Source organism: Ptychodera flava, chromosome 12, assembly GCF_041260155.1.
Source record: "Ptychodera flava strain L36383 chromosome 12, AS_Pfla_20210202, whole genome shotgun sequence".
Classification (NCBI taxonomy): Eukaryota; Metazoa; Hemichordata; class Enteropneusta; family Ptychoderidae; genus Ptychodera; species Ptychodera flava.
Genome location: NC_091939.1, coordinates 40,903,438 through 41,047,616, shown reverse-complemented (window position 1 = coordinate 41,047,616; position 144,179 = coordinate 40,903,438). Strand labels below are relative to the sequence as shown.

General features: G+C 36.9%; 2 long non-coding RNA genes across 4 annotated transcripts; one reads left to right on the top strand and one right to left on the bottom strand.

Moving 5' to 3' along the window:
* Positions 1-32,359: 32,359 nt before the first annotated feature.
* On the top strand, positions 32,360-116,045 carry LOC139146370 (uncharacterized). Its single transcript, XR_011555133.1, has 7 exons — positions 32,360-32,557; positions 80,822-80,984; positions 82,605-82,700; positions 87,925-87,977; positions 107,740-107,826; positions 111,902-112,161; positions 115,752-116,045. It is a non-coding gene; the product is annotated as an uncharacterized lncRNA (long non-coding RNA).
* Positions 36,713-68,312, bottom strand: LOC139146369 (uncharacterized). Of its 3 annotated transcripts, none has more exons than XR_011555132.1 (4): positions 68,197-68,312; positions 38,347-38,453; positions 37,586-38,225; positions 36,713-37,336 (listed from the first exon to the last, which is right to left on the bottom strand). It is a non-coding gene; the product is annotated as an uncharacterized lncRNA (long non-coding RNA). The 3 variants fall into 3 exon arrangements; XR_011555131.1 differs by lacking the exon at positions 68,197-68,312 and having other exon boundaries at positions 37,586-37,631; positions 38,087-38,225; positions 38,347-38,979; XR_011555130.1 differs by lacking the exon at positions 68,197-68,312 and having other exon boundaries at positions 38,347-39,012.
* Positions 116,046-144,179: the final 28,134 nt, after the last annotated feature.

Below are 144,179 nucleotides of genomic sequence, written 5' to 3'. Positions count from 1 at the left end.
TAACCATATTCAAATCACAATATTACATGCCCTGGTGTAGTGTACAATTGTACACAGTCATGTAGAGAACATCATCCCCCATAGAAAGTCGTGAGAGACAAACTTTCTTGCTTTCATCATCCACATGTAGTCAGTACATGTATTCGCCGGCCCCTGGGTGTTTGACATCATTCTATGGTCCGAAAGTGGGGATTTGATATGGCTAAAAAAATGTCAAATTCTCCTGTTAGTCTCATAGTCCCCCCAATGGTGGAAAACATTGATAAATGTGTGCGCATGGCAGTGAGGAAGATGAGAGCTGTGATCTTTTTCAGATTCCAGATAATGTAGATGAATGATTCATGATCATTCACTAACACTATTCTGCAATCTATGTGAACAATAGTCCTTTTGAGTGAATACTTACTGACTCTATTGATAAAAGGACATGAAAAATTAAATATTACAACATTCAAAAGCATAGTATCAGTGGAGAGAGTGTTGACTACATTTACTGAGGACCGGCAGTTTTCTGTAAGGACCGGAAGGTTTGACTTGGTGCAGGCCCTTATGACCTGAAGCTATTTTCTCTTAATTTCGCACACTGATCCTAATGCACACATTTTTCACAAGAAGACTATCAGTTTTTCATCGGACATATCTATTATCCTGTACCAACAACTCGTAATTCCAATCCGCGTTGTTATGTCAATGATCCAGCGAATAAGCAAATGGCGGAACGTTGACATCATGCAATTTACATGACCGGCCAAATTCCTATCAACGAAAACTTGCACTCACCTCAGTGACCATCCGTCGCAACTGCATCTGCTAGCCATCACCTTCAACAGAACCACACACCGTTATTATCCGTCACTTCTCAACCTGTTTCTGGTCAACAGTCCCAACCAAATAGAAACATTGATTGTTCCTAAATCTGCCGCAGCGTCTCTTTTCGTAGGTGCTATGATCACGGCAGAACTTTCACATTTTCCTCCGGCAGAAACAATAAATACTGGAACGAGTTGCTATTTTTTAAATATAATATCAGACAAAACTAGAGGCTCCACCTAAGCTTTGGTTGCAAATATGGTTTATATATTGGTTGTAAATATTCCAGAGATGGCGAGATTACATATGAATGCATTTTTCACAAGTTTGAACAAGTCTGTTTCTATTGGGTTCCCGTTCAGCGAGACCTTAAAAATAACTCTAAATAGGGCCACCGGCGGCCAAGACACTATTAATAAGCTTATTATTGAGTTTTTCTCAGTTTTCTCTATTAGTTCCTCTCCTTTTCTTCATGCTCTGTAATAAAGAAAAATAAATGACTATATAGCCTAACATATATAGCCTCTTGACTCTTTATTTATTTTACACCCCATTACAACTTCGTTTATCTCTCATATACACATATCTTGTAATTAATTAGTCAACACAACTAATTATGCTAACATGTGGGTTATGAGGGATTTTATGGGTTGGTCAACATTGTGAAAGATAGCAATAGTTGCTAAAATTGGAAGGTAAGAAGCTCTCCTGAAATGTGTCCAGAAATTACCAAATTGCGGCCAGTCATGACCATGTATCCAAAGTTTACTGCAGCCAATGTATATCGATTGCCGAGGAGAGCCAGCTACTCTAATGTCATATGTTTAAATGGTTGCTAACAGTGCAAACCCTGCAGTACCTTGCGTGCAGTTCATGGCATGAGGACGTCCGTAAAGCAGGAAGTCGGAAGTTGAAACCTTTGACCTTTACGTTGTTTATATGTGGGCAAACCTGTAAACATTTTTCCCAGGGACAAGTCTGATTTTGACCCCAGTGGTTCTCTCAATCGGGTGGTGTTGCTAAGGTTTTGTCTACCATGCCATTCAGTTTAGCTGTGCGTTCTCGATAATTTTGCTGTATTTTTTCTCAGAAAAATGGGAAATTCATTTAAGTTTTAAGAAACATTAATTTCTCTATGACAGGAATGTTCTAGCTCGTTGTATCCTCGAATTAAATCGGCCGATTTTCTTTGATACAGTTATTTATGTGGTTTGGAGAACTCTTTGGGACGGCGTCAGATAACAAGTGGAATGAGACAACAACATTTAGTTCATGTAAGGAAATCATATAGCAAGTACTTCTTGCGCTGGTGCAAACTCTACGAAATATTATGATATCAAAGATGTTTGCAATGATAGTTTATTAGGTTTACTGTCTAAATTCACGGAAATCATCAAGAATATCTAAAAAATACGACACGTAATTATGACAACATTTTGTATGTGAAGAGGTGTTGTTTGCCGTTCCGGACGTCTGTTCTACCGTATGCGACGTCTGGTTATCACGTGACAAAGACGCTACCCGTACTGATGATGGAACGTGTAACTATTAAACTTCTCTATAACGATATGTTACCGACAGATATGGAAATAATAGCGAATGAATAGAAATAACGGTGACTGGTTTAAAAAGTTCACAGTGCTGGCAAAAATTCTTACAGGCTTCGCAGTGGCCGACATATCATCGGTGATGTCAGTTTGTGTTTTCAAACGAAGTTGCGAGGTCACCGTATGGCGCGTAATCCATGCCAAAATTAACACCTTACATTTTGAGCCAACCTACATGCAACTCTCACGAAGGTACATGTAACTCTCACGAAGCTGCATGCGACACACCAAGCTACATGCAACTCTCGCGAACGTGCATGCAACTCACGAAGCTACATGCAACTCATGAACCTGCATGCAACTCGCGCGAACCTCAATGCACTACTCTCTGAAATGCATTTGTTTGATTTGCGCTGCGACTTATTTGAATCGGACTCCCTAGATTACCTTTGAAGCTCAACTCACTTTAACTAAACTGCTTGAACGCGTTCGTGTCGGGGGACAGTCCGTGTGAAGGAGGACTTGGTTGGGGTAAACCATTTTTGAATAGGGTATGCTGCATGCTGCTTCCGATTTAAATAAAGGCACTTCTGGGTTGAGAAAACCATACGTGAATTGGAGTTCACTGCAATCGGTTAACGTGTGTGAATGAGATTCTATCACATTTTATTTGACTCTCATTGTACTTCAAGTAGAATGTGGTTTGCAGTAACCAACCCATCATTAAAGTGACTAACTTTGCCCCGACAACACGGAAGCTTATGTGACGTCACAACGCGTCATACCAACGTCATATGACGTATTCAGGTGTTTTCTGTCAGTGAACCAGGGGATCTGAAAAAATGACCCGACATATAGTATATGCAGTACAACGAGCGACTTGAGTTGCCCGTCGCGTTGCCTCGTTTGTACGATGTCATCGTGTCGCTCGATTACCATGGACGAAAACGACAATTGTCCGCGCTGTGTAAAAATCCCCGCACTGTGTGAAATTTATTCCCACACTCTTGGAAATTCTCCGCGCTGTGTAAAAACCTCGTTGCTGTTCAAAACTCTCCGCGCTGTGTAAAATAAATCTCGGTGGTATGTAAAAATCTCGGCACTGTTTAAAACTTTCTGTGCTGTGTAAAAACCTCCGCGCTGTTTGAAATTCTTTGCGCTTTTGAAATTGCTCTCAACTGTTTAAAATTTCTCTGCACTTTTATTAGCCTGTTAAATATGTAGTCGTTACGATCGCCTTGTCAGACAAAACAAATTGAAATCATAAAAATCGACAGGAAATGGCCCAAGGATAAATCCTTTACAATCGAATTAATGTTAGAGAACAATTTACAAAAACTCTGGACATTTTTGCAATGTGCAGACTGCCTTAAAGCATGGTTACCTATGTACAGCCTGATGAGTGATTCCTTGAGATTCAAAGATCACCGACAACTTCAGATTTTATAATTACTTTCTGGGAGGTCGTTCACAATTTTTTGTCCAGCGGAGGCTTTTCATAATTTTGTTTACCACCTGCTTTTTTAAAGTTTCATACTTCAACTCGGACAATTGGCGTATATTGTGTATACTACCATGCCTAAATCATCAAGTCATACAATAGTATATGACCGTATCGACATCGATAAAATATGAGTCGGGACAAAATAGAGTATTTTTTTACAAGTTTTTCCTTCGCGGCCAGTCGTAGAGTAGTGGCGATAAATGTCGAGAGAAATAGAATATTTTTTCAAAGTTTTTCCTTCACGACAGGCCGTGGGGTCGTTGGCGATGCATGTCCAAAGAAAATAAAGTGGTTTTTCATAGTCTTTCCTTCACGACCGGTCATAGGGTTGTGCACATGCACATGGAGAGAGTGTACGTTGGCATACATCGTGTCAAAGAATGATGGTGTCCTTGTAGCGTTTCTAATAGCATCTACATTGCGTTTGAAACAGCCACAACACAACGTTTATGTTAGTTGAATTTCATTTGTCAACAACAACATCACGACTAATAAACATAAACAACAACACAGACAACAACAACAATAACAACAACAACTAGATTTCTTGGTTTTATGGTTTTAACATTAAACTAAGAATAGGCAGAGGTCATAGCCTGCCTGCCAGGATCGCTAGTCTCGTCTGATTAGCATGGCGACCAGCGCGGCCTCTCAGTTTGTAGGGAAATCAGATCGTTAATTTTGACACCTACCATAACGCAAGCATTTAAAGATTTAGAAAGTACCCATTTCGATAGAGCTTATATGGAACTACCTCTCAGTTAATTCTGAGTTCTGCTATCTTTCTGGATTTGCAGTAAATTGCCCAGAACCCGGCTGATGAATTTGTGTCACAGAGAGTGCTCAGTTTGACATGATTTATAAAATAACTGAAAGGAAATTTTGGAATAAAATCAATGAGCGTCATAGGTCAACATGTAATTTACGTATGTGGTAAATGTCATGTATTTTGAGCGCATCTTTTACGTTAGTTTTTCGACGGCAAATCCGAATCGCCCGGTTTACAGTGTATTCAAAAGTTTTGCACGTCACTCGCGATCGGTTGATAGTGTCTATATATGCTAATGAGTGCTTGGCTGTCTGACTGTCTGTGACTAGTAGGGCCGATAACTATGATACTAGACGATACTCTGTCAAATCGTGGGCAAATATCCGATGTATATCGGAGATTTCACCATTCAACAGATCTGACCATCCGACTACCTCTGTCCGACTCTTAATTCCAAAATAGGATCCATGGTCGGTAGTAAAGAATCCTGCATGTTTTACATTATTAGATTTATTCATGCACGAAATACATTTTTTTTACATTTAATGCATTTTTTCATTAAATGTCCACACGAAACTTTTATATACATTCATTTCAATTCAATTCAAATTACTTTATTGTCCATTAATGAAACACGCAAATCCACAAATGGAAAATTTTCTTTCGGCACCACAAAGCTCCTGACTTACTATAAAACACACACACATATATATAAACAGTCTTGGGAAAAAACAATAAATTACGTATAAAATTCTGAGTTTAAAACTGCTGCAGCTGAAGGCATAAAAGACTTTTTGTACAAGTTTTTACGCGCAAAAGGTACCTTAAGTCGTCGACCTGACGGGAGGATTTTAAATTCTGTGCTGAGTGGGTGTGTTTGATCCTGATGGATCTGAATGGCTTTCCTCTTCAAAGATTAATAATATATTACTGAAAGTTGACGGTGTTTTACCCCAACAATTTTTCCTGCCAGATTGACGACTTGACATGTGTTAATCTCATTTTGTCATTAACTGAGAGGTTCACGTACCAGGATACAATATTAAACGTTCAGATGCTCTCAACAAGTGAACGATACACAGTTACTAAAATATTCTTGCTGACATTAAAGCCTCTCAGTTTCCTGCGCTGGGGAAAAACAATAAATTACGTATAAAATTCTGAGTTTAAAACTGCCACAGCTGAAGGTATAAAAGACTTTTTGTACAAGTTTTTACGCGCACAAGGTACCTATAAGGGCGGATTTCAAAGCGCTGCTGTGCTTTTTTTTACAAATAAATCCAATGTTGTGTGTAAAATGACATTTGTTTTCCATCTATATTTATCGGTCGAAGTAATGAGTCCAGAACTTGCTTCTGTGCTCAGGCTCCCATGATACAAAGTTCTCTAGTTTTACCGACATTTAATTCAAGAAAGCTTTGGTCAAACCAAGACTTCAAATAATCTATGAATAGAAGATAACGACTGAGAGAGTATTCGTCTTTGAGTCGTGCAACTAAGGCCATGTCATCAGCAAATTTTATGAGAGTGAGAATGACGTTATTACATCTTAATTCATTTGTATAAACAGAGTAAATAACGGGTGATAGTACACAGCCTTGGGGAGCCCCCGTATTTAGAATCAATTCTCTCGAAAGATGACCTTGTATTGCTAACACGTTGTGGCCGATCACCACAAAAATGATCTAATCCAAACAATAAATGTAGTGTTGGTTTGCAAATCAACAAGGCGTTTGAGCAGAACATGAGGCTGTATTGTGTTAAATGCTGACGAAAAGTCCATAAACAAGATTCGAACGAAATTTCCAGTGGAATCCATATGACTCGTAATTAAGTTGAGGAGTGTTAAGGTTGCATCTTCTACTCCTCTCTTAGCTTTATATGCAAATTGCAGCGGGTCCATACGATCGGACAGAGACGTTGTGAGCCTGTTACATATAATCCTTTCCATGCATTTACATATAACGGAGGTCAGAGCTACTGGCCTAAAGTCGTTTAACAATTTAGCACCCGTTTTTTTAGGCACTGGTATAATAGTTGATGTCTTCCAAATACGAGGAACAGTATGGATATCCAGAAAGAATTGAAAAAGACGGGTAACCATCGGGCCTAACTGATATGCACATTCCTTTAAAACCTTTCCCCTAAGACCATCAGGTCCAGGGGCTTTGTGAGGAACTTAGGAAATCGGGCTTGCTCAGATTACTATTTGAACTTCGTCGATAGGGTCGATCGGATATCATCGAGAGTTTGGGAGGGCCTAACACGAAATACATGCTTTACATTTAGGCCTAATACATTTTACTCGATGATTGGGACTTGGACAGAGGACCGATTGGACATCATCAGAAATTTTGGCTGGTCTTGCGCGAAATACATTCTTTAGGCCTACAACAATAGACTATACTAGATTTTTCAAATAGCCGGTGAATTTCCAATATATATTGGAGCATTCCTCACTTTACAGATCTGAGCAACCCGATTTCCTAAGTTCGACCCAACTTCGAAAAATAGACGATATTATAGATTTATCAAATCGCGGATAAATATATGCTTTTTTTGCAGGTATCGCAAGCTGGTAGATAAATACAACATCTCTCTTCGACAAATGATCGCTGATGGCATCGGTGACATTGGGCCTTAGTTGGTGACCACTACCTATCTGACTTACAGATTGATATATGGCCGGTGCCACATGTGGGACAGGATGCGCTTCCTATTTTCGAAACACCTGACATCACTTCTTGGTCTTTTGGCCAGAGGTCCATATATCTTTCTTTCATAAATTTGACTTTGTTTGTGTACTGTCTATTTACTGTCTGTTCTGTGCTGTTTTGTGTCTATGTTTACAACTATTGTCTTACGAATTCTGACCTAGTGTTATTGGATTATGGACTGGTATGATTGCGATTATTATCCGATATATCAGCGATTTCGATCTGCACAAGTTCGATTTACATGGTAACACATACAATCGGTCAATCATTCCGTATCATTCACAAACCAAAAATTAATATTAAGCTACTGATGAACAAAACTGTTTTCGAAATGTAGCGTTGAGGGATCGCAGGGTCACTTCAACTTAGTGTCTCCAATCAAGTTCGGGGTCTTGTACAAGTACAGTGGCTCCCTCCACGGAATCATACACAAAACGCAAACAACCAAGATATGTGTGGAGATGCTTTCCCAATATTATACATATCTTGGTTGAAATTGGTATGGTTTAATTTCAGTAGGGGAAAGTAATAATCGATGTCAGAAATATACCTGTCCTAACTCTCTATAGTCGTCTTACGTACGCTCTGAACTGTTGACGCATATTGACAGTATTCCTCTCCCTGATAGCTCCTATCGTCTGTATCGCCGATGACGTCAAGCACGCTGCTACCATGAGCCGCGGCCCTTTCGCAATTAGATTCCGAGCATAAATGTCGTCAACTTCAACTTCTCTTTTCATCGCGCCATAGTTGTCAGCGCGTGCAAGTATGTGGCAAATTTGAGCTGCTTTTTATTCAAGGGTTCTATCAGAAGGGATAAATGATGAAAGTCGCTGGACTTAGGTTTCCCTTTTATGGGGGCTTTTGGCACATACCATTATCATGTACGTATGGCAATTATCAGTAGTGGCATCCCTAAAAACCTATTGAGGCGGATCTGAAAACAAATACCACCGTTATTTGTGAACGCGGCCTTAGATATCATTCTAACAGACAGACAGACGAACAGACAGATAGACAGACAAGACATCGGATCAGACAATCGCCCAGGGTTGTGTAAGTTCAAGAGAGTCGCGAGTTGAAAAAAAACTCTCAAAGTCGCCTGGTAGCGTATCACACATGGCATCGCATATATCATTCTACATAACATTCATTACGTGTGATAAGACAAAACTTCTATATATGTACACCGAGTGGCAGATGAAGAATATGAAATTCCTTCGATATTTTGAGATATTTTCCGTTCATTTTTCTCACAAAATTGACATAATCATGTAATTAACCCGCCGTACCTGGATTAACCTGAATCCGGTATCCATTGGGAAAACGCAGGGAGGGCTTGTTTACGTTGCGTAAAACTTACAAATGTATATAGTCTTTTACACTCAGACGCTTGATGTCCTCCCTTAAGGTGACCGCCCTATGTTCCGACACCTCCAGCGAACTAGTTTTCAGGTTGTCAAGTCCTATTTACAGTTTAATAGATAAATATGTAAAAAAAGTTTGAAATGTTACTGTAGATGCCAGACTTCAATTTTTGCCGCTGGTTGGTGGTCGTGGTCCAACAGACGTAAATCGTATAAGTTTGCACCGGAATAAAGATTTGATCCATTCCTGATGATCCATATTTTATGATCTACTCTTTCGTAAAGTAATGGGAGTTTGACCTCGACAAAGCGATTACTGTGTCATATTTATTTGCGAAATAAAGACCACACTGCATTTGATTGTAAGGTAATACAGCAGAATCCACTTCATCTCAACATATTCGTGTCATAGGGACACCCTTCTCATCAAGATTAGGATTATGAAAAAATAAGAAAGCCATAGGACCTACTCTTAATCCGTTATTTTATTTTACGGCCAGTTGCATCTGTGAGCTACTAACTGAAAAGCGGTACTGGTAAGTATCAAGGAAACATTTGTTCAATTAAGATATTTTACCACGATACGTATTCTACATTATATTGTATATGTTGATACGTTGACAGTTACTGATAGGACTTACGTTTTGTTTTGTTTTGTCCTTTTGTTTTCCCTTTCGATTGTGTTATGTTATTTTTCGCACAGCGAGATATTAATTGCGAAAATAATCATTTTTATCAAAGCCACATCGCCGAACATGCAGTCACTGTTTCTTCAAGTTGCAAGTTCTAGATATTTTTGCTTTGTTCCTTAATCGGGCCCAGTATCAGATCGGGCAATTAATAAAGCACATAAACATTTACTGCAAGGAGTATTTTTGAAAATACAGTGTCGGGGAGTATGCAGGGACTTTAAACACGGTCAATTGTTTTGTCATAAAGGAAGAAACTGAATATCACCTGTATATCAAATATGCACCCCTTATAAAATCCTAGGAATACTTGTGTTTGGGAATCTTTGCATTGAAACATTATCACGAGAATTACTTCAATGTTCTCCCTGTCTATTGTATGGTTCCCATTTGTTAAATTTATTTAATTTTACGTATAATATCGTCAAGAATATCGTTCTAACATATCTCAATGGAATTAATTTCAGCCTATTTCTGGGTTTGATTTTCACAACAGGCACAATCGGATGCAGTGGGCATGCGTTGTCTGTTTTGAAATCGGTAACAAAGTCCGCCATGTATACATCTTGAAATCGATTTCTGTGAATATCCTAAGTATAATCATCTCTTTTTGATGTAATATCTTAACACTATTGTTTGGGTACAGACCGCTCTAATTGAGTATTTTTCTGTACATTTATGTTTTTAAATAGAACTGAAAATACTTAAATTGGGTAGAAATGTATACCCGTCCTCTAAACATGGACTTTCCGATAGGATTTTACACATTTTGACACTATGTGTCGGAACATAGGGATGTCGCGTGTCGGAACATAGGGTTTTGGGAACATAGGGGTGGAACTCCCTGAGAGCTGACAACATCTGATTCGATAACAGCCTTGCTCTATCACACTGGGGCCTGAAATAAAGTCTTCAATAGCCGCATCATCATTACCTGCAAAAACTCTACCCGTTGTAGTGAGCGATGTTGTGCCGAACACGTATCGCTTGAAATCACCGAAGTGTCGGACGTAAAAGAAGAGTCGGTGTCAAGTATTTTACGCCGTTTATAGGCGTGTGGTGGCATCCTGATCAAAGCATCGTGTTTCTGGTGTTTGTCTGTTATGCATTCGCTATTCCTATGATAATAAGAAAACAAACGATGACAATGTATACCTATAAACGGGACATTCAAAACTCAACTGCAATGCGCCATATGTCAGAGGTCAACAGGTCAAGTTCATGGAGCGCAACATACCACAGTCCCTCTACTCATGCCATAGCAGAGGGACTGTGAACACACGGAACAAAAACACGTATTTATCGACGTGTACATTTGTTTTTTTCTCCATAAAGTGAAAAGGCGAAATATTTGTATCCAAAATAAGACAATAAATCAAAAATCTCTGCGTAACATGAGCCACGACCTTACGATCGGTCGTGGATTAAAATATCGGAGAAAAATTCAACACTTTACAGCTACTACCCAACGACCCGTTTCGAAGGGAAAACTTTGAAATATTATACTTTTAATAAATAGAACGAAATATTCTGTCCGAACAAGATATGCACACCGATTCAAGGTGAGTAAATCAGATTTACTGCTGTGTAGCTTTCACACGGTTAAGTTTTGATGCACATGATGCGGATGTAAAGCAATAGCAGAGCCATTGAATGTTTCCTAATGTATATCGGTGTCTCACAATCATATATGTTAGTTATATTTTGTCGGTATTTCTTCAAGTGCAGCACGTTATCGGCACCCTGACATGTACTGACGCCAAATAATATGCGGATTTATTTCACCTCTCAGTCGTACTCAAACTCTACTTTTCTTGCCGGTCATTACATTCGTGCCGTAGCTTCCGAAGTCGATAAATTGTTCAAGAGGAACGGGGAGAAACTCGCTGTTCATTCATTGCCAGTGGCAATGACGTTTTCTTGAAAACTTGTAGTGGTTTTATAAGCCTTCCTGTCCCTCACCTTGATGTTACCGAAGTAAAATAATCGTCGATGAGTCTGAAATAAATGATTGGTTACTTCACCACAGAAATATCTGTGCTTTTTCCTAAAAGGACACTGATGAATTAATTTCCACAGCGTAGGTTTACTGCGTCTTGTTTTATGACCGAATCTATTGCATCCCGCATTTCTTCCGCTGTCTTGTGTGTGAAGTATCGTAGCATTCTGGCCTGATCGTAGATTGCAACGTATTCACTCCTACAGAATTTCAAATATTTCCAAAAGAGTGATTCTTCTTTCAACATTGTCATATCGTCTCGTGCGAGCCAATACACCGACTCCATGGCTGATATGATCTCTTTATGATTTTCTGATTTTCGAGAGCCTGTTGTACTGAAATTTTGCCACAACGCAATTTCCTTGATAGCTTTTGTGATCAGCAAGTGTCAAATTACTTACAAAATTATCCGGTTTTCTCTGTAAACGCACTTCATATTCCTTGTCAAGGTGTAACTTGCAGGACATCAGCCAAGGCGAATACTTGTCTTTCGTCAGCCGAGTTTCGTCAAGGTGATGATGCAGCCTCCATTCTGTCATCATCATAAAATGACTTGGATCACAGTAGATGATGGGGTCACGTCAGGACATTTATTTGATGGGGTACTGCTGTTTTCACTGTATGCGGAAAAGAAGCCAGTGATCCGCCTCTGGTTTTCCGTACCCACCATGGTCCGATGTTCTCAGTACGCTGTTTGAGAAGATGCACATGACTTCAGGTAACAAAAGCCCAACAATAGTAACGCCACGATAAACCTGTGATCAGTCAAAACAACGTCAAAGCCTAATCAGAAAAAACCCTACGGCAATGTTAATTACGTCAACAAAACTGTCTCTAGTGCCATGGTTACAGTGGCAGAATGTCAGTGCAACGGTTGCTATGCTTCGTCCAAAATAAACTTGCAACATATTACGTCTTGTATTGTACAGAAACAAAGTGTCTGCCGATCTCTGAGGGCTCCAGAAAGCATCAGCCATGATCAGTTACGCTTAAATGCGGGACAAATCATCAAAACGTGGTGCGTCTATAAAACGGAGTGTGACCGCAACACAGACGAGGCCTACTATTTACTGACTTGTGACTGCCCGGGGCATATCAGAAAGCATAATCAATATAAGATTTAGAAATCTCGTTACATATGTGTACGTAACATTTTGTGCAAAATTAAAGCTAGCTACCTTGAATTCATTATTGCATAAAAATCCTACAGTAGGCCTATATAGCTATGTATTAATTGTAATGGATGTTTCTGTTACCAGTATTTATTGAGCCGACTGCCACTAAGTAATAAAGCATTTTTTTCAAGAAAATAGTAAAAATTGATCAAAAGTGACAGCTTCTGGTCCTTTATGTATACTTCATTGTAACTACAACTGTGCCAGACACTCTTACTCATGGAAGTGACTTCTATGCTCACGTGATACATGAACAGATGACTTTGACCAATAAACTACAATCAGCGACGGTATACCTCGAGATTTTCACCAGTTTCTAACGTAATGGCGCGAGCGATTCACATGTAGCGAGTGTACATATGGAGTGAATTGGTCAAAACTGGTATACCTCATGTTGCATGTGTTGAGGTATTTCATAGATGTTATAGCCAGGCAATATATTGAAGTTCTGGAGTAAAAAGTTACAAATACGGATATTTCTCCAGATGACAGCTCTTTAAACATTGCTATATCCTGAATTAAAAACGAATTTCCTGACTAATCAGATCACGTGTATTTCCCCCACCATATACCAGTACACTATATTACGGTACTCTAATCTAGATTTCTAAAATGCATTCTATTGGTGCTATAGTGTTAGCAACAATCAACAGGTGGTTGCGGACACCCTGTCCAGGCATGCAGCATTTATCATCATTGATCGATCGCCAACTTTTTCTGTCAAAAAGGTTCGAATACGTTCGCCGCTGCGACTCTCTTAAATCGGCCTATCATCGGACTCGCATCCAGGAAGCAGACAACAAGAGACTGTTTGATATTGTTGCTCAGCTGTCAAGTGTGAAGGCAACAAATTCAAATATTTTACCATCTAATATACCTCTGAAGGATATGCCATCAAAATTCTTGAACTTCTTCGAGTCCAAGGTTTCCAAACTTCGAGAAGGCCTTGATGAATGCTCTGACGCCTGGAAGAACGATGTGTTACCGAGTCACATCGTCACCGATTTTGATGCAGTGTCAGTTGACGATGTTACGACATTAATAAAGCGGTCGTCCTCAAAATCATGTGACCTTGACGTGTTGCCATCGAAGTTCGTTCAAGATTCTATCGATCTGCTCGCACCATTCCTTACTCAACTTTTCAACGCATCACTTTCGTCTGGCATCGTTCCAAGTCAATTCAAATCAGCTATTATTCGGCCACTGTTGAAAAAATCACATCTTGACCAGAATATCTTGAAGAACTACAGACCAGTGTCCAACTTACCTTTCCTATCAAAAGTTCTTGAGCGTATAGTTGCCCAACAGTTGTACGATCATCTCAACAGGTATCAGCTTTTCACAAGATGTCAGAGTGCATATCGTGCCAACCATAGCACTGAGACCGCTCTCCTACGTGTCCATAACGACATTATGCTTGCCCTGAATCAAAAGAAGGATGTTCTTCTCGTCATGCTTGATTTGTCCGCCGCATTTGATACGATCGACCATAATATTTTATTACATCGCCTCCGATCTAGATTTGGCATCACTGGTACAGTACTTTCGTGGTTTCGATCATATCTTGCCGATCGCAGTCATCGAGTCAAGGTTGAAACTGTGTTTTCTCATCATTCGCACGTGAAGTATGGCGTTCCACAGGGATCTGTCCTCGGCCAATTTTATTCACGCTCTACACAGCACCACTACAGGATATTATAGTAGGCCATAATCTTGACTACATGATGTACGCTGATGACACACAGATGTACATTATCTGCAATAAACCTGAAGATGTTAGCGCCGGTGTTGAAATATGTGTTGGATATTCGCGGATGGATGAGAAGTAACATGCTAGTGCTGAACGATAATAAGACCGAAGTTATTCATTTTTCATCACGCTTGAAACACGATATGGCAGAACTGAATAACCTCAGGATTGGTGAACTTAACATCACTCCCTCTCCTTTCGTTCGGAATCTTGGTGTTATTCTCAACAGGGATGGCTTTATGTGTGAACATATCAGTCAACTTTGTAGGAACGCTTATTTCTTTTTATCAAGAATCGGTAAAATTCGTAAATTACTCGACAAGTCCACTACTGAGAAACTCATTCATGCATTCGTTACTTCTGGACTTGACTATTGTAACAGTCTGTTCTATGGCATCTCAAATGACCAGCTGACCCGTCTGCAGTCTGTTCAAAATGCAGCAGCCCGTCTCGTCACAGGTACACGCAAATACGACCACATCACCCCTGTTTTCATTAATTTACACTGGTTACCTGTGAAAGCTCGTATTCAATTCAAAATTTTATTGACTACTTTAAGATTGTTAGAGGTGATGCACCGCTTTATCTGACCGATTTGATTGATCTGTACGTACCGTCAAGAAATCTGCGATCTTCTGAGAAATTGCGTTTAACTCCTCCTCGCGGATATTTTAATAAGTCCTACGGTCAAAGAGCATTTTCGGTATGTGCTCCTTTGCTGTGGAATGCACTGCCCTCAGAAATTCGTTGTGCCAGAAATGTTACTTCTTTTAAACGTTGTTTGAAGACCCATCTTTTTACCAAGTTTTACTCATAATTGTAGTTTTTTGAGTTTTTAGCTGTTTTTGTATCTTTTAAATACTTGTGTTCAGCGCACTGAGACGTTTGTGGAGTGCGTTTTTTAAGAATTAAATATTATTATTACTATTATTATTATTGTCAATTCTCCAAGCAAGCTAGAACACCCGTTCATGTATTTGAGGTTTCGCTGAGTCAGTTAACCTTACGTTTGATAAAAAAAAGAAAACTAGTGTGAAAGAACATTTTAACAGTATATTTCTTTGACTTCTTGGTAACAGTAGCCGTGCTGCAATATATTTTTACTCTTTTCAACTGGTAATCGAATTATGACTGTGATGACTCAGCAAAAACTGAATGAGCGAAAACCAAACTACATGAGTGGGTGTTCAGAATAGAATGCAGATTGGGGACAGATATTCGGACTAAAATTTTGCCACTTTTCAGATCTGCCGATTATGGGAGCTCCTTTTATCTTAAAGCTCTTGGAGTAATAATTTTCAGCATCTATATTTTCTGAAAATCGAAAATTGTATTTTCCCCATAAAGCTTAAACACCAGGATGACGGACAGTTTGAATTTCGATTATTGGTACATGTCAGATATTTTGTTTTTTCCAGTTCAAAACTTTGCACGATGACCTGTGCTTTTTAAACTTGATTTTCTAAGGAAACAACTGAAAGTTTCATCGTGTGAAGAACAAATATTTAGTTCTTTTGTTTCGAAGCGTATATGATCCAAGTTCCCTTTCTTTATAATTGAAGATGATTTAAAATTTCTTTGCAATCCCCTTGCCAACGAGTTCAAGATATAATCTTATTTGATGAAAATTCAGAAAAACTCCATGTTACAAAATTCAATTTTAAGATCTAGATGAAAACTGTGCCAAGTTGAAGAGTTGAGATTCTTAAAAGTAACCGAAACTCCCTATTTAAAGACGATGTGTAGAAATCGATGAACTGGCCATATTCTCTTTGCAGTACAACGTTTGGGTAGACTTTTGTTTTTCACGAAGACTGAAAATTGTGAACACACTGGTCAAGTAGACCAAGCATCAAAAACTTGCTGTAAAATATTTAGAAGTCTTTAAAAAATTGACAGCGTTATAGCTTGCTTCGGCTGCAGGAACATGTGGTGGATATCACGTTGATTTGAGTTTCCTCTGGATAGTGAACTGACATTGTACAATGCCTCCAACGGTGAAAAACATCAAAGTTGGTCAGTGTAATTGACCTCAAGACCCAAATGTCATGACTCCTAATATATAGTCGATCAGAACGTTGAGTGAACTTGTGAATTATCAATGATATGGAACGTTATTGCTCGTTGTTTGTTTGGTTGGGGAGAAAGCTGTCTGTTTTCTACTCAACAGTCATTGTGGTGACATATCGCTTGGAATTCGTTGAAAGCTAGTCAATATGTTGTTTTCTACTCAACAGTCAGTGTGGTGACATTTCGCTTGGAATTCGTTGAAAGCTAGTCAATATGTTGTTTTCTACTCAACAGTCAGTGTGGTGACATTTCGCTTGGAATTCGTTGAAAGCTATTCAATGTGTTCATAAATAAAAAAAACACATCTTTTTTACTCATTAGCAAATTGAAGTTAAGCGAGGACCAATCTGTCTGAAAATTCTACTCAAACATAAGCTTACACTTCAATAATTGGACTGGACTTTTCGACGCCTTACTTCGGTCATAAAATAAAACTTTCGATAACATTGAATTTACCGTTTGGAAATGAAATGGAAAGTAAAGATATATCTAAGTGATGAAAGGAAAGGCAAAGGGAGGAAAGGTCGCGCTAAGGAAATCAGAAATGGAAAGATGGAGCCAAGGTTAAAGGGTCGAAGTTAATCACAATGGTTTCGTTCGAGGAAATGTCGGCCTATGCCTTTTATAGTTCTTGGAAGAATATAATTTCTTGATAATGTTAGATATTTTAAGTGAATATTTAGATATCCACATCCATGTGACACACGCCTTTGTCAGAAGGAAAACCTGACGTATGGAATGATAATGCTTAACTTAAAATTATATGGCCTGAACTGTGAGGATCTTCGGTAATTTGATGACAAATACTACCAGGCATATACTGCAAAAATAGCAGAAGCCAATCTGAGCCATGCTCGTCACAAAACTCAACCTCGATAGATAGACTGTTATCTAATAATTAATAAATTAAAAATTAATGATTAATCAAATCATTTCTTTATGTGATGATTTCCGGCAACTTTAGACAGGTTTAGTTAAATGACACGTTATATATTATTTTGATAACAATCGAGAGGCTAACGATTTGTGACTAATGAGGGCGTATTTTGGAGGTCAATTTGGGGGACGATTTTGTATCGTCCGGTCAAAACTCTGGCAATATGACGACGGTCATTACATACGTCATTAAGAAGATGAAATTCCATAACTTCGAAATTTTCTCAAAACTAGGAACACAACCTGCGGTCAAAGATTCAAAGATACACCTTGTTGAACTTGTGGTGCTCACGATATAGTTAGATGTGAGATCGATAGCGGACGACGACTGCGTGAAACCGCTTGCTGGACGGAGAACAGTCTCTGTTGACGGCCGACAAGAAATATTACCCAACCAAAACGAAATTACTCGGAGTTACAACAACCTAACGATGTTGTCTAAGTTCAAGATTTCTGATATTTTTGTTTCTTTAATTTCAAACTGTTCTCGGAGTAGGTCTCGGCTGAAGATTTACAGACACGATCGCGGTTATAGCCTTTACAGAGACGGTAACATCGTTCACTACTGCACTGCATGCCTCAAGCCAGACGTACGCACCATGGTATCTACGTAATGAATGTTCAAGAGATGAGTGTTCATGAGAACCCCTTAGCTACCAAACCTGTTATCAGAGGAAGGTGATGTAGTGGCCCATGGATGTACCTGCGTGGCGTGACTATCGATTGTTCATGGGTGGACCATTTGATATCCGGGAGTGGGGCTGGAAGATTGATGAAGAAGCATTATTTTTTTCCTGATCCATTGTACATTGTTTTCTCCACTTTCCCAATCCTTTTTATCAAGCCTTCTCTAGCTGATTTTTTTTCATTGACATTTGCTGAGAAATTTTGTTTTTCGAAAATCTTCCCAGAACTCCCCTAGGATATCAAATGGTCCATCCCTTATTTTCTCTATTCCCTCATGTGCCAGATTGAAGTGAAATCCCTGACCGTTCGGTTGCAGTTGTAAAGTCAATGAATCCTCTCTAACATCAAGACCAAGTCTGGATCAGATCTACAGTTTAATTGGGTACAGAAAGATAGACAGCTTAAATGAATATTCAACCATGAAAATACTTACCCAAATCTCAGTAGTCAGTGCAGCAATGTGAAGAGACTGCATGGATCGTACCTAAGATCAGTACTCAACCTCGAAAGCACAGTACAATAAATTACCCACAATTCTCTTTAATTTGTATCATTGCATAACTTCATTAATATGCAAGCCACACTAACCAAAATCTAATCAGTTCTTGCAAGTAGCATATGGTACCTGTGTACCAAATCTGACTTGAATCTGTTCAGGTGTTTTTAAGTTATCGTGTAAACAGACAGAGAGACAGACAGACAGACAGACACACAGATAGACAGAGAGCCATCACTATGACATTAGCCAATGTGTGAAACGAGCTAAAAAGCAATATCCTTTTGTTTCATAAAACAAGTGCAACTAGTCTCCCACTTTCCAACACATTATTCTGTATGGCTGAAGACACAATCAGTGGAAAATTTTACAAAAATGCTATCTCCTTTCTCAATCATGCATTATTTTTTCAAATCATTTAAAATGAGAATTGAGAAGAATAGTGTGCTTAAAAACATATTTTCAGAATTTTTACAACTAGTCTATGAATTTGTCTACACATGGGAGACATATATGGTAGACTTCACTGAGGAATCTTCAATGATACAAATCATAATGAATCATGGGAAATCTACAGTACTGTGGAAAGTGACATGAGCCAGCTGTTCTTGTTTGTTTTTAGTTACCGGGCATTTGTTCGTACTTGGGAGAGATTTGTTTCAGTGTTGCAATATTTTATTATTACCCTTTTTAGACAGACCTTAAGGTAAAAGGCCAATGACTTTGTATTGTGATTTTGTATTCAGTGCAGAGGTCTGGTAAAATAATGTTTGTTTACTCAGGAAAATTCCAAAACAATATGATGCCGAATAAATACATATATAATACCTAGGAAGATGGTTATTGTCAAAATAAATATACTGCACTGGCATAATGTTTCTTTTCCATATATTTCCTTGCAGTGAACATGGAAGTTGTAAACACTGTGATGCTTTGCTATTCCCTCTGCAAGAATGTAAAGACTGCCACTCAGATAGACACACAGCCACTGGTACTGATGTACTGGGATTGTCCTTGACAGGAATCAAGCTCCTTCAAGTAGATGACATTGATATCAACCACTGTGACAGCATCTCATCAGCACAGCCAACACTGAGCAAATTTAATCCATTATCATGTCAGTCACATATAACTGATGAACAAATACTTTCATAATTTCATGAAGGGTGATGACTGACAGGTTAATGATTTTTTAAACTGTTACATTTTCCCCGCAAACACTCAGCGTGCAATACCACAGCTTATCAGTGAATTTTGTGGACTCAATGAACTCAGGGTGATATCATCAAATTTTACAAGAGAGTACTATTACAGCAGAGCACACAGCAAAGATTCAGTCAGAAACTGTCAACCAGAGGAATTCTCTGCACAGGCATGATCTGGATTACAGCTACAGTAAAGCTGGTGACATTCTTAAAAAATGTCACACCAGTAGTGTAAATTTTGATGGAATTTTGTCAGAAATATTGGGAAACAACAGAAGTTTGTAAAATTAGGCCTTGATTCTGAACCTGTGACAAAGCAGCACTACCGGTATATTAGCAAATATGCCAAAGAACACAAAAATGCAAAGATAGATGATATTGGTGTCTGTCAATGTTAGCTATCCCATCATAAGTGTCAGTCCAGATGGCAGTGTTAGATCTGACTGTTGTAAGGGACTACATGTAATGTGAATATAAAGCATCACACACCCCGGCATAGCACTCCATTGGATGCTGTAAGGGTCTACATTAATGCAAAGCCTCACACAAACACCGGAATAAAACTCCATTGGATGCTGTAAGGGTCTACATGTATTACTGCAAAGCCTCACACAAACACCGGAATAAAACTCCATTGGATGCTGTAAGGGTCTACATGTATTAATGCAAAGCATCACACAAACACAGGAATAACACTCCATTGGGTGCTGTAAGGGTCTACATTAATGCAAAGCCTCACACAAACACCGGAATAAAACTCCATTGGATGCTGTAAGGGTCTACATGTATTACTGCAAAGCCTCACACAAACACCGGAATAAAACTCCATTGGATGCTGTAAGGGTCTACATGTATTAATGCAAAGCATCACACAAACATTGGTATAACACTATTGAATGCTGCAAGGGTCTACGGTTCATGTATGTGGATACAAAGCATCACACATACAACTGCATAACACTCATTTGGATGCTGTGAGAGATCCTAGCTACATGTATCATAATGTATACGTTGACTCCAACAGTTGTGTTAAACTGAACAGGATATCATTATAAAACTGTATGTCACAAGTTCAACTTGATTTGCTCAGCAAAAATGGTGTGGTTTTATTTTTTTTACTCTTACTGGAATTTCAGTAGAGAGAATTTATTCTGATTGTCAATTCTGGGAAATGTTGCCATAGCTTTTGACATTTTACAGAGAACATGTTGTTCCCTGTCTTCAAAGTCAATGAGTTTCAGATTGGAGTGTTTTAGAAAAAACCTCATCAAATGAATCTTGTCACATTTATTTCAACGCTAGGTGACAAGTCTGTCGTGTATCTTAGTACAATAATACAATGTAATTTACATTTTCAAAGTGATGTAGCGAGAGATATAAACTACACAGGATGTTGAAAAGTCAATTTGTGTTTGTGTGAAATTGTCTTTGTTCTGTAGTTGACACTGCATCAGACAAATGAAAGGCTTTCACAAGGCGTAGTAATTTTCATAATATTCCAACTATATTTCTTTAATATTAATTTTATTTACAAAAAACTGATATTGTACAAGTACACTTTGATTTATTGATCACCAATTTGATGCTTTCAGTGGTAGGACTGTCAACAAAAATTTGATAGGATGACTTTGCTTACTTTACAAATGCTGCTTCTGGTATGAACTCCTTGATTCCATGTCAAAATGAATTATTTTTGAAGAAATCACAATGAACAAGTTTACTGTGACTAGCTGAAATGCTTCTATGAAACTTGACTCAATTCAAAAATACAAAATATTCCTGGTAGATATTCTAAAATTTAACTAGATATTTTTACAATAATCATTTTAAATTATTAATTGTACTTCTATATAATATTTATAAATTCCCTAGCTGTACATCTATTCATATTCAATATATCAAAACAGAAATATATGTATTCACATCTCCCTTGTGACTGACATGAAACATGACTCTATGATACTGTAAGATTAAAATTTGAAATAAATATCAATTATTAATTGTTACACAGTGAGCTGCATATTATTAATACATTACATCACACCTTTACCACAACTGCTATACTTAAAGGACTATAGCTGTAACTATAAAGATTTTATTTTTTGACAATTTTTGCTCATTATATCAAGTAATGCCCTTGTTCTACTCTTTAGAGTAGAACAATTATGATTAAAAACCAAGCCTGTATTCAGGGTTTGAAATACCTAGGTGTACCATGCACTGTGCATGACAATTTTACCTCAGTGCAGGTGGATTTGAAAAGCTATGTGAACACTGTTGAGGTTGAATATAATGGTGGTTAATAATCTTTATTTCTTTTACTTGAATATTCCAGATTTTCATGTTTTTGTCATTTTATGTGCTCATTTTTTTTATTTCATTTTGATTTCAAATAAAAAATAAAGCAAAAGCCTGATTACAATGTAGGGCAATCATAAAATCAATTTGGAAGTTAACATACAAAGTTATGTGAGGGCAGAGGTTTTCCAGAGTCTCACCTACCACACTTAAGTATATATTTCACAAAAAATACTGTAGAGGGCCCACCTTCAGCCTCTCGTGTTTTGTTGGCTTCACTCGTTTATGTCAGTCATATTGCATTGTTTGTATTCCATCTACCATCATTTTGAAGTTTAATTAATTGGATACATGTCAAAACAGAGGACTCTTCTCAATATCGGGATCAAGCTGGCATCAAAGAAGCCAGATGAAGGGGATCTCTGGTCATGCAGTGAAAGTTTTTGTATGGGATTGGTATAAATGTGCAAGCAAACATGCAGCTTAGCCATGCCATCAACTAAGACATCAACAGAGGAACTTGCAAGGGATGATGGGGATGACCAGTTCACATATTTTGATGATAAAGTTAACCCTCACAGTTGTGCAAGTAACAAGTGCAAGTGCAACTTTCAACCATTCTCTTACCAAATCAACAATAAAATGGGGAGTCACCGTGCAAAGTTTGGAAGTAGTGAAACAAATTACCAAACGTTTTGCAATATTTGAAATTCAAAATGGCCACCATTCCTGTGTTAACTCTAGGGGGGAATTAAATTTTGGATTCTTCAAAAACTAAACTGCTGAAAGGTTTTTTTTCTCCAAGAGGAGCCCCCACAAGTGGTAGATCAGAAACGAATTGTAGAAATTTAAGGGTCTGACTACCTGTCCCTGAGGCACATTCTTCCTTAAAAGAGTTCCCTGGAAATTTTATGTGTTTCAAGAACTTCAAAGGAATTTAACTGTTTCCCTTGCCATATTTATTTTTCCTAGTAAATGGGGGAATATGTAAAGTGGCTCTCTTCTTCAGAAGTAAATCACTGAGACACTCTAAAAATTTCCCCAAGAAAAAAGCTAAGTAGCCACAAACATAATCTGACTAAAGTTAATATATACTCATCATATCTCCGTAGTTTACATTTTGCTCTGTTTTTTGTTTTTTTCATTGCCTTTGATAATTCTTTTTCAATGTGCTTGTACTTTCACTACAGTACTTCAGCTTTGGTTCCTTGGTTACAAGAACATTGAAACAAGAATCAAGATAATGGTGAGATGAAAACCCTGTGAATCGAAAGACACTTTTATCACATTCAGTTACTTTCTCAATGAACAGTTCTCTTCAAAGACTCTCCTTGTCATTCAACTTATCTTTCAGTTGCATTTTTCCCATTAGTAACCTATCAATGTCATGTCCATTGATATCAATTTGAGTTTCACTGTCAACATACACACCACTTCAATCCTTTTGTCATATCTGGTCCATCCTTTCCAATATTTGTCATGTACATCAGTTTTCCTATGTTCCTGTCCCCATGCTCTTCTACATCAGTGTGATCCATACATGTATATCAGTAATCATTGATGACACAGTCCCCGCTTGTCCATTTTGTTATAATCTTTGGTGTCTAGGTAGCTGTGGTCTAGGTAACTGTGGAATGACATTGATGCAACGGGTGCATCAGGCCTGTGACTTGCATAATAAAGTAATCTGAGGAACGTTCAATAAATGACTCATCTCTGCCGGTAATGACCACTGAAGGAACTTTTGATTACATCACACATAACGATGCCCTCACTGCCTCTAGTGTCATGACGGCACATACATGTACTATACACATGGTTTGGTGGAATTTTCGAATCACAAAATTAGTAGACATGCATATGTATGCCATAGTACTTTATCTTTGTACCAAGTCTCAACAACATTGGTTAAGGAATATTTGCATATGATTAAGCCTCAAAGACATGAAAAAATCCAAAAATGACCATCTGGCAGCGATATCGGAAAAAAATGACAATCTGGCAGCCATATTGGAACATGTCACGAAGTAACTTGACATGTATATGTATACCATAGTGCTTGATCTTTGTGCCAAGTTTGGACAAAATGGGTGTAATGACCTTTGAATTACGCTTCAAAGACATGCAAAATTCCAACAAAATGGCAGTTCTGCAGCCATATTGGCTCCTATCGCAAGGTTAATTGATACATGCATATGTATGCCATAGTGCTTTGCCTATGTGCCAAGTTTGAACAAAATCGGTTCAAAGATCTTTGAGTTACGGTTTAAAGACATGAAAAAATCGCAACAAAATGGCCGCCTGTCGGCCATATTGGATCATATCACAAAATAAATTAATGTTCATATAATGTTTTGCTTTAATGCTAAATTTAACACAATCGGTTCAAGGATGTCCGAGTTATGGTCCATAGACATGAAAAATCGCAACAAAATGGCCGCCTCACGCCCATATTGGATAGTATCGCAATATAATTCGACATGCGTTTGTAGGCTATAGTGTTATGCCTTTGTGCCAAGTTTGAACAGAATCGGTTCAAGGATGTTTGAGTTATGGTTCAAACACACGAAAAATAGCAAACAAAATGGCCGCCTTGCGGCCATATTGGATTGTATCGCAAAATAATTTTACATGCACATGTAGGCCATAGTGTTATGCCTTTGTGCCAAGTTTGAAGAGAATAGGTTCAAGGATGTCTGAGTTATGGTCTAAAGACATGGAAAAATCGCAACAAAACGGCCGCCTCACGCCCATATTGGATCGTATCGCAATATAATTTGTCATGCATATATAGGCCATAGTGTTATGCCTTTGTGCCAGGTTTGATCAGAATCTGTTCAAGGATGTCTGAGTTATGGTCCAAAGACATGAAAAATCGCAACAAAATGGCCACCTCGCGCCCATATTGGATCGTATCGCAAAATAATTTGACATGGATATAAAAGCCATAGTGTTATGCCTTTGTGCCAAGTTTGAACAGAATCTGTTCAAGGATGTCTGAGTTATGGTCCAAAGACATGAAAAATCGCAACAAAATGGCCGCCTCGCGGCCATATTGGATCGTATCAAAAAATAAATCAACGTGCATCTGTAGGTCATAGTGCTATGCCTTTGTGCCAAGTTTGAAAGAAATTGGTTTAGCAGTGTCTGAGAAACTGTTGATGACGGACGGACGGACGACGGACGGACGGACGCACGCACGCACGCACAGACGGGACCCAATCTATAAGTCCCCGCCGGACTTCGTCCGCGGGGACTAATCAGTAATCATGTTGGTTGACTGGCTCTGTCACATCTACTAGTGTAGTATTTGCACCTATGGGAAAAAGAAAATCAAAGAAAATGTCATTCTGAAAGGTCAGTATTTACATGTAATCCAACCTTTCAAAATTTTGACCCCAGCAATTTATTTACAGATAATCATGAAGTGCAAAAATAACTGCAAGGTAATGACCCATATCAAATTCAAATCCATATTTCAGACATTTATTTTATGTAGAGCAATCAACTGCATGTATATACTAAAATTATAAATCACCAATACATGTCAAACCTTGTTGTGAGGGTTGAACCTAGGAATAATATAAAAAGTTGTTTATCGGAATCATGGATCGTGTATTTTTGACAGTTATTGTATATTTTAATCCATTTGCCCTCCTTATGTCAGGAAAATGGTCACCTACCCTCGGGTACATAGTCCCATGTTTGGGCTATAATATATATTATATCATACCAGTATATTGTGACACAAATACAGCAATCTTATTGGTAGAGATGTGAAAATAGCCATGGTATATTCACGATGTACCATGGTTGACATACGCATGAGCTCTAAGTTGAATATCCATTTTTGACATTCAACGCCAGAATTTCAATATATTGTTATGATATAATAGCAATAAATCACACCTAGCAACAGTCAGTGTACCACTCAATTTTGACCAGTTCACTTCATATATGCACTCGCTATCGCTCATGCATATATATGTATATCGTTCACTGGTCAAAATCTTGTGGTATACCGTCTCTGGGGGTGCTTTATTGCTTAATTCTACCACAAGTAATACTAAATATATTTTCATTGCATTTGACCTTTTGGGGTCTAATTGTCCTTTCATATTGTGATGTAAAGCTATTAACAGTGAAAATTTTACCCACAGAGTACAATCTTGCTCATATAACCACATCAATTTAGACACCTATATAGATCATTTTGAACTATTTGTATACCAAAATTTCCAAGCAATAGGGCAGGTGTTTCTAAAAATGACAAACAAGTCCCATCCTTAACTCATAACACATCTTCAATCAAAGTATACTTTCATACTTACATGCATAAATAGTCACAGATATCTGTGCTAGACTATACATGTAACTCCTTGTTGTCATACACACTTAAAGGGCCAGTAATAATTTTTTTCGTAACTTTGTACATCAATGCTACACTCCAAAGAATGTTGAAACACACAATATTAAGCTTGTCAACTTAGTGTCAATATGTGTAAAATGCATTGCTTTTGTTTACACTTGAATTCTAGTCGGGGCCAGAAGTCACTTTTCAACAATAACAATGCATTTCACGCATGTACAGGCTGAGTTGACAAAGTGAACACAGTGTATACCAACATGCCTTGTGAGAGAATATGGAATTATGGTTCACATTCAAATCAAATATTGTGAAAAAATCATCAAAAGTTAGCATTACTGGCTCTTTTACAAGTTAGAATTACATCTCACAGTAGGAATCCCAGCTATTATTTAATCCATCAATAAACTTTTGACCAAGAAAGACACACTTTGTTTGTAGCAAACACCAAACATGCTTAATTCCAGCATTTTTGTGTTGTTCTGTTCAGAAAATATGACAATATTCATTGTCTTGAATACTGTCTGAAAATAAAGCTGTTCTCAATTATTTCATAACATTCATAAAATTTTATTCAGATCACATTTGGGAATCTGTTGACTGAAATTCATGGCAATCAGATATAATATTTAAGAGTAAAGGATATTTTATAAAAAAATACTATAAATTGCCCTCAAATTTTAATTTTGCCAATTAAATCATAATTTTAAAAAATGATTTTGCAAATTGGTATCATCCTAAGGGATGTATATGTCTTATCAGACAAATATTTTCAGAAAAAAAATACTAAACCAAAAAATGGGAAGAATGTCCCAAAATAATATCTTCAAATTTCACCATACCATTTGGCAACCTTATTCAATTCACCACCAGGAACTTCAAATAACAATTTTAAATCCATTGGCTGAGCAGTTTCTGCGAGGACAACTTAAGTATCAAAATATTACAAAAATAAAAAATTTGCAATTGCAGATTTCATCACAACATGATAAAATCTGACCTATACCATCACAAGGTATTGTACGCAAAATATCAAAGAAATCCAATCAGCAGTTCCTTAGTTTTTATACTTTCACTCCTTTTTTTGGCTCCTCTGCATATTTTTGACGCAGGCAAACTCATCTAACCAAATTCTTAATCCACAAGCCATAATGTATCCAAATATCAATGTGATCAATCAATCAATCAATCAATCTTTATTATAATCAACTCACACTAGCAGAGAGTGTGGTATGGTACATTCAAAAATTGGACAAAGTACAAAATTGAACACTTTTAAGAGGACAACAAAGTATCCGAGTTGTACAATAAGTAAACTGTTTAACAGTGGGAAGGCTACACACAGTGGTTTTCATGTTATTTGAGTGGACAGATGGAAGGACAGACTACATACATATACATACATACAGAGACAGACATACATTCTGACAGAGACATACATACATACATACATACATACATACATACATATACATACATACATACATACATAAAGACAGACATACAGAGTCACAGACAGACATACATACATAGAGACAGACAGACATCCTTTTCAACGTATCTCCTTGCTGCGAAAACGAGCCCTGCCACTCCTTGACCAAGCTACCCGAGTGGCAAAGGCTACGGATTCGCAGCAACGTATCTCCCAATCCACGGTCCCTCCACAAAAGGAGGGAGCCGTGCCCAATCGTAGTATGTGGACAAACGTTAGTTTAAAAAAAAATTGTGGGGGAGGGTTGAACAATATTTCGACAAGTTTTTTCCCCAGTTGCCTTATATGAAAAAGTTTTCTGTTGCTTTATTAAACGAGTCAAGGGAATTATTTGACTTAAAAACACGACAGACGACAAAAAATTACATACAATATAGCCTATAGGTACCGGTTCAAAGTCATCGACAATTTCTGGCAGCGTTATCGCACGTGAAAGGGTCCATTTTCTCATACACGACTGACTCATTTTCTCCTGGCTCTACGGTTTTGTTCTCTTGGTTTCTAATTATGGGATTTGGACTCCATTATGTGTTATCCATAGGCAAGAGCCACTGCCTGCTGTAGGATAGTCTTTTGATAGCTCCATGGATAGACTCTCTGGTGACGGTTTGTACTAAAATTGTACGCAAATAACGTTGGAACAGGGGGTGTAGGTGTTGGCCCACCTCCCCCTTCAAAATGCCTGGAACGCACTCTTCAGTAATAGTTCTGATAGTTGGGTATCCAACCTTTTCCATGCCGTAACATCTTCACCTACTGTACATGTCATCTCAACTTGGCATTCTTTATACGTAGCCTACATGTGTACCGTTGGAAAAGGATGGAATCTCCATGGATACTCTGCCAATTTTTTCCGCTTTTCCACTGAAGCCGTACATCCAGGAGCATTACACACAAATGGGACCATGATGATGACTGATTTTGTTTGTGTAAAGCAGCGGACGACATCGACAGGGATTCACAAGACAGCAGCTACAAGTACAACGTGCAAGCCATGCCCATTCATGTTTACAAATTTTAACCCCAGGGAAATTTAGCGTACGTCATCTGATTACGCCCTCTTACAACGATAGTGACATGAATCTCACGCATGAACATTTGTTTCGAGCACTACCTGGCAAAATGGTATTACGTTTCCATCAGTATTTACTCACTCTAAAGGGTATTTAGAGAGAGTGGTGGACAAACATGAGTGCTTAGTCCTCATGGCTAAGGTGGGGTATGCTTTATTTCATATGTGGGATTATTAAAGTATATATTTATTGACTATATTTTTAAACCAACAATCAAAAACCGTTCTCTATCGCCAAATATGAACACAAATACAATTCTTTATTGGTTCTTTATTGTATACGGAAATTATCACATGTATAACAAATAAATGACATGCATAAACAAACAACCAAACAAACAAACAAACAAGAAGTCAGAACTCCCTGCGGTAGAGTTGACAACGTTTCCACTTCTGCTTCTTCTCTGCCGCTAACCGCTGTTGTTATTCGCTGCATAGTCGTCTCACGGCAGCCATCAGCTAACGAGAACGGCAAAAGAACAAACAAAAGAGGAAACATCAGATTTTCATCAGATTACCGTTAGAAGTACCAATAACATAACGTTTAACTAGAATTCTCTATAAGGAATTTTGAACGTAAGATTTGATATCAAGACATCACTTTCATGTACAACAAGTGTAACGCAAACGTCACTTCTATAAAGGCGTAATCATAATTACGTGTATTATTTGTCCAATTTAGTGACTTATCTGTTAACTCAGATGAACCAACTGGTAAAATGTCACTTAAGTCTGTAAAGTCGTCAGCGTCGTTGACATCTGAATCTATATTAGAGTTTGTGGAAGCAACAGTAGTGTCAGCCAGTAGGCTATCTCTGATGATCACCGAATCCAATCACTCATATCAAAGTATTAACGACCACCGTGTAAAATAGGCAAGGATGATGGTTAAGAGGTTTAACATCCAGTCAAAGTAAATAGATTGGATCCCATCTTGAGGAAGTTGTAAAGACAGTATATATGCATTCCTGTTTTTAGAACTTTTGTTTACGGCGGGTTAATTTCTTTCTCTGATCATAGACCCTGGAGAAAAACGTTTCTCGAGGGTCTATGCTCTGATGCGACTCCGAAACGTATTTGCTCCGGTCTGTATTAACTTTAAAAACATTACCTGTATATGTTACTTGATGACTGACGAATTTACGCCATCAGTATGTACCGTGTTTTTTTTACTGTCGTTTCCAAATGCAACCCTTATTTCTTCTTTGTCTATACAAAACAACACACTTAACAAATAAAAAACTATTAGAAGTAGAGTTAGATTCTATATGTGATGGTAAATGTATCAAGAATGCATGAGTATGGTCTTTGCATTTGTAGTTCACCGTTTTCTACTCTTGATTTGAGCGAGAGTGGAAAATTTACCTGATTTTGAGGTAGAAGAAGACGATTTCGCAAATCAACATGCATATGAGATGTTTGTTATAAACAACACAAGCATTTTGTAATGGACGTTTGCAGGTGACGTACATGGAAATTTCACCTGTTTTACAGGTAATGGTTCCCTATAGTCAGCGTAGTCGACTGTGTAATATTCAGTACGCCTTTGTTTCAATATGTCAATGACTTCAGAGTTGACACATTAGATGTTTAAGATCACTTCCCTATCAAATGTACTTTACACTTTCCTAGTCATACAATCTCTGAGATTATTAGTAATCAGATTGATGTGACTGCCATGCAGCTACCCTTGAGATAAATTTTGGTGGAACATGGATTTATATGATGATGTTAAACGTAAAATACAAGGCAATTTGATCAAACAATTGTACAGTATTTGGTATCGGAATATTTAGATTTCTAATACAGATGCTACTGTAGATACTTTAAATGAAATTTATGACAGGGCTGGAGCTGGTATGGCGGTTACATGTAATAATAAAACAGCAAGCCAGAGAGACGACAACAAATTGATCTGCAAATGTAAGCTCATCTGCTTTGCTTTTTAAGTTACACACTTGTTTTTTATGAGTAATTTGTAATCTTGCAACAACCAGCCAAAGAGCACCTAACACTTTTGAGAAATGATAAAAACATCTAAATATCGTTTTAAATTTAATAAATTTGCCGCATTTCAGCTCGGACTTTCTCGTTTTGCAAGATATATGCGAAAGTTAGTGCGTCTAAATATCAATCAATCAATCAATCAATCTTTTATTACTCAACACACACTGACAGAGCGTGTGGTATGGTACATTTCAGATGAAAGAACAACATGTCCAAAACTGAACACTATCAAATGGATATTAAAATCCAAGTAAATTGAATTGCAGTACACATATAACTGTAACCAGCTAACTGTAGGTAGCTACTGGAGGGGTCAGCAAACACCAGAATTCCTTATAAATATAGCAAGGTTTAGAAAATTCTGTTCCATAATCTTTTTCATCTCTTCTACTTTTTCTTCGACACTCATAGTGATAGAAAAATCTGTTCCGCTTTTCTGGCACAAAACCAATCTCTCAGAAACATGACACTTGCATGTGAATAAAAAGTGAAACTCATCATCTATTACATTACTATCACATCTCAAGCAAATTCTTTTATTTAAAGGTAAATGAGGTTTACATTTCCTACCAATTTCAACACGCAAATTATGATCACTCAGTCTATATTTTGTTAAACTTCTACGTAACCTGAAATCTGAAATATCTCTTAAATATTTTTCAAAACCAAACTTGGTCTTGAAGATTCTATAAGTGCGCAGTTTGTTACCACTTCAATTCTTCCTTGAATCAGTGAAAAGGACTCTCTTCCAAGTTTCTAAGTATTGATTTTCATACTCATGTTTTAACTTTTTACATAACTGAGAATAAGAATTTACTCTAAATTCACTGAAAACACGACTGTGATTGTAACTTCCCAAAACGTGATGAACAAATTTTGCCCATGGAGAATTGATTTGTATATTTTCTCTAAGTGCATTTTTCAAAATATGGTCGTTCTAATTTTATATTTTTTTTCCTTTTTAGCTAAATGTGGATTGACAGGCATAACGCATATCTCAAAGAAAAAATCCGAACTTAAAACCGAGACACTCTTCATAAGGTGTACAAGATAATTTACACCTATCTTTGTGAAAGGCTGTGGTGCACGACTGTACATGTTCGTGTGTCAAAAAGCAAAATTTGTGCCATTTCATTATATTTAAGCTTACACGACAAGGAAGTGTTCTTGGATATCGATATCATAACTTATATCAAATATCACTAATTACTGCACCTTTTAACAAGGCAATAATTATATCTATATATATATATTGTTACGTTGTTGTATATCGTTACCAGGTGAACAAGTTTAGCAGCTTTTAGTTTTGCCTTCCATTGTGTTACGTGACCAGGTGGGTTAATGAATTATTCATTTCCAACCGGTTAAAAGCTCGCTCACTGCCACGTCGCGGTGTTCTTCTTTCATTGCTGTGGCCAGCGGGTGTCCACGCCAGTTTACTCTCTGTTGTTAGGATTGAATACAAGTTCAAGTTACGTTTGGGCACTGGAAACATAATTCTGCAGTTATTGTCTTCATATTTCTGCTGTGGATTCGGGTGGACATCCTAAGAAGTTCCGTTCGTGGTTTTCTGGTGTACAACCCAAAGAAACTCCGTTCTGGTGAGTGTTCCGACGAGATGAAAGTCCTATTGATAGGAAGTTGTGCTGTAATTCTACGGACAATTGGCCTTACCTGAATGTCGGGGTCTATTATTATTCGTGGACTGGCGTGTTGCACGATGGTTTAAGTCAACAATACCAAAGGTAAAAAGCGTCCTTGACGGACACTGAACATTTTGAGTTTGTCGTTAGGTTAGTTTTGTTTAGTCACCTGGTCACGTTTAAGTTAAGAAATTGTAACGTTTTGTCAATTTCTTTTTATCACCGTTTTCTTTGGTTAAATAGATTAATTTACTTTGCTGAATACTTGGAGCACTGTATTTTGTATTGACAAGCTTTTGGCCGGTGTCTAAAAGAATGGGCTCTCTGAACAGTAATAGCTATTCAGAGAGTCTGCCGAGGCAGTACTGTGACAGCCCATCAAGTTACTGACCAATGCTGCTCCACTGTAACTATATTTACAATATTTCTGTTTTGAGGGTCTGTGCTACAACTGGGTGAATTTGGCATAAATAATGATCATCATTTAGGATTCAAGTGCTGTACGTTTACGATAATGACAAAAATTTTGACTTTTTATCAAGTATATTAGTAATCATAAATGTATTAATAACAAGGTCTGTACTTCAACTACGTGAATTTAACAGGGAACGTGATCGTCATTCAAAATTCGAATGCAGTAGGATTCTTTTGCAAGTGAAGAATCATGACAGAAGTACTTATTTTTTGTCAACAGTATTCATAATCATAAATTTATTTATTTTACACTCTTGCTATGACTGATAGCACCTTTTGGCCCTGTGATACATGATCTACATGATCTCAAGAGTTGTGAAATGTGTACACCATAAGCTTGGCCCGATGGAAAGTTAATGATTTCAAAATTGAAATTGTCCCTAAGCTTTTGTCAAACAGCTTAGTGTACAATTTAATGTCTAATTTCAAAAACCAGATCAAGGTATGATGCTGAACACACAACTTTGTGTTTCTTATATTTCAAATTCATCTGGATAGATGAGATGGAGGTAATTAGAAATACCTGTATTGTTCAAACCAATCAGATCATCGAGATATATCGGTGTTATTTAAATATTTTACTACTCTTTTAGCGCTGGAAGTATGAAGAGACTGCATGAACTCGGCTTCATATGAATACAAAATCAAGTCTGCAAGGAGTGGTGCACAGTTTGCCCCATAGGAATGCTTATAGTTTGCCTGAATGTCATTCCGGCAAACGTTATACATATATACATATATATATGTGTGTGTGTGTGTGTGTCTGTAGTGTAGGTGACAGTGAAGATGTTGTGAACAAACTTTACTTCAGCATTGAACATGTCATAGTGAAACATTTCTTTTGATAGTTGCGCATTTTCCCTGTATTACTCTTTCAAACAATTTAATTCTACAAAGGAAGAAAATACAACACGATTTCCATAAAACCAGTGTTAGCATTTACAGCACTACACATATTCAGACTCTTTGTTCTGTCTTGCTATAACATCCACCTGTTCTACATATTGCACTAACTGTACAGTCTGTACAGTAATCACGACAAGTTCCACGTCTAGCAATACCTATGCCCTGCGGAAAGGCATCGAGCACTATACATTGCCTGATTTGACACAAGCCACTGATATATATATATATATATATATATATATATATATATATATATATATATATATATATATATATATATATATATATAAAACACAAATGTCTTTGAGTTTTACCCATTTGCCAAATTGCAAGTCGCTTGATGCAATGGTGTTCGAAGGGGAGCCAAGATATATTAATGTAGGTCAAAGGTCATTCGAAACTGTAAAAAAATTTTGGTCCCATTAATACTAATAAGTACCAGAAACAAAGCATGTAGCCCTTGTAGTTGCTAAGATATATTGATTATGCATAATTAATGAGATTTGCAAAAACAATAAGGCCAGAAAGAAAATCTTGTCATCGGAATTTTTTGGTTCGGAGCAATGAGCGAAATTTTTAAAAATTTTTTAGGCCAAAGGTAACTGCAGTCCCTTGGACTTTTTGCTGGGATGCAGACAAGGCAAAATAATCTTTTTCCCTATTAGGCTAACCAGAAATATCTCAGACAAGATATACTGACATTGCCTGGTTATTGAATTCAATACTATACCGGTATTTCTCAACAACAACATAGGGAATTGCATGTACAGTCAGTGTTTACACAACACATTCTGACTATTTCAACATACTCTTGGAATTAAACTGATATGCACAGCAAATCACTGAAATCCAGCAATTTAGTATTGTCTTTCAATGTCCTCCCGCAAGAACTTAGCATCTAGCTGAGATTTTCAATTTACTTTGGCCCCATGCCTTGGCCTCGTTACCACTGCCCCGACACATTTTACACAATGGTCTAACAACACTGTTTTGTGATTTGAGTGAAGTTATAGCAAGCGATCAAATTAATAGTCATTGTGTACTGACCTTGACAAAACCGAACAATTTCAGCCAAAAATTGACCCAGTTTGTGTCGTGATTTTTGTATTGACAGAGCTCAGTGCAGACTCATCTGAAGTCTTATTCAGAATCCCATATACCGGCATAAACCCAACAAAGTGTGTGGCAAGAACCAGGGGAAGTACTAAAGTATTTGCAAAGCAGAAGTATGAATTTGCCGAAATCAAAAAAAGAGAAATTCCCAAATCTGGCAAAGTAGAAGCGGCGATTCCGATGAACAGTTTTTTTCTTCTTTCTGGCCTAACTTAAAATTCTCACAAATAACATGATCAATGACTTTGAATTTTGATATGTAGCGTCTAGGTGGTATTGGCCAAAAAAATTGAGAACAGATTTTTTGATTAGTTGAATTTATGCAAATTAGCTGGAATATAATTTTGAATGTAAAATGACAGCCAGGTTACTGACAAACCCTAATTTAATTGGTGACGTGCACTTTTGATAAGGCTGCATGCAATGGTTTCAGAGAATACCTTGGCAAAAAAGTTAAAGAAGTTGAACCACAGTAACTACAATAGGAGCCCCTAGCCCAAGTGGGCTTGGGCTCCTAACGATGCATGTTAAGGTTAGGGCCAATCTTGCTCGATCTTAGAGTACATACTGGTTTAACATAATTCAGTAAACCCTCACATCAAGACAGTAATTTTCTGGGCAATGAGTTGCCTTACATTACATAATCGAATCTGATCAAGAATTTATTGAATGTATCTAGGCCAAGCTGTGCTGCACACACTTCAATGAGCATATCAGTTTTGAATAAGTTTACTTTTTCATCTATTTTGATTTTAAATTTTCAAGTCGATGACACATATACAAATTTTGTACTGTATATTGTCCACATGCAGCTATCCCAGCAGACAAACTGAACACAGCAACAGTTTCAGTCAGATTCTATATTGATGACTTTACTAATTTTGGCGATGAAAAGGGTGTCCATGTGCCAACTGCCATTCTAAAGTGATGTGGTCATCAATGTTGCCTTCAAATTAAGTGAAGTGTGAGATACTAAATGTGATAACATACTACTGCTTTAGTGTTAAGTATTATTAGTTCATTTGTGCATGCAATCTTTGAAGACTTGATCAGTAGTTTACTAACTATTGTTTAATCTAGTTCCAGGCAATTAATAAGAGAACAGTTGTCTCAGAAGTGGAAATTTTGCCTAACTGCTTAAGCCCTGCACTTACTGCTCTCAACTATATTTTTCACTAAAAGTAGTTAACGCCTAGAAAGTTAAAGGCTTATATAAACTTTCCTCCGGGAGACTTTCAACCATACACTTACGAAAGTAGAATAAAAGTCAGGAGGCACCATGCAATATTTGGTACAAGAGAAAGAAATTACCCTATCTAACTAGTGATATTTGAAATTCAAAATGGCCGTCATTTCTTGTTAAATCTACGAGGAAAAAAAATTAGCAATTTTTGAAAAACCAAGACCATGAAAATATTTTTTACACTGACAACTTTAAAATGAGCCCCAACAATTTAATGGTCACACTTGTGAATATTTTAGAGTATGAAAATCTGTCCTTAGATGCATTCTACCTAAAGTGTATTTCATACAGAAACAATAAAATCTTAATAACCCTGGTGTTCATTTTAACATTTTCAATCTTCCTGGTGATATTAGAATACCAGGATCCTACACAAAGAAATTATCAAATCATTTTTAATATTATATTACAAGCCAGTATATCAAAATGCCATAAAATCCATGCCAGTATTTCAAAATGTCATAAATCCATGTCAGTATTTCAAAATGCCATAAATCCATGTCAGTATTTCAAAATGCCATAAATTACATGCCAGTATTTCAAAATGTCATAAATTACATGCCAGTTTTCAAAATGCCATAAAATCCATGCCAGTATTTCAAAATGTCATAAATCCATGTCAGTATTTCAAAATGCCATAAATCCATGTCAGTATTTCAAAATGTCATAAATTACATGCCAGTTTTCAAAATGCCATAAAATCCATGCCAGTATTTCAAAATGCGATTAATTACATATCAGTATTTCAAAATGCTATAAATCCATGCCAGTCTTTCAAAATGTCATAAAGTCCATGCCATTATTTAAAAATGCCATAAATTACATGCCAGTATTTTAAAATTTCATAAATTACATGCCATAAGTACATCAAAACAAAATGAGAGTCTAGTTGACCTAATCGTTTCAGTAAAGGTAACCGACTTCAGGTGATTCACATCAGCATCATTCGATTCATTAAAGTTCTTTCTGGTTCCCTGAAGATTGGTTGGTGACCGAAGAATCTGAAAGTAATGCAATAAAATAGTTTGAGGCATTACTACCAAAGAAGACATTTATTTGCTGAAAATCCAAACTGATGCAATACTTGCATTTCATTCATTTAGTACCATTCTAGTGAAAGCTGGATACAAAACTTCAACTTTTCAGAATTCCTAAGGAATGTGTTTACCAAATGCTACGTAGGCTGCCTTCTCAACTCAGTTGTAATATCTTGGGACTGACTGTCATGCTGTTCATGAATTCAGTATTACCTTTTGAAAGATTTCCTTCTTTTCCTTTTGAAGGATCTCCTTTTTCCTGAAAGAAAACAATTGCTAGATATATTAGTTAAATGAACAAAACCTGTGGAAATGTAATCAATAGCATCAAATCATTGAACATAAAATTATCACAGACATCACAAACATGTAAGACAACCCGTCCACTTCATAGTGAGTAAGCTGTGCAGAAGTACTTTTTTGCATGCAATTTGAGCCAAGACGATTGTAGTTTGCAGTGTAAAATTGGGCTGGCCTCAACTTCACACGGCGGCTTCTTCTAATCTTGGCAATTTTATAGGGTTCTGTAACATACCCATGAATGGCCAAACGAAATGTCTGTGGACAGGTATAAGACACACACAGACATAAAGTACTCCCTGAAACTATGCAAATGTTCTGGCTCCACATGTTGGCAATGCTTCTCATCATTACATCTGTGACAGTTTTTCAACTGGCTCTCATCTCATCACTTCAAAACATCGTAATTCTTACCTCGATCTGTAAATTAAATGTAAAAAATATAAGATGAGTAGTCCTGTATACTAATGTCTGGCAAACCAACTGCATTTCTTCCTTTCATTGTACTGGTGGCTGGGGTTCTTCTGAGTTGAGTATATCTGTTCTCTGCTTTCTGAAATAAAAATAAATTCAACAAATTGAGAATAGTATCATTATTACAAAAATTTGAAATACAACACAATGAATGGACAAGTATTAGTTTCTTTATACGAGATAAAAAAGTACTCCCATACCGAAAGTCAAGGTAAATCTTCCAACAGTCACTCTCTGTATTTTCATTGTTGCTATTGAACCGGCAGCAGGCAGCAGATTAATGTCACCTTATGTCAACTTGAAGCACCTAAAGGAAAGGAAAAAAGAACAAAAGTTTAGTCTTTCACCAAACAATTCAAAAAGTAGAAATGATCCCACAATCATCAGAAGCCTTCCTTGATGTTCACAAGATAAATTTTCCAGATAGAATGTTTTATGAATGCCAAAAATGTTAAAAAAACTGTTATAAGACATAAATTTTGTAGATTTGCCAAAAATGTTAATTTTGTAGATTTGCCAAAAATGTTAAAAACATCGTCTCAGCATGCAACAACCATTCCACGGAGAATCCTATCCAGATTACAGAAGCAAAAATTTATATCTATCAGCAGTTCGTAGCAGTAACTTGTACAGAGTAAACCGCATTCCACTGCAGTCAACTCATTAATCCCAAAATATTAACATTGTTCCTTAAAGGTATGGAAATCGATCCCAGGGCCTAGGAGTGGCACATGTAAAACAGTGTGTATCTTTGCGTCAGAGGCGGAATAAATCTATTTATCCAGGAAATCTTATCCCGACTGCTATGTTTGTACGCACATAGAGCCAGTCGACGTTAGGGACACAAAAAACAACACGAGGAACAAACAGGCAGTGGTTTTGAACAAAATCGAGGTACCCGGTACTTCACCGATGTCTGTAACTCAGTACATGAAAATATTCGTAGCTTGACGCACTTTGAACATAGCTCGTAGTAAGTGACAGCGAAAGCCCACAGAACTACGTGTACAACTATAACAGCCACTCATGTAGTTGGCGCTCAGTGAAGATTTTTCGATCAACAACTTTGACGGATGATGGACTGACCTTTTCTACCGCAATTGTTATCTCCCTCGATTCAGCACAAACTTTTCGTATGGACTATTGATGCGGTGTTTACAGTTGTTACGTAGTGGTAAATCCTAGTCGTATTTACGACTGCTGCGTAAACAGTCACTGAATAAATTTGCACGCATTTACGAGCACTGGATATTACTACCGTTTTTAATCGAAAACCGTCCGTATACGCACATGACAGTTGTGACAAAAAAAAACACAAAAAATCTGGCGTACATTGTTACTGCATTACTTTGACCAAAAAATCACCCATATGCCGAACGGTGATTATACAGAACTCTGCTGCAGGTTTTTGGACTAAACGACCCCAAACCGACCGGGTCCCAGTCAACTGTGCCGGGCTCGACGTCTACTCTATCAGCGTCAACTCAAACTTTCACTCCAAAACTAGAAAACTTTACCCCACAAACTGGGAAATTCATAAATTTATCTTGAAAAAATTTCAAACTTTGTATCGTATTGAAAAAATCTTACCGGGGCCACGGAGCAAATTAAAAAACCAACAAACCCCAACAGAAACAGTGGAATGATCATTAGTGTGCAAGGTCGCTGTATTATATTCGTCAGGGTGAAAAAATCTAGCTTTGAAATTTCTAGGACGGTGCAAAAGGCGGGGCAGAATTAGACAAGATTACGACCAATGTGTTACCGCCGATGGTACATAACGTACTGTTGATAGCAGGTAGTTCGGTGTCCAGTGAGAACACGATTCCGAATATATCACGGCTGTTGATTTGAGCTGCCTCCGATCGAACATTTTCAACACAAAGACATGATATCAATAATTTTGCGAGATTATAAGTACCCGCTGTCTTCTCGCCAAATAGCTGCGATCAAGATCATTATGATAGAAGCAATTGACCGCCGAACACCTGCTTGCTGATCTTATACACAACGTGTAAAAATTGATTATTCCTGCTGAGAAATACGACAGCAAATATTGCAATGTGAATTTCTTACTATCTTCCTCGCAATGGTTTTGCATCTGTGTTTATTTTATCACGGTCACTGGACCATTTCTGACGATTTTACTAACAAAGAATCAGTTCACACTCATCGTGGGAACACATTGCAAAGACGTTCACAAAATTTTCATCACATTCATCACATTACCGTAATCCCCGTTTCAAAGACGTAGGAAATGTATAATGATTTGTTTATCTTGAAAAATCCCGAACTGAAGCCTCTAAAATGATTTTTCTTCTGAACAACTTCCCGACAACTTTACAATCAACTCTGGTCATCACATGGCGGTTGTAACCGTACATGTGCTGCTGCCAATGGAGAATCAAAAGACTTCAAATCAACAGTCAAAACGTACGGAAAAAAGTATCAATATCCAAGCAATGTAAAACAATAATTTTGATAAGGTCAATTTATTGTATATTATAAAAAATCTCCAGACCACTCGGAACAGCGTAAGATTATGATCTCACTCATTCGAATACTACACTCACACGGTAGGGTAAAATATGGGAACTCAGATCGTTATATACTGCTTCCGTCAAACGAGTCCGCTTATCTAAAGACGGCAAAAATGGTAAAAAAGACGGTAAAATGACCATAATTATTATTGCTTGTCTCTGTAAATTTTGCCGACTATTCGTTAGTAGTTGTCGAATTTCTTGAGTTTGTCCGAAAACTATTTCAGTGAATGACGTAAGTTTCAAGACACCCGAGTGCGAACGCAATATCGATATGGAGATAGCAAAATCAGTCACAGACAATCGAGGAAGAACATAAGAGTCTATTAATCTGCGATTTAATTCATCCTAGGTTACCATGAAAGTAAAAAAGGTAAGTTGTGCCTGGTTGGGAAAGAAAAGTTGATTAAGTTTTCAAAAAAAACGTCAGCTAATACTCGAACAATTTAGTAAAAAACTAGCTCAGAAAAACGTATAGAGAAGAACGACATCACCGATCACGGCGATCTTCAGATCTTTTATCATGTTTCAGTCTGAACGGTCAACATTTGATGCTATAATCTATGTCAAGTGTCTCTTTTTGGTCAAATCCAACAGAGATGAATTTACACGATTTAGTTTCATCGCCCCGACCCGACAGGAAATAATGAAGCTCATGGGCACCTGTATACATGTAATCGTGGCATGAACGTATCCAATGCCCGTCCACTGCATGAGCCATTGACCGTGCATCGTGAGCAAACAACGGTTTTGGATGTCACGAGAGCATTTTTTTTCGCAGTCTGTGAGCGTTGAGTGGTTTGGGTAGGCTGTATACATGTAGATCGGAATCGAGTTGATTTCGGCGGAAAACAGTTAGAAAGTAGTTTTTCGTGCTCCGTCCAAATTGGATCCGCATGTTGCCGGTTTTGTCCATGGTAATCAGCAGAGCTGGTGGTGGGAGGCCGTATAACGCCGGGAATACACGTCATCGTACGCAGGGCTATGCCACAACATACTTCCAAAGGCGATCTATCGTAAAATATCGTACTGCAGGTCAACACACACATCACCCATTCATAGGCCTACAGGTACACATATCAACGAACAAAAAGGGAGAGGCAATCTGCTTGAAACCATGAAGTAGTCCGCTTGTGTCTGAATTCATTGAGGCGCGTGTTCAGTAACCGTTGGTCAAGTTTTTTCGTTCAGTTAGAATCGTTTATTCATTGTTGACATCGTAATCGATCCGATGGACGTAACAAATGTTTGATCGTTTGCACCTTTGCACGTCCCCTTGTGATTTGCAGCTGTTTGAATGCTTTCATCTATTATTCTTTGGACGCTTCGCAGACAGCATCGAAGCAATTTTGGCATCAAAAATCAACTTAAAATGGAAAAAATGCGAGAATTTCGCCAACAAGGTGATGCCTCAAGTATTCACAAAACGTAATATGTTGGAAGAGTGCTTTAATTTACACCATGGTTGTTGAAAGCTCCAGATTTTCAGCAGCATTCGTTGATGCTCTTACCATGTGCCACTCATGTTGGATTATGAATCCCCAGGGAGATAGGGGGTATTTATAGGCTCCCCCTGCCTTTTAACATGTAATCAGTCAAATGCTCAAAGAATGATTTTTTATGGGCAATTTCAAAATGACCCCACCTTAAGCAGAATTGACTGCCCATATGATGGAGATGGGCCAAGCAGGTACAGAATCCTGTACAGTTCAATGTCTTGGACAGATCAAGGGAAAGCTACAATGAAATGTATAAAATTGTTGTTTCTCAGCTAAATTTGATTTGATACCATTTAGAGAAAAATATAAATTTCAAGGAATCTATTAAACATATAAACATTTTGCCGAGGTTGGGGAGGCATGTTCGGGGGAGGGGGGTGTTATTCTCTTTTGGGCAAGTTAAACCTCATTAAATGATTGATAATTCAAAAGTAAACATATTAAGCCTGATAGTTTGAATTGATGACAAAATAAACCAAATGATAGTTGTTTGAGTGTGAAATGTCAATTCTTTAAAAGTTTCTCTTTATGAGATCAGCCAGATCATTGTGAACTGTAACCCCTGGGAGAGAGAATGTGATTTAGAATTTTGTCTGAATATACAGACAAATTGAACTTAACTTTATGGTTTATTGTTTGATTGTTTGTTTCATTAGGAATCTGAACTTGAATTGATGGTTGTAACATAATTTATAAAAAGTAGGATTCTAATAGAAGTCCTACATCAAGATGGTAATAGTTGCTAACAATTGACCTTATACAGCATTATATTTATGGCAGAGAGAGCGTTGGATACCCAGTAAATGCACGACACAAATTTACACATTTGTGGCAGCTCAATATGACCTGTAAATGAACTCTGAATGACTGACCTTTTATGCAAATGATTAACACTCACTATCGGAATTCTATTGGAAAACTCATTTGAAAATAAGTGTTGATGATTTGATTACTATCAATAATTATAAGATATCAATTAAAGCAGGGATTAGACAATTCATCTGTTAATATTGAACATTTTATGACTTTCATGAAGTTATACAAGTGAAACTGCACTGTGGAGTGTACAATTAGACTATTTTGCAAGGATGTTTACGCAGTGTCTGCAGATTTGATTACATGTATGTCAATTATTGCATGAACCTTGAGAAAACAAAAAATTGCAACTGTATAGACTGACCTAGTTCAAATTAGTTCATTGTAAAGAACAGATAAGAGTGACCAGCGGTTTCTAGAGAAAGGGAACTTAAAATTGCAATACTGCAAATTTGAACAAATTCATATTAGATCACCAAACACTGAAGGAATTAGATTGGTGATGTTGATGATTTTTGACGAAAATGAGGGAAATATTCCTAACATAACAATAGTGCAGATTTCAACACAACTTTATTACAGTCACCCCAAGGAATCTCCATACCAATATCAAAGCTTTCAAACAGATTTATTTACATAAGAAGTGTTGAGTATTAAAGGTAGTTGGATTACAATAACCAACAGATGACTGCAGGCAACTACATATTTGATAAGTTCTTCATTTGAAACAGCTGAGCTAGAAAGTTGACAGAATGCAGAGGTTTACTGACGACCATCTTTTAATAAGGTTTGCCTTGTGACAGCTGAGCTGAAATGTGACCTACAATTTTACATATATGCTAATTGTTTTACACCATTTTCTTAAATTCTGAATTAGCTCAACACAACAGACAACTACAGGCAACTACTTATTTGACAAGTTTGTTGTTTGAGACAGCTAAGCTAAAATGTTGACAGAGACCGGTTGAGGACAATCTCTTCATAAGGTTGCTTTGTGACAGCTGAGCTGAAATTTGACTAAAAATTTACATATGCAACTTTTCATACCATTTTCATAAAAATTTTGAAATAGCTTATCAATGAGCAACTTTGAATTTAGCAGTGTTAGATAATGTTCTAGATTGTAAACTTTGGGATTATAGTTATCATTAAGGTATACATAATCAAGATTTAATCTCAAGAAGGCACCCCTGGATTGATATTGGTAAGGGACAACACACTATACATTTACACATCATTTTCAATTTTCATAAGTACACTTTAATTGAGTGGAGATATGTTATTTTTATGTCTTTGACTTGAAGAAAATTCATACATGTGCATCTTCTAACTGCTTGTAAAGTTAGTTATCATATGAAGCACTGGAAATAAACTTATTTGGTAATAGTAATTGATCAAACGTAAAATCATAAAAAGTGATAAAGCATGTAACACCAAGCAGTCATTACCAGTAAAGGTATTTTTATGACACACATCAAATATTAAAACTCTAATTTTGTGATATTGTGGTACAAAATGATACATATTGGTAAAACATGACAAGGAGTGCTTTATGCAGAAACAAGTGGTGTAAATTACCCCAGAAGTGAACATAGCAGGTTTTTTGGATGTTATAAAGTTGGTAAGGTAAGTCATTCAATTTGATAAACCTGTAGCAAGGGGAGATTGACCAACAAGCAAACTGATCGCAAAAAAGGAAATAACTGTTAGGATTGCCAATTATGATCATTAGAAATGTGACTTTGTAGTTTGACTTGCACTGAAACTAATTTGCCTCCACTTGCAGATTTGCAAGTCACTGCTTGTAATAAAGGACAAGATAAAAAGTTGCTTGAAATTACATGTTAAATATGAATGAACTGCTTCCTGTAGGGAAGGTTCCTCTTAATAAACATCTTCATTAAATTCCAAAGACGTTCAATTCCAGTATTTTAGGTCCCAACTAAAGTATATCAAACATTTATAAGGGCAAGATCTTTTCATTATTTCAACAAAATGATAAAATTCAACATTGATTGCATGTGCTGTGAATGAGTAAATACAAAACTTGGTAAAGCAAGTCAAGTGTGACCATGTCATTGAATGTCACCAAATGTGTTATTGATAATACTGGGTGTGATTATCTGTCTACCCTCCTATGGAAGTGAATTCACATGAAAACCCCAACCGTCATAAGGTAGACTATACGCCCTGTGGATACTGCCCCCTGTTGGCCAGTCAACTCCCTTAGTCCTAGCCGTCAATGGTTACACTAACAGTTATCCACGTGTAGGGTCATATTTAATTAGGGGAGTTATTACATTGACCATAATTCACAGGTCTTGAGTTGAATATATTGCCAAATTACCCAGTGTACACTATTAATATTATGCATATTTTTAAGTTAACATTTTTACAAATTCACAGCTTCATATAGTGATGTAAGCAAGGCACTTTTTCAGCACCTGTAGCCAGTGTATTTATAGTGTTGCCACAGTACAATGTAAACCTGTTTAAAATAGTACATATTGTGTACCACCTTATAGATACTTGTTTACACTGAAGTCAGAACCCAAAGTCCTTTCATCTCCTATCTTGTGGATTTCAATGAAGAGGTTAGTTTCATGTTTAACTGAAATAGCATCAAAGTCATTACTTGTAGAACATTTTGCCTCATTAAATTGTATAAACCTGTCCTCCATTACACACAATAACTTCAAGCAAATTCTACAAGATTTCCACAAATCATTTCAAGCTTGTCAAACTATATTAAAGTACTGCCAAATTATTTTGAAGATTTCTCAGTTGATTGTTGGTCTATCAAAATGATAAACATAAGTTGTGTAATTGTTGATTACGGAAGACATTAAGCTTTAGTTTTTCTTGGCCACTTAATGTCTGAATAAATTTGAGGACAGAAGCTATTGAATTTTCAATCTGACAGGTGGTTTGGGTCTTGATGAAAGTAAGCAAAATGCAACTGCAAATCAAAATATTGGTCAGGTACAGTGTATATTTTAAATATCACATAATCCACATTTATCCCTCGGGATTATGGTTATTATAAACTTGAATTGCTTAATATTGTGTGGGTGTCTCTGCACTAGCACATTCATGTATTCAACCAAATTTCAGCTGGCCAATGTGTGACAAAAATTGTGGGCAACAGCAGTCATTTATTTATAATACATAGCTTGCACGCTAATACGTCTATACCCTACTGAAATGACTGCTTCAAGATGTTACAATGTATGGTAGATTTTGTGTTGTTTTGTCATCTTCATTTAAATTACTAACCATAATAATAGCAGAAGATCCTCAGTGACTTTAGAGCAAATTTGCAATGACCTGACAGTGCTCACCATAGAAAAAGAACTTGGTTTAGCTTTTTATAATTTGATAATTTATACAAGGTGATTTTCTACCATTGGTCACTATTCAAAGTCCTGTCGTCAAAGTCACTTGCGTCAACTGTATTTTAGCTTAGTTATAATGAAAAATAATTGCACAGAGTTTGTAGAGTACCTACGGTATGTACAAAACTGAAATAGTCTCACAGGGAGAAGTTGTAAAGTTATTGTACAGTGAAATGGTTTTTAGAATGTCCTTATGCCATATGGTAGGCAGTATTGCAATACATTGCAACCAGCATATGTGCACAATTTATATAGTGTGTTGTCCTTCTACCACTAATTTGAATGTTGATAAGATAGCAACTGCCCATGACTGTCACCAAGTCACAAAGTACATGTACCCTTTATCCGCGGCTTTAAGATTTGAAAGGCCTAATGTTAAATGTCTAATGTCAATTAATGTAGGTCAATGGAGCTTCAGAAAGGCTCTTCATTCATTCAAATAAAACTTTTAAATATTTTTCCCATTTTTTGAGTAAAGAAAATGGCTCAAAGTTCTCTTTTCAATTAAGGTAGGTCATTCAGTTCCGCTATTTGTGACACACAGTTCTGCTATTTGTGACACTTATTAGTGAAGTTCTGCTGTAAGTGACATTAAGTTTACCAAATCTCTTGACTGTTGTTGGTAAATATTGTTCATTACAATTTTGGCTATTTCATAAGGCCTCTAGGTAATATGTCTGCTTGATATTACACATCTGGCATTCAGATAACTTGGTTTGTGACATAACCTGTTTGTGACATATAGTTCCGCTCTATGTGACATATAGTTCTGCTCTATGTGACATATAGTTCCGCTCTATGTGACATATAGTTCTGCTATTTGTAACATAGTTTTCCGCTGTTTGTGACATAGTTTTCTCCTATTTGTGATATTTACCATAGTTCTGCTACTTGTGATACTTAGTTATTCAAACCTCTTGACTGTTGTAGTCAATTATTGTTCATTACAATTTTGGCTATTTCATAAGGCCTCTAGGTAATATGTCTGCTTGATATTACACATCTGGCATTCAGATAACTTGGTGGTTTTCAGTGAATGTGCGAATAAAGGTCAATAAATACAATTCAAAATATTTCTTTTTAGTAAGGCAGGTCAATAAATTTCCAGAATGACTCATCCTTTATTCAAATTAAATTGTTACACATTTTTATTTTTCAGCCCTAATGTTTCTAGTATTCCAAATGGCATAAAGTTTGCTACTCCTCTGCATTAGTTTTAGTGCTCAGCTATACATTGTTTCAGTAATGAAGGAACTTTCTGGCAATATACACCTTTGCTAGTATATGATTATCTATCAGATTTCAACAAAACTGAAAGCTTTTGATGTACTTTTTTGGTGGAGATAACGGCCTTGTAAAATTTAAGTGACTGTTACCCTTCAAGATAATCTTCTCTGAATGAAAAACCTGATTAACCTTTATGAAAAATTGTTTCAATCAGTATGTAGTTGATATTCTGCTATAAGTGACATATAGTTACACTGTTTGTGACACATAGTTCCCGCTATTTGTGACATATAGTTCCGCTCTATGTGATATATAGTTCCGCTCTATGTGACATATAGTTCCGCTCTATGTGACATATAGTTCCGCTCTATGTGACATATAGTTCTGCTGTTTGTGACATAGTTTTCTCCTATTTGTGATATTTACCATAGTTCTGCTACTTGTGATACTTAGTTATTCAAACCTCTTGACTGTTGTTGTCAATTATTGTTCATTACAATTTTGGCTATTTCATAAGGCCTCTAGGTAATATGTCTGCTTGATATTACACATCTGGCATTCAGATAACTTGGTGGTTTTCAGTGAATGTGCGAATAAAGGTCAGTAAATACAATTCAAAATATTTCTTTTTAGTAAGGCAGGTCAATAAATTTCCAGAATGACTCATCCTTTATTAAAATTAAATTGTTACACATTTTTATTTTTCAGCCCTAATGTTTCTAGTATTCTTAAGGGCATAAAGTTTGATACTCCTCTGCATTAGTTTTAGTGCTCAGCTATACATTGTTTCAGTAATGAAGGAACTTTCTGGCAATATACACCTTTGCTAGTATATGATTATCTATCAGATTTCAACAAAACTGAAAGCTTTTGATGTACTTTTTTGGTGGAGATAACGGCCTTGTAAAATTTAAGTGACTGTTACCCTTCAAGATAATCTTCTCTGAATGAAAAACCTGATTAACCTTTATGAAAAATTGTTTCAATCAGTATGTAGTTGATATTCTGCTATGTGACATATAGTTCCACTGTTTGTGACATATAGTTCCCGCTATTTGTGACACATAGTTCCGCTCTATGTGATGTATAGTTCCGCTCTATGTGACATATAGTTCCGCTATTTGTAACATAGTTTTCTGCTGTTTGTGACATAGTTTTCTCCTATTTGTGATATTTACCATAGTTCTGCTACTTGTGATACTTAGTTATTCAAACCTCTTGACTGTTGTAGTTAATTATTGTTCATTACAATTTTGGCTTTTTTAAAAGGCTGCTAGGTAATGTGTCTGCTTGATATTATACATCTGGCATTCAGATACCTTGATACAAATAGCAATTTTTCTGAGGCTTTGCAGTGTTGGTCTACGTAACCTTTCTCTAGCACTGCTGGTCTTGTAAAACACTTTTCCTTCATTCTCTGTGCAGATGGATGACTATTGAAATAGCGTAACTTTGAATGATTTTAGGTTTTAAGGTCAGTAGAGTTGTCTGATTACTTTTTATCTCGATGAAACCAAGCGTTTTTCCACTTTTGAAGAGTCCATAGTTGCATTGCAGTTTAATGATTATGGGTTTTAGACTCTATGTGAATAAAGGTCAATAATAAAATTCAAAATTCTCTTTGCAAATGAGGTAGGTATATATATAGTTCTAGAATGACTCTTCCTTCATTCAAATTAAATTATTAAACAGTTTTTGCTTTTGTAACACAATGTTTCTTGTATTCTAAAGGGCATAAAGATTGATACTGCTCTGTATTTGCTTTAGTACTCAGGTATACAAAACTTAAGTATTTTTATTCAGTTATTAAAAACTATCTACTGTTGATTGACCAATCAGAGTGCTCAATTCAGGGTGTTTTATTTACTCATAAAGCCTTGGTCACCAAATTCCAGAAACGAATGACAGCGCTGTAGTAAAGTATTGCCCAATCAAAAGAGAACATGTCATATTCTGTAGACATCTGGTACGTTTTAATATTCAAATTTGGTAACACAGCGGAAACCAGCTGGAACACAAAATCTGCTGTGCCCTAGGGCATTTATAGGATGTTCCATTACATTGGAAGGCTATTTCACAAATAAAAGTTTTAATTCATTTCCCAAACATGTTACATTGACAAAGGGGACGGTGACGTAAACACATTGAAAACGAAAATATATCAGTTAGGGGCGATAGTTTTTAAGTCGGATAAAACCCTCGTACTTCGGCTCTTCTGGTATATAAAGTCCAACCCTACGATAAAATGTCTCGGCCTGCGGCCTCGACATTTTATTGTTGGGTTGGACTTATATACCAGAAGAGCCCTCGTACTCGGGCTTTATCCTATACTTTAGTCCCGCTATTTGCGAAATTAAGTTGCACTTTCAGTGACATTTAGTTCCACTATTTGTGAAATTAAGTTGCACTTTCAGTGACATTTAGTTTTGCTATTTGTGAAATTAAGTTGCACTTTCAGTGACATTTAGTTCTGCTATTTGTGAAATTAAGTTGCACTTTCAGTGACATTTAGTTCCGCTATTTGTGAAATTAAGTTGCACTTTCAGTCACATTTAGTTTTGCTATTTGTGAAATTAAGTTGCACTTTCAGTGACATTTAGTTCCGCTATTTGTGAAATTAAGTTGCACTTTCAGTGACATTTAGTCCCGCTATTTGTGAAATTAAGTTGCACTTTCAGTCACATTTAGTTCCGCTTTTTGTGAAATTAAGTTGCACTTTCAGTGACATTTAGTTCCGCTATCTATGAAATTAAGTTGCACTTTCAGTCACATTTAGTCCCCCTATTTGTGAAATTAAGTTGCACTTTCAGTGACATTTAGTTCTGCTATCTATGAAATTAAATTGCACTTTCAGTGACATTTAGTTCCGCTATTTGTGAAATTAAGTTGCACTTTCAGTCACATTTATTTTTGCTATTTGTGAAATTAAGTTGCACTTTCAGTGACATTTAGTCCCACTATTTGTGAAATTAAGTTGCACTTTCAGTCACATTTCCTCTATTTGTGAAATTAAGTTCCACTTTCAGTGACATTGAGTTCCGCTATCTATGAAATTAAGTTGCACTTTCAGTCACATTTAGTCCCCCTATTTGTGAAATTAAGTTGCACTTTCAGTGACATTTAGTTCTGCTATCTATGAAGTTAAGTTGCACTTTCAGTGACATTTAGTTCCGCTATTTGTGAAATAAAGTTGCACTTTCAGTGACATTTAGTCCCACTATTTGTGAAATTAAGTTGCACTTTCAGTCACATTTCCGCTATTTGTGAAATTAAGTTGCACTTTCAGTGACATTGAGTTCCGCTATCTATGAAATTAAGTTGCACTTTCAGTCACATTTAGTTTTGCTATTTGTGAAATTAAGTTGCACTTTCAGTGACATTTAGTCCCACTATTTGTGAAATTAAGTTGCACTTTCAGTCACATTTAGTTCCGCTATTTGTGAAATTAAGTTGCACTTTCAGTGACATTTAGTTCCGCTATCTGTGAAATTAAGTTGCACTTTCAGTGACATTTAGTCCCGCTATTTGTGAAATTAAGTTCCACTTTCAGTCACATTGAGTTCCGATATTTGTGAAATTAAGTTCCACTTTCAGTGACATTGAGTTTTGCTATTTGTGAAATTAAGTTGCACTTTCAGTCACATTTAGTTCCACTTTTTGTGAAATTAAGTTGCACTTTCAGTGACATTTAGTTCCGCTATCTATGAAATTAAGTTGCACTTTCAGTCACATTTAGTCCCCCTATTTGTGAAATTAAGTTGCACTTTCAGTGACATTTAGTTCTGCTATCTATGAAATTAAGTTGCACTTTCAGTGACATTTAGTCCCGCTATTTGTGAAATTAAGTTGCACTTTCAGTCACATTCAGTTCCGCTTTTTGTGAAATTAAGTTGCACTTTCAGTGACATTTAGTTCTGCTATCTATGAAATTAAGTTGCACTTTCAGTCACATTTAGTCCCACTATTTGTGAAATTAAGTTGCACTTTCAGTCACATTTCCGCTATTTGTGAAATTAAGTTCCACTTTCAGTGACATTGAGTTCCGCTATCTATGAAATTAAGTTGCACTTTCAGTCACATTTAGTCCCCCTATTTGTGAAATTAAGTTGCACTTTCAGTGACATTTAGTTCTGCTATCTATGAAATTAAGTTGCACTTTCAGTGACATTTAGTTCCGCTATCTGTGAAATTAAGTTGCACTTTCAGTGACATTTAGTTCCGCTATTTGTGAAATTAAGGTGCACTTTCAGTGACATTTAGTTCCGCTTTTTGTGAAATTAAGTTGCACTTTCAGTGACATTTAGTCCCGCTATTTGTGAAATTAAGTGGCACTTTCAGTGACATTTAGTTCTGCTATCTATGAAATTAAGTTGCACTTTCAGTGACATTTAGTTCCGCTATTTGTGAAATTAAGTTGCACTTTCAGTGACATTTAGTTCCGCCTTTGTGAAATTAAGTTGCACTTTCAGTGACATTTAGTCCCACTATTGTGAAATTAAGTTGCACTTTCAGTCACATTTCCGCTATTTGTGAAATTAAGTTCCACTTTCAGTGACATTGAGTTCCGCTATCTATGAAATTAAGTTGCACTTTCAGTCACATTTAGTTTTGCTATTTGTGAAATTAAGTTGCACTTTCAGTGACATTTAGTCCCACTATTTGTGAAATTAAGTTGCACTTTCAGTCACATTTAGTTCCGCTATTTGTGAAATTAAGTTCCACTTTCAGTGACATTTAGTCCCACTATTTGTGAAATTAAGTTGCACTTTCAGTGACATTTAGTCCCGCTATTTGTGAAATTAAGTTGCACTTTCAGTGACATTTAGTTCTGCTATCTATGAAATTAAGTTGCACTTTCAGTGACATTTAGTTCCGCTATCTGTGAAATTAAGTTGCACTTTCAGTGACATTTAGTTCCGCTATTTGTGAAATTAAGTTGCACTTTCAGTGACATTTAGTTCCGCTTTTTGTGAAATTAAGTTGCACTTTCAGTGACATTTAGTCCCGCTATTTGTGAAATTAAGTTGCACTTTCAGTGACATTTAGTTCTGCTATCTATGAAATTAAGTTGCACTTTCAGTGACATTTAGTTCCGCTATTTGTGAAATTAAGTTGCACTTTCAGTGACATTTAGTTCCGCTTTTTGTGAAATTAAGTTGCACTTTCAGTGACATTTAGTCCCCTATTTGTGAAATTAAGTTGCACTTTCAGTGACATTGTCCGCTATTTGTGAAATTAAGTTCCACTTTCAGTAACATTGAGTTCCGCTATCTATGAAATTAAGTTGCACTTTCAGTCACATTTAGTTTTGCTATTTGTGAAATTAAGTTGCACTTTCAGTGACATTTAGTCCCACTATTTGTGAAATTAAGTTGCACTTTCAGTCACATTTAGTTCCGCTATTTGTGAAATTAAGTTCCACTTTCAGTGACATTTAGTCCCACTATTTGTAAATTAAGTTGCACTTTCAGTCACATTGAGTTCCAGCTATTTGTGAAATTAAGTTGCACTTTCAGTGACATTTAGTTCCGCTATCTGTGAAATTAAGTTGCACTTTCAGTGACATTAGTCCCGCTATTTGTGAAATTAAGTTCCACTTTCAGTCACATTGAGTTCGATATTTGTGAAATTAAGTTCCACTTTCAGTGACATTGAGTTCCGCTATTTGTGAAATTAAGTTGCACTTTCAGTCACATTTAGTTCCGCTTTTTGTGAAATTAAGTTGCACTTTCAGTGACATTTAGTTCCGCTATCTATGAAATTAAGTTGCACTTTCAGTCACATTTAGTCCCCCTATTTGTGAAATTAAGTTGCACTTTCAGTGACATTTAGTTCCGCTATTTGTGAAATTAAGTTGCACTTTCAGTCACATTTAGTCCCGCTATTTGTGAAATTAAGTTGCACTTTCAGTCACATTTAGTTCCGCTATTTGTGAAATTAAGTTGCACTTTCAGTGACATTTAGTTCCTGCTATCTATGAAATTAAGTTGCACTTTCAGTCACATTAGTCCACTATTTGTGAAATTAAGTTGCACTTTCAGTCACATTTTCTGCTATTTGTGAAATTAAGTTCCACTTTCAGTGACATTGAGTTACGCTATCTATGAAATTAAGTTGCACTTTCAGTCACATTTAGTCCCCCTATTTGTGAAATTAAGTTGCACTTTCAGTGACATTTAGTTCTGCTATCTATGAAATTAAGTTGCACTTTCAGTGACATTTAGTTCCGCTATTTGTGAAATTAAGTTGCACTTTCAGTCACATTTAGTTTTGCTATTTGTGAAATTAAGTTGCACTTTCAGTGACATTTAGTCCCACTATTTGTGAAATTAAGTTGCACTTTCAGTCACATTTTCCTCTATTTGTGAAATTAAGTTCCACTTTCAGTGACATTGAGTTCCGCTATCTATGAAATTAAGTTGCACTTTCAGTCACATTTAGTCCCCCTATTTGTGAAATTAAGTTGCACTTTCAGTGACATTTAGTTCTGCTATCTATGAAATTAAGTTGCACTTTCAGTGACATTTAGTTCCGCTATTTGTGAAATAAGTTGCACTTTCAGTGACATTTAGTCCCACTATTTGTGAAATTAAGTTGCACTTTCAGTCACATTTTTCCGCTATTTGTGAAATTAAGTTGCACTTTCAGTGACATTGAGTTCCGCTATCTATGAAATTAAGTTGCACTTTCAGTCACATTTAGTTTTGCTATTGTGAAATTAAGTTGCACTTTCAGTGACATTTAGTCCCACTATTTGTGAAATTAAGTTGCACTTTCAGTCACATTTAGTTCCGCTATTTGTGAAATTAAGTTGCACTTCAGTGACATTTAGTTCGCTATCTGTGAAATTAAGTTGCACTTTCAGTGACATTTAGTCCGCTATTTGTGAAATTAAGTTCCACTTTCAGTGACATTGAGTTCCGCTATTTGTGAAATTAAGTTCCACTTTCAGTGACATTGAGTTTTGCTATTTGTGAAATTAAGTTGCACTTTCAGTCACATTTAGTTCCACTTTTTGTGAAATTAAGTTGCACTTTCAGTGACATTTAGTTCCGCTATCTATGAAATTAAGTTGCACTTTCAGTCACATTTAGTCCCCTATTTGTGAAATTAAGTTGCACTTTCAGTACATTTAGTTCTGCTATCTGTGAAATTAAGTTCACTTTCAGTGACATTTAGTTCCGCTATTTGTGAAATTAAGTTGCACTTTCAGTGACATTTAGTCCCTCTATTTGTGAAATTAAGTTGCACTTTCAGTCACATTCAGTTCCGCTTTTTGTGAAATTAAGTTGCACTTTCCAGTGACATTTAGTTCTGCTATCTATGAAATTAAGTTGCACTTTCAGTCACATTTAGTCCCACTATTTGTGAAATTAAGTTGCACTTTCAGTCACATTTCCGCTATTTGTGAAATTAAGTTCCACTTTCAGTGACATTGAGTTCCGCTATCTATGAAATTAAGTTGCACTTTCAGTCACATTTAGTCCCCCTATTTGTGAAATTAAGTTGCACTTTCAGTGACATTTAGTTCTGCTATCTATGAAATTAAGTTGCACTTTCAGTGACATTTAGTTCCGCTATCTGTGAAATTAAGTTGCACTTTCAGTGACATTTAGTTCTGCTATTTGTGAAATTAAGGTGCACTTTCAGTGACATTTAGTTCCGCTTTTTGTGAAATTAAGTTGCACTTTCAGTGACATTTAGTCCCGCTATTTGTGAAATTAAGTGGCACTTTCAGTGACATTTAGTTCTGCTATCTATAAAATTAAGTTGCACTTTCAGTGACATTTAGTTCCGCTATTTGTGAAATTAAGTTGCACTTTCAGTGACATTTAGTTCCGCCTTTTGTGAAATTAAGTTGCACTTTCAGTCACATTTCCGCTATTTGTGAAATTAAGTTCCACTTTCAGTGACATTGAGTTCCGCTATCTATGAAATTAAGTTGCACTTTCAGTCACATTTAGTTTTGCTATTTGTGAAATTAAGTTGCACTTTCAGTGACATTTAGTCCCACTATTTGTGAAATTAAGTTGCACTTTCAGTCACATTTAGTTCCGCTATTTGTGAAATTAAGTTCCACTTTCAGTGACATTTAGTCCCACTATTTGTGAAATTAAGTTGCACTTTCAGTCACATTGAGTTCCGCTATTTGTGAAATTAAGTTGCACTTTCAGTGACATTTAGTTCCGCTATCTGTGAAATTAAGTTGCACTTTCAGTGACATTTAGTCCCGCTATTTGTGAAATTAAGTTCCACTTTCAGTCACATTGAGTTCTGATATTTGTGAAATTAAGTTCCACTTTCAGTGACATTGAGTTCCGCTATTTGTGAAATTAGGTTGCACTTTCAGTACATTTAGTTCCACTTTTTGTGAAATTAAGTTGCACTTTCAGTGACATTTAGTTCCGCTATCTATGAAATTAAGTTGCACTTTCAGTCACATTTAGTCCCCTATTTGTGAAATTAAGTTGCACTTTCAGTGACATTTAGTTCTGCTATCTATGAAATTAAGTTGCACTTTCAGTCACATTTAGTCCCGCTATTTGTGAAATTAAGTTGCACTTTCAGTCACATTCAGTTCCGCTTTTTGTGAAATTTAGTTGCACTTTCAGTGACATTTAGTTCTGCTATCTATGAAATTAAGTTGCACTTTCAGTCACATTGAGTCCCACTATTTGTGAAATTAAGTTGCACTTTCAGTCACATTTTCTGCTATTTGTGAAATTAAGTTCCACTTTCAGTGACATTGAGTTACGCTATCTATGAAATTAAGTTGCACTTTCAGTCACATTTAGTCCCCCTATTTGTGAAATAAGTTGCACTTTCAGTGACATTTAGTTCTACTATCTATGAAATTCAGTTGCACTTTCAGTGACATTTAGTTCCGCTATTTGTGAAATTAAGTTGCACTTTCAGTGACATTTAGTCCCACTATTTGTGAAATTAAGTTGCACTTTCAGTCACATTTAGTTCCGCTATTTGTGAAATTAAGTTGCACTTTCAGTGACATTTAGTTCCGCTATCTATGAAATTAAGTTGCACTTTCAGTCACATTTAGTTCCGCTATTTGTGAAATTAAGTTGCACTTTCAGTGATATTTAGTCCCGCTATTTGTGAAATTAAGTTGCACTTTCAGTGACATTTAGTTCCGCTATCTGTGAAATTAAGTTGCACTTTCAGTGACATTTAGTTCCGCTATTTGTGAAATTAAGTTGCACTTTCAGTGACATTTAGTTCCGCTTTTTGTGAAATTAAGTTGCACTTTCAGTGACATTTAGTCCCGCTATTTGTGAAATTAAGTGGCACTTTCAGTGACATTTAGTTCCGCTATTTGTGAAATTAAGTTGCGCTTTCAGTGACATTTAGTTCCGCTATTTGTGAAATTAAGTTGCACTTTCAGTGACATTTAGTTCCGCTATTTGTGAAATTAAGTTGCACTTTCAGTGACATTTAGTCCCGCTATCTGTGAAATTAAGTGGCACTTTCAGTGACATTTAGTTCCGCTATTTGTGAAATTAAGTTGCGCTTTCAGTGACATTTAGTTCCGCTATCTATGAAATTAAGTTGCACTTTCAGTCACATTTAGTTCCGCTATTTGTGAAATTAAGTGCACTTTGAGTCACATTGAGTTCCGATATTTGTGAAATTAAGTTCCACTTTCAGTCACATTGAGTTCGCTATTTGTGAAATTAAGTTGCACTTTCAGTGATATTTAGTCCCGCTATTTGTGAAATTAAGTTGCACTTTCAGTGACATTTAGTTCCGCTATCTGTGAAATTAAGTTGCACTTTCAGTGACATTTAGTCCCACTATTTGTGAAATTAAGTTGCACTTTCAGTGACATTTAGTCCCACTATTTGTGAAATTAAGTTGCACTTTCAGTCACATTTAGTTCCGCTATTTGTGAAATTAAGTTCCACTTTCAGTGACATTGAGTTTCGCTATCTATGAAATTAAGTTGCACTTCAGTCACATTTAGTCCCCCTATTTGTGAAATTAAGTTGCACTTTCAGTGACATTTAGTTCCGCTATCTATGAAATTAAGTTGCACTTTCAGTGACATTTAGTTCCGCTATTTGTGAAATTAAGTTGCACTTTCAGTGACATTTAGTTTTGCTATTTGTGAAATTAAGTTGCACTTTCAGTCACATTTAGTCCCCCTATTTGTGAAATTAAGTTGCACTTTCAGTGACATTTAGTTCTGCTATCTATGAAATTAAGTTGCACTTTCAGTGACATTTAGTTCCGCTATTATGAAATTAAGTTGCACTGTCAGTCACATTTAGTTCTGCTATCTATGAAATTAAGTTGCACTTTTAGTGACATTTAGTTCCGCTATTTGTGAAATTAAGTTGCACTTTCAGTGACATTTAGTTCCGCTATTGTGAAATTAAGTTGCACTTTCAGTCACATTGAGTTCCGATATTGTGAAATTAAGTTCCACTTTCAGTCACATTGAGTTCCGCTATTTGTGAAATTAAGTTGCACTTTCAGTGATATTTAGTCCCGCTATTTGTGAAATTAAGTTGCACTTTCAGTGACATTTAGTTCCGCTATCTGTGAAATTAAGTTGCACTTTCAGTGACATTTAGTTCCGCTATTTATGAAATTAAGTTGCACTTTCAGTGACATTTAGTCCCGCTATTTGTGAAATTAAGTTGCACTTTCAGTGACATTTAGTTCCGCTATTTGTGAAATTAAGTGGCACTTTCAGTGACATTTAGTTCCGCTATTTGTGAAATTAAGTTGCACTTTCAGTGACATTTAGTTCCGCTATTTGTGAAATTAAGTTGCACTTTCAGTGACATTAAGTCCCGCTATCTGTAAAATTAAGTTACACTTTCAGTGACATTTAGTTCCGCTATTTGTGAAATTAAGTGGCACTTTCAGTGACATTTAGTTCCGCTATTTGTGAAATTAAGTTGCGCTTTCAGTGACATTTAGTCCCGCTATCTGTAAAATTAAGTTACACTTTCAGTGACATTTAGTTCCGCTATTTGTGAAATTAAGTTGCACTTTCAGTGACATTTAGTCCCACTATCTGTAAAATTAAGTGGCACTTTCAGTGACATTTAGTTCCGCTATTTGTGAAATTAAGTTGCGCTTCAGTGACATTTAGTTCCGCTATCTATGAAATTAAGTTGCACTTTCAGTCACATTTAGTTCCGCTATTTGTGAAATTAAGTTGCACTTTCAGTCACATTTAGTTCCGCTATTTGTGAAATTAAGTTCCACTTTCAGTCACATTGAGTTCCGCTATTTGTGAAATTAAGTTGCACTTTCAGTGACATTTAGTCCCGCTATTTGTGAAATTAAGTTGCACTTTCAGTGACATTTAGTTCCGCTATCTGTGAAATTAAGTTGCACTTTCAGTGACATTTAGTCCCACTATTTGTGAAATTAAGTTGCACTTTCAGTGACATTTAGTCCCACTATTTGTGAAATTAAGTTGCACTTTCAGTCACATTTAGTTCCGCTATTTGTGAAATTAAGTTGCACTTTCAGTGACATTGAGTTCCGCTATCTATGAAATTAAGTTGCACTTTCAGTCACATTTAGTCCCCTATTTGTGAAATTAAGTTGCACTTTCAGTGACATTGAGTTCCGCTATCTATGAAATTAAGTTGCACTTTCAGTGACATTAGTTCCGCTATTGTGAAATTAAGTTGCACTTTCAGTGACATTTAGTTTTGCTATTTGTGAAATTAAGTTGCACTTTCAGTGACATTTAGTCCCACTATTTGTGAAATTAAGTTGCACTTTCAGTCACATTTAGTTCCGCTATTTGTGAAATTAAGTTGCACTTTCAGTGACATTTAGTTCCGCTATCTATGAAATTAAGTTGCACTTTCAGTCACATTTAGTCCCCCTATTTGTGAAATTAAGTTGCACTTTCAGTGACATTTAGTTCTGCTATCTATGAAATTAAGTTGCACTTTCAGTGACATTTAGTTCCGCTATTTATGAAATTAAGTTGCACTTTCAGTCACATTTAGTCCCCCTATTTGTGAAATTAAGTTGCACTTTCAGTGACATTTAGTTCCGCTATCTATGAAATTAAGTTGCACTTTCAGTCACATTTAGTCCCCCTATTTGTGAAATTAAGTTGCACTTTCAGTGACATTTAGTTCTGCTATCTATGAAATTAAGTTGCACTTTCAGTGACATTTAGTTCCGCTATTTGTGAAATTAAGTTGCACTTTCAGTCACATTCAGTTCCGCTTTTTGTGAAATTAAGTTGCACTTTCAGTGACATTTAGTTCTGCTATCTATGAAATTAAGTTGCACTTTCAGTCACATTTAGTCCCACTATTTGTGAAATTAAGTTGCACTTTCAGTCACATTTCCGCTATTTGTGAAATTAAGTTCCACTTTCAGTGACATTGAGTTCCGCTATCTATGAAATTAAGTTGCACTTTCAGTCACATTTAGTCCCCCTATTTGTGAAATTAAGTTGCACTTTCAGTGACATTTAGTTCTGCTATCTATGAAATTAAGTTGCACTTTCAGTGACATTTAGTTCCGCTATTTGTGAAATTAAGTTGCACTTTCAGTGACATTTAGTTCTGCTATTTGTGAAATTAAGTTGCACTTTCAGTGACATTTAGTTCCGCTATTTGTGAAATTAAGTTGCACTTTCAGTGACATTTAGTCCCGCTATTTGTGAAATTAAGTGGCACTTTCAGTGACATTTAGTTCTGCTATCTATGAAATTAAGTTGCACTTTCAGTGACATTTAGTTCCGCTATTTGTGAAATTAAGTTGCACTTTCAGTGACATTTAGTTCCGCCTTTTGTGAAATTAAGTTGCACTTTCAGTGACATTTAGTCCCACTATTTGTGAAATTAAGTTGCACTTTCAGTCACATTTCCGCTATTTGTGAAATTAAGTTCCACTTTCAGTGACATTGAGTTCCGCTATCTATGAAATTAAGTTGCACTTTCAGTCACATTTAGTTTTGCTATTTGTGAAATTAAGTTGCACTTTCAGTGACATTTAGTCCCACTATTTGTGAAATTAAGTTGCACTTTCAGTCACATTTAGTTCCGCTATTTGTGAAATTAAGTTCCACTTTCAGTGACATTTAGTCCCACTATTTGTGAAATTAAGTTGCACTTTCAGTCACATTGAGTTCCGCTATTTGTGAAATTAAGTTGCACTTTCAGTGACATTTAGTTCCGCTATCTGTGAAATTAAGTTGCACTTTCAGTGACATTTAGTCCCGCTATTTGTGAAATTAAGTTCCACTTTCAGTCACATTGAGTTCCGATATTTGTGAAATTAAGTTCCACTTTCAGTGACATTGAGTTCCGCTATTTGTGAAATTAAGTTGCACTTTCAGTCACATTTAGTTCCACTTTTTGTGAAATTAAGTTGCACTTTCAGTGACATTTAGTTCCGCTATCTATGAAATTAAGTTGCACTTTCAGTCACATTTAGTCCCCCTATTTGTGAAATTAAGTTGCACTTTCAGTGACATTTAGTTCTGCTATCTATGAAATTAAGTTGCACTTTCAGTCACATTTAGTCCCACTATTTGTGAAATTAAGTTGCACTTTCAGTCACATTCAGTTCCGCTTTTTGTGAAATTTAGTTGCACTTTCAGTGACATTTAGTTCTGCTATCTATGAAATTAAGTTGCACTTTCAGTCACATTGAGTCCCACTATTTGTGAAATTAAGTTGCACTTTCAGTCACATTTCTGCTATTTGTGAAATTAAGTTCCACTTTCAGTGACATTGAGTTACGCTATCTATGAAATTAAGTTGCACTTTCAGTCACATTTAGTCCCCCTATTTGTGAAATTAAGTTGCACTTTCAGTGACATTTAGTTCTACTATCTATGAAATTAAGTTGCACTTTCAGTGACATTTAGTTCCGCTATTTGTGAAATTAAGTTGCACTTTCAGTGACATTTAGTCCCACTATTTGTGAAATTAAGTTGCACTTTCAGTCACATTTAGTTCCGCTGTTTGTGAAATTAAGTTGCACTTTCAGTGACATTTAGTTCCGCTATCTATGAAATTAAGTTGCACTTTCAGTCACATTGAGTTCCGATATTTGTGAAATTAAGTTGCACTTTCAGTGATATTTGGTCCCGCTATCTGTGAAATTAAGTTGCACTTTCAGTGACATTTAGTTCTGCTATCTGTGAAATTAAGTTGCACTTTCAGTGACATTTAGTTCCACTATTTGTGAAATTAAGTTGCACTTTCAGTGACATTTAGTTCCGCTTTTTGTGAAATTAAGTTGCACTTTCAGTGACATTTAGTCCCGCTATTTGTGAAATTAAGTGGCACTTTCAGTGACATTTAGTTCCGCTATTTGTGAAATTAAGTTGCGCTTTCAGTGACATTTAGTTCCGCTATTTGTGAAATTAAGTTGCACTTTCAGTGACATTTAGTTCCGCTATTTGTGAAATTAAGTTGCACTTTCAGTGACATTTAGTTCCGCTATCTGTGAAATTAAGTGGCACTTTCAGTGACATTTAGTTCCGCTATTTGTGAAATTAAGTTGCACTTTCAGTGACATTTAGTTCCGCTATCTATGAAATTAAGTTGCACTTTCAGTGACATTTAGTTCCGCTATTTGTGAAATTAAGTTGCACTTTCAGTCACATTGAGTTCCGATATTTGTGAAATTAAGTTCCACTTTCAGTCACATTGAGTTCCGCTATTTGTGAAATTAAGTTGCACTTTCAGTGATATTTAGTCCCGCTATTTGTGAAATTAAGTTGCACTTTCAGTGACATTTAGTTCCGCTATCTGTGAAATTAAGTTGCACTTTCAGTGACATTTAGTCCCGCTATTTGTGAAATTAAGTTGCACTTTCAGTGACATTTAGTTCCACTATTTGTGAAATTAAGTTGCACTTTCAGTCACATTTAGTTCCGCTATTTGTGAAATTAAGTTCCACTTTCAGTGACATTGAGTTCCGCTATCTATGAAATTAAGTTGCACTTTCAGTCACATTTAGTCCCCCTATTTGTGAAATTAAGTTGCACTTTCAGTGACATTTAGTTCCGCTATCTATGAAATTAAGTTGCACTTTCAGTGACATTTAGTTCCGCTATTTGTGAAATTAAGTTGCACTTTCAGTGACATTTAGTTTTGCTATTTGTGAAATTAAGTTGCACTTTCAGTGACATTTAGTCCCCCTATTTGTGAAATTAAGTTGCACTTTCAGTGACATTTAGTTCTGCTATCTATGAAATTAAGTTGCACTTTCAGTGACATTTAGTTCCGCTATTTATGAAATTAAGTTGCACTGTCAGTCACATTTAGTTTTGCTATTTGTGAAATTAAGTTGCACTTTCAGTGACATTTAGTTCCGCTATTTGTGAAATTAAGTTGCACTTTCAGTGACATTTAGTTCCGCTATTTGTGAAATTAAGTTGCACTTTCAGTCACATTGAGTTCCGATATTTGTGAAATTAAGTTCCACTTTCAGTCACATTGAGTTCCGCTATTTGTGAAATTAAGTTGCACTTTCAGTGATATTTAGTCCCGCTATTTGTGAAATTAAGTTGCACTTTCAGTGACATTTAGTTCCGCTATCTGTGAAATTAAGTTGCACTTTCAGTGACATTTAGTTCCGCTTTTTGTGAAATTAAGTTGCACTTTCAGTGACATTTAGTCCCGCTATCTGTGAAATTAAGTTGCACTTTCAGTGACATTTAGTTCCGCTATTTGTGAAATTAAGTGGCACTTTCAGTGACATTTAGTTCCGCTATCTGTGAAATTAAGTTGCACTTTCAGTGACATTTAGTTCCGCTTTTTGTGAAATTAAGTTGCACTTTCAGTGACATTTAGTCCCGCTATCTGTAAAATTAAGTGGCACTTTCAGTGACATTTAGTTCCGCTATTTGTGAAATTAAGTGGCACTTTCAGTGACATTTAGTTCCGCTATTTGTGAAATTAAGTTGCGCTTTCAGTGACATTTAGTCCCGCTATCTGTAAAATTAAGTTACACTTTCAGTGACATTTAGTTCCGCTATTTGTGAAATTAAGTTGCACTTTCAGTGACATTTAGTCCCGCTATCTGTAAAATTAAGTGGCACTTTCAGTGACATTTAGTTCCGCTATTTGTGAAATTAAGTTGCGCTTTCAGTGACATTTAGTTCCGCTATCTATGAAATTAAGTTGCACTTTCAGTCACATTTAGTTCCGCTATTTGTGAAATTAAGTTGCACTTTCAGTCACATTGAGTTCCGATATTTGTGAAATTAAGTTCCACTTTCAGTCACATTGAGTTCCGCTATTTGTGAAATTAAGTTGCACTTTCAGTGATATTTAGTCCCGCTATTTGTGAAATTAAGTTGCACTTTCAGTGACATTTAGTTCCGCTATCTGTGAAATTAAGTTGCACTTTCAGTCATATTTAGTCCCCCTATTTGTGAAATTAAGTTGCACTTTCAGTGACATTAGTCCCACTATTTGTGAAATTAAGTTGCACTTTCAGTCACATTTAGTTCCGCTATTTGTGAAATTAAGTTGCACTTTCAGTGACATTTAGTTTCGCTATCTGTGAAATTAAGTTGCACTTTCAGTGACATTTAGTCCCCCTATTTGTGAAATTAAGTTGCACTTTCAGTGACATTTAGTTCCGCTATCTATGAAATTAAGTTGCACTTTCAGTGACATTTAGTTCCGCTATTTGTGAAATTAAGTTGCACTTTCAGTGACATTTAGTTTTGCTATTTGTGAAATTAAGTTGCACTTTCAGTGACATTTAGTCCCACTATTTGTGAAATTAAGTTGCACTTTCAGTCACATTTAGTTCCGCTATTTGTGAAATTAAGTTGCACTTTCAGTGACATTTAGTTCCGCTATCTATGAAATTAAGTTGCACTTTCAGTCACATTTAGTCCCCCTATTTGTGAAATTAAGTTGCACTTTCAGTGACATTTAGTTCTGCTATCTATGAAATTAAGTTGCACTTTCAGTGACATTTAGTTCCGCTATTTATGAAATTAAGTTGCACTTTCAGTCACATTTAGTCCCCCTATTTGTGAAATTAAGTTGCACTTTCAGTGACATTTAGTTCTGCTATCTATGAAATTAAGTTGCACTTTCAGTGACATTTAGTTCCGCTATTTGTGAAATTAAGTTGCACTTTCAGTCACATTTAGTTTTGCTATTTGTGAAATTAAGTTGCACTTTCAGTGACATTTAGTCCCACTATTTGTGAAATTAAGTTGCACTTTCAGTCACATTTAGTTCCGCTATTTGTGAAATTAAGTTCCACTTTCAGTGACATTGAGTTCCGCTATTTGTGAAATTAAGTTGCACTTTCAGTGACATTTAGTTCCGCTATTTGTGAAATTAAGTTGCACTTTCAGTGACATTTAGACATTTAGTTTCGCTATTTGTGAAATTAAGTTGCACATTTTAGTCACATTGAGTTCCGATATTTGTGAAATTAAGTTCCACTTTCAGTCACATTGAGTTCCGCTATTTGTGAAATTAAGTTGCACTTTCAGTGATATTTAGTCCCGCTATTTGTGAAATTAAGTTGCACTTTCAGTGACATTTAGTTCCGCTATTTGTGAAATTAAGTTGCACTTTTAGTGACATTTAGTTCCGCTATTTGTGAAATTAAGTTGCACTTTCAGTCACATTTAGTTCCGCTATTTGTGAAATTAAGTTGCGCTTTCAGTGACATTTAGTTCCGCTATCTGTGAAATTAAGTTGCACTTTCAGTGACATTTAGTTCCGCTATTTGTGAAATTAAGTTGCACTGTCAGTGACATTTAGTCCCACTATCTGTAAATTACGTGGCACTTTCAGTGACATTTAGTTCTGCTATTTGTGAAATTAAGTTGCGCTTTCAGTGACATTTAGTTCCGCTATCTATGAAATTAAGTTGCACTTTCAGTCACATTTAGTTCCGCTATTTGTGAAATTAAGTTGCACTTTCAGTGACATTTAGTTCCGCTATTTGTGAAATTAAGTTGCACTTTCAGTGACATTGAGTTCCGCTATCTGTAAAATTAAGTGGCACTTTCAGTGACATTTAGTTCCGCTATTTGTGAAATTAAGTTGCGCTTTCAGTGACATTTAGTTCCGCTATTTTGTTGACTAAATTTCTTCTGAATCTTTTCTGAAGTGAAAAGATAATATGCTATTTCAATTTGCTAACTGTTCCTCAAATGCCTTTGGTCAGCTAGCTGGTTGATTTGATTGGCAGGTTTCTTGTGGCATTATCATGAAGATTATTAAAAGTTTTGACAATATTAAATGCTTGCTTATTCAAAAAAGGTAAGTAATAGAAATATGGATGTTTTGGGTTTTTAAAAATTTATTTGGTTTGTCATCATGTTCAAGAGACTTCTGAATGGTGTTTGACATCATTGAATTTTGAACAGTGTCTTTATTAAGTTGGCCCAATACAAAGAAATTGTTTTTATGCTGTTGTTGGAGTTTATTAATTGTTATTAGCGTTCTCAGGGGCTGCAGTTCACTGAAGGTTTTATGATTTTAAAATTATAAAGTTTACAAAGTTCTGTGTCTCTCTCTTACAGTTTGTTCTTGTAATTTATTCAAGTGTCTCTATTTAAAACATTTTTAAGAATAATTTAACTGCCACACAATACATTGTTCATATTTCTCTATCTTGAGGGCATTTCAGATATTATGGTTGTGTGAATTATAGTCACAAAGAAAATCTACAGCTGCAGCACAAAACTGGCATTTTAAGAAATACTTTGTCAACAAAATCCCCACGAAATTTTTCTTGATATATCTTGCCTGGAGCAAAAACAACATTTAATTCTGTGCTTAGCAATTTATTACTATGGCTGATACTTCCATCCACACCTAGTTTCTGACTGATTACATGTTAGGAATACACATTGTCATGGAATAATGAGTTGACATGTGGAATACGTCTTACTTATACAAGCTAACTGCATTTACTACCTGCTGAGAGATATAAAATTTCGCCCATGTAATCTCATACGCTCTGCCATGGACTACGTGCGGGCATTAACTATGTTTAAAACATTAACTGAATCTTGCATCAAGCAAAGCATATCATGATCATAGGATCATTTCCTCAACTACAGCATATAATTTAGTTTGAGAAAAAAGACTTGTGGATACTGACAGCATTTTGCATTAATCCTTTGTAACTAAAATAACAGAAAAATGAATGCAGCTGAAGCCCCCAGTTTGGAAAACCTTAAATTTGTATCCAAAACATTGTAATTTGTATCCACAAGTCTTTGCCCTCTAAAAACAAAAGTTGCCTTCCTTTATTTACCTTATTACAAATGTGTGAGTTTCCTGTACGCATAACTCTGAACAATTTTTTTGGAATGGAATTCTTTCATAGGGTTTTTGCTCATGATTCGAAATGAAAATGGGTGAGTAAAAATGTAATTTTCAAATACCAAAACGAAATGTTTTGAAAATGGTACAAAAAAGGGTAGGCCAGATACAAGAAACTTGCACATGTGCAAATTTACAATTCCCCTGCCCTCTTTAGCTAAGCATCTGAAACTCTCAGCAGTATAAAATTTTTGAAAATATGTGCCAAAATTATATGCCAAAATATATGTCAAAATGAAAAATTAAGATATATATTTTAGATTCATGAAAGGAACAAACGTTAAATTTGGTATAATTTCGCTATAATGACCTGAAATGTGCACTGCCAATTATTTTGATGCTAACAGGAAAACAACTTTTAAACCCAGCAAATGAAAAACCCACAGCCAGTGGGTTGTTGCACATACATATATGACAAAAATCTAAACAAATCTAATTTGTAGTTTGTATTGATATAATAAGTGGTACAATTACTGCCAAACATAATCTTGATTCCCTTAATTTGTCCCTCCCTCATTTTAGCTCACATGCAACAACCAACTGGTGGGTCATCCAATTGATGAGCTCAAAAAAATCCAATTATATGCCGTAGTTGAATATTGCAATGAATTGTGCAACAAAACGAGGCTCAAATTTTTTTTTTATATCAACATTTTTACTTTCATTTTTAAGGGGTTAAACAAGGAAGATTTGGCATCGAAACATAAATCAGAATTGTAACGAAACGTTTGTCAGTTTACTTCAGCCGAAATGTGTGAACAAATAAAGTTTAAATGGTTTAATATTCGAGCCCGGCTTTGCAATTGAGATATTAGACATATGCGACAAAATGTCCAAGAAAAGAGAGCATGCATTTTTTATGTTTTAATTTTTGGAAATTTATCAAAGTGTTTTCTGAAATTTTATTATCATGAACAATACTAAAACATCCAAAAACATTTCTAAATCGTCACATATCATATCATTACGAGAGAAAAGGTAGAATGCTGCGTCTCTATTTTCAGATAGGCTGTCGGGGGAGGGGAGACGTTGACACGTTGATGTGGCCCAAGTCTTTAATTTGGTTTTCGTCTATTCAATTTTGATCTAGCCAAACGAAGCATTTGTGTATATTGTTGTCTTTTCAGAGCCTAAATAACAAAATGGGGTCTTTGTCCATGCACCAACACGTCAATCGTCGGACCTAATATCTCAATTTTGGAAAGTGATAGATAAAAGTGCATAAAGTAATTTAAAGGTCACGTTAGCTTGCATCCGTCTTCATGCCATGTATCAGCTGGTTGCCTCCTTGTAAAGTTCCAATGACCACTCCGAATATCTTTTAGAGATCCGCAATACACTCCCAGTCGATTTGGCGCCATCTTGTTTAAATGCCACAATGCATGATGGTACATGACAGGATAAACCATTCGATATCGCAGGGGTGAAATTTTCATACAGCGGATGCAAACATACATCACCTGCCCTGCTGGTGCTCGCAACGTTGCTTGGATAGTCGACTGTAAGCCTAAGAATAGATGGTGGATTATATCAGAATTAGAATCCACATGTCTCATAATTGGTGCACATATAGAGTCTGGGCTTGACTCTCTAAGGGAGCCGTCATTATTTACGGCGGGGGGGGGGGGGTCGGAGGAATGTCATCGGAAACTCCAAAATTTCGAGTAACCCCCCCCCTCTGCCAACCATGATGAATTTGAGTAACCCCCCTCTCTCACTCAGAAATCATAACTGAACCTCCCCCTTAGAAAAGTTAAATACAATACATGTATTTGTAAAAATTATAAAAATACAGCAATAGTAAAGACCTTTCAAATCCTGAAGTACCCTGCTAGATTATCATCAGTTATCTAATGGCGGTTAAAAAAGGTGAAACCAAAAAAATGGAATTCGAAGTGACAACAAAATACAGATATAACAGCTCACGCTATGGACAGTATCCAACCATATATAGCATTGTTTAGTTTGGATGGGTATCATGACAGGGTTTCACTAAGATATCTGACCGCATGGGCAGAAATTGAAAGTACAATGGGGAGAAAACGCGAGAGGCTGAAGGGGAAAGCGTCAGAGGGGCTGTCCCCTATCTTGCATGGACAATTTTGAGCAATTAGAAATTGATGTGTGCAACGTCTGGTGCAATCTTTGAGGTGTTTTTGTTTTTTGCTAAGTAAAACTGTGAGAACACCCCTAGGGAGAGCACAAGATGGAGTTCCCCCTCTCGTATAGAACGTTTTTGAGAAATTGATGTCTGTAATGGTGCAATCTGAGAGGTGTTTCAATCATTTATTTTGCATTCGGTAAGATCATTTGAAAATGACATTGGACATTGGTATTTTTGTTACATGTTTTGCATGATCAGTGTTTGAGTTGCATTATCCAACAGCCAAACAATGACAATATATTTTGTGAAAACAGTTCTGAGTTTGCCAGAGATTGAAGACCAAAGAATATGCAGGAATTGAAAATCTGAATCCTTCTTGTGTCATATTTTCCACTGCAAGCTTTCAATGACAAGCCTGAATACGGTATAATTAAATGTCAAAATGATTATTAACGAGATTAAGTCAATTAAGTTATGTTTCTGTGACAATAAAGGATTAAGTCACAACAGTTCAGTTTTGTCCTAGATCCTGTGAAAAATTTGAGAAATTGATGTGTGTAGTGGTGCAGTCTGGTGCAATCTGAGCTGAGAGGCGTTTTCAATTTGACTTTTACTAGTAAAACTGTTAGAACACCCCAAGGGGAGGGAGCACGTGCATCGAAAATTTTGAGAAAATGATGTGTGCAATGGCGCGATCTGAGAGGTGTTTCAATTTATTTCGCACAAAAAATTCAGTAACCCACCTTCTTCGTCTCCACATTTTGAGTACCCCCTTGAAGTTTTCACAATTTGAGTGACCCCTTCACAATCCTAAGACCCCCAGGCCGTACATAATGACAGCTCCCTAAAGGTTTTATTGACCCCCCCTTCTTTCTAAGGGTGTTCGGGAGCCGGAAGGTGAGTGACTTGTTAGTCGGGTCGGAAGGTAGGGTTCCCATGCACCCCATGGATGTATTTTTTTAACCTACATATTTGTAATCCTTAGGGTCTATATTTAATGAATTTTGATGTTCCCAAAATCAAATCGTGTCCCATGGGGTTCATTTGGCGCCATCTTTGCCGCCATCTTGGCCGCCATCTTGGATTTCAACAATGGGGTAGGGATCACGTATCTACCGCTCGACGGAAACAGAAACAATAAAATACTATAAACGTTACATTTTTAGAAAGCCAAGATCATGGCCTTTTCATTGATATATAACTTAATAGGGATTAATTAATATTCGAACGTCGATTAGACTTTATATCGGCCATTGGCCGTAAATCGTAAAATTTGCTAAATTTCACACCCAATAATTAAGTTCCCGTTCCTCCAAACAATTTTTCATAAGGTATTTATATATTTTTTGGAAGAACTTAGTGCAATAAACAAGAAAAACAAGATTAAAAGTATGTGTCTTGAGATTTAGTGGGTGCATGAGCTTGTTTTCTTATTACGCGGTATGCCACATATCCGTGTGTAACATAAGGGGTAGGGGTAATGTTTCCCTTTCTGTTTTGAATCATGAATGATGAAACCATAAAAATGTTACATTTTTTGAAAGTGCTGCATCAGACCTTTCTAAAAATATATAGATTTATGGGGAAAAGTTGCATATTCAAAAGTTACAAAGCTTAAACCTTTCGGTTTGTGTCGATTTTAAGTGATTTTTTAAGAACGAAATTACAACATATGGGGTAGGGGTAATGTTTCCCTTTCTGCCTCGAACCATGAATTACGAAACCATATAAATGTTACACTGTTTAAAGCTCTGAAATGGGCCTTTCCAAACATGTATAGTTTTATTGGGAAAAGTCCATATTTTAAACTTACAAAGCTTATGCCTTTCAGTTTGTGTAAATTTTAAGTGATTTTTTAAGGACGAAATTACAACATATGGGGTAGGGGTAATGTTTCCCTTTCTGCCTCGAACCATGAATTACGAAACCATATAAATGTTATACTGTTTAAAAGCTCTGAAATGGGCCTTTCCAAACATGTATAGTTTTATTGGAAAAAATCCATCTTTTAAACTTACAAAGCTTATGCCTTTCAGTTTGTGTAAATTTTAAGTGATTTTTTAAGGACGAAATTACAACATATGGGGTAGGGGTAATGTTTCCCTTTCTGCCTCGAACCATGAATTACGAAACCATATAAATGTTATACTGTTTGAAAGCTCTGAAATGGGCCTTTCTAAACATGTATAGTTTTATTGGAAAAAGTCCATATTTGAAAGTTACAAAGCTTAAACCTTTCAGTTTGTGTCAATTTTAAGTCATTTTTTCAACAAAATTTTAATATAAGGGGTAGGGGTAATGTTTCCCGTTCTGCCTTGAACCATGAATTATGAAACCATATAAATGTTATACCGTTTGAAAAGCTCTGAAATGGGCCTTTCCAAACATGTATAGTTTTATCGGGAAAAGTCCATATTTTAAAGTGACAAAGCTTATGCCTTTCAGTTTGTGTCAATTTTAAGTGATTTTTAAACAAAATTATAATATAAGGGGTACGGGACATGTTTCCCTTTTTCTGCCTCGAACCATGAATTATGAAACCATATAAATGTTATACTGTTTGAAAGCTCTAAAATGGGCCTTTCCAAACATGTATAGTTTCATTGGGGAAAGTTGCATATTTGAAAGTTACAAAGCTTAAGCCTTTGTGTCAATTTTAAGTTATTTTTTGAACAATATGCACAAAACAGTTAGTCCGTTGGCCAGGTATCGAAATCATCCCCTCTAAGGCATTTTACCCACTATGATTTTCTGTTAGCTAGTATTCTCAGCTGTCATAATCTGCTTATTTTCCATTTAACTGATGGTGTGTGAGAGTGTAACGACTTGTTTGTGAAGGGCTGTCACGCCGTCGGTAGTAAAATAGGAATGGGTTAGGGGTAACATATTTACCGCTAGTCGGAAACAAAAACAAAAAGTACCATAAACAATACATTCTTAGAAAGCCCAGATATAAGCTTTTTACTTTTTTGATAATTATTCGACTTTAGACGGCGCCAATATTCCGTATGTACATGGCGGTCCATAGCCGAATCATTCACATAATGAACGTTGATATGGCCTGAAACTTCGGTAAATTCATTCAAGCAAACTCTTGTTTGATTAAGTTGATAGTTTTCCTTTCTTTTTTATTTCGAGTATTTACCATGGCATGACTTAAACGAACCTTGAAACGAAGGCTGTACGTATCTATATTAGTCCGAGCCTGAGCGTGATCTGAGAGCAAACAGATCCGCAGATAATGCGAACGATCGCAACCGTTACCAACAGACTCATTATGCAGAGCCATGCCCCAAAACGCCCAACCAAACTTGGCACTAATCATGATCCCTGTCCATTTCGAGCCGGGCTTTAAGGGAAGTGCGGTGGCCTTTGAAAGACCCTTTGGTTTGGTTTTGTACCGTAGTATAGGAAGAAAACCCGACCTGTCGTCGTTGCTGTGAATCTTTGTGTTGTTTTAAGCCTCTTTTTTTGCCTATTTGAAGAATCGTCTTTGCAGCCTTCCATCCTGCGTTCTGTGTAGCGAGTGTCTTCGATCGCTCTCTTAAGTTTGTTATGTACAACTGTCTTGAGTCCCGGTGCTTTATTGGGTGTAGAGGTAAATATTTAGAGATCAGGGTGATATATTGGTTGCCGCAGTGTCTTTTCAGGTGTTGCCACTTTTGAAGGAATTCAACACTCGGTATTTTGGCCTGGTAAGTATTCTTTCAGGTGTACCTGTAGGCTACGTGGTACTGAATAGGGGCCACTTAGTTTTCAACACATTCGATACTCTTGGCTTTCGCTTATACCCCGTTGTATGAGTAACTGGGATCGGAAATGGGAAAGGCTAATTAATATCCATCTTTGCTAATATTAATTCTCGTTTGGCTTACAGATTGCAACCTCTACTTGTTTGGTGAAAATTTGACTTTCAATCGGACAAAACATTGAGTATGACTTTCTTCTGTGTGTTATTTAGGCCTATGAAAAATATGAAAATTGCATACATATTGTTGTCAAATATCTCAAATCTTAGATTGTAAGAGATAGGCTTAGGCTTCCCTGTAATCATACAAATGAGTTAAATGGGAATTTATTGGAGTAGATTACAGTAATCGAAGAGAATGGTTCACACTATAGAAAGACTTATCTCGGATTGCGGGGACCTAACTATAAAAGAACAGCACAGAATACTTGCCGGATGTATTGACTGTTCATGTACAGTACAGGCTAGTACAACATGGAATGTAAAACATACAAATCAAAGAAGTGGCAAATTTTCTCAACTTCTCACAAAGTTTATATTCCATCATTACTATCAGGATTAGGATTTTCCCAATCTATAAATAAGCTATTACTTGATTACACCTTGATTCAGCATGACTAACATTTTGCATTTGCCCGTCCCTGGGATCGCGAACAATGCCTTTAATGAAGCTTTTGAACGCTTTTTGTGAATTGTGTAAGAATGTCCTCTCTGTGGTGTATAATGTGTGAAGCCGTTGTCTAGCTCGCTTGACTCTGATGATTATGTTGACTTATTTTTTCTCAGCAGCTGGTGGCTGATCTAGCTCGAAAGTTAGATCAATCTAGTCTCTCTGATTCAATCATGCTGGTGGGAGTGGTATCTTCAAGCATTGACCCTAAAACGTCCGTTTGTAGGGTCTTTGCTTCAAAGACGTCAGGGTCTAACATTGGTTAAATGTCATCCATGATAAGAAACTAATGATAGATTCACTCACAAGGCATTTTAAACATTGAGGTGTCAATGGGAATATAAGCCTTTTTAGTCATTTTCTGAGGTTTGTCTCGCCTTCTTATTGCTTGGTGTAGAGAGTGTTTGTTCGCCTTCTGTTTACTATTTAGTTGCGTAATTTGAATGCGTTCTGTGACATTTGGCTTTTCGGGTTTTAGTTCCAGAATTATTTTGCTATTGATTTTAGTACCCAGTCGAAAATGTAATCCTCATTGGGAGTATATAGTGTTCTGCGTTGTAAAATAATTTCGAAAAATTGGTTATGATCTCTTGTTTTCTGGTAAGGAAGGTAAAGTGTTGTCGATCCATATTATCTTATTATGGAGAAGCTATATTGTGGATTAATGGTGATTGGTTTTCAGCGATAAAAGATTCTCTCGTCTTCCCGTGTGGTATTAAAAGTAACACTATTAATAGTGAGCTCTGATTTGCCCAGACGGTCACGTGACCGTGCATTTATTTACGATATACTGTAAAGTTTGCCATTCCTATCTCCAAAAGTGGGTTTCTTTCACATTGTTTGTATTTTCATCACAAATTTCAATATACTGATATAATATAGCGATAAACAACCCCTATAAGTTGGGTTCACCACTCGAGCTCGGTTTTGACCATTTCACTCCTTATACACACGACTGAAGTTCGTGCGTATATGTTGTTTTCCGGTCGAAACCGTGTGGTATCCTTTCAAAGTGGTACTTTATTGCTTATATATCTCTTGCGATACAATAAAGAAAGGGATTGATTGTTGCTGCTGTCATATCAACTTTGCATGACGACTATGACATCCAATTTAGTGTTTGTGGTTTGAAATATATAATTTTTGACATATTATAGCTGTTAACTTTCTTTCCCGAATTTGAGTTATTGAAATGAGTAAAACGTCTTTTATTAATCACCATTTTAGCTTTTTAGTGCTATTTAATGCCTATAGAGTATTTTTCTATGTTCCTTTAACAAGTAAATGTCAGTAAAGTAACACAAACTTTTGAGTTTAGGCATTGTCACTGCATAATTTTTGAGTTTACCCATCAAGCCATATTTTGTTGAAAAACAGCTGCGTTAGTGTTTCAGAGATATGATATTTATGTGGCTTCCTTATTCGCTGCGTTTTGTAGGAGAGGAAACATTACCCATACCCCTCTCCCTTAAATGTATATTATAGAGGGATGTACGGCATACCATATATTAGGTAAACAATCGACGCACCCCATAAGTCTCAAGAAGATACACTCTTTTAATGTTTTTTACTTCTCTATTGCATTAAGTTCTTTCAACTGATATATAAATTCCTTGTAAAAATTGTTTGGAGGAACATGAACTTAATTATTGGTTTGAAATTAAGCAAATATACAATTTACATTTCATGTCCGATATAAAATCTAATCGATGTTTGAATATCGATTTATCCCCATTTAGTTGTATACCAATGGTAAGGGGATTATCTGGGCTTTCTAAGAATGTATTGTTTATGGTACTTTTTTGTTTTTGTTTCCGACTAGCGGTAAATATGTTACCCCTAACCCATTCCTATTTTACTACTGAGGGCGTGACAGCCCTTCACAAACAAGTCGTTACACTCTCACACACCATCAGTTAAATGGAAAATAAGCAGATTATGACAGCTGAGAATACTAGCTAACAGAAAATCATAATGGGTAAAATGCCTTAGAGGGGATGATTTCGATACCTGGCCAACGGACTAACTGTTTTGTGCATATTGTTCAAAAAATAACTTAAAATTGACACAAACTGAAAGGCTTAAGCTTTGTAACTTTCAAATATGCAACTTTCCCCAATGAAACTATACATGTTTGGAAAGGCCCATTTTAGAGCTTTCAAACAGTGTAACATTTATATGGTTTTGTAATTCATGATTCGAGACAGAAAGGGAAACATTACCCCTACCCCATATGTTGTAATTTCGTTCTTAAAAATCACTTAAAATCGATACAAACTGAAAGGTTTAAACTTGTAACTTTCAAATATGGACTTTTTCCAATAAAACTATACATGTTTAGAAAGGCCCATTTCAGAGCTTTTAAACAGTATAACATTTATATGGTTTCATAATTCATGGTTCGAGGCAGAAAGGGAAACATTACCCCTACCCCATATGTTGTAATTTCGTCCTTAAAAAATCACTTAAAATTGACACAAACTGAAAGGCTTAAGCTTTGTATCTTTCAAATATGCAACTTTTCCCGATAAAACTATACATGTTTGGAAAGGCCCATTTCAGAGCTTTCAAACAGTATAACATTTATATGGTTTCATAATTTATGGTTCAAGGCAGAACGGGAAACATTACCCGTACCCCTTATATTATAATTTTGTTTAAAAAATCACTTAAAATTGACACAAACTGAGAGGTTTAAGCTTTGTAACTTTCAAATATGGACTTTTTCCAATAAAAGTATACATGTTTGGAAAGGCCCATTTCAGAGCTTTCAAACAGTATAACATTTATATGGTTTCGTAATTCATGGTTCGAGGCAGAAAGGGAAACATTACCCCTACCCCTTATATTAAAATTTTGTTGAAAAAAAATGATTTAAAATTGACACAAACTGAAAGGTTTAAGCTTTGTAACTTTCAAATATGGACTTTTTCCAATAAAACTATACATGTTTAGAAAGGCCCATTTCAGAGCTTTCAAACAGTATAACATTTATATGGTTTCGTAATTCATGGTTCGAGGCAGAAAGGGAAACATTACCCCTACCCCATATGTTGTAATTTCGTCCTTAAAAAAATCACTTAAAATTTACACAAACTGAAAGGCATAAGCTTTGTAAGTTAAAAGATGGATTTTTCCCAATAAAACTATACATGTTTGGAAAGGCCCATTTCAGAGCTTTTAAACAGTATAACATTTATATGGTTTCGTAATTCATGGTTCGAGGCAGAAAGGGAAACATTACCCCTACCCCATATGTTGTAATTTCGTCCTTAAAAAATCACTTAAAATCGACACAAACCGAAAGGTTTAAGCTTTGTAACTTTTGAATATGCATCTTTTCCCATAAATCTATATATTTTTAGAAAGGTCTGATGCAGCACTTTCAAAAAATGTAACATTTTTATGGTTTCAACATTCATGATTCGAAACAAAAGGGAAACATTACCCCTACCCCTTATGTTACACACGGATATGTGGCATACCGCGTAATAAGAAAACAAGCTCATGCACCACTAAATCTCAAGACACATACTTTTAATCTTGTTTTTCTTGTTTATTGCACTAAGTTCTTCCAAAAAATATATAAATACCTTATGAAAAATTGTTTGGAGGAACGGGAACTTAATTATTGGGTGTGAAATTTAGCAAATTTTACGATTTACGGCCAATGGCCGATATAAAGTCTAATCGACGTTCGAATATTAATTAATCCCTATTAAGTTATATATCAATGAAAAGGCCATGATCTTGGCTTTCTAAAAATGTAACGTTTATAGTATTTTATTGTTTCTGTTTCCGTCGAGCGGTAGATACGTGATCCCTACCCCATTGTTGAAATCCAAGATGGCGGCCAAGATGGTGGCAAAGATGGCGCCAAATGAACCCCATGGGACACGATTTGATTTTGGGAACATCAAAATTCATTAAATATAGACCCTAAGGATTACAAAAATGTAGGTTAAAAAAATACATCCATGGGGTGCATGGGAACCCTACCTTCCGACTAGACTTGTGTTTCGCTGAGCGAAAACACAAGTCACAGCTATGCCACATCCTGGCTAGGTACTGTTTATCCTCGAGATGAAGTCACTGAATTTCTCAAAGACGTTAAAATAAATCCTCTGTTCAATCTAGCTCAAAATTTCCATCGTTTATGGCTGTTAGTGATTTGAGGGTTATCGATATTCAGGTCTCTTGTGAAGACATACCTAAATCACCTATTATATTACGATGCTCTATCCATCTCATTTTCGAGCTGAACCATGTGAGTGACCACAAATACACAGTAATGCTTTGTTTACATATAGGCCCTATATGAATATCAATAGGGACTAGTATACACACAGTGTCGTAACTTTATAGCTAAAACGTAAATTGTGATTTTTACAAAGATCATAATCAATGAGAAAATAATATGGAGCACCTGTGGGCCAAGGTTAGACAAATTTTTCTTTAAAAAATCTCCGGATTTGCAAATTTTGCTGCAGTGCGCGTGACAAGTGCGTCGCGCACTACTCACTGACAAAACGTTGAGCTCGCCTACAGGGCGGCTGGCACGTCAATATTCAGTAGAACATTTGTGCAATTCTGTGACTTTGGCGCGGATAATTTTTGTAAATTTTGACGGTTTTCTTGGGTTCGTTGATAATATAATGGAAATAACCGGCTCCGCCCTGTTCATTACCTTATAAGTGAAATATAATGTACTCACCCATGGGGAAATATAACATTTTAATTGCATAACATAGGATTGAAGGGAAACTTTAATCTCATCAAGAGTAACCGAATTTCGAATTTTCCAAACTGTATTTTACAGAAGTAGTAGTACAGTATATAATGTCAGATGTTGCATTATTATCATTTTCAATTCTTGCAATCGATAATCTTTTGGTATTGATATTTTTATCAAAGTTGTATATTCTGACAACGAAAGAAATGCATGTCTGCCAGATTTCCTTTACACTCAACATGCTCAAATCTGACGTGTTCCAGTGTTTGTTTCTTGGCCACAAATATCGCATTTCCCTTCACCTAAATTAAGTTTTGGCCAAGCTTCCTGTGACTAAGCCTCTATGAAATATCTCCAAATTTAAATCATTTCCTGAATTGCTAACAATTTCTGTTTAATTAAGACGACTAAATAAACTAGCTTTGTAAATGTCAGCGCTTCGGCCGTGGGTACTTTAAAGTCGCGACAGCGCCCTCTACCACCGAAAAGCCAACTGGTTTGCTGTGAGTTCAAATGTGGGGTATTCCGTTTTCCCGCAGGAGGAGGAATGAGCTGCATACGTTCGTTAACAATGCGAAATATGATTCGGTAAAAAATGGCCGGTGAGGAAGCAAGAGTCTTGCTGAAGGAGGTTGGTGAGTTGTTGTTACAGGACGGGTCTCATCAAATGCCTTGATAGCTCTGCGTGGCACGGCTGTGTGTTACCGGCGTAATACGGCCTCGAGGTGGGAGGTCGTATAACGCCGGTGACATGAGATGCGTGACACAGCCCGGCCCTGCCACGAAGAGCTATTAAATCCCTTGAAGTCTTGTTGCAATCAGGACAGGGGCTCAAATCTACGGGCGCTCGTTAGCTGGCTATAGTCTAAGTAGATCGATTTTCGGCACGATCTGCATAAAATCCATCTACTTAGCAGACTAGCCAGCTAACGAGCGCCTGTGATCAAATCCCAGCATCAAACCCCCTGACCCCCCGAAAATGACTCGACTGTCAGTTGACAGAAAAGGCAGTGAATGTTTTCCAGAATACGCGTGTGGAATTTGAAGGATATCTCGAAACAAGTAAGGTATATTTGATTTGTTGAACCATCCAACAGCATAGGCTCCGGCTTGGGTATGCTGCGATTAGGCCATTAGGGGTGGACGGTTTGATATCCGGGGGGGGGGGGGGGGGGTGAAGCTTGAGAAGGTCGCATTTTTTCACCTTGTCCATTGCAATCCATTGTATTTTTTCAACTCTCCCACCTTTTCTATCAAGCTTTTCTAGGCTTATTTTTATTGACATGTGTTGAGAATCCTTTTCAAAAGAATCTTCCAGACCACACCAGGATATCAAATGGTCCATCCCGTACTGTGTGATCGATTATGTTTGTTTTGCTCTGAGGGATTGGTCAGTTTGTTCAACGTGGGGCGAGGTAGATTTTTTGCGGACATCAAAAAGTTGCTTACCGAGTCCCTCTTGAAAAAAACAACAAAAGCAGGCATGATTTTCTCTGCTAACTTTCCCAGGGTTTTAAAATGAAACAATCATTATCAGTTGCATGAACAAAGTAAAATCATGCCTGTACAAAAACCATAGAGGGGAGCAAAGCAATACAGTATTTTTGGCTTGTTCCAATTACATCTCCTGAGAAGCCTGGGAAACTGGTATACAGCATTATTAATCAACATTATTCTCTCACACAGTCTCAGTCTCACTTGTGCAGTCGCTTATGGTTCAACACACCACCAAGGTTGAAGGCTGCTGTAAGCATGAGTAAGATTTGCTTATAAGCAGCCATCGCCGTGTATTGAACCACTAGTGGCTATGCATTTGATCTTTGACCCCACCTACAGCCCACTGGGTTCAAGGGCTAACTATTTGGCCAATCAATTGATTGATCGATTGACAGATCATCTGCTTAGCAGTGTTGCGTTAATTACAGTTCCATGGAGAGACTGTGTAAATGAAAAAAGGCCAAGTACATGATCAAACTGACAGATTAACCATGCAGCAAACCACCACCTGTGCTTTGACCTTTGATCTTTCAGTTTATACAATTGCAAGCATTTTGAAATCACGTTCTCTTTCTGCATGGTTGATGTGGATTACCTGTAATTTTGAATTCATATCATCTTCCCTTCAAGCCTTTCCCCTATACATGAAATTGATTTTTTAGGGAAGGGTTGGTGTATAGTTGGTTTTTCTTCAGAGACGGCGCAATAAAGTCGTTCAGATTTAGGGCTAGAATTTGTTTTGAGGTTAGTTTTAATGAAAACATGTATATATCCTATGTAACAAGGAGATGCTTGAATGGTATTGGGTCCTAATGAAGTATTTTGAAATGAAATTGTTTGCCTAGACTACATGTAAACATATATATAGTCCCATGTTTTTTATGCTCCCATCCATGCCACATGTAAATATAGCAGGGAGTATATTTTCTAGCATTAATGGAATCATGGCTTTTTTCTTAAAATACTCAGCAACTAAAATGCCTGGGCAAACAAAATATTTTTATTCAAAAATTGCATTATTTTCCAAAGTACAATATACATCTAGTCATCTCATTTCGATGTCAAGACCAGACAATGTAAATATTCACAATCATTCTGATTCATGATTTTTTCTAGCAATGCCTACACTGGTGTGGTGGCGAGAGACCAATTTGCTTCCTGCTGTCAACAGCAAGTATATCAATCAAGGATAGATGTGTGGCATGGATAATTCTAATCTAGCTGGAAAGTCTCCAAGTCATTGACCACATGCCACCACCAATGTAAGACAAGAACAAATGTAAGTTGATTTCCATTGTGTTCAGGACAGATTCTGCAATGATATTTATAATAAATATATTTCCAGAGGAGAAATAATTTTGATATTAGGTGTAGGTTATGTTTTGTTAGGGTGTGTTCCAAGGATGTCTTATTTCTAACATGCAAACAAAATGACTTGATCAGCAAGTTGAAATGGTAAACTCACCATAGCTTCAACTCTAGTTCTATTGACCCAGAACAAAATGATTTCAATTGAACATGTTCTTGCTTTGATTACTGCATATTGTATCAGTGACAGGCCTAGATCTACAAACATTTGCATTATTGCCCTCTCAGAGATGATAGCTAGGACAGGTTTGACTGAATTAAGTGAGGCTCTGCATGTACCAGTACCTCTGAGGTGTTGCTATTGACACTGTTAATCAACCATCATCATGTATTTGCTTATTGTAAGAATAATTTTGATTGTAAGAATAACCTTCCGTTGTAACATAGTGTGCTTAGTGGCTGTGCAGTTCTCAAAACAGTGGAGTTATGGTGTAATTTAGTTGACAGGTGTACACTGAAGTGCTGTATTGCATGCAGCCACCTGTTACTGTATGTACCTGTACTAACTTAGGGGAAGTGTTTGCTGCACATTGAACATAGCTATAACATAAATGTTTTGCATCGGACTAATAAAATATTTCGAGTGTGTGCTCTCAAGCTATTAAGTGTATTTCAGGTTTTCACCTAGCTTGACTTCGAATCTGACATGTCCCATTACCACTAAAAGTAAAAAGTTTTGGCCAAGCTTAGCCCTCTGTGGAATATCTTCCACTTAAAACCACTCACTGTGTTGCATACTTAGTCAACTCAATTCAATGTTGCAAACAATTCCGATTCAATTTAATGATTTAATGAATTCATTGCCAGCAAGAGTCAGATTTTTGACCTTTACCCTGATACCATTTTCTTTCAACCAATGTTAAGGTCAGTAATTTGATTTTGAGTAAAATGGTACCATATAAATGATAACTAAGATTATTAATCCAAAGAATAATGTAAATTCAGTACTTAAATTCAGTTACTGGTGTATAGGATGAGTGACAATTTTGAGTATAAACTCAATATGCCAGCAGCAATGCTAAATTCCTCCATAACAACAAAATACTCTATCCGTGGTGTTCAGGTTTGCTATGTGTGTGTGCTGTCTGTTGCATATCAATACATCTATCCAAGAAAAGATATTATCAATTATAGGACAATTTAGACTTAATTCATACACAGGCATGTACGTTATAAATGGTAAACTAACAAGCTTCAAGCCAAAAGGACACAAAAATAAACTTTAAAAAGGAATTGAAACAAGCAGGTGTAATTAAAACTGAATTTATGAACACAAAATTGCGTATTGTTTTCAAAAGATAAAAAAAAGGTAAAAACTGGTTTCCACAATCATGATTACTCTACCCACCTGGAGTAACTGTTTCTGAATGTACATAATTTAGGATTGCAAAGCGAAGTTGCTCAAGATAGAAGAGACTTCAAAATGAAAAGTGATACAAATGAAAAACACAATGCAGTGAATTAATTGATGAAAATGATGACATTTAATTTTCCAATTCTCATCAAAAAATAACTTTCTTTCTTTCTTTAGAAAATTGTAGATTGTGGCAATGGTGAAGACCGACCGTGTCTATAGTATGCTGTTCAATAAGATAGCCCAAGAAATCAGAAAGAATGATTGTCAATGGTAAGTGTACATACAGAGTAAACAATAAATGCTTTGTAATTACATGACAGTATAATAATTAGATATTATTCCAAAATATCTTTTGTTGTTTGGCAAAGGAAAATATGCGTGACGTAATGACTGTGTCACTACAGTAAGAGTATTTTTCGAGATGAATGAATAAAATACTGGGGAATAATATGCTTACGGCATGCACAAGCCAAGAATTCATTATTTTTGGCCAAATAAAGTTCCCTCAACAATGTGCACTTAACTTCTGAACTACTTTTGAAATATCAATATGCCGTGGGTGAGTTGTCAATCATTTCTACCTGTCCCATGAGTGAGGAACACAAACACGTTGCTTTATGTTTGTGTATGGAGCAAATGCCAAATGACCTCACACAACACTTCCAGCCTATGGAGTATACATATATTAGCTTATTCACTTAAAATGATAGTGTACTCCTAGAAAAGTAACTCAGACAAAGTTAATTTTTGAGAACAAAAATCAACTGAATCTCAATGTATGGCCTGGCCATACCCTGGTTGCAGTGCTTATAAAACCCACAGTAATGTGACCAGCTTTGAGTTTATTGTTTCTGAAAAATATTCAATTAATTACTTAGGAATAAACAAGCATTACATTCTTTTGTTTTCATAGTCAGGATTGTTGTCGCAATCTATTAATATATTGATTTCATTACTCTACTCTTTGAGGCTCAGCCTGTCTACTCTTTGAGGCTCAGCATGGCGCCTGGTTGAGCACTTGACTCCCTTGTTGCAGTGGAAACTGCATGTCTTCCGCATATAAGTACTATAGCTGCAATAATAGTACTAGCCAAGGGGCCTATTTTGCAGCTGGAAAGTACTAGTACTTTGTGCATCGAAAGTCAGGTCGCGGTGTGGTCAATGGGAATACTAACCCCAATGTTGGCGACAAAACTAAAACAGAATGACTCAAAATTTGCTAAGTGGATATATGTTGTCAGATTCTAAAAATTATCATTGATCTTAATAAATTTTCACAGCAGATGAATTTTGATCATAAAAGAAATACTGGCTGCCATTGTCTGTTTTTCATACATGAGCACATTGAAGATCGATGCAAAATAATTTCTGACACACCAAAATTCATAACATAGATGCGGGTTGTCATGACGTAGAATGACCAGAGTATAAATCCCGGTATTTTCTGGTCAGAGACAACCAACTTGCTTTGTGCATGTGATAATTATTGCCATATCTTACTTTCTAGAATTTTGAAAGAAAATTATCATAATTTCTTTTTAAACTTCTGTGTCATCAACACAAAGAGCATCAGCATGGATCTGTAACAGCAGTCATACACATTTATTGTGTAATTATTAAAGGATATAAAGAAAACCTCTGTAATACACTTTTTAAAATCAGCTGCCGATGGTCTGTGAACAAATGACATGTACACATAACATAGTCAAAAGGCCTGAAAGAAAAATATGTGAACCTGTGGTAAAATAACCAAGGAGAGATGTTAGGTGTTTCAAAAGTGTGGGGGCAATAACCTACCAAACATGTGACAACTACCTGATAGCGGTTATACCAATCTGTTGATCAAAATAGGAAGTACATGACTACAGACTGATGTCACTGATGCCATCACTGACACCTGTCTGAGAGACATATCATATACTTGACAACAAGCCCACGACACATGCCCAAACAATGCTTGAATGTAGAGACAAGCCTTCGTCTTGTGTATAACTTTGATTTGCAAGTTTGCAAGAGAGGTGGTCTCTGCAAAATCATCCTATGAACTACATGCTGTCACATAGTGAATATAAGATATGCATATACTCCATAGGCTGGTGAGAGTGAAATATGGCCATCCAGGTGAGGGAAATTGATGATAGAAAAGTTGATATCATCTCTCTTGCTGTACAGTCAAAGATGACCAGTAGAGTCAATTTAGAGAAAACTATCCAAATACAAAGCCTAAGAAACAGGTGATTCAGTAGTTGAACCATTACGTCAGGAAAAGAGTGCAGGGCAAAGATGTGATGGATGTAGTTGTTCATCGCGCATACACCATGAAAATATCTTGAAAATGGACTTCAAATTGACAATCTAGTAAAGGAGTCCTAATTATACTAAATGCCTGTGTATCTTGAAATTGAATTGGCAAATCATAGTGTGTATTTCTCTACCTTAGAGGTGTCACAAAAGCTTGCTTGCTATTTTATATTGCTGAATTAATTACAACTGAGAATAATACCAGTGTTTTCTCTGCATGCTCACTGAAGGGGGCATTTTCTGCCCCATTCATCAAAATTAGGGGGCAGACTTGACATTTTATGGGGCAGCATTTTTAATGCTTACTAATGATATTAAACAACATATCCTATCAAAACATGAACATACAATGGCACTGTAGTATCCATGGAGACTGAACTACAACTATGTCCTTGGCTGTTCTTTTTCGATGCGTACACTCCACGTTATGCACGTCACCAAAGTTGAGTGACAGGCGATATATTGTCTTTTCCAAGGCAGTATTCTGGCCAAAAATAACAGGAAATTTACAGTTCACTACACTATTATATGCGCTTGGGTCACCATCATATGGACGTATTTGTGCGCGATTTTCACGCAGTCAGTAACTTTTAAAGGGCAGAAAATGACTCGAAATGCGCAATTTGCGCAATCGCGCAGTCGAGAGAAAACCCTGTAATACAAATAATTTCAGTGCTTCATTACCAGCAAAATGCATTGCTAAATAAGCTCTGTACATATAAACATGTTAGTCTTTTGCTGCCAGACTTCACACTTGCCTCTTATTAGTCAATGAAGCCATACAGATGTCTTACACTTTGTCCCCTGATGAGTCAATGAAGCCATACAAATGACTTACAGTGCTGCCAAGCATTACACTTTGTCCCCTGATGAGTCCATGAAGCCATACAAATGTCTTGCAGTGATGCCAGGCATCACACTTGCCCCTGATGAGTCAAATTCTCCTAAACAAAGAATGCACTTCAGTTTAAGAATTAGGGTCAAGGGATTGGAAAGGTCATAGTTACTTTCACCACAGTAAACTTAAACTTGACAATGATTGCACCATGCAGTCACAGCCAAACAGCATTTTAGTGCAAACTGGGATCCACAGTTCCCAAGAACAGTTGATCCAGCAAGACTATGTCATCCCTTGATTACATGTTCATCTTAATTTTTTCAGCAATGATGTAATAACTACGATAATATCATACTGCTATAATTATGATGCAATTCAAGTTATCTGATTGATGAAGATATGAAAATAATGGTGCTATATTTGTAATATATAGCACAGTTGGCCCACTCATGAACTCTAAGTTGAAGAAAAATTTCGTTTCAGCTACCATAGACTCTAGTCTATAGAAGCTATTGGGATGGATATCTGTCCTGCTTCAGTCTGTATATGTATCTATGTATGTATGCATGTATGCCCGTTTATGAAAATATCCATCCATTCAAATATTTTGAGAACTGCAGTACTTACAGACTTGATATTTTTTTGTGTGTCGATGAAAATATGATTACGACAAACTATCTTTGTTTTCGTTTTTTCTTATTCTTGAAAATATGCAAATTAGCTCAAAAAAGCAGTTTTTGGTAAAAAATCTTTTTTATAAACGCTGGTCAGACAGCTTTGATATTGGCATTCAGGTCCCTACGGATGATCTAACTTAGATTTGTTCAAATTGTGATAAAATATGCAAATTTGAATTTTTAGGCATTTTTTGGTCATTTTTGGTCAAAATTTTTTTCACAAAAACCACTTGTCTTATAGCTTTGATATATGGTATACAGGTTCATAGGGATGATCAAAATATGATACATTGAAATTATTATGAAATCTACAATTTTGTATTTTTGGGGTAATTTTTGCCATTTTTGGATAAAAAATTTGTTTATCAAAAGCTACTTATTTGATAGCTTTGATATTTGGTATCCAGGTCCCTACGGATTAACTAAATGTAATACATTGAAACTATGATAAAATCTGCAATTTTGTATTTTGGTGGCTGTTTTGCCATTTTGGGTCAAAAACTTTGCTGGTTTCTATGCTATGTACATCCTTTAGTAAACACCCATTGCCTGGTCATGAGGGCTATAGCGCCCGCATATGACCCCGAGGGGCCGTGTGTTACCAGAAACACATCGCTATTCCCAAGGCCGTAGGCCGAGGGGTATTGCGATGTGTTTCTGGTAACACACGGCCACAAGGGGTAATAGACGAGCGCTATAGCCCGAAGAAAGGCCAGGCTATAGGTGTTTTATAACACACCACATGCTCATGTTGCATTGTTATATAGTTTTTATGTGTTTTGATATTTTGCACCACAACAATCCATTGTGACAAGTTTACTGGGCGATGTTTCCACAGCGGTTTCAGTTGTACGTGGTACCACTTTCTTTCAAAAAATATGCTAAGCATACCTAATGGCATAAATAGTTACACTTTAATCTTTTCCGTCAATGAGCTGTTCAAGTTCCTATGCTGTTGGAATGTTGGAAACTGTTGTAAAATCTGTTTTAGAGAACGTGTCGTCAACTATCCCGGACGAACATCACGTTGTAGTCACCCGCCATTGTTGCAAAGCTGCAGAGGACACTACGGTCACGTTACCGGGTACTTTTCCTTATTTAGTCAGAACTATTTCCCTAGGGAAATAGCTCTTCAAAAAAATACCTCTGACATCACTTTTGTCGATCCGGTGGAGACTAGACTTATCTATTTTCTCATCACGTGACGTATTCTGACAAATCAGACACGGAATGAGCATGTGGCGTGTTATAATTCTCTATACCATCCAAGTCTGTACTAGCTTCGGGGATATTGGCCTTGTGTTTTGTGTTTCATGTCAGAATGTCAATATACTATTATTGTATGATAGCAATACATGTTACACTACCTTAGCAATGAGTATATGATATAATATGTGATTTTGACCAGTTCACTTCATATATGCACTTGCTCTCGCTCATGAATATATGTCTTGTTCAGGTCAATATCTTGAAGTCTTGCGGTAGCTTGGCAGGGTTTATTTCATTTTATGACATTTACTAGACCAAAATTCCAAAAGAAGATGAGTTACATCCATTTGAAGATCGTAAAAGTTTGAAATTACTTTGGCTTGATTGTTTAGTATCAAACATTGTCCTATTGTTGTTACCATAGCAACACAGTATAAACAATTGACTTCTGCATTATTAACTTCTACAGGTCCACCAGCTGTCATCATTTATTCAAAGGCACTGAGTGTATCAGGATATGACGTAAGTACTATATTATGGTATGCATTCGAGGGCTGTATCATTTACAGTGCTCATACTTGTATACCTGGGTACAATTTTTGAATTGGAATTTTATTGCACAAAATCATATGCATAAATAAATTTCATAAATTACAGACCAAAAACAGGAATTGGTTGCTTATACCAGGCTATCTCTGTGTCTGCTGTTAATTCCATGGTAACTTAGATTTTTGTGGTCAAAACGATACAAATTGCAATTAACATACAGGTATGGTTTGCACTCCGGTAGTAGTGTTTTGATGTGTTGTTGTGAAACTCAAAAGTTACAAAGAAAACTGTGTATACTGTACAAATTTTCAGGTGCAAGAGTGCTTGTTTGGAAATCTGCTAATATTAGTAACTGTGTGTAGTTTTCTTCAATACTGACTTACCTCTCTGTCAGAATCGTATATATACCAAAGAGACCTTACCGGTGCATGTATATGGTAAGTCTGCGGCGTCTGTGTGTACGGTATGTTAATATGTGCGGATGTACATGTATGTCCGTCCACATCAAAAACTCCTAAACTGCAGCACCTACCATCTTAGTATTTTGTGTACAGGTGCACCCAGGGGTGGAGATGTGAATTTCTCAAAAAAATGCAAATGAGGTGAAAAAAGGGAAAATCCTGAAATTGCTAAAACTCTGTAACCACAGGAAAGATTTGGTTGAAACTTGATATGCAGGTTCTTTATGGTGACTTTACTTATATTTTTTCAAATTGTGGTGAAATTTTGATAGTTGTATTTTAGGAGCAATTTTCCCATTTTTTGGTCAAAAAATCATTTCTCCCAAAGTACTTGTTGGATTGCTTTGAAACTTGATACACTTGATCCTTTGGTTGTCTTCTGTTTGATTCATCAAAATTATGGTGAAATTTTTGTATTTGTATTTTTGGGGCTTTTTTTTGCATTCTTGGTCAAAAATATCATCTTCTCTGAATTAACTATTCTGATTGCTGTCAAATTTGTTATTCATTTACCTAGAGTGTGTCTCCACATTGTGGCGAAATTTTCATATTTGTATTTTTTTGTAAATATTTGTCCCATTTTTGGTCAAAAATCATTTTCTCTGAAATCTCTCACCTGATCACTTTGTAACTTGGTATGGATGTTCCCAGGGGAAAACTTAGTTAAGTATATTCACTGTGGCCTGCCTCATTGAACCAAATGTGAGCCAAGTTGTCACTGACGCCATGTTTTTGCATTGTGATAAAAATATGGCCTGTAGAACATACAATTCTACTGAATATCTTTGTATATCATCACAGATCTACATGTATCTGAATGTTTACAATACTTGTACGGGATTTTACATGTATCAGTGAGACAAATTCTTGTGAAAATACTCACATCTGGAATCTTGTGAACCGATGCATAGCCCTGTATCAGGCCCTGTATTTTCCACGCTGATTGAAGCTATACAGTACACAAGCGTTTCTGATTAGAAAGTGTTCAGTTACTATGGCCAGGGGTAGGCCTGCAAATCTTCTAGTGCATCTGAGTCACAATAGGTAAACCCTTCCCACCCATTGCCCATAAAAGTGATAACCCTGGCCCTGTCAAGATGGAAAAAATTAGAGCCCCCCCCCCCCCCAATTACTTGAGTAAGTATTGATCCACTTTTGAATGGTAACACCGGTCATCTCCGGAGAACGAATTCATGCAGAGAATCAGTTTTATTACCCAGAACATTTTTGTACACTGAAAACTGTTTTTTGACAGGATTGAGAAAATCAAGTGACTCCCTCCCCCTGATTTTTCCAGCCCACCTCTGGCTCTAATAACTGAGTGCTTCCTTACTGAGCTGGATATAGTTAGAAATTGCATCACTGTATCATTATAAATAAACCTCAGACATTATAGTTATTGGCTGGGCTGAGTAAATAATTTTTTCAAATCTGAATGAGAATACAGTCCCTTCTTGAATTTGTTTTTGAATTTTTTCACATATACAGTTTAAACTGTAAACATTCAAATTTCCCAACCATGAGAAGGATCTTATCAGGAGCATACATGTACCCGGTATGCTACCTCCAAGATGTCACTCCTGCCACATCTGAAAATTTCAGATTACCCAGTTTTAGCTGAACGAGATACAATTTTAGCATTTTTACTCACATTGGTATACCGATGTGAGGTTATCATATAAGCTGAATTGATTTGCATGTCTGTATATTTGTGGGTATGTGCGGATGTATGTCCGTCACACACAAAGGCTCCCATACTGCCAAAGCTACCGTCTCAGTATTTGGTGTACAGGTAGATGTAGGGGTGAGATGTGAATTTGTTCAAATGAACACATCAGTGTCAAAAATGTGCAAATGAGGTAAGAAAAAGGGAAATCCTGCAAATGTGCAGGAGTTGTGGCATGTCAATTAAAGACAGGCTAACGTTAACTCCACTGACTTGACTCATTTCCTGTCATTGTTTATGAACTGTTACATATTAACAGACCTGCTGAAACCATAGACAGAAGAGGGGAGGAAGACCATCAGTAGAGGGGAGGAAGACCGTCTATGGTCAAACTAAGAGGGCGCTAGCTGCCTTGCTGCTATGCATGTTGCTAAAGTTGACATCCAGTACCTAAAGTTTCAGACCTTAATTACTTTTGTCATTCTTGTTTTTCTGGTTTAAATATTTCTTGTTGTTTTTCTGGTTGTACTGTGCAGAAATCATTGTCATAACATCAACGTAGAATTTTCCTGCACTGAACAGATAGAAACAACATTTATTGTTGATCTTTGGTACCCATACTGGTATATACCAATTTTGATCAAATGTGAGCGACACCGTATAATTGCGGTATTTTTAATTATTGGCACTGGAGAAAACATCGATATGGTATGCCATGCATTCATAATAGGCTGCCGCCATATCTTAGATAAAGACAGGGAAAGCACTGTAGAAACTGAAACAGTGTAGAAAGTAAAACAATTGTAGACTGATAAACTTTTTTTTTCCATGTACATTTTGAGGGTGACCCCAAAATTTGCCATGGCACCATTGTAGGAAACTTTAATACCACAGAGTCGCAGAATTTCTAATATTCTAAACTGTGTATTTTACAAAGGAAAAGATGCAGTATTAATGTCTAATGTTGCATTATTCTCCAATGCAAATCTTTTGATCTGAGTTGTTTTCTGACAAAGAAAGAAATACATTTCTGCCAGATTTCTGTAACATATTTACACTCAAATAAGATGTGTTCCAGTGTTTCTTCTTGGCCACAAATATGGCATTTCCCATCACTTAAATTGAAAGTTTTGGCCAAGCTTCCTGTGACTAGGCCTCGATGGAAAATCTTCCAATTTAAATCATTTACTGAATTGCTGACAATTCCTGTTGAATTAAGGTGGTTGGAAAGGCTATTTTTGCACCAGTTCTTTTCTCAGAGTTAATGTCAAGTTTCAAGTGTTACAATCAAGAAAATTATTTAGATAACTCCCTTACTTAATACTTTCTCCAAAGGATATAAATATTTTATATTTGCAGCCATGATTTTGAAATATGACACCAGTAAATATAAAAATTTTATTTTTCATATTTTTTTTACATTATTTCAATGTAATAATAATTGGATAGTATTAATATTACCAAATTAGTTATAAATATGTTGACACTATTAATTGTAAGATTTGTATGGCAGGATTTGTAAATAAAATTTGTTTTTATGATTTTACATGGGTTTATATATCAAACAATTATTAAAACTTCTTTCAAATTTCAAAATGTGATTTTTCAAAAGTACTTCAAATACAGGAATATTGTGCCGTACAAATCTTATCTGTAACCTTGTTAATAGGCTGTAAAAATTCCATGTCCATATCTCATTTCAAAGTTGGATTAAATGGTATACAATTATGTAGGAAAACTGTTATTCTATCAAAAATGTTGAAAACAAGCCATATTTGCACCCCTCTTTTGAAGTCATAAAGCAGTTTTTTTTGGTTAATCTCACTTTTGACACCTCTTTGACACTCAAAGAATCTAAAAATGCATTTACAATAGCAGTCACTCACTCTGGATGCCACACCCGCCTTGTCAAACTTTCCTGAAAAACAGCAAATAATGACTTTCCCTTTTCAAACATTTTATTAAAAGCTAGGGGACCTCTACCATAGTTAATACACTAAGGACTCCCCAACTTCTTATTTGGTCAGTTTTTCAGAAGTTTTAACAGGCTATAATTCTGCAATGCCTTTGTGCCCAAATGTCTAGTTTTTTTTATTCCACAGAATGTTGACTACTTTTATATTTTAATAGTTTTGTTGAAATTTATAACTGACGCTCTAGCCTTTCCAAACCACCTTACGACGACGAATAAAGTAGCTTTGTAATTGGTCAGTGAGAGTAAGATCAGCCCATTTTTGATCAATTTGACCTTTGACTGCATGCCATTTCTTATCAACTAATTTCCAATAAAGTGACTTGGTTTTGACCTCACTTTTTGTCAGACCATAATTCTCTTAAGTCTAAAATATCATAGTTCTCTTCATTTGGATATTTGAAGTGATTATTTATTTGGGTTCACCTTGTAGCCTGTCAGCAGTCAAAAGTTGCGTGATAAAGAAGTGTTAATTTATGCTAATGTATGTAAATCACCCAATATCCTGGCTTCTTTTTCCTCCCAATTTTGAAATTTTTAAGAATTGAACTCCAGACTCTAGCTGGGTCAAATTTTCTGAAATTTTCACATTATGTTTTTTAAATGCTATATAACAAATCATTATTTTGTTTGGCAATAACATCCTTACATTTTGAATAAGAGGCATTTTAATTTTGTTTATCATGATTTTAATCAATTTTTTGAGTGTCAGTCTTTCAACCCTTGCCATTTCACAATGATAGATTATGCCAAATAAAAGTTTTTTTCTACATACACTCTTCTTTCAAGTGAAATATTACATTTCAGAAAATAGCGTCAAGTTTTTGACTTAAATTTATTTTATCATTAATATCACAATTGAGGTTTTTACCCCAATATACACCTACTTCATCCTTTGAGTAAACTACTGCTAGCATACTAAACTTTAGAGTCTCTGCTTTTGAAAATGTTATATGAGGGGTTTCCTTGTCATCTTAGATGAGCCACAATCATCATATCTTTGAATAAAAATGCCCCTTTTTATAATTTCTCATATGCCTCTCCAAATAAAATTCCATAATTTACTATTTGCTTCATTATTTTATTTTATTTTATTTTATTAATAATGACTTCCACAGCCGAGGCCATTTATGGAAGACTGTTAGTAAAAATACAGATACAGAGTTAAAACATGAAGACAAGACGAACAAACTTTAACAAATACTGAGAAAACAATGTTTTAAAACATTTTTAAAACCATTTAAATTTACAGAAAATTACTTCTTTAGGTATGTGATCAAATGATGCCATTAACATAATTTTGATGCAGCCAGCATATTAGCTACTGTTGCCCTGCCTAAAAAGGACAAATTTCTAGTATTCCAGATCTTAAGTTAAGGTAGTATGCGCCTCGAAAGTGAAAGACTTAAACTTTTGCTCAAAAGTTTCAACCATTCTCTTTCAAAATCAAGAATAAAAATCAGGGGTCACCATGCAAATTTCGGTACTAGAGAAATAAATAACCCAAGATTTACCGATATTTGAAATTCAAAATGGCCGCCATTCCTGTGTTAACTCTATGGAAAAAAATAAAATTTTTGAATTTCGAAAAACTAAGCCAGTAAAAAGTTTTCTTTCACCAAGAGCTTTAAAATGAACCCCTATAAGTGGTAGATCAGAAAAGAATTGTAAAAGTTTGAGAGTCTAAATATCTGTCCCCGAGGCGCATTCTACCTTAAGGCAATTTCTAATTTTTTCCATCACTGTTTGCCAGTTTTCTCTAGACATACTATTGTTTCCAAACCCAACCCCCAAGATCTGTAAAACCTTGTTTAAATAATCAATCTATTCCAACAAATCACTGCAGTTTTTTAAACTCTCTGCCCATAAATCTTTAGATTTCTTCTTGTTCAGCTTTGCACCTGTTGCTTTTTCATATTTGCTGAACATTTTCAAAGACTGTAATGCTTTCTATATTTATCAAGTATAAAGTTGTTTCATCTGCATAACTCTTAATTTTGTCTTCTTGTTTGTCTGGCACAATGAAACCTGCTATCACGGTCCAAGGGACTGTGCTTGCTATACTGTCATCTTTACGAATATTTTTGGCTAACATTTCTGCTGCTATAATATACAGTAATGGTGATAAGGGGCACCCTTGTCTCACACCCTGATGAAGTTGAATACTGCAAAAAGAAAGCCATTGCACTGAATTTTGCATGTAGTGTTGTTATAAAGAACTTTATCCACTTGATGAAGTCACTACTAAAGTTGAATTTGTCAAGGACTTGAAAAGGAAATCTCTATTTAGCCAGTCAAAAGCTTTGTTTAGTCAAGACTTATGACAATAAGAGGTTTATAAGTAATTTTCGCATATTCTAAAATATCTCTGGTGAAGACAATATGATCACCTATCTCCGGTCTGGTGATGTATCCACACTGATCTGGGCTGCATATTTTGCCAATTACCTTCCACACCCTATTAGCAATTACTTTTGCAAGAATCTCATAGTCAACATTGAGGAGACTTATTGGTGTCCAATTATTAAAGTCTGCCTTATCTCACTTTTTATAGAGCAAAGAAACTAAACCAAGTTTCAGTCGCGACGCAGATCCTTGAGAACAATAGAATCCATTTGCCGTCGTGGGGGCACGCATACATGAACATTAAATTCAAACAGTCGGTGGCCATTTTCACATTCTAAATGTTCATGTTTGTCGTGGAATTTGGCACCTTTAAATGATTTCATTTCCCATTCTGAAGTGGCACAGTTCAAAAATAGAACATTATACTTAATTACACTGGTCAATTCAATGGTTACCTTATCAAGAACCCCAAAAATTGGCAGGCTTGAGAGACAGCTTGCTTGTATGTGATGGGTATAATCATGTATTTACCAACCCAAAAAAGCAGCAACCTCAGTGTCCAGATTCAAAAATGCAGTGACCTACTAACAGATTGCATTTTTGACCAAATGATTCACTTTTTTACCACATTTTGTTCCTAGGACGACTGTGCCAATACGTCGAAACAGTCCCTGTATAGAGTACACTGAGCGATGCAGCCAAAAGCGCCCCCAACGGCCACAAGATCAACACTTACCTTACTTCTGATTTACACTCACACTCTTTTTGAAATTGAGCTCCTTTATCACCTGAATCTGACACTTACAAGATTTTTTCATCTTTGTGGCTCATAAAAAAAACAAGATTAAGCATGGAGGTAGTGGTTTTTGGCGTTTATTCAAGCATCCATGACATGAAACAAAGTCCAAATTAGAATTCAATATTATCACACAAAGGAAATTACACACATTTTTACATGTGATAATCAAAACGTGAATATAAATCTGAATACGTCACAACATCTTTAATGTGTAAGATGTTCTTGCATTTAACTTTGTATGGCCGTACAAATAAATGTTATAGAAGCACAAGTGGAAAATACCGGTACATCCTACAAATTTTCATTAAAGGCACATTGGCTGTATCTTTTGAATTATTTTTAATATCACGATTTCAAATCAAAAGTAACTCAAGTCAAAGTTCTTCCCATAGAGTGTCCATAGAAACTTTGAAAATGTTGGCGAAGAACAAAAACTCAGATTCAGATTTTTAACCATAAAAATAATTTTTAGCTTGCAAGCCAAATATGGCTGAGCCAGGGAGGAAGCATGTGTGCTTGAAATCGATAGACCCAGTCTGTTATCCAGGACTGCTAAAGTAACATTTTAGACGTAATATGACTTGATTACAGAGACTCTGAAGCACATTTTTAAAAATTTGAATAAGGTATAGTGCTAATGGCCCTTTTAAGCGATCAAACAATTTTGATATGATATTAAAAACTAAATGAACAATTTCTGCATTAACAACAAATGGATATGTAAAAAATAAACTTATTCATAAGAAAACATTTCGCGTGTGTCAACATGATAACTTTACTTATATGTAAAAGACTAAAAATCAAATAACTGCATGGATACAAGTTCGCAACTCATTTGTCTTGAAATTATATACAAATGAAGGTAACTGTTAATTGTTGTTTCAATTTTCTTGGGTAAACTCTATCTTGTCAAATCACTATTCTGGTACAATGCCATGCAGTCAGTCAACAGATCAAATTATATGCATGCTTCATTCTGTAAGCCAGAAAAGGAAAAACATTTAACAATCACATGGTAGCCTATGATAAAATTTGTAAGTAAAAAAAACAATGACAACATTTAGGAAAGATTTTCTACGTAGTCTACTCTTTAAATAAAAACTATGTAATATTGCTATATTAATGTAGACACAGTAACAACAGGCGAAGGTCTGCAAAGAAATAAAGATGTTCAGGCCAAGGAAAATAACAAATTTGTTTCTCATCCTTGACATATTGCAAAAATGATGCGGTGACGCGGGTTTTTTCCTCCAAATTTTTTCTTATTCTTCAACCAACAGGAACGTGCAAAAACATGAAAACAACATAGGAATGCACGTACAGATAAATGCACAGCAGTGTTGCTTTACTATTTTTGTATAGCAACAGTTCTGTGGTTTGATTTTAGTGCAGCAATGCACAGTTACGACAGCTTAATGTAACAGTGACATATGTGTACAGCTTTGAATGGAATGCTAGTGTCAGTTATTTTGTTTACAGTTCTTTCTATACAGCACTGGTTATGCATTATCGTTGCATATTTTTGCATTTATTTTTTTTCATTTTGTTTCCTCATGAGCAGAAAAAAATGATGAGGAACAAACTTTTTACTTTTCTTGGCCTTTGTCATTTTAGTTAAGTTGTGAACTAATTGATAACTTGATATACTGCTGATGCAAGAAGAGTCATACACTCCCTACATGGAGGTAGGAAGAGAAGGAGCCTGCACGTCTATTGTCTCCTTTGAGGCAGATGAAACATGCCGCTTGTTTGCTAAGCAAACAATAACGCATCTGCCCGGGTAATCCCATAAATGGATTAGGATACGGTTCGATGTTCTTCGGGAATAGTCGGATAGAAAGTACGCATGCGCTAATACAAGTATAGCGTCTTCCGCGAACAGACATGTGATGACTGAATCAGTGAAGTGGGCGATCTGATCGACGATTTTCTTAACTTTAAACTTTTAAGTATTCTGAATTTGAAGGAAATGACACGAAACACTGGAAACAAATTAGCAAGAGTGGCCAGTTCGACTACGGACACAGCTAGTTTGACCTTTTAGCAATCCATGGTTCGACGGCACGGAGAAAATTATGTACTGATAACAATACCCTATCGTCAATACGACATGGATGTAGTAGTATCTACAAAGTTGCAATGTTTAATAAACGATAAATAAGATAGGTACCATAGCGACTTACTATCAGCATGGACGTAACACAGACTCCCGATGCTACATTATGCTAATCACTGAACCCGGTCGGCAAAGTGACTGAAATTCTGACTTCAATTACAGAAACGCAACGCGTCGCAACGTCAACCTGATATGACTATCAACAACCCAAGGTTACGTTCTTTCAAAACAATGTCGACGTTTTTTGCGGAAATTTGCGGAAACCCCCGAAAAGAGTATAAGTAGTGTGACTTGTAAATAAGCTGTAGAGACGAACAAATGTTTCCGTACTCGATTTTTTATGCGTCCGGCTGATCTGAATCTGGTCCTCCGACGAGTTACATAACCTCTTGTGTTCAAAAGCATTAACTGCGCATGTGCTGTCAAAGTATTTTTAGTCCACGCATTCGATTCAAATCCACGATAAAAATTTTCGAACTCATTAAATTTGACAGTTATGTGACTAGGCGGCCTTGCAGGACCGGCTAAAGCGAGGATAAGAAAGGAGATAACAGGATTATCTGGGCATTATACAATGGTGGTTAATCCATTTATTTCTCGTGCAGGCTCCTTCTCTTCCTACCTCCATGCTCCCTACTACTTCCTTTGCAAGTTTTCACCTGTCCTATCCAAAAAATGACAGGTTTGATCAACTTTTACGACGAATACTGACCAATTCTAGGAATCTGCTTGCATGGAAATTGGATAGGTGTAATGACACTCTTGTGCAGTCTTCTTCATTGTAATGCCTGTAACAGAGAACAATGATATAAAGATGTTAAATCATAGACCCTCGAGGGTCTATGGTTAAATACACAAAACATGCATGTATATACTGAACGTTAAAATTAAAGGCTGGGCTCCATCCTCTAGGGTATTATTTTTTATTCTACAGTAACTTTGCAGTAATATGGAATAACAAGGAAGCTTCCATTGTAAAAATGTATGCACGGCTCAATTTGTCAGATTCCATTGACAGACATCACTGCTAACATGAAACTTGCTTTTTAAACACACAACTGTGTCACATAATTTATTGGCAATATTTCAACTGTTCTGAAAATTTGTTGATATACAGGACATATTCTGTAATAACTGAACTAAAGTGACTGACAATATTGTTAGTCAATAGACAGTCAAACTTTGGATAGAGTCACTTATGGACATACCGGTATGTCACAAACCTGATTTTCACCATCATCATCATCATTCATATCCTCTGAGCATAAGCTTTCCTCCTCTTCATCAGATATGATTTTCTGGCAATGATCAATCATTTCTACCAACTGTAGTCTTTCATACTCATCTTCACTCAATTCATCCTCATTCAATTCATCAACAATGGCATTATCAAGACATTTTGCTACAATATCATCTTCATCATCTACATTGTATATCAAGTTCATCAAGGTCAGACTCAATCTCCTCCTTTACATCAGGTCTATTCACACAGTTCTTACACCTACAGCCAATCTGATAATATTGATTATTTGTTTACATTTGCATGTACATGTCGACACTTTGACTTTTGGCATCCACATCACTTTCTAAGTCTTTGCACATACGCCTGCACTTTTTCCATATTTCCCTTGTACCCCATACTACATCAAGCTTTCCACTTTCAATTTTCCATCCCCAATCAGTCAGTGGCTGTAAAGTAACCTTATTCTTATCTGCTTGTGACCACCTCCACCAATGATACTCTAAAGCCATATCTGATGGCGTTAAGCCATCTTCTTAGTCATCTCTAGCCCATTGTATTTCACATATATGGGATGGAAACTGTAATATGCAGCACCTGTGGACTTAGCAGTACTACTGGCATTCTCAAAACTGGAGAATAGCTCCTCTGGTGTTCTTACCTGGAAAGTAACTGTATGCTTTTGGAAGTATACAGAACCAATTAGTCTATATAATGCCAGAAGCACCTCAGTTTTACCTGTTTTCATCTGTGTTACCCAGACTACCTGGTCTACCCTCACCTGATATAAAGTGTGCATTGGTGTAGAAAGCATTTCAAAATGCCTTCTTTCCACACCCACGAAAGTACGACACATAATCACAACCATTGGCAATATACAACATTTGCAACACTTTGTTCAACTTTGGAATTCGTTGCAGATTTACATCAATGATTCACACAAAGTATTTATATCAAGGTACAAGTTATCACATGCCTTAGCCCTAAGTTGTACATATACCTGCTGCTGTTGGTTAATGATATGGGCAAACCAACCAAGAATATTGTGTCAGTATTGGGACAACTGTATATCAGCACATACCGACAGTCAGTCCTGGCACAATACAACCATACTCTACTATCTCCCTCCTCATGATTACTACGATAATAATCATATTTCTCTACCCAAATTACATCACCTTGATGGGATTTGTATGCTTCATCAGACTTGCCTCCATCAAAACCACCAGCAAGTACTACAGCTTGACCTGTCAAGTCCATGCTGAGGAAAGTTTCTGATATCAAATTGATGCATCCTTTTCTGTACACATTGTCTGATGAATTTTTGCAAGCTACTTGGTAAGCAGCTTTCACATGTCAGAATTTGATACTCATCTTCATCAGTGCTGGCAAGAGTATCTCGCCGCAATCTTTCAATCTCTTTTGGGCTTTCACCATTTCTTTCAGCATGATCAAACACTATGTGACTTCAACTGCTCCATACATATTTATATATTGTATTACCCACCGTTTGAACAGAAATTCTATATTGTCATAAAATGTTTTATGGTATTCAACTGAGTTAGTATTGATCATGAACATCCCTCCTAAAATGACACACAGATCTCTGCTTACCTTAGCGGTTTTTGGCAGCTCTGTATCAAAGCTACCCTAAGCCTTGTACTTTGCCCGAAGTACTTGAGTCATGTTTGACTTTATCCCCTTTTCTTGAAGGCCCATCGCGTTACACATTGCCACAAGTAAGGCCACAAACCATCCAAGCTCAACCTAGGGCAGCCACCTGTTGGTTACTAGCCTTGCGAAAGCCAATTGTTGCTGAAGACATGAAATAACAAGTTTCTGATCTTTTATTTCTCTGTACTGTTTTGATACAGTTACCTTGGTTTTTGCAAAAGTATTTATGTTCTTTTTCTTTCTGAGCTGTACATGTGTAAAAGAGCCAGTATGCAAATAAACTGCTTTCACATAATCCTCCATGGCTACAATGCCAAGAACACGCACAGCCATATCTTGGTGTTGCTGCTGTGTCAATTGCCTTTCTTCCTGAAAACAGATGTTTCAGTGACTTACCTGTCTCATTGAAGAAAGATGTGACTAGCTTCTCGTGATACTTTTTTACATTTGCCTAATCGTTGACAATACTAGTGGGTCTGACAACTGAAACCGACCCATCTTTTCCTTCAGGATACAGCTGTGATTTCAAATTCTTGAGAATTCAGGCACGAAATGGCAAGTAGTGTATAAATCGGCATAATGCTTTCTGAAATGTTGAGTGTAGCACTGATTTGACATCCCTGTTGATGCACATTTCATGTGCCTCATCAAGTTATACTGAGGACATTTCCTTACCTGATGTACTCACAGCAAAGGCACCATCAACAAAATGCTTGTGTAATGACTGTGGCAACATCATAAGCTCACACAAGTGATGACGTACAATCATGGTCCTATCCATTGCATGAGGGGGTCACATTTCCATCAGACTAGCCACTGTCAGATTCCAATTTCTCCCCTCACTCCTAGATACAAACTAACGTATGCCATCATGTCAACGTTTATGAATCTGGACCACATATTGAATCTGTGACTGATTGGCTACAAATCTAGTAAATCCATCACGTGAGTTATTAAACAGTCTCTTTCATTCTCCAGATTAAAAGCAGCTGCTAGTTTACCTGTATCAGTTATCTGGAGATTGTCTCTGATATTTATCATTTGACTACTTTGGCTATTTTCAGGGCAGTCTTTGAGAAACAGCTCATACTGATACCTGTACATTGCTTCCCACATTTACAGTAGGAATTGATGTGTCAGACGTATACCTTTATTGATATCACCAAATTCATATTTGCCAATGGTATTGACAAAAGTCTACTCTGTGTCTGATGTAGTGGTACTATGTACAACATCTAAAAAAACGATTCCCAAATTATTTATGCCTAACAATGACTTAACCATCAATAAGTTGTTGCTGTGAGCTAAGGAGATGGTCTGACTGGTTTAATTTTAGCACATTTATTGCCAGCAAGTTGTTCAATGACTTACATTTGTCACCATTGGCTGACACTTTCACCAGAAAGCCATTTACTTGTACAAATACATTTACAATTCTTCTCAAGGCAAATGATGACATCATGATTTCCAAAGTGCTAACTGGTTAAAATTCTGTATGACTACTTCAATTCTATGTAATAAACTCATGAAGGGCCACAATCTTTGTCAAGGAAAGGGAAAAGGCCACTTCCGTTAGGGTTTCCAAGTATTCAACATTTTTATACAGGAGTGTATACTCACGTGATGTCTCAGCTTTCTTACAATTAAAGTCTCAGTTTCCTGTAAGCTGCTACTCACACTCTCATCACTTCCTGGTTTACAAGTTTTCAATGTATGATTGAAATGTGCAGCAACTGCCCTGTAAAAGCTGCTGCTATCTGGTTGACAATTCAAGCCCCTGTAGTTGTAACTCTTGAAATTTGTTGACCGAAAAAAGGCTTTCTATTTTCTGTGGTTTTCTTTTCATTCTACAAATTTAAAGGATATAGTCCTTTCCTACTGAAAAATTGGACAATTAAATTTGAATTTTAACCGTTGTTTGGATTTCCCGCCATTTTTAAAATCTGGTAATATTACTAAGAAAGCAAGCACATGTCCCAGTGGAAAACATTCAGCACTATGCATTATATTTGACTACTCTGTTGTTTCTGTGAAGATTCCAATGCATATATGCACGACGTACAGTGTTTTTGCTTTATTTGCTTGAGGGCGCCATTTTATATTTGGGCAAACGTTTATTATTTATCTTGCTCAAAATTGCACATGAAGTCCCAGTGGACAGTTTATTCTACTTGTATAAACACCCCTCAATGAGTACATTCCCATGAACTTGTTTTCATTTTGAAGTAAAATCATGAAAATAATGCTAAAAAGATACAGCTATTGGGCCTTTAATTACTTTAAACCGTACACCCTCTGATGAATCAAGTGACTCTCCATGGAATCAGGTGTATTCACTCTCATCATTTTTTACACTGTCTGGAAGAGCACTAACAGCCTGGATTGATGTTCCATGAAAGCTTCTTCTCTGTTGCTGAGATGTGACTGCAGCACATACGGTAACTACTCAGCTTATCAATATCATTCACTGAAAGGGTCACAAATGATTCATTTGCCCATTCCATGCCTTCCTCTATCCTACCTGTACATATTTTGGTGACATGCCTCTGATGCTTGCTAATTTATGTAAAATTTCCATGCACTCCCTGCTGGAGTTTGTGAATTTGTCCATGTGTACCACATCCCAAAGTATAAGGTGACAGGAATAATAGCACTGCTCATTGCATGTAATTAGTATGCAGGAAATGATGAAAAGTCTTCTAAGATGCGAGTCCTATTAACATGTTTCAAAACTCTACAAACCTGCCACAAATGTTCATCCCACTTGAAGTTACCATTCTGAAAACATAGGCCAAAGTCCCTGAAGCTACTATAGACATGGATACATGACTGTATGAAATTATCTCACTAAGGTCATCCTAGGGACTTGTAAACCAAATATTAAAGCTGTCTGACCAGCAGTTTTGAAAAAACAAGCGCCTCAACAGTTGACAGAGCTCTGCTGCGTTATGTAGAGAATAACCTTTTGTGACACATGTATTGATGAAGAAGGTTCGATAGCTCATTTCAGGATGGCCTCACCAAAAATGGAAAAAAAAATTCCGTAAAAATACAGATTTGCATATTTCATCACAATTTTAACAAATCTAAGTTGGGTTATCCCTAGGGACCTGTATACCAATAACAAAGCTGTCTGACCATTGGTTATGAAGAAGGAGATTTTTTACCAAAACGCCTTTTTTGGTGCTAATTTGCATATTTTCAACAATATCAAAAAATTAATAAAAATAGTTTCTCAAAATCATATATTTTATCCACACAACAAATATCAAATCAGTAAGTACTGCAGTTGTCAAGATATTTGAGTGGACGGACGCCTAACAAACGGACATACATACATACATACATACATACATACATACATACATACATACATACATACAGACTGACGGTGCACGCCGGACGGATACCCATCGCAATAGCTTTTATAGACTATATTAGTCTATAGTAGCTAATAAACGAGAGTTAATTACATTCTAATTAAAGTAAACAAGACTTGCTTAAATCAAGATTTACGTCATAAAAAACAGCATATATGTATCTGTCAGGTTATAAAGAATCTTAAGCTGGTTATCTTTATCAGTATTTCCATCCTATTAACAAAGCACATTTTAACTTTCAAATTAACATTGTAAGTTCTGTTGAATAAGTTGAGACTGTACGTACTCAGAGAAAGCACACTGAAGAGACAAATGTTTGAAACTTAAGAAGTTCAAGGTCATCAAAAGCATTATAAGGAATCATGTAACACTTTCATTGCACTGTTTACACAGATTGCATAATTGCTATAAATAGCACATGAAGAATCTTACAGCCCAGCTTTACCATAAAAACCCTATCACTTTGACCACTCTTTTAATTGACCACTCTATTTTTTTCCTCAAAGAGTAATTTTATTTTATCCTTACCAAGTCAACCATAAATGGAAATTAGAACTTTCTCTATCTCTATTTATTTGACCACCCTATCATGACAAACTATTATGAGCAATTTCTTTCAGATAACATACAGGGCACAATAAATGACGGTTCAGAATATGTCAAAGTTTGGATTCAGGAAAGTTGCCTTTACATGTTTTAATCCTCCAAGATGGTAGGCATTTCACTATGAACTGTCAAAAAAAGTTGAACTTTCTGATAATTCTACACTAAAATTATTTTGGCTTTGATGATTTCCCAATTAATTCAATTATTTAAAATCATATTAATTATTTTTTTCTGGGTGAATTGATAGGGTTTATACAGTACAAGAATTACATACAATGTAAGTCAAATTTTGACCAAAAATGACAAAAAAATTCCTTAAAAATACACCTTTGCATATTTCATCACAATTTGAACAAATCTAAGTTGGGTTATCCCTAGGGACCTGTATACCAAATAACAAAGCTGTCTGACCAGCGGTTATGAAGAAGAAGATTTTTTACCAAAAACGCCTTTTTTGGCATTAATTTGCCTATTTTCAACAATATCAAAAAATTAAAAAAAACAGTTTCTCAAAATCCTATTTTTCATCTACACAACAAATATCAAATCAGTAAGTACTGCGGTTCTCAAGATATTTGAGTGGACGGACGCCTCACAAACGGACATACATACATACATACATACAGACTGACGACGGACGCCGGACGGATACCCATCCCAATAGCTTCTATAGACTATAGTCTATAGTAGCTAAAAACTGCTTTCCTCACCATCCTAAATTCAGTCTCATTACAAAATTCCACAGCACTGGGTCAACACTTCGCACTTCCGTCAAAAAGGCAACACTGTCCAACAACATGTCTTTGCCTCTGGCTATTTGACCTTCACATATTCTGAAAGTTTGACTTTCAATTTTGCTAAAACGCAATTTAAACTAAAAATTGTCATGGTCTGATGACACTAGCTGGTCCATTGTCTCTCTAAGACCATGCATAGGTGCTATCTTCTTGTCATTTGTACTTACCTGCATACTGGGTATTCTGCATAAACCACATGCAGACACTCTTCCAAGTCTGTCCCCAATCTATACGCTAGTATCATGTGACCTATTGCTACTTATATGTGTTTTCATACGTGGTTTAATGCCAGATTTATGCAACCCAGTAACCATTTTTGAGACTTTTTAACATTGTGAACCTGCTCAACAGAGAGGTCAACTTGAAGCTGTTTTGTCATTGAAGTCACAAAGTGTAGATATTTGTTGTACAACTCTGACAACAAAGTCACCTTATCATGTAACAAAGTGTCACCTCCGTGCACACAAACTGTGCCACCACCGCACATACTTATTATTTGTAATAATGTAAATTATTTATGAAGACAGCTATAAATATTTCCATTGTTATTAAAGCATTCCATCAAAAATTGACAAGCATTTTTGCTCTAGATGTTTGAAACTTCTGCCATAACAATTAGCGACAGTGTAGGTTAAACCAGTCACTGTACAGGCAGAGTTTTACTGCAGAATTGTTGAAGTCTTGATGAATGTACCGGTTCCATTTTTCACGATTTCGTAGCACATTGATGGCAAAACACGTTACTGTTGATGGTTTGGTAAATAGTTGTCTAGGACGGTTTTGAAAAGAATCGGTAATAATATAAATAGCAAGTTGCTGGAGTTACTTTGACAGGCTGTAAACCAGTAGGTCGATGTTATACATACAAAAATTATGCATTCATACAATTATCAACGTCGTCTTCTATCCATACTTCGTAAATTAGATCGCCAGATCAAATGATGTTGGGGAATTTCAACAATTTCTAACCCATATTACTTTAATACCAGACTTTACTGATCGATTCGCCATGACCTGTCGTGCAACCTGTGCAGAAAAGATGCACAGTTCCAATTAACTGCCAAATTGCGGAACTTCGTCGCAAACTGTTTCTGGCTGTTTGTCAGTTCCACTGAATTAGAGCAAGTGTTAAATGTTTCAATAAGGTCAGACCTTAATGCCAGAAGCATTATAGAATTCCACTGAAAGGCCGCCAGAACCTGGTGACTTATTTTTGGCCATTGTCTTTTAAGCATTGAGAGCTTCTTCCTGTGTAATTTGACCTTCATAACTCTATCTTGAGTACTTAAAGCAATGTTAGTTTTATCTATTAATTCCTCCTGTAGTATGGTGTCAACATTTCTTTTTTGTACAGATCTTCATAAACTTCAGCTTGTATATCTACGGTACCGCACGTACGGTACAATAAATTACCCACAATACTCTTTGACTTGTATCCTTGAAGGTTACTTTTCTAAAAACTTTTTCAGTTCTGCATGTAAGCACTAGTGTGCAGCATCAGAATAATTTTTAAATGATATCTAGTAAAAGTATGTTTAGATATTTCAGTGAAAGTTTGAAAATAACCACTAAACAACCATAAAAATCACATTCTGCAGGTACTACAAATGCCATACTTTTTAGGCAGTAAGTTATGGCGAACTGAAGGGGTCATTCTCTGAGAAAACTTAGTACGCAAATTAATTTTGTCACTTCCATTGCAAAAAATCAATATCCTTTTTCATAAAACAGGTGCAACTAGTCTCCCTACTTTCCATCACATTATTCTGTATAGCTGAGGACACAATCTCTGGCAAATTTCACAAAATTGCTATCTCTTCTCTCAATTATGCATAATTTTCCAAATTATTTAAAATGAGAATTGAGAAGAATGGTGTGCATAAAAGTACGGTTTCAAAATTTTGATAAATAGTCTGTGAATTTGTCTACACATGGGAGACATAGTAGACTTCACTCAGGTATCTCCGAGGATACAAATCGCAATGAATTATGGGAAATCTACAGTACTGTGTACCGTAGTATAAATTCCATATCAGAGACAATTTTGCCATTCTTGTCTCTAACCTCCTTGAATAGTTTTTCTTTACCTCTCTGTTTTTCTAGATTGAGGAAATATTTTGAAGACTTCTGCCCTTATTCAACCCATGATTGAATTTTCTGTCTTTGTATTTGAGCTAATTCATATGATTTTAACTGGTTTTTTAACCTCTTCAATATCACTTGAGTGTGATTGATCTGTTGTCATCATCATATTGTGCAGCCATTTTCTCAGCAAATTTTGATATTTCTTATTAATTCTGTTTGTCTGTAAACTATATTTAATGGCCAATTTTCGAAGTTTATCCCGGCCTTTGTCGCACCAAACTGAAATGTCATCATGAAGTGGTAATACTACTGTTTAAGTTTGAAAATAAAGGGCGCCCCCATGCAATGGCATTAAGAAATTCCCAATCGTCTCCAGTTTGACAAGTATTGTTTAAACCCCTGTGCTGACTTAATCCAAAAATCTAGCAACATATTTATATAACGATTGCAATTTCAAAAGAAGACAAAAGACAGAACTGCCTCATAATCTTCACACCTCAGTTAATCCCGAGCCTGGGCCTTTTCAAGCCGGGGTATAAGCAATTATTATTGCCATCAATTTAAAAATGTTGCCTCTTTCTGTTTTATTTCAGTTACTGGATGGACCCTTGTTTGAATTGACAATGGATAGCAGATTTTATCGTTGTAGAAACTGTTTCTTGCTTCTTTGACTTATCCAGGTAAGTGACTGAAAACATTTCAAAATTGCAGACATGCGCTTCAAGATCAGTATTCTATGTTTTAAAAGGACCAATAGCTGTAATGTATGATGGCTTTTTAATTGCATTTGTTTTTGTTCATCAATAGCAAGTTCTACTCTTCTTCCCAAGGCATTCAAACTCATACAATTTTGCTGGTCAATGCAGTGCTTATATGCAAAATACATTTATAACTTATTGTTTTCATAGTTTAATTTTAATCCAGACCAGAATTCACTTGTCAACAGTAACAAGGCAGTTTACTCAGCACAGTCTGAGTTCACAAGCTGAATACTGTGTTTCAATGTGCTTTGGGGAGTAACACAATAACTTGCTATAGACATGCTGGCCGTATAAAACAAAGTTTGTGAAAAAATAATCTACCAGCATAGTGACTTGAATCTCTCTATGACATTGCTGTTCACTTCCTTGTTTTCTTACCCTGGGCCGTATAACAATGGTAACTCCATTGTTTAAAAAGGCAGCACCTGTGATAAATTATCATATCTTTTAAAGAGTACACTGTTTCCATAGAAAACAATGAAAAGCAACTTGAATGTAATCTTTGTTAGTATTAATAAGTTGGAGTAGCCATACTCTAGTATACCGTGGAAGTTGGTGTTTTCATAGACTTTACTGGCAATCAGGCGTATGTCAAAGTTGGTGTTTTGTACAGTTTTCATAGACTTTACTGGCAATCAGATGTATGTCAAGAAAGCTTGAAGAGTAGTTTTTTATTCGCATTAAGGCAGAATGTGCGCCTTGGGAACTGATATTTAAACTCTCAAACTTTTACATTATGCTATTGGTCAACCACTTGTGGAGGCTTATTTGAAGCTTATAGAGGAAATAAAGTTTCCACTGCCTGTTTTCGTGAAGTCAGGAATTTTATTACACCCCCAAGATAACACAGGGATGGCGACCATTTTGAATTTCAAATACTAGTAAAAATTGGGTAATTTTTGTCTCTAGGCGACCCTCAATTTTTAGCTCCGCTGTCAGCGACGCGGAGCTTATCAAATAGGTTGATTTTCCGTCGTCGTCCGTCGTCGTCGTCGTCGTCGTCGTCCGTCGTCGTCCGTCAACAATTGCCTTCTCCTCTGAAACCGCAAGTCCAATTGCTTTGAAATTTTATATGCAGCTCACTTGGGGTGACCTCACTTAAGTTTGTTCAAATCGTAGTGAAATTTGCATATTTGTATTTTTGGGGCATTTTTTGGTGTTTTTGGTAAAAAAATCCTCTTCTCTGAAACGCTTGTCTGATTGCTTTGAAATTTGATATGCAGTATACTTAGGGTGACTTCAGACAGATTTGTTCAATTGTGGTGAAATTTGCATATTTGTATTTTTAGGCAATTTTTGTCATTTTTGGTAAAAAAATCTTTAAAAATCTTCTCCTTCAAAACTACCAGTCAGATAGCTTTGATATTTGGTACATACGTCCCTAGGGATGATCTATTTCAGATTTGTTCAAATTGTGCAGAAATATGCAAATTTGCATTTTAAAGGCAATTTTTGCGATTTTTGGTCAAAAAATGTATTTCTCAAAAAGTACTGGTCTGATAGTTTTGAATTTTGGCATACAGGTTTCTATAGATGAACTAAGTAATATATATTGAATTTCTGATGAAATCTGTAATTTTGTATTTTTGGGGCAATTTTTGCCATTTTTGGTCAAAAAATGTGTATTTCCAAAAGTACTCATCTGATAGCTTTGAAACTTGGTATACAGGTTCCTACAGATGAACTAAATGATATTTATGGAAATTATGATGAAATCTGCAATTTTGTATTTTTGGGGCAATTTTTGCCACTTTTGGTCAAAAAATGTGTATTTCCAAAACTACTCATCTGATAGCTTTGCAATTTGGTATACAGGTCTACATTCCTACATATCACCTTAATGATATTTATTGAAATTATGATGAAATCTGCAATTTTGTAATTTTGGGGCAATTTTTGCCATTTTTGGTCAAAAAATGTGTTTCTCAAAAAGTACTGGTCTGATAGCTTTGAAATTTGGTATACAGGTTTCTACAGATGAGCTAAGTAATATATATTGAATTTCTGATGAAATCTGTAATTTTGTATTTTTGGGGCAATTTTTGCCAATTTTGGTCAAAAATGTGTATTTCCCAAACTACTCATCTGATAGCTTTGAAATTTGGTATAGAGGTTTCTATAGATGAACTAAATAATATTTATTGAAATTATGATTAAATCTGCAATTTTGAATTTTTGGGTCAATTTTTTCCATTTTTGGTTAAAAAATGTGTTTCTCAAAAAGTACTGTTCAACAGCTTTGAAATTTGGTATACAGGTTTCTATAGATGAACTAAATTTGATCTTTTGAAATTATGATGAAATCTGCAAATTTTATTTTTTTGGGCAATTGTTGCCATTTTTGGTCAGAAAATTTTATTCTCCAAAAACATACTCATCAGATAGCTTTGGTTTACAAGTTCTTAGGGATGATCCAATGTGATATATTCAAAGTACAATGAAATCTTCTATTGTGTATTTTTGCAGCTATATTAGCCACTTTTTTCTGGCCACTGCATTGAGTTATCAAAGATTTCCACCTTCTTCATCAACATGTGTCAAAAATAGTTATTCTCTACATAAACATAGCGGAGCTATATCGGCCGCTAGGTCGCTTGTTTACTCTTGATTTTGAAAGAGAATGGTTGAAAGTTTGCTTGAGTAAAGTTTGAGCAAATGTTGAAGTCTCTTACTTTCACGGCACAAACTACCTCAATTGAATTTAAGCTGTTTTGCCATGGTCTTTATACACTGCTGGTTCAATCTAGTTAAACATGAACTTCCCTATAAAAGCTGTGTTATCGTAAATCTATGCAAATGTAATAAAGCCATTTGATCGGACGTGCTGTTTGGTCCCAGAATCCCATAATTTTGCCATGTTTCAGGCGTTCATTGTCATTGAATCTTGCATATGATGTCTGTGAATATATAGCGACTAAACTTGAGTCAAAAATAAACAGCAAAAATGTTCCGTTTTTTGTCAGAGAACGCATATGTTTCAAAATGTGTTCCCTGTATGACCATTTGACCCCTCTTTGCATATGTCAAGAAAGTGCCCATCATGATTATTCAAATTTATCATACGGTCAAAGCAATGTTATGAGAATTCAAAAACTCCCACCCAGTGTATGCAAATGGCTGCATCATCATTAATCCCCCTATTGTGTGCCCATGGTCCTGTATCTTTCTGTTTAAGGGTAATAATAATAATAACAATGGGTTCTTATATAGCGCACATATCCACAAGTATTATGTGATCAAGGTGCTTTACAATCATTATTACCCCTGGTCACATAACCTAATATAATACCACTCAACTCCCTGGGGAAGCAAACAACAGTTCACATGTGCAGCCAATCAGCGCAGCAGAGCTAAACACACACATTACAGCCACTGTCCTACCAGGTACCCATCACTCCTGGGTGGGGAGAAGCAGTGAGGAATAAGGTGCCATGCTCAAGGACACAACACAATAGCCATGCCAGGGCTCCAACTCACCATCCTGTGATAGTGAGTTCACTGCTCTAGCCACTCACCATCCTGTGATAGTGAGTTCACTGTGCTAGCCACTCACCATCCTGTGATAGTGAGTTCACTGCTCTAGCCACTGACCCATGCATTCCTCTAGTGATATCTGATGTTTTCACTTTTATTATTTAATTATAGTTTCTTGGTGATGAGATGGTGAAAGACAAAAACCTGGCTTGTAAGGGTGGAACTGAATTGAGGCACAAAACCATTATATGGAATACACATCCTGTAATATATTGAAAGTGCTATGACTTTTTGGTTAAATCAAACTTTAGTGTCCTTGAAAGGTGACAAATTCATCAGACTTTTTGCTTTTTGAGCATTTTGAAATGTAAAAGGGAGTGCAAACAATGTCAGACAATGAGGGCGATATTAAAGGGTGATATTACTTGATCAGATATAATGTAAGTATATGACATACTTTGTGAGAGCAAACGCCTGATATCTTATGTTTTCACTTTTGTTATAATTTCTTGGTGATGAGATGGTGAAAGACAAAAACCTGGCTTGTAAGTTTGTAATTGCCAAGATACCAGAAGATGCTTCTGTCACAGAGCAAATGATCCTGTTGGCTATCATCCAACCATGGTGTGATGTGACTCTACCAGAAGGAATGGCTATTTCCAACCATGGTGTGAAGAGACTCTTTGGCTACAAGTCTTCCTCTACATATCAGATTTTGACATTAGAAATGTACAATGGAATATTGGACTGTAATCATGAACAAAACAACTACCAGTTAAGGTATATACAATATATGTGCAGTATATCTAAAGTATAATAATGTGCAATTTTTACCAGTTTTGATTTAGTGTGTGTCAGATGTAATGTCCAGTTGCATGTCAGGAAAGAAGTGTCGGTCTAATAGCCACTGATATTTGAAAAATTCATATGAGTGAAAGTGTGTTTTCAAAATCTAAGGCATGTTTTTCAAATGTATGTTGTTTATAGTGAATTTACTTTTCAAGAAAAGTGAACAACGAAGATTTTCATCAATGATGTATTATAAGTGATTCCTCAATTCTCACCAAATATTATACAATATGATCAAACTCACAAGTATTGAAATTTATTCTGATATTCCACGTAGATCTCGGAGTAAATAAACAGTTGCATATAAAAGGCATATTTAACACATAAGCCCACTGATTATGTTTGTAAGCCTTAAAATGATTTGATAGTTAAAACGCTTCAAGATTTTGTGACAGATCAGTAAAATTAGAATTTCCGCCTTTCTGACGTTAGACTGGCAATACTACATTGAACCACAGACAAACAGTTCTCCTTGTCTGTCATTGAACATCTTGGCTGTGCAAAGCAGAACACCATAATTCCAGTAATGTGACAGCTGGTGTGAGTCATTTGAACTGTCTTTCCATAGTATTTATTACAATGTACTCTCTCAATATTGCATGCTGATGCAGATATCAAATTGAGGTTATGACATCATACTGATTGTTGAATTCCAGTTTGAGAATTAATCCAGAGTATTGTCATTTGTAGATTATTTTAATCAAATACATGATCTATATCTATAATCATTATTTTATTTGACATGTTTTCTCTGAAAGTATAAGCTAACACTGATCTATAGTGAATTATTTTATCTGCTTAGAGTCAATTAAGATGGCTGCTAAAAAATTCTTGATGTTGCTCCATTACTGCTTGACAGCTAAGTTTTTCTGATGAAGCATCAGAGTTATTCACGTCATCACTTTACATCAAAATGAATATACGGTATTGTTGACTGTGAAACTTCATGCAACACATCTGACAAAATCAGCAAGTGCTGCCTTTAACTTGTTATGATTTGAGCAGAAATTGTAGAATGTGAATTGATCAGACAGTTATCACTTTCATCAAAGCAGTACAGAATAGTGAAGTAAGAACCTGATGGAGTTGTCATAATTTACTGCTGGACAGGGATTTCAGAAGAATTGACGGGTGGGTTCACTTAATAAATCAAAAGCTACAAAGAAGATTTACTCAAAATTGTCAGCATTTAAAGAGGATGGGAGATGTACAAATACCTTTCCCTGCATAATATAGTGTTTGGCAAAACAGTTTTGATGAAATTAGTTCTATTGCAATTAATACACAACATATCTCGTCAGTGCTACAAAGATTTTCTCAGTTAAATTTATCCCAATTTGATTGAATTCATGTTATGTGTTGGGACTAGCAGCTTGAGTATTTGTACAATGATGTGACATAATCAGAAGTATTAATAGTTCAAGTCTGCATCACTTTAATGCAACCGTACCACATGTAGCTGAAGTGTATATGATGTAATTGTATTTTGAAATGTGACACAGATGAACTGTTAAGTTTTACAATTTACACATGACAAACCAAACTTTCCTGTTTTCCAATTTAAGATGGCTCCTGCCTTTGATTAGCCAGCCCTCACCTTACCATAATAACTGAATACTTCCTTAAAACTAACAATTAGTCAAATCAGACGTCAGAGAGTCAGCAAAAATGCTTTTCAATGGACATGTTTCCTCACAGTGTGGTATTGGTTTCCCATACATTTCAATGTGCCCTAAAGTGTATTCAAGTTAAGTCTAGAATTCAAGTGTCAGCAATAACATTGAATTTTACACATACAGGAACTGTATTGCAAGCCAGGCAAGCTAAATAGTTGACGTTGCAACATGCTTTGAAGAGAAGAACAAGAACGTGCAATTGACATTCACCACAAAAATAATGAAAAAATAACCATCAAAAGTTAATGTAGAATGCGCCTCAGGGACAGATATTCAGACTCCGAAATCGTTTCAATACATTTCGGTCTAGCACTTGTCAGGGCTTTTTTAAAGGTCATGATGTCAGAAAAATTGTCAGCATCTTAGTTTTTGAAAATACAAATTTTATTTTCCCACAAAGTTAAGACAGGGATTGCAACCATTTGGAATATTGAGTACTGGTAAACATTGATCAGGTAATGTGTTTTTCTTGGGTCAAGCTTTGCATGATGACACCTGATATTTTTAATCATGATTTGGTAAGAGAATGGTTGAAATTTTCATTTAAGAAAGTTTGAGCATTGGTTTGTCTTTCATTTTTGAGGCGCATACTACATTGTACCTTAAGAACTACTTACCCTTTCATGCATTGAGTTGTAATCTATTATGCTTGTGGCTGCTCAGTGAACTCTGAGGACAAGATCAATTCTTCATAGACAGAAGTCAACATGGTGCTAATTTGTTCAACGTAAATGCAATAAAGTTTAATATATGCAAAGAATCATGGTCACTTTAGATGTTTCCTGTCAGTGGGTGATGTTTCCTCTCAGTGTGGTGGTGACTGTGAAAGAATATGCTGTTGGCTTCTACACACATCATGTTTGCACTTGCCATTATTCAGGAAGTACATGGCTGTTAACTTTGCTCTCTCACTACAGACCACTGGGGGCGCCCTCCATGAAAGTATATCTCAAATACTTTGCACCTCCAGGCTGATTCATATTGAGAGAACAATATCACAGTACTATAAACTAACCCACACTTCTCTTTGATTTGTAGCCTTGAAGGTTGCCAGTCTAATAATTTTTCTGCTCTACATTTTAGCAATAATATGAAGCATTCAGCTACTTATTTAGCTACGTTCAATAAAAGTATGTTGACAAACTGAATTGGTCATTCTGTCAGAAAAGCTTACTGTGAAAATGCTGATGGAATTGAACTCAACCTCATAGATTAATGACCAAAGTCTCATGTCTCAAGTAATGATTAATGTTTCATCAAGTCATCTGTAGAGTCATTTTGATGTCTTCATTCAAATTTGTTTGGACTTTTCTCTAATTTTGTGGTTTTTATTATAATTATATAAATCACATACCACATTATATATCATGTACACTGTATATAAATCAATAGTTGCAGCACTTTTCTTCATATTTCAAGTTTAGGTTCAACACAGATATTCAATTTATCATTGTTTTTAGCAAAAATGCTTGTATAGTTATATAGACTGCTAGCTCACTTGTTTTAAATGTCAAAATGACAGATTTTAAGTATTTTTGATCATTGAACATTCATAGTTTCTTAAGAAGCCAAAAATAGTGGAAGTTGTCAGTTGAATGAATGTGTTTTCTGTGTGAGTACACGCTTTATTTGACAGTCAGTGTTGCCACTAACAACATTTATAAAAACTCTGAATGTCAATCTGGAAATATCATTACATTGGTTTTGCAGCAGTACATGTAATATGTGAAATTTTCTTGTATCATAAAGAAGTTTATTTAGTAGATTAGCTTTGATTGTGCACTGCTGTTGGTGTGGCTGGTATTTGTAAAATTTGTTTTCTTACTTCTGTAATTTCTTAACCAGGTACAAGTGACAATAAGTCAGTTGGAGTTGCACAAACACCCATCAACACCAGACAGAAGTTGCAACAGCTGTAAAGCATTCAAGTGTCTACACAGAAGAACCATATCATTACCCAGACTTCATCAAAAAGTCAGGAGAAAAAATTAAAACTGGCAAACTGAATACTGTTAGGTATCTTACTATACCAAAAAAGTTGAACTAAATTTGAGGATGAAGCAGTTAGCAAAGACTCTGCTGAAAACCATACACATTGTAAGACTTAAAAAAGACAAAGCCTCTCATTGTTGACTTTCCATCATGAAAGAATTTTTTTTCTCTTTTTTCTTCATTGTTGCTATGAAAATACAACTGTCTGTATTTTTTTCTCACAAGTTTATTTTGTGTAATTCATTTTTGTTCGACTTCATTTGTTTCAGAAGTTTTTATTAACACAATGTGTACATCAATTTGATTTCCAAGTTCTCTGAATCTCAGATATCCTCTCTGCATGTTGTGAATATTTTCAATGTCTCTACACTCATAAGTGTTTGAACAGCCATTAAAGTCTTCCCAGTTCACATGATATACATGTATTATGTATATGTATATCAAGCTTTCCATCTAGTAAAATTTTTATCATTTATGTTTAACTTTGAGCATTTTGAAAATAAAATTTACTGATATTAAAAAATGGTGTTTGATTACATGATAAGGTGAAACATTGAATACTGATCATTTAAAAATAACTAGAAACTCAGTAATGTTATTTTTATGTCACATGATTAACAATTTGAACATTTCAATGTTAAAAAAGGATCTGTCAACCCGTTCGGAAGCTTTGTAGATTTAATCAAGGAATTCAATTGTGACAGAAACTATAAAAGCAAGACCCTCTTCAAAGCATGGTTTTGTTGAGTGTAAATGTATTGTTCAAGATGTATAGAAATCTCTCTGATAAGAATGATCATCACATCTGGGTCATGTTTTTAATAAAAACTACAAAAAAGTACCTGTGTTGGTTTAAGACTTTGTATGTTATTCAAAGCTATTAATTATTTATCAAAATATCCGGGACTTTGCGGTAAATTAAAACAAAAAAATAACTAATGGTCCTCGAATTCCAAGAAACTGAGAGTTCAAAAGTTCGGTACGGTGAAAACAGAAAATACATGCATGGAGGTGCAACATCATTATTAAATCTTGCTGCCTGCAGCACAAGCGGCCCAGACGTAATGAGTTTTTCTCAGTTTTCTCTATTAGTTCCTCTCCTTTACTTCATGCTTTGACTGATCGTAGAAAATAAAGAAAAATGACTATATAGAGCATGAAAACACAGTACCTCTATCCATAGAGGGACTGTGATGAAGAAAAGGAGAGGAACTGATAGAGTAAACTGTGAGAAACTCAATAATAAGCTTATTAGTAGTGTCTGGGCCGCCTGTGCCTGTAGAGGGCGCTAGACAGCCACCTGTCGATCACAGGATATCTACGTTACTGGAAATTCAAAGGTTGAGTAATGGCGTGAAGTTGAAAGTCATTCGAGTGTATCTTCCATTACTTTATGTCACAAAATTCCAACGCTGTGCCCTCCTGGCCTTTCCCATTTGTTAGTAAATTTACGAGTTTGGTGCGGAAAAAATGAGTAAGCACAAATGATGATATGCTGACCCCCTTCCCAACCGCCCTACCCATTTTCATGAACCTCTTCTGATCCTCAGTGAATGGTTTTAAGGGGACGAAAATGATGAACGTATTCATGATAGAAAACTTGGGGAAATCAGACAAAAGCAAATGAAAAATCCCTTTTTTTACTACTTAGAGTATGCTTTGTATTTGCACTGAACACTCAAATTTTGATACGCATTTTCAAAGATCCATTGCATCACAGTACATCATGGTTCATGAATGCTTGTAACATTTAAATTTCTTCGTTACTGATGGATATCCTCTACTCAATTAAGTGTGCCATTTTGGTAAACTGGCCCTTGAATTTTACAACATGTCTCCTGTTTTTCATACCATAAATTCGGAAAGCTCTGTGCCCTTGAAAGTATGCATGCCATTCATAGGTGGTGCCTCCATAGCTGCAGTCATTATGCCATGTCCAGCTCTGAAACTATTTTGAGGCAGTACGCGCCTCGAAAGCGTACGACTTAAACTTACGCTCAAACTTTCCTCAATGACTCTTTCGACGTTTCTCTTTCAAAATCAAGAATAAAAATTGGGAGTCACCCTGCAAGTCTTGGTACTGAAGAAACAAATTACCCAAGATTTACCAACATTTGAGATTCAAAATGGCTGCCATTGCTGTAATAATTCTATGGAGAAAAATTAAATTAAGATTTTGGAAAAACTATGGTGGTAAAAAGTCTTTCTTACACAAAGAACCCCCACGAGTGGTAGATCAGAAAAGAACTGGAAAAGTTAGAGGGTCCAAATATCTGTCCCCGAGGCGCATTCTACCTTGGGCTGATCACTGCACTTATTATCATTTGGCAGTAAAAAATGTTCACTTTTGTTCTCTGCAGGTTCGCACAAGTTTTGTCTCCGTAATACACTGCAAAGTTAAATGCAAGAGTAAGAAACTGAAACTGGTGATCCTGCTAATGCTTTCTTTTGGGAGATAGTGATATTTTTTAAATACTGCAGACGATCGTCATTTTGTGGTCTGGATAAGTTCTCGTTGTATAACTGTGCATAGCATTGTCCCTAGAGCATCAAAGAACACTATCAGTATTCATAACCTACTGGTTTCTTGTAAAATATTTTGAAGGAAAACCTATTTAAATTGGCAAATTCTCTGAAAATGTAATCGGCAGCTCCTCAAACGACAAATTTATGATCGACCAACTAAGATATCCTGCTAATCTCAATCTTTGCCTGTACTATGGATCTGGCTCTACCTCCATGCAAAAACACAAACTTGGTGGTACTTCTTTCGACCAAGATCCGTATACTAGCTCTACTGTCTTTGATCTCTTCCCGGCGGTTTCCTGACTTCCTACTTTTTCATTTCAGTTGCCGTTTTCACCTCACGTTTCTTTCCCAGCTGACGATGCCATCCATCTAAAGAATTTGTTACTGTCCGCTTCCTCAGTTCAATCCATTCGGAAAGTTGACATAGTGTGAGTGTTTGGGTGTCTCGAAACTACCGTGATACAAAGCCCACTAGTAGAGTATACGTCTCGGGGACCTTGAAACCTTTCCACGCACGCTCATTTTAGCTCTGCTCAAAGTCCAACGCTATCACTTGCTCAAGAACTTCGCTATTGATCAACAGCCGACGACAGGGGCAGGATAATCTTTGGAAAACGAGATATGACCCCAGGAATATGACACAATATCTTAACCTAAAATGATCGTTCAAAATTAACAAAAACCTTCGTAAATCTCCGATTGTACTTTCATTATTTTCGTTATTTTCATTTTTTGTCGTAATTTACGACCGTTACGAGCGACGAGAGCACCGTATCAAACTCCGGGGGGGGGGGGGGTATTTCCACTACTTGCCAATATGTATACGTGCCGCCCAATGGGGTGTGTATTTCAGCAACTTGGTCTAAAATGGGGGTATCAATTCACAGTAAACCAGGGTCTAAAATGGGGTCGATTTTTGAGTGCCACACAAGAACAAATTCGAACTGTCAGTTCACGTCTTCCTTGCAGGGTTTTGAGCTGCACTCAATAAGCATCGATATCTTTTTGTGTGGCAGGGGACCCATTAAAGAGACCCCTGGCTTTAGCCAAAGTAAATATAAACTTTGTTTTAAAACACTGTCACTAATTGATCAGAACTCCATATATGGAAGAATTTTGCCCAATAGAAAATATCGAAACAAAGTGGCTCTACTACTCCTATCATACAACAGGTCGACCATGGGAAAACTGGCAGTGCAGTATAGTGGTAGGCTCTGCCGGTAACTCGGCAAATTTTGCACCCTATGACTTTTTACCTGGGTCAAAGGTCATAAATGGGGTCCTAAAATAACGAGATTTTAGGTCTAAAATTGGCCCCGGGTTTTTTATGTGCGGCCGCACACCCCTACCACATTTCAGAGCAAGTACCCCCCTCCCCGGATTAAACTTGCCGACATCGATTAATCACTATCTGAGAATTGTTAAACCCTAGATGATTTTCCTTCCAACTTCGACGCATTAATCCTACATTTGTTTGCTTATTTCCACTGTCATTACCGATTTCATAACTGACCATTCCGAAAAGAGTTCTTCTTCTTCTTCATCTTCTTCTTCTCAAAACACCTACCATTCAGTTTGTCAGCACAGAGACTATACGTGTGTGTTCATTGTTATTGTCTACATATTTGCATTCCAGTCCGAACCATAATTACCTTGTCAACAATAACGATGCAGTTACAACATGTATAGGCTGAGTTGTCGACGAACACTGTATCTCAACATTCTTTGGGAAGTAGAATAACCTTTAGATGACATTAACACAAAAATAATGAAAATATCATCAAAAAGTTGCAGTTGGTGTCCTTCAATACGTTCAACTTGTCTAACATCGGTCTTAGACCTCTTACAAAGAGATCACTTTTGTGTCACCTATGTTCTATTCCGCTCTGCGTCTGTGCGTGTGTCCATATGTCTGAGAGGTAAATACGTCCTTGAGGCGCAGAGCGGAATAGAACACAGGTGACTGTGCTTTTGCCCTAAAAAACTCCGCCCGTGATATTTTAAATTTCTTTATCGAGCTGCTTTAGTTTTCGCCCTGACAAACGTAATTTTGCTGTCACTATTAGTGATAGAGGGATCGTGGTTTAACTACAGTCTCCCACTGAAAATTACTACTTGAGAACGTATACTTCAAAACTGCTTTTGGTAAACATCATCAGTAAGCTATAGGGCCTAATATTCTTTGATAGCAAAACTATTTCCGTCACACCTATCAGTTTCTCCTCTCTTGTAATCCAATCGTGGTACCCTACACGATTACTTTACACAAGGCCAAGAATAAAATAAACGGTAGCAAGTAGTCTCCCGTGCAAGACCAAGAACCTGCGTCTGTGCACAGTGGGTGGAAGGACTGTGGTCCATGCGTCTGTGCACAGTGGGTGGAGGGACTCTGGTCCATGCTTTTAATTTGCGCCGCGAAGCCGCAAGCAAAAGCAAACAGCAGGTTGCTGTAGTAGCTCGCGGCTTGTCGCTTTTGCCTCAAATAAAGCTCAGATAAGCGAGACTCGTTAGTACCAAACCATACATATACATATAGGGTATCAGGATGCAGAAAATACGTTCTATTATCACCGGTATAGCAACATACGGACGTCCCTAGACTTGGTTCTAGTCTGTGATTTGTGAATTTTTGAGTGGGGTGAACGTGATGATTTGTGTTCTGTTTTCATGTGAACCGCGTTATGGGTGAACGCGAGGCCGGGTGAACGTTATATTGGAGGGAGTTTCTCCCACAGGTGTCCGGAGTTGCCGGTGTACATGCATAGAGAGAAGGGGAAGGTTTGACACGATTTTGCCCGCCGGACCGTGAATCCAAACAAATATGGAGTTTAGAGTCAAATAAAAGGTCTACGCCGATAGCGAAATACCTCTTGCCCGAAATCGGCCCGAAACTCTCTAGTTACCCCGGTCATCAGGCTGTTACGTACAGCAGCACCGCGGTTCTCATTAGCATTCCAGATGAACCCGTGACCCACAACCGCTAAATTTAAATCCGCCATTAAACGGGCTACAGATACTGATGTACAACGTCCAGCTTTGCGTTTTGAACAAACCCAAGTCGTGGATCCTTTACTATCATTAGCTTGTAAGTATTTTAGAAAATATTTTAGCAAAGGTCACGAGTTCAAATATAAACACAATTAATCCACACTGAACTATGGGTAATTTGCCCAACTCAAAATGTCTGACGTACGTAAGACCCTGATAATGTACTTGACCAGCAGTTTGGGGCCAAAAGTGGGACTTAATAACGATGAACGCGTCTCAGAGTTGGACATTAAATATCAAAGGTATTTATCTACCGAAGGACGGTAGTTTTTTGACTGCATGCGTTAATATACGTGGATTTTTATCGTCTACAGGAGGGCAAAATCGTGTCAAACCTTCCCCTTCTCTCTATGTATACTACACGGCAAATAACGGACCTGTGGTTTCTCCCCGGTGAATCCGGCATAAACTAAATCCCTACTGCGCAGACTCAAAGGTAACGCCTTCAATCGCAAGGGAAACCCCTTGCCTGGGCTGCCAAATTTTAGATAGGTTAGTATGAAATGGAAGAGACACAAGAGAAACTATTACAAATGATTTTATTTTTTTTTAATTCACTGACTTGAACCAAGTCTACAACGCCCCTAAAGTCCCTATCAATTCCCACACATACATGGTATCCGTAGTACGTATGCGCAGTACGTCCTACTGCCATTGACAGAAGCCACGAGACTATTATGTAGTATTCCCGGTGGTAGCAGTCCCCGGGTTGGTGGGTACCCATGCGCGTTACCAAATTCACGGAAAAGGGGGTGTTTTTCTTCAGTCATCTCGGAGATTCTAGGTCCGTGAAATCGAGAAAAAGGGGTACTTTTTCACAGTAGAGATTGGGGGTAGTCCTTTCATAATCTCCCTAGGACACTAAATCTGGTCTAGTCTCACTCTAGATGATTGTGTATGAATGTGACTAAAATCAGGTGAGGACAAACATTTGTGATGTATGTACATGTATACAAAGTCAACCTCCAGGGTCAACCCTGGAAGTCAACATACTAACCTCCTAGATTTCGAAAATAAGGGTATGTTTTTTACAGCTAATTTCTCCCAGATTTGCCACAAATAGGGGGTGTTTTTCTCAGAAATATTCTAGGAAAGTGGGTACTTTCAAACTTGGGTATAAACAAGCATGGGTACCCACCAACCCGGGGACTGCCACCGCCGGGGTAGTATTACAATTCACAATTTTCTGCCCATCGGGGAATCGCCATGCGAGAGATCGTTGGGTAGACTTCGTTCAAGTCTGTGACGTGTGAATGTTTTAGTTGAGTGAACGCGATGATTTGTATTTTGTTTTCATGTGAAACGCGTGAGTGGAATGGACACGATGAGTGCAGTGGACTCAATAACAGGCACTACCGTAGTTGATAGCGCTTTTAGTGTAGTAGAAATTTCTACTACACTTTAAAAGCGCTATCAACTACGGTGGTGCCTGTGGACTCAAAGAGTGGGGTGAACGTTATACTGGGGAGTTTCTCCACGGTGAATCCGGTAGAAACTAACTCACTACTGCTGCGCAGACCCATAGGTAACGCATTCAATCGCTGGGAAACCTGGCTGGCCTGGACTGCTAAATTCCGAATAAGTTGTACGAAATAGGAGAGGCACGAGAGAAACTATTATAAATGAGTTTATTGTTTAAAAATTCACCGACTTGAACCAACTTGGAGTATTTAGGTTGCAGTGGCGGGCAGATCGAGCACGGGATCGATAGATCGAGCAGAAAATCGATCGTTCTAGCAGACTACCCAACCAACAGGCGTCTGTGGTTCTGTGCGTATTGCCAGAGGCTAGTTCAGTGATGAGTGTATATAACCACAGCGTGCGGAGGGACTGTGGTATAGGCCTAATACAGCTACAGTATCACTGAGCAAGCCCATAGCACGGTCACTCGTGATCAGTCTATTCCGCTCGGTGTGTACAAATGCCTGAGAGATGTTTTTCTCAGGCATATGTAGGGCCTACACACGTCTATGGGGGCATAGACGCCGAGCGGAATAGACTGATCACGAGTGACTGTGCTCATAGTGCCGCCTTTTGTGCCCAATATGCACACAACGCTGGGCAAAATTATATTGGCAACATTTCGACACAGACAAGGTGACCACATTGCATGCATTGGCAATAATCCAACGCCTGTGATTTGATCTTCGCAGAACGCGGCCTCGACGGCTGATGGCGCACTTCAACTTGCGAGAATATATACGAGACAAGCGCCATTATTCAAGTTACTACCCTACAGCCATTGTGAGTTTTGAACTACGTGTGTTCCGCCAATTTCCGACTCGTACTTTCTGGACATTGCTGCTTTGTAATTTCCGACTTGTATTTACCCCTCGATAAAATGATGTTTGTATAATGATGCTACACGGCTTTCGTCAGGCGCTAAATGCAGAAGATCCGTCTTTCTGAGGACTGTACATCGACGCTCCGGGAGTGGATCTTCACCTCCAAGATGTGTCTCGGTAAGTCATCTTTCGATTTTGATAACACCGTATACCTTCTCGTGAAAACAGTTATTGGTATCTGTATCTTGCGCATGTCGTACACGCATGTAGCTACTGTTTTACGTCATGGTAAGAATGAATGATGGTACGCTAGAGTTGTACGTAGGCCCTATTGAGATTTTTCAGTCATGTATTCCATTTCTCTCCATGTTCCGATGAACGAAATTGTGCTCTGCATGTGTGTGTAACATCAACTGTTATTGTTTACAACTGGAATTCATTTGTCAAAAATAAGCAATTGCGATATTAATAATGCTGTCTGATTGTTATTTGTCATGTTAACATTTATCACCATACTAGTACATGTACATTGACCAAAACTATCAGTCTTGAAAAATGAACCTTGACAATTCCACATGTTGGTCATCATAAAAGTTGCAATAACTCAAGAATTTCTTGTCTGCATTTTAAACCGTCATTACAATTCATTTTGATTTGAGGTTATTTGCAATGATGTACATTTACTTGTTTTAATTCAAAATTACTAAAAGTTTCCATACAAACAACCAGTTTGATTGTCCACTGTGGAAGCTGGTTGATGGTTTGTGAACAGCTGTAGTAAAACAGTAAATATCAAATTGCCAACTCTCAAGTAATGTTAATTCTATTGTTTCTTCCAGGGCCCAGACACTACCTTGCACCAACATCAGCAAGGTCATTGGAGGTATAGCGCCGCATTTGGACCTAAGGTTTGTGTGGAGTGTAAGTGGTCATGACTGTTTGGCAAGGGACCCATATGGTGAGGGGGGTCCAAAATGATGTTTGTGAAACTTTCTTGAAGTATGACAGTATTTTGAACTTACAGTGTATTCACTATTTTTTGAAACCCATCTGCTTTTTTCACTATGCTACTAGATACTATAGACAAATTTTCTTCCCAGAATAACATTTTGCTGCAATAATTGTAAAAAATTTCCGTTCAAATGAAATAAATAAATCTCATCAATTCAAACACCAATGCAAACATTTCTATAAACTTATATCATTTATGATTCATTGTTTGTTACAACTGGAAACCAGATTTGTTTGAAAATGCCACACACCATACCCTATTTTATGCAACAATTCTTACAAATTCTCAAAATTTAAGTTTTTACAACAAAACTAGGTATTGTTTATTCAAACTCGAACAAACTAATATTGACAAGTTTATTTCCTTAAATTTTCTTTACCAATGTCCTCCCATATTAAAACATGTTTTGAATTATAATTGGTACTATGAAAAACATGACTGTTTAGAATGTCACAACAAGCCCTTTGTTTTTTTGCAAGAAGTCAAAAAAATTGGCAACAATCTTAAATGGAAATTTCCCATGATCACTTCGGCACTCATTTTACCAAATTGTCCCAAGTATTATCGACTTGACCAAATTGTATGAAGTATTATTTGTTTATCCATTACTTTGGAAGTGCCACAGCTGACCTTATTTTATGTAAGTATTCTCATGAATTTTACCATAAACTGTTACTACACATATATATATATAACAAATTAATTTATAAATATTCCCACTGTCTTATTGAGTTGACCCACAGTCTGTAACTATCACTATTTGTAACTGATAATACATGTTTGGTATGAATGGATTTCTTTGAAAATAATGCAAACTGGCCTGGAAGTCTATCAATTTTACAAATTTGAATTTCTTGAATTTATACAACATGAATGAAAACAAAAAGTGAAACAAGTTAAAGATAAAACAAATTATTAATGTTTGGTCTAAATGGAGACAAAAATACTGTTTAAATGCGGCATTGTGCTCTTCAACATTTATTTTCACTTCTTTACTATTTCCAAATATTACCATCTAAAAAAACCATCCATTTGAAATTGTACAGTGAACAAATTTGGCAGATTCTCACCAACTTTCCCATACATTTTAGCACAATTCTGATTTTATAAATGCCTATTAACAATTGATGGTCAATGTTTTGCAAAATGTTATGAAAATAAAATTGAGATTTCAATCATATTCTTACAACTTTGGCAACAAACGAAAATGAATACCATTCTTAATTCTGGCATTTTTTTTGCAATCAGTGATTCAATTTTGGGGCCACTGAAAACTTGACTAAATTAAGAGGTGCCTCTCAATGACTTTGAAGGGCTTTATTCACACAAATTTGGTATTTTTACAATTTCTACATGATGGCAAAGCTCCCTGTGCATGTGACTTAAACTAATCCCCAAAATGTTGATAATAGGTGGATGCATGGCAATTGCTATGTGTCTGGTATTACTGTGCAGGATACTGGAGATGTTGTTAATGTCCCAGGATGAATTTGTCAACCATGTGACAAGAGTAATATTGAGACTGTGACTGTATTATTGAAACTTGCCAGCTGACAATGTCTCAACATTGTGAAGTAATCAATAATGATGTTGACAGTCTCTTTTGATCATGTTGCTTTTGGTTTTTTGTCTCCATTTAAATTTTCAAAATTGACTCTTGTAAAGATGGTTGACAATTGCACCTTGGGATATTGCCTCATTTCCACCTTCCTGTGCATGTGATACCATTTTCATATTTATTAGCATACATCCAGTTATTGTCAACATTACATAATTCAATTGGCATATATTTACTAACATATTTTGGCATGTTTCCCCTGTTTAATTATTTAATACAATTTTTCACATGCACTTTGATCAATTTATCAGCAAAATTTATCATTTGGCTTTAATTAAAATTATCGGTCTGAATTTTAAAATTTACATTGACCATCAATTGACAATTATACTCTAAAATAATATATTATGTTTTTGGTTGCTAATTATTTCCATACTTCCAAATTGTTTGAAGGGCACAATCAATTGCGCAAAGTTTACCCATGCCTCACCGTTTTATAGTTCACATTTTGTCTGTTTTATCTGCCCAATTATTTTTGACTTTTAATGTTCATGAAATGAAGCATTACAAATTTATTTTTAAATATGACTCCAATTGATAAAGGACATCATTTGGCATATATGAAGTCCCTGCCTACTGAAATTTGAACTCTTCAAATTAAATTAACTGTCCTTTATGATACCCAAGGGATGTGGCATTTTAAACATTCAGTTTTTGGAACTAAACATTACAAATTCTCTTGTAATCTTTTCGGAAATCATTTTAAGATATTACATCCTTAGCCCTTTTCAATTCCACATGTGTAATACAAGAAGTATTCAAAATAATTTAATCACCTTCAACATTAAAATCCCCCAGCTGAGGTGGCATTTTCCATCGTAAAGTCATTAAACTGAACTAAATTTAAATTTACTTTCAATAAATGACTAAAATTTATAATTCATGAATATATCATACTCAAAGAAAGTCTCAAAAACATCAAGGTTTCTCAAAAAATTTGAAAATGATTAAACAAAAACAAAGCTGTACTAAATTGGGCCTAGGGAAATGGACAAGGGGATTGCGTTAGAAAGGGGTTAGGCAACCGTGATTAAAGTCTACAGGAACACAAAAAATCCGAATTATGATTAATTGCTACATAAAACATGGCACCTCGGAACCGCGTTTAATGAAAAATGGAACTTCGGAACGACTATCAATATGTACGGGAACATGGAAAATTGGAATGATGATTAAGTTCTACGAAAAAACCAGCACCTCGGTATCGTGATTAAGTTCTATGAAAAACATGATTAAGTTCTACGAAAAACACGGCACCTCGGAATCGTGATTAAGTTCTACGAAAAAGACGGCACCTCGGAATCGTGATTAAGTTCTACGAAAAACACAGCACCTCGGAATCGTGATTAAGTTCTACGAAAAACACGGCACCTCGGAACCGCGATTAACAGAACATGGAACCTCGGAACTGCGATAAATATGTACAGGAACATGGAACTCGGAATCGTGATTAAGTTCTACGAAAAACACAGCACCTCGGAATCGTGATTAAGTTCTACGAAAAACACGGCACCTCGGAACCGCAATTAACGGAACATGGAACCTCGGAACAGCGTTTGATAGACCACAGAATCTCGGAACCGCGATTAACGGCACACGGAACCTAAATATGTACAGGAACATGGAACTCGGAATCGTGATTAACTTCTACAAAAAACACGGCACCTCGGAATCGTGATAAAGTTCTACGAAAAACATGGCACCTCGGAACCGCAATTAACAAAACATGGCACCTCGGAACAGCATTTGATAGACCACTGAATCTCGGAACCGCGATTAACGGCACACGGAACCTCGGAACTGCGATAAATATGTACAGGAACACGGAAACTCAGAATCGTGATTAAGTTCTACGAAAAACACGGCACCTCGGAACCGTGATTAACGGAACATGGAACCTCGGAACAGCGTTTGATAGACCACGGAATCTCGGAATCGCGATTAACGGCACACAGAACCTAAATATGTACAGGAACATGGAACTCGGAATCGTGATTAAGTTCTACGAAAAACACAGCACCTCGGAATCGTGATTATGTTCTACGAAAAACACAGCACCTCGGAACCGCGATTAACGGATCATGGAACCTCAGAACAGCGTTTGATAGACCACGGAATCTCGGAACCGCGATAACGGCACACAGAACCTAAATATGTACAGGAACATGGAACTCGGAATCGTGATTAACGGAACATGGAACCTCAGAACAGTGTTTGATAGACCACGGAATCTCGGAACCGCGATTAACGGCACACGGAACCTCGGAACTGCGATAAATATGTACAGTAACACGGAAACTCGGAATCGTGATAAGTTCTACGAAAAACACAGCACCTCGGAATCGTGATTAAGGTCTACGAAAAACACGGCACCTCGGAACCGCGATTAATGGAACATGGAACCTCGGAACAGCGTTTGATAGACCACGGAATCTCGGAACCACGATTTAAGGCACACGGAACCTCGGAACTGCGATTACTATTTACAGGAACACGGAAACTCGGAATCGTGATTAAGTTCTACGAAAAACTAGGCACCTCGGAACCGCGATTAACGGACATGGAACCTCGGAACAGCGTTTGATAGAACACGGCACCTCGGAACAGCAATTAACAGAACATGGAACCTCGGAACTGCGATAAATATGTACAAGAACACAGAAACTCGGAATTGTGATTAAGTTCTACGAAAAACACGGCACCTCAGAATAGTGATTAAATCTACGAAAAACACGGCACCTCGGAATCGTGATTAAGTTCTACGAAAAACACAGCACCTCGGAACCGCTTTTAATGGAGCATGGAACCTCGGAACTGCGATAAATATGTACAGGAACTCGGAATCATGATTAAGTTCTACGAAAAACACAGCACCTCGGAATCGTGATTAAGTTCTACGAAAAACACGGCACCCCGGAACTGCGATTAACGGAACATGGAACCTCGGAACAGCTTTGATAGACCACGGAATCTCGGAACCGCGATTAACCGCTAACAGAACTCGGAACTGCGATAAATATTTACAGGGACACAGAAACTCGGAATCGTGATTAAATTCTACGAAAAACACGGCACTTCGGAATCGTGATTAAGTTCTACAAAAAACACGGCACCTCGGAACCGCAATTAATGGAACATGGAACCTCGGAAGAGCGTTTGATAGAGCTTTGAATCTCAGAACCGCTATTAACGGAACACAGAACCTCGGAACAGCGTTTCATAGACCACGGAATCTCAGAACCGTGATTAACGGCACACGGAACCTCGGAACTGCAGTAACTATTTACAGGAACACGGAAACTCGGAATCGTGAAAAAGTTCTACGAAAAACACGGCACCTCGGAATCGTGATTGAGTTCTACGAAAAACACGGCACCTCGGAACCGCGATTAACGGAACATGGAACCTCGGAACAGCGTTTGATAGACCACGGAATCTCGGAACCGCGATTAACGGCACACGGAACCTAAATATGTACAGGAACATGGAACTCGGAATCGTGATTAAGTTCTACGAAAAACACGGCACCTCGGAACCGCGATTAACGGAACATGGAACCTCGGAACAGCGTTTGATAGACCACGGAATCTCGGAACCGCGATTAACGGCACACGGAACCTCGGAACTGCGATAAATATGTACAGGAACACGGAAACTCGGAATCGTGATTAAGTTCTACGAAAAACACGGCACCTCGGAATCGTGATTAAGTTCTATGAAAAACACGGCGCCTCGGAATCGTGATTAAGTTCTACGATAAAACACGGCACCTCGGAATCGTGATTAAGTTCTACGAAAAAACATGGCACCTCGGAACCATGATTAACAGAACATGGAACCTCGGAACTGCAATAAATATGTACAGGAACATGGAACTCGGAATCATGATTAAGTTATACGAAAAACACAGCACCTCGGAATCGTGATTAAGTTCTACGAAAAACACGGCACCTCAGAAACGCAATTAACGGAACATGGAACCTCGGAACAGCGTTTGATAGACCACAGAATCTCGGAACCGCGATTAACGGCACACAGAACCTAAATATGTACAGGAACATTGAACTCGGAATCATGATTAACTTCTACGAAAAACACGGCACCTCGGAATCGTGATAAAGTTCTATGAAAAACACGGCACCTCGGAACCGCAATTAACAAAACATGGAACCTCGGAACAGCATTTGATAGACCACTGAATCTCGGAACCGCGATTAACGGCACACAGAACCTCGGAACTGCGATAAATATGTACAGGAACACGGCAACTCAGAATCGTGATTAAGTTCTACGAAAACACAGCACCATGGAACCGCGATTAACGGAACATGGAACCTCTGAACAGCGTTGGTAGACCACGGAATCTCGGAACGCGATTAACGGCACACAGAACCTAAATATGTACAGGAACATGGAACTCGGAATCGTGATTAACGGAACATGGAACCTCCGAACAGTGTTTGATAGACCACGGAATCTCGGAACCGCGATTTACGGCACACGGAACCTCGGAACTACGATAAATATTTACAGTAACACGGAAACTCGGAATCGTGATAAGTTCTACGAAAAACACAGCACCTCGGAATCGTGATTAAGTTCTACGAAAAACACGGCACCTCGGAACCGCGATTAATGGAACATGGAACCTCGGAACAGCGTTTGATAGACCACGGAATCTCGGAACCGCGATTAACGGCACACAGAACCTCGGAACTGCGATAAATATGTACAGGAACACGGAAACTCGGAATCGTGATTAAGTTCTACGAAAAACACGGCACCTCGGAATCGCGATTAATGGAACATGGAACCTCGGAACAGCGTTTGATAGACCACGGAATCTCGGAACCGCGATTAACGGCACACGGAACCTCGGAACTGCGATAAATATGTACAGGAACACAGAAACTCGGAATCGTGATTAAGTTCTATGAAAAACACAGCACCTCGGAATCGTGATTAAGTTCTACGAAAAACACGGCACCTCGGAATCGTGATTAAGTTCTACGAAAAACACAGCACCTCGGAACCGCTATTAACGGAGCATGGAACCTCGGAACTGCGATAAATATGTACAGGAACTCGGAATCATGATTAAGTTCTACGAAAAACACAGCACCTCGGAATCGTGATTAAGTTCTACGAAAAACACGGCACCCCGGAACTGCGATTAACGGAACATGGAACCTCGGAACAGCGTTTGATAGACGACGGAATCTCGGAACCGCGATTAACGGCACACAGAACCTCGGAACTGCGATAAATATTTACAGGGACACAGAAACTCGGAATCGTGATTAAGTTCTACGAAAAACACGGCACTTCGGAATCGTGATTAAGTTCTACAAAAAAACACGGCACCTCGGAACCGCGATTAACGGAACATGGAACCTCGGAAGAGCGTTTTATAGAGTTTGAATCTCGGAACCGCTATTAACGGAACACGCAACCTCGGAACAGCGTTCATAGACCACGGAATCTCGGAACCGCGATTAATGGCACACGGAACCTCGGAACTGCAGTAACTACTTACAGGAACACGGAAACTCTGAATCGTGAAAAAGTTCTACGAAAAACACGGCACCTCGGAATCGTGATTAAGTTCTACGAAAAACACGGCACCTCGGAACCGCGATTAACGGAACATGGAACCTCGGAACAGCGTTTGATAGACCACGGAATCTCGGAACCGCGATTAACGGCACACGGAACCTAAATATGTACAGGAACATGGAACTCGGAATCGTGATTAAGTTCTACGAAAAACACGGCACCTCGGAACCGCGATTAACGGAACATGGAACCTCGGAACAGCGTTTGATAGACCACGGAATCTCGGAACCGCGATTAACGGCACACGGAACCTCGGAACTGCGATAAATATGTACAGGAACACGGAAACTCGGAATCGTGATTAAGTTCTACGAAAAACACGGCACCTCGGAATCGTGATTAAGTTCTACGAAAAACACGGCACCTCGGAATCGTGATTAAGTTCTACGAAAAACACGGCACCTCGGAACCGCGATTAACAGAACATGGAACCTCGGAACTGCAATAAATATATACAGGAACATGGAACTCGGAATCGTGATTAAGTTCTACGAAAAACACAGCACCTCGGAATCGTGATTAAGTTCTACGAAAAACACGGCACCTCAGAACCGCAATTAACGGAACATGGAACCTCGGAACAGCGTTTGATAGACCACAGAATCTCGGAACCGCGATTAACGGCACATGGAACCTAAATATGTACAGGAACATGGAACTCGGAATCGTGATTAACTTCTACAAAAAACACGGCACCTCGGAATCGTGATAAAGTTCTACGAAAAACATGGCACCTCGGAACAGCAATTAACAAAACATGGAACCTCGGAACAGCATTTGATATACCACGGAATCTCGGAACCGCAATTAACGGCACACGGAACCTAAATATGTACAGGAACATGGAACTCGGAATCGTGATTAAGTTCTACGAAAAACACAGCACCTCGGAATCGTGATTATGTTCTACGAAAAACACGGCACCTCGGAACCGCGATTAACGGAACATGGAACCTCGGAACAGAGTTTGATAGAACACGGCACCTCGGAACAGCAGTTAACAGAACACGGAACCTCGGAACTGCGATAAATATGTACAGGAACACGGAAACTCGGAATCGTGATTAAGTTCTACGAAAAACACAGCACCTCGGAATCGTGATTAAGTTCTATGAAAAACACGGCGCCTCGGAATCGTGATTAAGTTCTACGAAAAACACGGCACCTCGGAATCGTGATTAAGTTCTACGAAAAACACGGCACCTCGGAATCGTGATTAAGTTCTACGAAAAACACAGCACCTCGGAACCGCGATTAAGGGCACACGGAACCTCGGAACTGCGATTACTATTTACAGGAAGACAGAAACTCGGAATCATGAGTAAGTTCTACAAAAAACACGGCACCTCGGAATCGTGATTAAGTTCTACGAAAAACACGGCACCTCGGAACCGCGATTAAGGGCACATGGAACCTCTGAACTGCGATTACTATTTACAGGAAGACAGAAACTCGGAATCATGAGTAAGTTCTACGAAAAACACGGGACCTTGGAATCGTGATTAAGTTCTACGAAAAACACGGCACCTCGGAACCGCGATTAACGGAACATGGAACCTCGGAACAGCGTTTGATAGAACACGGCACCTAGGAACAGCTATTAACAGAACACGGAACCTTGGAACTGCAATAAATATGTACAGGAACACAGAACTCGGAATCGTGATTAAGTTCTATGAAAACACAGCACCTCGGAATCGTGATTAAGTTCTACGAAAAACACAGCACCTCGGAATCGTGATTAAGTTCTACAAAAAAACACAGCACCTCGGAATCGTGATTTAATTTCTACGAAAAACACGGCACCTCGGAACCGCGATTAACGGAACATGGAACCTCGGAACAGCATTTCATAGACCACAGAATCTCAGAACCGCGATTTACGGCACACGGAACCTCGGAACTGCGATAAATATTTACAGTTACACGGAAACTCGGAATCGTGATAAGTTCTACAAAAAACACAGCACCTCGGAATCGTGATTAAGGTCTACGAAAAAACACGGCACCTCGGAACTGCGATTAACGGAACATGGAACCTCGGAACAGCGTTTGATAGACCACGGAATCTCGGAACCACGATTTAAGGCACACGGAACCTCGGAACTGCGATTACTATTTACAGGAACACGGAAACTCGTAATCGTGATTAAGTTCTACGGAAAACACGGCACCTCGGAATCTTGATTAAGTTCTACGAAAAACACGGCACCTCGGAACCGCGATTAACGGAACATGGAACCTCGGAACAGCGTTTGATAGACCACGGAATCTCGGAACCGCGATTAACGGCACACGGAACCTAAATATGTACAGGAACATGGAACTCGGAATCGTGATTAAGTGGTTCTACGAAAAAACACAGCACCTCGGAATCGTGATTAAGTTCTACGAAAAACACGGCACCCTGGAACTGCGATTAACAGAACATGGAACCTCTGAACAGCGTTTGATAGACGACGTAATCTCGGAACCGCGATTCACGGCACACGGAACCCTCGGAACCACGAGTAAATATATACAGGAACACAGAAACTCGGAATCGTGATTAAGTTCTACGAAAAAACACGGCATCTCGGAACCATGATTAAGTTCTACAAAAAACACGGCACCTCGGAACCGCGATTAATGGAACATGGAACCTCGGAAGAGCGTTTGATAGAGCTTTGAATCTCGGAACCCCGATTAACAGCACACGGAACCTCGGAACTGCAGTAACTATTTACAGGAACACGGAAACTCGGAATCGTGAAAAAGTTCTACGAAAAACACGGCACCTCGGAATCGTGATTGAGTTCTACGAAAAACACGGCACCTCGGAACCGCGATTAACGGAACATGGAACCTGGGAACAGCGTTTGATAGAACACGGCACCTCGGAACAGCAATTATCAGAAACCGGAACCTCGGAACTGCGATAAATATGTACAGGAACACAGAACTCGGAATCGTGATTAAGTTCTACGAAAAACACAGCACCTCGGAATCGTGATTAAGTTCTACGAAAAACACGGCACCTCAGAATCGTGATTTAATTTCTACGAAAAACACGGCACCTCGGAATCGCGATTAATGGAACATGGAACCTCAGAACATGTTTGATAGACCACGGAATCTCGGAACCGCGATTAACGGCACACGGAACCTAAATATGTACGGGAACATGGAACTCGGAATCGTGATTAAGTTCTACGAAAAACACAGTACCTCGGAATCGTGATTAAGTTCTACCGAAAACACGGCACCTTGGAACCGCGATTAACGGAACATGTAACCTCAGAACAGTGTTTGATAGACCACGGAATCTCGGAACCGTGATTAACAGAACATGTAACCTAGGAACTGCGATAAATATGTACAGGAACACAGAAACTCGGAATTGTGATTAAGTTCTACGAAAAACACGGCACTTCGGAATCGTGATTAAGTTCTACAAAAAACACGGCACCTCGGAACCGCGATTAATGGAACATGGAACCTCGGAAGAGCGTTTGATAGAGCTTGAATCTCGGAACCCCGATTAACGGCACACGGAACCTCGGAACTGCAGTAATTATTACAGGAACACGGAAACTCAGAATCGTGAAAAAGTTCTACGAAAAACACGGCACCTCGGAATCGTGATTGAGTTCTACGAAAAACACGGCACCTCGGAACCGCGATTAACGGAACATGGAACCTGGGAACAGCGTTTGATAGAACACGGCACCTCGGAACAGCAATTAACAGAAACCGGAACCTCGGAACTGCGATAAATATGTACAGGAACACAGAACTCGGAATCGTGATTAAGTTCTACGAAAAACACAGCACCTCGGAATCGTGATTAAGTTCTACGAAAAACACAGCACCTCGGAATCGTGATTAAGTTCTACGAAAAACACGGCACCTCGGAACCGCGATTAACGGAACATGGAACCTCGGAACAGCGTTTGATAGACCACGGAATCTCGGAACCGCGATTAACGGCACACGGAACCTAAATATGTACGGGAACATGGAACTCGGAATCGTGATTAAGTTCTACGAAAAACACAGTACCTCGGAATCGTGATTAAGTTCTACCGAAAACACGGCACCTTGGAACCGCGATTAACGGAACATGTAACCTCGGAACAGTGTTTGATAGACCACGGAATCTCGGAACCGCGATTAACAGCACACAGAACCTCGGAACTGCGATAAATATGTACAGGAACACAGAAACTCGGAATCGTGATTAAGTTCTACGAAAAACACGGCACCTCGGAACCGCGATTAACGGAACATGGAACCTCGGAACAGCGTTTGATAGACCACGGAATCTCGGAACCGCGATTAACGGCACACGGAACCTAAATATGTACAGGAACATGGAACTCGGAATCGTGATTAAGTTCTACGAAAAACACAGCACCTCGGAATCGTGATTAAGTTCTACGAAAAACACGGCACCTCCGAACTGCGATTACAGATGATGAACCTCGGAACAGCGTTTGATAGACCACGGAATCTCGGAACCGCGATTTACTGCACACGGAACCTCAGAACTGCGATTACTATTTACAGGAACACGGAAACTGGGAATCGTGATTAAGTTCTACGAAAAACACGGCACCTCGGAATCGTGATTAAGTTCTACGAAAAACACGGCACCTCGGACCGCGATTAACGGAACATGGAACTTGGAACAGCGTTTGATAGAACACAGCACCTCAGAACAGCAATTAACAGAAACCGGAACCTCGGAACTGCGATAAATATGTACAAGAACACAGAACTTGGAATCGTGATTAAGTTCTACGAAAAACACAGCACCTCGGAATCGTGATTAAGTTCTACAAAAAACATGGCACCTCGGAATCGTGATTAAGTTCTACGAAAACACGGCACCTCTGAATCGTGATTTAAGTTCTACGAAAAACACGGCACCTCGGAACCGCGATTAACGGAACATGGAACCTCGGAACAGCGTTTGATAGACCACGGAATCTCGGAACCGCGATTAACGGCACACGGAACCTAAATATGTACAGGAACATGGAACTCGGAATCGTGATTAAGTTCTACGAAAAACACAGCACCTCGGAATCGTGATTAAGTTCTACGAAAAACACGGCACCTCGGAACCGCGATTAACGGAACATGGAACCTCGGAACAGCGTTTGATAGACCACGGAATCTCGGAACCGCGATTAACGGCACACGGAACCTCGGAACTGCGATAAATATGTACAGGAACACGGAAACTCGGAATCGTGATTAAGTTCTACGAAAAACACGGCACCTCGGAACCGCGATTAACGGAACATGGAACCTCGGAACAGCGTTTGATAGACCACGGAATCTCAGAACCGCGATTAACGGCACACGGAACCTAAATATGTACAGGAACATGGAACTCGGAATCGTGATTAAGTTCTACGAAAAACACGGCACCTTGGAACCGCAATCGACGGAACATGGAACCTCGAAACAGCGTTTGATAGAATATGGCACCTCAGAACCGCGATTAACAGAACACCAAACCTCGGAACTGTGATAAATTTGTACAGGAACACAGAACTCGGAATCGTGATTAAGTTCTACGAAAAACACGGATTCGCGTTTAATAGAGCAAAGTTAACAGAACACTGAACCTGGGAACCGCGATTAAGATGTATGTGAAAACAGAACCTCGGGACCACCATTAAATCTACTTGAACACCGAACCTTGGAACCGCGATTAAGATCTACAGGAACACAGAACCGCGAACTCTTGGGACAGCGAGACCCTCTCCTGGGGACCTCTTTTCTTTCTTGATATTTCCGTATTCTTTCTCTTTCTTCTGATACTTTCCTCTTTCCTTTCTGGGAATTTCTTATCTTCCCATGTAGAATTTTCGGCGAGCGTTGAGGTAAATTTTAAAATAAAAGACCAAAATTACAAAAATGGGAGGCAGGAAACAAAGCTACGTTGTTCTGACTCCCTCTTAGCATATTAGCATTTTTTCTGGGGTTTTTTTCCTCTAAAAAAGAGGTTTTTTATCCTGGATTAAAGCTGGACAGCTAATATGCATTTTTCATTTTGAATTTCTGAAATCTGTAGCAGTTTGAAACATTCAGGCCCCAAAACACTATGCTAAAATTACACCCTAATATTACATACTATGTCACAGACTCCACAGAATTGGTACTCAAACAGAATGGTGAATGCTGTGGTTAATGAATGAACAGTAATCGCACAGTAATGGCGCCACTACACAATAATGTTTAGTTGCACTAATGTAATTCTCACATGCACATAGGCCAAGACACTCATTGCATTCACCACTCTTATTGAGTCTGACACTTGCAAAGTCTGCCTGACAATAGTGTACAGTTGGCCAACAATGATATCAACTCGGGCTGTATTTAGGTTCCAAATTTAATTTGTTTGGCATTCATATTGACATTTTTGTTCAATGATGCATGTTGTCAGCTTGAGAAGGGTAGAGTGGAAAGATCTCACGGTCTGAGAAGGTTCAATCCTTCACTACCCATGATTTATGACCTCATGTCAATCATTGGAGATGTTGATATCTGATAAAACACACCATGACCACAATTATTGGAAATGTTTATATCTGGTAAAACACACCGTGAACACAATTGAAAACACATTATCAATCAAATTATACCATGCATTCTGACAGGAAATGAACTACTACAAATCTTGGCCTAACTGAACAATTCTGATATTTTTGAACTGTAATTCAAGATTCATGGAACTGCCAAGTCTTCGTATCTCTCTGTTTACTCTGCTATATGCCGTCTCTGGCACCTTATGTTCTTTTCCTTTGCAATGTGTCATCTCTTGACAACTTTGAGATTGTGTTCTGTCATCTCTTGTCCAAACATATGGCCCTTGTAGTTGCCATGGTACCTGAAATAATGTCAATGTGTCATCTGTGGCCTTTAAGAAATTTCAATGTGTTCGCTCCATAATGGTCAATACAAAAAACACTTGTGGTTGCTGAGATAATCCAATTGTCATGCAAGGTCATCAGGAATTTCAGAGGAAAATCTGCCATCTGCCGCTGTATTGTTCAATATCTGATGAAAACTAACCCAGTTTCTTTTGTAGTTTCTAAAATAATTGAAAGTGAGTCAAAGGTTATCCAAGGTTATCCTAAGTTTTGGTGGATAAATTGAGACAATGACCATCAGCTATTTATTGTGTGGATCTTGTGGTTACTGACATATATGAAAGTGAAACAGGCCATGCAAGGTTATCAGAATCTTCCTTACCTTGTTACTCCTAAACAAACTGAGAAAAAAATCATATAAATCATAAACTGTCAATAATACAAAACAATCTTCTTCCCTTGTAACTTCTTAGTAAAAAACACAGGTCAAAGGTCATTTCAAGGTCATCTTAAATGGAAGATATAATGCACAGTTCATAAATTACCCACAATTCAGTTTGATTTGTACACATGATGTTAGAATTTTTGTAACTTTTTCAGTACTGCCTAAAAGCAATAATACAAAATCTCTAGATAATTGATTAAAATTTTATCTATTGAAAGTACGATTAGATATTTAAGTGTAAATTTCAAAGAAACCATTAAATAACCATAAAAGTCACATTCTGCAGGTACTACAAATGCCATGCTTTTAGGCAGCAAGTTATGACAAACTAAAGGGGAGAAAACTTAGCATGCAAATTTCTTTTATATTTCTGTTTGTAAAAAATCAATATCCTTTTGTTTCATAAACTGGTGAAACTAGTCTCCTTACTTCCCATTGTTATGTAGGTCATTTTCCCCCTCACTCATGAGCTGAGTTTAATTAGTCTAGAATATTCTCAAGGTCACTCACTGTCCTTCACGAGTTCAATTTGTCATGTTTCGAATGTTCTGGAAATTTAATTAGTCATGTGACAGAGGTAATTTTAGAGCAGTAATTAGCATGTCAATAGAAGTTCTAGATTGTTCTTATATTCTCTTATATAACCACTTGAGTATAAATATGGGACCAGCACAGCTTGCAGTCAGACATTAGGAATCGTGTCTCTTGTGTGTTACTTCAAGACTTTGGAAACTCAAGCAGTATTAATTTCAAGACTTTTCAGGACCTTCACTGTCACACTGTATTTATACTCTGGACTTTGTGCAACCTTCATGCCTGCAAGCCAAAGGACTGTTCATTCACCGACTGACTGTTACAACTCTGAGACTGGAGCTTTGCCGTCCCAGCTGAGATAAGTAGCCTGTACACTTTTACAGTTTGTATTCTATCCCTTCACTTAGCAATTAGTTTTATTTTTCGTAAGAAATTTCGTGATCGACCCAGACGTCTTTTTCGAATGCTCCTCCCGGTCCGGCTGCATGACAAATTTGCAGAATCCGACCCGAAAAGAGTTTAGCAGAGGTTGAATTTAGGACTAAGAATATATATAGAACCAACAGAAACAGTAATGCCTCCAAGAGCGGATAAGAAAAAGGGAAAAAAAAGAGAAAACAGGCAAGTCAGTTGAACCAAGGTTATCTTGACTGCGTGGAGCCACGTCACCGCCAAGTCTACATACGCAAGAAGAAATGAGCGATGAAAGTGTTGAAGAAATTCAAATGGAAGAAAACGTAACGATTGAAATGGTATTCAGTCTTCTGCAAAAGTTGGACAGAAAGGCAGATAAACAACACAAAGATATAGAAGCAGCCCTGAGAAGGCTGAATGAAGTAGAAGAAATTTTGTTTTATGCGGAAATTGTTGAGTTCACCTTTTGTTCGTTTTTTCTCACGTAACGCCATTACATTATTCTGTATGGCTGAAGACACAATCAGTGGAAAATTTTAGAAAAATGCTATCTCCTCTCTCAACCAAGCATACTTTGTAAATCATTTAAAATGGGAATTGAGAAGAATGGTGTCCTTAAAAGTACAATTTTAGAATTTAAAAACTTGTCTGTGAATTGTGTACACATACCGGTAGGAGACACAGTAGACTTCACTGAGGAGTTTCCATGTGTACAAATCATGATGAATTATGGGAAATCTCCAGTACTCTGTAGTGCCATTTTTTCAGTGCTAAATATCAAACAAATCATACTCTTGCCCCTGTAATTGCATATATATATATATATATATATATATATATATATATATATATATATATATATATATATATATATATATATATATATATATATATATATATATATATATATGTTAACATGTGTAACATGCTTTAAAACATACACTGCATTGATTATGATTGACCAGTCCCAGAAGATTATTATGATTCTGTCATAATTGCTTACATTCAATGCCAAATTACAGCAGATGATATCATAGCAAGAGATCACATTTGATCCTTTTGAGTTTATGATACAAACATTGTTGAATTACAGCAGATAATATGCTAGCACTGGAGATCACAAATGATCCTTTGAGAGTTTTGTGATATAAACCTTATTCAAATACAGCAGATAATATGCTAGAGTTTGTGATACCAATGCAATTTCATTCCTATCAGAAGGTAATTGATTTTAAGACTTCTGTTCTTCAGTAATGTGGATGACTGATAGTAAATTTAAGGTGGTTGATTCAGAAATGAAAATAAAACTCCTTGGACATTGAAGCAAATGTTTATTACTCTCAGTGATTGAAAACAATGATACAAAATATCCACTATTAATTGTCTTAAAATTGACACTTTTATAGCAATAAAAGCTGTAACGTATGAACATATTTTCCAGTTTTTTGTATCAAATGTACATGTAGCATTTTTCTCTAGTCTCTATAATATAATGGCCAACCAACAGTATACACACAACTGTCAACATAGCCTGCATATATCTACCATGCTGTTATTGTTGATATTCACAGTCAGATTTTGTCGTTTTACATGGTACACATACCAACAGTATGGTCATCAGTTGTAAACTTGATATTCAACACAAAGTAATTTGTAAGTGTGTACAACTGTCAACATAGCCTGCATATATCTACCATGCTGTTAATTGTTGATAGTCACAGTCAGATTTTGTCGTTTTGCATGGTACACATACCAACAATATGGTCATCAGTTGTAAACTTGATACTTCAACACAAAGGAATTTGTAAGTGTGTACAACAAAATCTGATTATGAAACCTTGAATAAAATGCAATGTATATATCAAAATTACCGATTAAGTCATCACTCTCTAAGGTCTATCTGTAGGATATGCACAATATGAATATGTTCATTATAATTCATATGCAAATTGGATTTGCTCATTTGAAGCATATTAACAACAAGTATGACCCGATGTTGTGAAATGGAAAAGTAATTCAAACATTCACAAAATATAAATATCATTCATGAGACCCAGTTATAAAGTAGCTTTTGTAAAATTTCATTTTGAGAATCCTGGGTTGGAATTCAACTTGTTTGGAATGGAATATACAACTGTCTCTTGTCAAAGCTGAATTGTACCTTGTCCACTGGTTGTTGTGGGTTTTCCTACTGAAAATCTATATATTGCAATGGTGTGTGCAAGATATACAAAGTGTATGCATGTCCTTAAAGTGTTCGTTTATACAACTTAAAATTGTTAATTGCAAGCAATGCAACAAGCAATCTTATTGTAAAATATTGACAAACTTTGGACACTGCTTTCCTATTGAATAAGCAAAATGTGCTTTCTAGTAAATGTTTTCTCAAAACTGTAATTAATATTAATAAAAAACCTGCCTGCTATTCACATTTTGCTTTAATTTTCTATGCTAAAACAAGGATGTTACATATCAATCTTGTTATGAAAATCCTTCAAATTTATAGAGAAAATATCTGAGGTATCTTACCCTATTAATGTTTTTATGTTTTGTACAATGATGTTTGAATTTCTTAAATCAAAATGTTTTGTTTTACCAATATTGGATCTATGAAGGTATTTTCTGTATCTCTGATAGGGTCTAATCACTGTTGATTTGCTCCTTTGAGTGCCAAAGTAAATTTTTGCGACCCAGACAAATTTTTTCAGATATATTCCAAAGTTTTGACCAAAAACTGAAGCCAATGAAACATAATGTCCATTTGGTCCAAAATTGTCAAAAATTTACAAAAAAATAAAAAATGGTAAAGTTTTGCAGAAAACTTAGGCGGGAAAATTGACAGCACTCAAAGTGTTACAGGAAATTTCAGATCACCCTGTAATGTTACTTTTCACTTGTACAGTTGCCTTTCATGGATGTAATTGCTTTCTGAGCTAACTTTACACATTTTTTGCATAGCTAGCAAAGTATACTCGATTACTTTATATTTTACCTGATTAAAGTTTTAATAACAATAAATTTTTGCTCAATTGTAATGAGTAAAGATGGATGTATAGAATGCAATGAGCATTGAAAAAAGTGATACCTGATGAATGTGATTGGAGTTTGCAGAGACAAATACTGATGTGAACAGACTAATATGTCCATGTTAAGAGATTGTAACAGCCACATGATGAAATTATGCTTTTTCATGTCTTTAATCTCTGGTCGTACGTTTTCAGTTTTCATATGACATCGAGGTGGGATAAATATGACCATCTTATGGCTACTAAGGTCGTCAAATATTAAAAAAGAGAAAAGCATATCTTATAAGATGGACCTGCAGAATTCTAGACATGTTGGACTTTCTGGACTATGTAGGGTGGTTGACTATTGGTTATAAGAATTAAACAAAGTCTAGCCCAAAACTGGTTTTTGGCCCCTTAGAGCTGAGAGTGCACTTTTGAGCCAATGTCATCATTCTGTCAGTCTGTGTCTGTCTGTCTGTCTGTCTGTGTTTGTGGGGCTCATAATCTAGAACTGACAGTAATCTCATACTGTAGCTGTGGCTTGCAGAATCATAGAATTTTACCTATTTTTGTCACTTTTGTCAAAACACCAAATTTCTCAGAACTGCTAGTGCAAAAGGATTACTAAGGGTCATATGACTTGTGAAAATTAAGCGATTTGCATATGTAAAGTTTAAGGGCAATGTCTTCATTTTGTCACACTGCGATATTTTTTACTTCAGCATTTTTAATTCAGCCAAGTCATGATCAGCATATTTAACAATTATCATACATCTACCATCGAGAACAATACAATTTTGTGTATATTAACAAAGCTGTACGGAACGCCCATTCCGTAACATGTACCGTTTCCAGGTGCCCCAACCCCTGCGGCTGTATCTGTGCATTAACTGTTGACTGGTTTCA